The sequence below is a fragment of the Wolffia australiana genome, chromosome 11 (genome assembly GCF_029677425.1).
Source record: "Wolffia australiana isolate 7733 chromosome 11, ASM2967742v1".
NCBI lineage: Eukaryota > Viridiplantae > Streptophyta > Magnoliopsida > Alismatales > Araceae > Wolffia > Wolffia australiana.
This window is the reverse complement of record NC_135845.1, coordinates 7,543,084-7,687,262: the sequence shown is the minus strand read 5'-3', so window position 1 is coordinate 7,687,262 and position 144,179 is coordinate 7,543,084. Positions and strand designations below refer to the sequence as shown.

General features: G+C 44.0%; 3 protein-coding genes across 3 annotated transcripts in view; 2 read left to right on the top strand and 1 right to left on the bottom strand.

Moving 5' to 3' along the window:
- Nucleotides 1–47,275: 47,275 nt before the first annotated feature.
- LOC144709927 (Lycopene beta/epsilon cyclase protein) lies at nt 47,276–93,392 on the bottom strand. The gene is made up of 18 exons (XM_078583606.1): nt 93,113–93,392; nt 92,449–92,566; nt 92,034–92,221; nt 91,848–91,955; nt 91,708–91,772; nt 87,863–87,968; nt 79,144–79,227; nt 76,540–76,686; nt 76,222–76,350; nt 75,587–75,654; nt 69,934–69,967; nt 69,769–69,853; nt 48,671–48,738; nt 48,487–48,597; nt 48,371–48,406; nt 48,184–48,270; nt 47,677–47,768; nt 47,276–47,581 (listed from the first exon to the last, which is right to left on the bottom strand). The coding sequence occupies exons 1-18, from the start codon at nt 93,281–93,283 to the stop codon at nt 47,485–47,487; spliced, it is 1,794 nt and encodes a 597-aa protein (XP_078439732.1). The 5' UTR covers nt 93,284–93,392; the 3' UTR covers nt 47,276–47,484.
- Nucleotides 93,393–106,003: 12,611 nt separating this feature from the next.
- Nucleotides 106,004–107,439, top strand: RBCX1 (Chaperonin-like RbcX protein). The gene is made up of 6 exons (XM_078583369.1): nt 106,004–106,251; nt 106,331–106,425; nt 106,794–106,911; nt 106,989–107,005; nt 107,073–107,135; nt 107,213–107,439. Exons 1-6 carry the CDS (start codon nt 106,095–106,097, stop codon nt 107,285–107,287), a joined length of 525 nt encoding a protein of 174 aa, XP_078439495.1. The 5' UTR covers nt 106,004–106,094; the 3' UTR covers nt 107,288–107,439.
- Nucleotides 107,440–143,537: 36,098 nt separating this feature from the next.
- The window catches only part of LOC144709355 (cysteine proteinase RD21A-like), a 4,373-nt gene continuing 3,731 nt past the window's right edge, over nt 143,538–144,179 (top strand). Inside the window, exons 1-2 of the mRNA XM_078582895.1 lie at nt 143,538–144,031; nt 144,132–144,179. The exon at nt 144,132–144,179 is cut by the window's right edge and continues 188 nt beyond it. Coding sequence (XP_078439021.1) covers nt 143,599–144,031; nt 144,132–144,179 — 481 coding nt within the window. The 5' untranslated portion in view covers nt 143,538–143,598. The remainder of the gene's footprint in view (nt 144,032–144,131) is intronic.

The window sequence follows — 144,179 nt, the reverse complement described above, 5'->3', positions numbered from 1 at the left end:
TAAAACAGCCCACAGAAATTCACGATCGAATTCGGATTTATAAACCGATGAAAATCTGGTGGTGCAGCTCAGACTCTTTTCAAGGGCGGGAGTACTGTCTTCCCCCACCGCGACGATGCCGAAGCACCGAAATCAATACCCGAATTCATGTCGCAAGGGAATACTCGAGAAGAGGAGAGAAGAGATAGAATCTCAAACCAAATCTAACTCTGACGGCGGTGCAAACTTCTCGGGAAAACACTGAACGAGGAACACTTCGACACCAAAGAGTTCAGGCGTACCTCGGCACTGTAGTGCATGAAGAGGTTGCGGGCAATTCTGATCATGACGAAGCTGGGCGAATCCGGGCATTGAGCGGCCCACTAGACGAGGACGAGGCTGGACGTTCCGGGCATTGAACGGCCCTGGTTGAGTGCGGTTGTCGTGTGCGCAATGTCAAGCATGGGCGAACACCCGCGCGCGCGGAGTGCGCGGAGTGCGGCTGAGCGCACCCGAGCGCACGTAGCGCGCGCGGCTTGAAGCGTCGATGGCATGCGGACTGGGGCAGCCGAAATGCGGTCTCAGGCGGCCCTAGCGAAGGCTGCCTAGGCGGCGCGGGCGGCGCGTGGGCGGCGCACGGTCAGTGTGCGGGCGGCGCATGGGGCGCGCGGGGGGCGCGCGGGCGGCACGTGGGCAGCCTTGGGCGAGAGGGAGAAAAAAAGAGAGAGAGAAAGAGAGAGAATGGAGAGGAAACGGGAGGCTGACGTCGCGAGGTGGCGGCGGTAGCGGCGGCGACGAAGGCTAGGGTTAAGAAGGACAGGGGAGGCTGGGCAGTCCTCCAAGAAGAGTTAACAAAACTCAAATTCTTGAAATAATGACTGCCTGATGTTTCTTGAAAACAATGGCATATATATAGGCCTTGGAGGAAAGAGAAAATGACGAGAAAATAAAGATGAGAAAATAAAGACTCGCGCCGTGTCACACCAAAGGGCAGTTGTGGATCTGCCTCTGGCGTCGTGTCATGACGCGCGTAGGGACGTGCGTGGGTGGAGACGTGCATGTCGACGGTTGTGGCATGTTGACTTTGGTTGACTCTGGTTGACTGTGGTCTATAGCCAGCGTGTTGACTCCAAATGACCGTGGTGACGCGTTCGATGCTGAAGTGTTGGCTTCCTCGCCATCAGCCTTTAAGATAAAGGTTGGGTTATACGAGTGGAGAGTCATGCCCTTCGGCCTCTCCAACGCGCTGAGTACCTTTCAATGCCTCATGAACGAGGTACTGCTTGCTATTATCAAGAGATTCGTCGTCGTCTATAGTCGGTCAATAGAGGAGCACCTCGACCATCTTCGGCAAGTTTGCACCGTCCTTCGGCGCGAAGAAGTGTACGCGCTCCCTAAGAAGTGTAGCTTCCTCACATTGGAAGTCGCCTTCCTCGGGTTCATCGTGTCTGCCCAGGGCTTTGCCGTGGACCCGAACAAGGTCCGGGCCATTACGTCATGGCCGTCACCGGCCAGCCTCCATGACATACGAAGCTTCATCAGCCTTGCTTCGTACAGAACTTTAGTTCTGTTACGACGCCTATCACCGACTGCCTCAAGGTGGAGCCGTTTTGATGCCGGACGTCGTCAAGACGTCGTTCGGTCGTCACCAAGGGTATGGGCTCGGTGTCGTATCAAGGACTAATCGGACTACATCAACCAACGTCGTCCGGCGAATGCCAGTGAACAGGAATAATGACGATGAGGTATGTATGAAAGTCCTACTGTCGTACGTGCGTGCGCCGACGAGCGGTGGGTGCCATTCCAAAGAATCGACGGGTCACCTTGAGTGAGGCCGCACGGTCCTCCAGAACCTCGCCTTAGAGGGTCGAGGGCGAGTGCGTCGCCGAATGGGAGAATGCCGCTGAAGTGCTCACATGCGTCGGGGGGTCCCGACTCGTACCGGGCAGGTAAAGACTCTTGATGATATTCGTCATTTTCTCAACCTGTCTCACTCTCACCTATCTAACCCGAGTGCGGAGGAGGCAAATCGAAAGCGTACTGAAGGACGTAAGAGGCGTAAAAGAGCAGGGAGAGGGATACCTTCGTCGTGCTGGCGACAGAATTTCTCAAATTACCAGGAGTTCAAGAGGTAGCTGGAGTCCCTGGGAGCAGGGCAAGTCGGTGACGTGGGCGTTTCCAGGCGGGCGGTGCCAGCAGGAGTCGGCGTGGATGGCGGCAGCAGGCACCGATGGAAGTGCGGCGTGCGGGAGTGGCGGGTGCAGGAGCACAGCGCGCGAGTGGGGCGCTCGGTAGTTGCAGCCGCAGGCAGGGGTGCGCACGGGCACGGGCGCGCGGGCGTCGCGGGTGCCTGGTGCGCGGCGTGGGTGGGCGCAGCACAGCGAGCGCGGCTGTGGGCAGGACCGGGCGCAAAACTGTGCGTGCATGACTGGCGGGCGCTCAGCGTCGAGTCGCGCAAGCGGGTACTGCTTAGGGGCCCGGCCGTTGACGTGGCCGGGCGCAAGGCCGCTCTGCGGGTGCGGAGTCGAGGCGCGGGGTGGGGTGCTGAGGCTGCCTTTTGGCACGGCAATCGGCACACGGGGCCTTGCGGGAAGGTGAATCGGCGGTGAGCATGCAACGGGAACGGTTCCCGGCGGATGTCGGCGTGACCAGTAGTGGCGGTGAAGGCGCTGAGGGCGGTGGCACAAACGACGATGGCGTTGAGGGGTGCGGGTGGAGGCGTGACCGGCGATGAAGGTGCGGGAGGCACGGGCAGCGAAGTGACCGACTGCGGCGGCAAGGGGGTTGCGGGCGACGGCGTGGCCTGTGACGACAGCGAGGGTGGCGCGGGTGGCGGCAAACAGGGTTGGCGGCATTGCTAGGGCTGACGGCGGAGGCGCTGCGGCGGCGAAGCCGACGTCAGCGGAGTTGGCCTGTCGACGACGCGCGGCAGGTGGGCGGCGATCGTCTTCTCTCTCCCTTCTTTCTTCCTCTTCTTCTCCTCCTCCTCTTCTTCTTCTTCTTCTTCTTCCTCTTCTTCTACTTCTTTCTTCTTCTTCCTTCCTCCCACGATCTGACTCTTCAACTTCCACGTTAAGAAATAACTTCCAATTCAAAGAGTGTGTCTTTGGACGCCCACCCCCCCCTTATATAATGGGTGAAGATGGGCCTCCTTAGAACAACTGACAAGAGAGAAATGGAAAAATGAAAACTAAGGGATACTGGATTGTCAGGCCCATGGGAGGGGAAGACGTCCTCATATGGGCTCTTCCCCTCACTACACGACAACTAAGGAGACGACGATGACGAAGATAAACAAAGTAAAAGTAAGAAAAGAAAGCAGAGGGAAAAGTGGTCGCGTGTCATGCCGAGTATTTGAACTCGGGGTCGCGCGTGGCAGCGGCGGCTCGTCGTGTCGGCTGGACATGTGTCAGTGGCGGGCTCGATGGCGACGGTGGCTCCTCGCGTGCTGGCTCGATGACGTCCTGCGGTGCTGCGCCATCACGTTCACTTGGCTGCCAGCCGCCGAGCGAGCTTTCGAACACGTGAAGCTCTTGATGACGCAAGTGCCCATCCTCCGCCTACCCAACTTTGGGAAGGTGTTTGAGGTTACCTACGACGCCTCAAGCGTCGGGATCAGTGGTGTCCTCAACCAGGAGGGTCACCCCGTCGAGCTTTTCAGCGAGAAGCTTAACGATGCGAGACTACGCTACTCGACATACGACAAGGAGTTCTACACCGTCCTCCAAGCACTGAGACACTGGCGACACTATCTCTTTTCGAAGGAGTTCGTGCTCTTCTCGGATCACGAGGCACTCAAATACCTGCACTCCCAGTAGAAGTTGAGTGATCGACACGCGAGATGGGTCAAGTATTTGCAGGACTATTCAGTCGTCATCAAGCACAAAAAGGGCAAGGATAACATCGTCACTGACGCGCTTAGCCGACAAGCCCATGTGCTCAACATCATAAGGGTAAAGGTCCTCGGGTTCGAGACCATACGAGAGGGATACGACAATTGCCCTAACTTTGGGCCGATCATCGCTAGAGTTTGATAGGGACCGTGCCGTGACTATCGAGACTACATCATCACCAACGACTACCTGTTCTACCAGAACAGACTTTGTGTGCCATGCACGTCCCTGCACAACTTCCTCACATGGGAATGTCACGTTGGAGGTCTTAGCGATCACTTTGGACGTGACAAGACCATCTTTGCGTAGAGTATCAATTCTACTGGCCATCGCTGAAATGCAACGTAGGCAACATCGTAGCCCAATGCCATGTATGCACCTTGGCCAAACAGGTCAAGAAGAGAGCCGGATTGTATACGCTGCTACCAATACCTAAGCGTCCCTGGGATGACATCAACATGGACTTCATCCTAGGGTTGCCCCGGACAGCACGATGACACGACTCCATCATGGTCATCGTCGACAGGTTCCCGAAGATGGCGCACTTCGTGCCCTGCGCAAAGACCTCTGATGCCATGAAGGTCACACAACTAATCTTTCGAGAAATTTTGTGCCTCCACGGCCTGCCAACTTCGATCGTATCCGACTGAGACGTACGCTTCACGAGCTACTTTTGGAAGACCTTATGGAGTCTCCTCGGCACACGGCTCAAGTTTTTGACTGCCTACCACCCGCAGACCGATGGTCAAATGGAGGTTGTCAATCAAAGTTTGGGCAAGCTACTACGTTCCTTAGTGGGCGAACACCTCGCAACCTGGGATTTGATCATCCCTCGTGCCGAGTTCGCGTATAACTCCTTGGTGAACTGCACCACCAGGTTGAGCCCATTTGAGATCGTCTAGGGCCAAGCCCTCATAGCCCACAAGACTTAGCACCTTTTGACCTGCATGTTAGAGTATCCGAGGATGGGATTGCATTCGTCCAGCATATTTCTGCATTGCATCAGCATATCCATGATAGATCACAAGCCAAAATGCATTGTACAAGCAGTCTGCCGACTTGCACTGCCGATCTCGAGTCTTCAATGTGGGAGACCTAGTGATGGTTAGGCTTAGGCTAGAGAGATACTCTCCCGGGACGGCTACGAAGCTACACGCTTGTAGTGCCGGCCCGTTCTCAATCCTCCGAAGGGTGGGAGAAAATGCCTACATCATTGAGATTCTTCCTACATGGGGAATAAGCTCCACTTTCAACGTGGCCGATCTGGCTCCGTACCGAACCCCTTCTCACCCCCTCGACCAAGCCTCTCTACACCCTTTCAGTGTGAGTGAGTTTGCCGCGACCACTAATCCGCTTGTTTCACCCAATAGGCAGGAGGCAATCGATTGTGTACTGTAGGAGATAATGGACTACGCAGGGAACGAAGTCTTGAGCAAGTTCTTGGTACGGTGGTTGGGACGGACCAGCACAGACGACATGGGGATATGAGAGACAGAGCTCCCCACCTTCGACCGGATCTACTTCAACCGTTGCCCTTCGACACACCTAACTCGCTGGAGTCGAGTTCTTCCGACCCTGGGAGGATTGATGGCGCAGCTCCAGCCGCAGCCCTGGAAACTCTTCGAAGACGTCACCGTCGTCATCGACAGCAGCAGTAGTACGTGTTCAGCCTGCTCGGCAAGCCAAGGCGACGGTCGTCGTGCTGTCGCTCGTCTGACCGAGTGCACTCGCCACGACCGTCGCCCTCGGCATACCCGCCCTCCCGCTGCGCCACTTGAGCGCGCGCCTCTGCAGTTCGCCTACTGCCGCTCACCGCCCGCGTCCAGCGAGTGCGTGCAGTCGCCGCCTTACAACCATCTGTTGCTGGCCCCGACTACATCATTGGACGCTCGCCCGGCCTCCTCACGATTCGTCCCCTCTGCAACGGCTCAGAGCGCTGATCTTGTTGCACACCTTGTGATGCCATTGCCAACCGTCGTCAAGGCTGCTCCAGCCCTCCTTTTGTCTCCACCAGCCTCGGCCACCCTATAGGCTCGAGCATCGCCGCCCCAAAAAGTGACTCCCACTCCACGGCCCACGCTACGCCTTCCCGGTTGCGTGCCGCGCTGCCCGCACCGCGCCGCACACGCCCGCCGCGCACGTTGCGCCTTACCTCGCACGCGTGGCTCAACCGTCGCACCGTGCATTGCACCCGCTACCGCGCCTGCCGCGGGCAACCCTCGCCGCACTGCGCTAAAGCACTGCATCAACCGTCGCGCCCGCCCCACAGCGCCTCGCTTGACCGCGCGCACCGCGCCACGCCCTTCGTGCGACGCCACTCGCTTGTTGTTGCGCCTCCCCAACGACGAGTTTGCTCCAGTCCCTCTTATCCAGCGCCCACCACACCCAGACTGCCAACGCACCATCACCAGCGACTCCGACCCCGTATTCCCTCGACGCCATTGGTGCACCTACCGAACCTCCTGCCCGAGAAGAAGACGGATGTCCACGGGACAACAACAATGTATGTCGTTCCATCCCGTCTTTTATTTTTTGTAGTATATTTTCGGTTGCCTCCACCACACTCGGCTTAGACATAGGTGAGCGTGTAAGGTTGAGCGAAGAATTATCAATCTTGAGCGTCTTACACATTTGGTACGAGTCAGGTCCGCTCGTCCCATGCGAGCACCTTCCAGTGGAAGTTATCCAATTCAGCATTGTAACATCGTCCTCCATCCGGACGAGGGTCACGAGGTCTACCCCCATCTCTATCTCTATCTCTATCTCTATCTCTATATCTATATCTATATTGATCTCTATCATTATCTCCATCTCTATCTTTATCTCTATCTCTTTATGTATCTCAAGCTCTATCTCTATCCCTAACTCTATCTCTATCTCTATCTCTATCTCTATCTCTATCCCTATCTCTATCTCTATCTCTATCTCTATCTCTATCTCTATATCTATCTCTATCTCGATCTTTATCTCTATCTCTATCTCTATCTCTATCTCTATCTCTAACTCTATCTCTAACTCTATCTCTATCTCTATCTCTATCTCTATCTCCATCTCTATATCTATCTCTATCTCTATCTCTATCACTATCTCATCGTTATCTCTTCTCTATCTCTATCTCTATTTCTATCCCTATCTCTATCTCTATCTCTAACTCTATCTCTATTTCTATCCCTATCTCTATCGCTGTCTCTCTCTCTATCTCTATCTCCAGCTCTATCTCTTTCTCTATCTCTATCTCTATATCTATCTCTATGTGTATTTCTATCTCTATCTCAATCGTTATCTCTAGCTCTATCTTTATCTCTTTCTGTATCTCTCTCTATCTCTATCTTTATATCTATCTCTATCTCTATCGCTATCTCTATCTCTATCTCTATCGATAACTGTATCTCTATCGATATCTCTATCTCTATCGATATCTCTATCTCTATCTCTATCTCTATCTCTATCTCTATCTTAATCTCAATCTTTATCTCTATCTCCATCTCTATCTCTGTCTCTATCTCTATCTGTATTTATATCTCGATCTTGATCTCTATCTCTATATTTATTTCTCCCTCTACCCAGCCCAAGGCCCCTGTGCACTAAGGACATCCATATTTTATACCTACTTCAAGATAGGTGATAAATTGTGCAAGACGATCATAGATAGCCATCTCCGATGTTATGATTTCTCACCTGGGATTATCATTGATCAATCACCCCCATCCCTATTATGTATCCTGGGTTGATGCAACATCAATCCCTGTGAAGAATCAATGTCTTCTACCTATCAAAATCCAGTCATACGAGGAAGATGTGTTGTGTGATGTGTTGCCAATGAAAGTTGGCAGCATTATCCTTGGTCGCTCTTCACTTTACGATAATGACGTACATATTTTTGGTAGAAGTAACACATGTTCGTTCCTCCACCAAGGGAAGAGAATCACATGGCACCCTTATACCCACAACGGTAAACGTCCAGCCCCAAAATCTACATCTTTAGGTCTATGCATTCTCGATGGGCGCCAACCTCTGAAAGAATTAGATGATGAGATGTCTGTTTGTCTAAACATAATTTCTGACCATTCTTCAAAAAACTTTACACCTCCACCACCAGAGGTACCCCATTTACTAGCTGAATTTGACAGCATCTTTCCTAAAGATTTACACATTGGTCTACCACTTATGCGCCAAATTCAACAAGCTGTCGATTGTATTCCTAGGTTGTTCCTACCAAATCTAGTACAATCTTCAGTCGGGGATGACCCCAAGTCTTGGGCTATAGTCATTGTGTGCGCCGAGTTTCCATGCAGTGTCCTAGTCAACCGAACCATCGGCATGAGTCCATTTGAATTTCTGCATTGTCACCCACTTGGTACGTTTTCCAATCCCATACCCATGTTGTTGCATGCTACAGTCTCAGACGATACTCATAAATTTTCAAATCATATTAGAAGTCTGCATGAAGTCATTTGTCATCGCATCACAAGTAGCAATGCCCCTTACAAACAGACCGTCGTCTTACACTGTCAATTTCGTGAATTTAAAGGTGAAATGGTGATGGTGAGGGTTAGGCCAGAGAGATTTTCCTCCAAACGGGCTACTAAGCTTTATGCTCGTAGTGCCAGGCCGTTTCCAATCCTCAAACGAGTTGGGAAAAATGCCTATGCCGTCGACATACGCTCCCCGGGGGGAATAAGCACCATTTTCAATATCTCGGATTTAGTCGCGTTTAAAGCCCCACCTCCTTCATCTAAAGGCCCTGTTCTACCCTCGAACTTTCTGGTGAGTGAGTTTGACCTGTCCACTCCCCCATCACTACCTTTTGACTGGCATGAGATCATCGAGAAAATACTGGACGAGGTAATCCCCTTCACCAAAGGTGGAACGGCGTGGAAGTTTCTTGTTCGTTGGCAGGGCAAAGCACCAAAGGTGGGATGACACGTGGATCACGAAGGAGGATCTAGCTCACCTGCAAGCGGATTTGGTGAACCGCTGGAGCTTTCAGCCGCTTACTTGACTGAGTCGAGTTCTTTGCACCCCGAGGGAATTGATGGCGAGGACACCAACACATCACCATCGGACGCGTTGCCACAGTCAACCGGAGTCAATATGCCTGCTATGGACCCAACGGGGAAGTCAACCGAAGTCAACACGCCACGGTCAACCAAAGTCAACACGTTGCAACCGTCGTCAAGTACGTCTCCACTCGTGCATGTCCCTACGCACATCATGACACGCCGCCAAAGGCAGATCAACAACTGTCCTTTGGTGAGACATGACGCACGTCTTTAATTTTTCGTCTCTAATTTCTCATCATTTTCTCTTTCCTCCAAGGCCTATATATAGGCCATTGTTTTCAAGAAAGATTAGGCACTCATATTTCAAGAATTGAGTTTTCTGTTTAACTCTTCTTGGAGGACTGCCACCCTCCCTCTACCCTCACACCCTAGTCGTCGTCGCCGCCGCCACCGCTAATGAAGCGTTCATCGTCAGCCATCTCTTCCTCTTTCTCATCTTACCTCTCTCTCTCAGGCCTGCCACCCCAAGGCCGCCCAGGCTGGCCCAGCCAGGGCCGGCCAAGGCCGCCTAGGCTGCCATAGCCAAGGCCGCCCAAGGTTACCCTAGGTTGCCCTATCCAAGGCCACCCAAGGCTGCCCAGGCCGCCCCTAGCCAGGCCACCCCCAGCCAGGCCGCCCTGGCCTCGCCCTACGCTGCCCCGACCAGGGCTGCCCAAGGCCACCCAGGCTGCCCCTGCCAAGGCCGCCCACGAGCAGCCCTAGGCTGCCCCAACTGGGCCGCCCAAGACCGCCCAGGTCGCCCCAACCAGGGCTGCCCAAGGTCACCCCAGTCTGCCCTTGCTAGGGCTGCCCAAGGCCCCCAGGCTACCCCCGCCAGGGCCGCCCACAAGCAGCCCTAGGCCGCCCAAACAAGGCCCCCCAAAGTGGCCCAGGCCACCCCCGTCATATCTGTACTCGCTCATGCTGGTTGTACCGGTCCGTCCATCTCGACCTCCGTCCGAATCACACGCATCCACACTCCCTGAACGCCAAGAATTTCCCGCATCCTCTTCATGCACTACGGTGCCGAGGTATGCCTGAACAATTTGGTGTCCAAGTGTTCTCCGATCAGTACTTTCTCGAGAAGTTTCCACCGCCGTCAAAATTAGATTTGGTTTGGATTTTCTATTTCTTCTCTCTCTTTCTCCAGTGTTTCTTCGCGACGCGAGTTCGGATATTTATTTCGCTGCTTAGGCATCGTTGGTGGGGGAAGACAGTACTCCCACCCTCGATAAGGGTCGGAGGTGCACCACCAGATTTTCATCGATCTTAAAGTCTGAATCCAACCGTGTGACTTATGTGGCTGTTTTATCCCTCCAGTGTCCGATCCATCCCTAGTCGCCCATCTACCTGTACTCTGCCCCTTCAACATAGTAGTCCATTCCTTCGTCATCCATTCCTTAGTCATCCAATCTGTAGTCCTCCTACGTCGCTATCTCTGTCTCTATATCTATCTCTATATCTTTCTCTATCTCTATCTCTGTATCTATCTCTATCTCTATGTGTATCTCTATCTCAATCTCTATCCCTATCTCTATCTCTATCTTTATCTCTATCTCTATCTCTATCTCTATCTCTATCTCTATCTCTATCACTATCTTTATCTCTATCTCTATCTCTATCTCAATCTCTTTTTTATCTCTATCTCTATCTCTATCTTTTTCTCTATTTCTAAGTCTATCTCTATCTCTATCTCTATCTCTATCTCAATCTCTATCTCTATCTCTGTCTCTATCTCTATCTCTATCTCTATCTCTATTTCTATCTCTATCTGTATCTCTATCTCTGTCTCTATCTCTTTCGCTATGTCTATTTCTATCTCTATCTCTATCTCTATCTCTATCTCTATCTCTATCTCTATCTCTATCTCTATCTCTTTCTCTATCTCTATCTCTATCTCTATTTTTATCTCTATCTCTACTTCTATCTCTATCTCGATCTCTATGTCTATGTCTATCACTATCTCCATTTCTTCTTTAATCTCTATCTTTATCTCTATCTCAATCTCTATCTCTACCTCTATCGCCATTTCTTTCTCTATCTCTATTTCTATCTCTACCTCTATCTGTATGTCTATCTTTATCTCTATCTCTATCTGTATCTCTATCACTGTCTCTGTCTCTATTTCTCTCTCTATCTCTATCTCTATCTCTATCTCTATCTCCATATCTATCTCTATCTCTAGCTCTATCTCTATCTCTATATCTATCTCTATCTCTGTGTGTATCTCTATCTCAATCTCTATTGCTATCTCTATCTCTATCTTTATCTCTATCTCTATCTCTATCTCTATCTCTATCTCTATCTCTATCTTTATCTCTATCTCTATCTCTATCTCTATCTCTATCTCTATCTCTATCTCTATCTCTTTCTTAATCTCTATCTCTACTTCTATCGCTATTTCTGTCTCTATCTCTATCTCTAGCTCTTCTATCTCTATCTCTATCTCTGTCTCAATCGCTGTCTTTATCTGTACCTCTATCACTGTCTCTGTCTCTATCTCTATCTCTATCTCTGTCTCTATCTCTTTCTTAATCTCTATCTCTACCTCTATTGCTATTTCTGTCTCGATCTCTTTATCTATCTCGATCTCTAGCTCTTCTATCTCTATCTCTATCTCTGTCTCAATCGCTGTCTCTATCTCTATCTCTATTTTTTTCTCTATCTCTATCACTTTATCTCTATCTCTATCTCTATCTCTATCTCTATCTCTATCTCTATCTCTATCTCTATCTCTATCTCTACCTCTATCTCTATCTCTATCTCTATCTCTATCTCTATCTCTATCTCTATCTCTATCTCTATCTTTATTTCTATCTCTATTTCTATCTCTATCTCTATCTCCTTCGCTATCTGTATCTCTATCTCTATCTCTATTTATTCCCCAGTTTTTATCGCTATCTTTATTTCTATCTCTATCTCTATATATCTATTTCTATCTCTATCTCTATCTCTATCTCTATCTCTATCTCTATCTCTACCTCTATCTCTATCTGTATCTCTATCTCTATCTCTTTCACTTTCTCAATCTCTATCTCTACCTCTATTTCTATTTCTGTCTCTATCTCTATCTCTATCTCTATCTCTATCTCTATCTTTATCTCTATCTCTATTTCTATCTCTATCTCTATCTCGTTCGCTATCTGTATCTCTATCTCTATCTCTATTTATTCCCCAATTTTTATCGCTATCTTTATCTCTATCTCTATCTCTATCTCTATATATCTATCTCTATCTCTATCTCTATCTCTATCTCTATCTCTATCTCTATCTTTATCTCTACCTCTATCTCTATCTCTATCTCTAGCTTTATCTCTATCTTTATCTCTATCTCTGTTTCAATCGCTGTCTTTATCTCTATCTCTATCTCTATTTCTATCTGTATCTTCATCTATATCTCTATCTCTTTAACTCTATCTCTATCTCTATCTCGATCTCTATCTCTTTCTCTATCTCTATCTCTATCGCTATCTCTATCTCTTTCTCTATCTCTATCTCTATCTCTATCTCTATCTCGATCTCTATCTCGATCTGTATCTTTATCTTTCTCTCTTTTTCTATCTCTATCCCTATCTCTATCTTGATCTCTATCTCTATCTCTAACTTTATCTTTATCTCTATCTCTATCTTTATCTCAATCGCTATTTCTGTCTCTATCTCTTTATGTATCTCTATCTATAGGTCTATCTCTATCTCTATCTCTTTCTCTATTTCTATCTCTATCTCTATCTCTATCTATATCTCTATCTCTATCTCTATTGCTATGTCTATTGCTATGTCCATCTCTATCTCTATCTCTATCTCTATTTCGATCTCTATCTCTATGTCTCTCTCTATCTTTATCTCTATCTGTATCTCTACCTCTATCTCTATCTTTATCTCTATCAGTATCTGTATCTCTATCTCTGTCTCTATCTCTTTCTCTATGTCTATTTTTATCTCTATCTCTATCTCTATCTCTATTCCGTCTTCTATCTCTATTTCTTATTCTATTTCTATATGTATCTCTATCTCTGTCTCTATCTCTTATTCTATGTCTATTTCTATCTCTATCTCTATCTCTATCTCTATTCCGTCTTCTATCTCTATTTCTTATTCTATTTCTATCTCTATCTCTATCTCCTAATTTTTCTGGAATTTTTCCATATTTTTATATCATTTTTTGACTATTATTTAGCCAAAAAATGATTTGTATATATTTAAATAATACATATGCTATTGTTTTAGCATTATAAATGTATTAAGGGGTATCCACGTCATTTGCCCAAAATTTGGGTAGATATGTGGATGCATTTTTATATGTATTTATAAAGCTGAAAAACACAAAGTCAGCGTACCGGCAAAGGTATTTTTTAATACCTTGTCGGTTAGCTGCGTGCATTAAATGAGTGCGGCAACTGACATGCATGATTTTTCTGCATGTGAATTGGTTAGTCGCCTGCATTTACTACACGCAGCAACCGATATGATGTAAAACATGTAAAGCTTTTTTTATTTATTATTCATTCATGCGACATCGATTCGCCGCGTGCATTAAATGCACGCGAAAATCAACGCCGCATTTAAACAAAAATTAAACTACTGTAAGCTTATCTCCTCTTTCATTTTTATTATTATTATTTATTTTGTAGGCGCTTACGAATGACGTGGCTTCTTTATCGCCGTTCAAGGAGACACATTATTCTCCAATGATTGCCGACGGCCGACGCGAACAACCTCATGACAGCGCACAATCTGAGGACGGGGAAAACAAGAAAAAGACATTCCGACCAATAGAAAAAGGCCATTTTCCTACCTCCTTGGAGGAGAGATCAGTACACCCAACAGCCTAGATTCATCCTCACTAAAACCTTGATATCTTGAGATGTAGATGTCCGATTGGGCTGAAATTTTGAGGGTAGGTTTGTCTTTTCTCCCTCTACAATCCAGAAATCTTTAAATAGAGGTCTGGAAATGTAGGGAAATCACTTTTTGAAGCTCTCTCCAAGGATTTGGCCAGGAAGGACACAGGATGCTTTGGAAGTTACAGTTCTTGATTCTACACTCCAAGTTGTCAGTTTCTGATTTGTATTTCAATCTTCTACTTGAATAATTCTAAAATGCCAAGGCATGGGCAAAATGTACATGCCCTAGAAGTTGGTTTTGAATGAAATTAGCACTGCATTTTAATTCTGAATCAAGATCTTATTTTTGCGCTTTAATTCTACATCAATTTAAAATACTTCTGCATCATTAGATTTTAAATTTATGGCCAGATTTCATCTTTCCCCAAATTATTCACTTTCTCTCTCTAGGTTAATTTGTCTAGTTTCTCTCTTTAGATTTCAATTTTAATTGTTTAGGAATATGATTTAATATTTAAAAAACATAAAAGTAAAATTTGATTCAAAATTCATCCATCTTGAAGTCCAATTTAAAAATCTCCTGCTTGATTATTTAATTCCCAATTTTAATTCATAAAAATTGTCTTAAAATTTTATAATTATCGGGAAATTAATAATCAAAATTAATCTGATCTTATAATTGAAGTACTATTTTGAGCTTTGTGACCGAATTATTTTATATTTTGATTCTCTCTATCTTATATTTTCATTTCTCTTGTTCGTCTAAGCAATTTGTTTTACTTTTTGTGTGATTGACATTGCCTGAATGGTAGGAGCTCCTTAAATCCCTATTTAGTGAACCTTGAGATGATCAGTAGAAGTCCTAGCCTTAATAATATTTTTGAGAGCTTCGAGGGGAAAATCAACATATTTGTGAGAGAATGGAGAATAACCAAAATTGTAGAGCTGAACAAGGAATTAGAAGAATGAGCTTCATAGAGATTTGTGATCCTGCAGAGAGTGAAACATACACTAAAATTTCTGCTCCTTTACCTGAAAATGTTAACTTTAGAATTGACCCAAATATGATCAATCAATTACCTACGTTTTATGGATGATTCAATGAGGAGCCTTATGAGTTTTTAGAAGAGTATAACAATATATTTTCTGCTTATAGTTATGCAGGTGTTCCTCAGAAAATTCTCAAAGTTAGGCTATTTCAATTTGCTTTGAAAGATAGGGCCAATGAGTGGTTCAAAGGAGTAGGTCAAGAATTTCAATCATGGAGTGAGATGCAATCTAATCTCTTAAAGAAATTCTATTCTTCTGGAAAGACCACTTCAATTAGGAAGGCAATAAGAGATTTCTATCAAGGAACTAACACCCTTGGAGAAGCATGGGACAGATTTATGTTACTTACTAGAAAGTGCCCACATCATTGAATTTCATCTCATGAATTAGTTCAAATTGTTTATGGTGGATTGAATGATCAGGAACGGCACCTAGTATATATATATAGTGGATGAATGTTCCTTGACACTCATGCAGATGAATCTATGAAACTTATGGAAAAGTTAGTGGAAGATTGGACATATCATCAAAGTTTTTCGTACACTAACCGAAATGCAGGTCCAAAGCATGGAGGAATCATTGACGTCGAAGCCGCTGAGCTAGAGATCAGAATGGATAAATTGGAGAGAGACATGAACAAGATTGGTAAAACAAGAGAAGATATGAGAACTAATTTTAAATCTTTTTTTCAAGAAACTAAAGGAAAGGCGAATACATATGAGGGCAACAATTCCACTAATACCCCTTATTGTTTTTGTTCTAGTGGAGAACATTCTGATGAGTCTTGTCCTATGGTTGAACAGGTTAACGCATTTGGGAGACAAGATGCAGGACATACTCAATGGAATGCAAGACCTAATCAGAATTGGAGCAAAGGAGGAAACAACAACTTCACATCAAAGCAATTTGCTCTGTAGCCCTATCCGCAAAATTTTTAAAATTTTTCTTAGCCTTTTTACTCTCATCCTAACAATAATAATGAAACCACTAACTCAACCTTAATGGATTTTATCAGGGGAATGCAGGAAGAGAGAAAGAGCATGTATGAAGAAAGAAAGATTTTGAAGCAGACTTTAGAATAGCTCAAGAGAGGACAAGGCGTTCAAGCACAACAACCTGCTCTCAAAATGAAAGGTAAATCAGAAGAAATCCTTCTAAGAGAAGGCCATCCAGGTCAACTCCCTGCCCAGCCTAATATTAATCCCAAGAATATCATGCTGTGTGAAGATAGAAATTTAGAATCATCATTTTTTGTAACTTCCAAAAATACAAATGAATCTTGCATTAGTGAAAATAATATTAGATGAAGCTAAAGATAAAGAAAAAAAGTAATGAAATTTTTTTTATATAGTTGTGAAGAAGATATGAATGAAAAAAATAATAATGATGAGCAAGTGCATGCAATTTCAAAACTTAGAAGTGGAAAGGTTTTGTTGCATCCTCATGAAAAGGGTTTAGGATTGCATGAAGCTAAATATAAAGAAAAATGGAGAGATGGAAAATGATCAACGAGATAAGGGTTGGTAGGATGAGGAAAGGCATCCAAGAATGGCAGACCCTAATCCAGTTGATTATAGACCACCCATTCCATTTCCTAGTGCATTAAATATAACCAAGAAAAAACCATATAATTCTCATTTGCTTAAAATATTTAAAAATGCAACCATAACTATTCCCCTTACTGTGGTAATACAAAATATTCCTTCCTATGCAAAATATGTGAAGGAATTGTGCAACCCTTCTAGGAAGCAGAAAAGAGTACAACTTTCTGAAAATATTAGTTCAATTCTATTGAATGATATTCCTAGAAAAAGAAGAGATCCAGGGGCTCCTCTCATTAAATGTGAAATAGGAGGAATGGTTTTTAGCAAATCACTACTTGATTCAGGTGATAGTGTTAACATAATGCCTAAAGCTTTGTATGATCAATTTAAATTTGGTGAACTTGAACCTATTTTTCCTGAATTATAATTAGCCGATGGATCAGATAGGCAACCTTACGGAAAGTTATATGATGTTATTGTGAAAGTAGAGAACTGTAAATTTCCTGTTGACTTCATAGTTGCAGATATGAAAATAACAGTAAATTTGAGCCATGCTCCTATTATTTTATGTAGACCATTCCTAGCTACGGCGAAAGCCACAACAGATTGGGATAAGGGTACTGTGGGACTCAAAGTAGGAGATGAAAAAATTGAACTATCTATCTCAAAATTAATGAAATACTCAAAAGACACAAGCGAGAATGTTTGTTTTCTAGGGTTGGTAGAAGAAAACGACTTTTATTTTGATCCATGCTCTTAAGATTTATTTTCTTGTGAATCTAATGAATTTTTGAAAGAAAAATCATCTGTGCCAGCAAATATGTCATTACATTCTGAAATTGAGCTTAAACCTTTACCTTCGTCATTGAAGTATGCTTATTTAGGACCATGCAGTTCTTTTTCCGTAATTATATCATCATTGTTATCCTCTGAACAATTAGAGCTTTTAGGTGTTTTATCTACTTACAAATCTTCTATAGGATGGACAATTGATGATATTAAGGGCATTAGTCCAAACATTTGTGAGCATATAATTTTCTAAGAAGAAAATTATAAAGCAACAAGACAACCTCAAAGGCAACTCAATCCGTGCATGTTGGATGTTGTTAACAAGAAAACATGAAATGGCTAAAAGCTTATTTCATATATGCCATTTCAGATAGCCCATGGGTAATTCCTATACATGTAGTACCTAAGAAAACAGGAATAACAGTGACAAAGGATGAGAATGGAAATAAAGTTCAAACTAGAGTGGCAACTAGTTGAAGAGTATGCATAGATTACAAGAAGCTTAACTCTGTAACAAAGAAAGATCATTATCTATTACCATTCATTGATCAGATTCTTGAAAGACTATCAGGTTGATAATTCATATTTTAGGGTAATTAGTGATGAGCTAACTTCACTAATTAATGCCGTTGGTTTATCCGAATTAAAACAACAAAAATTTATAATAACCTTACTAGCGCAGGGAGAGTAAGGGTCAATCCACAGGGAGCAAGGGATTTTCCTTAAGAATTTGTGCTTTAGTTATATATTTTTTAATAATTTTAGCAGTAGGTTTGCTATATATGAAGATAAATAACTAATTAAATAAAAATATAAAACAAGGAAAGTTAATATATAATTATAATATTATAATAATATTAGTAGGCAGAAAATATATTTTTAGGATTTTGTAGGAGTGTTTTAAAGCCAAAACGAAATAGGAAATGGAACAGGCTGGCACTCTCGACTTAGTCAAAATTTGGCTAAGTCCGGATGCCAAATGGGGAAAGTGGCTTGGTGGAGGAGAGAAAAAAAATGGACTGCACTAAATTCACTCTAGAATGAGTTCTTGAATGAATTTTAGAGCTTGGTTGGATGCATTGGAACCGTCTGTATATTGGCTAGCTGATCCAAGACTAATCAAAAGACAACAGTGATATGCTCAATTTTAGTGGTTTTTTACTGGTTATTTATGGGTTAGTCGTGTGAGGAATTGAGCTATTCAACAATAAAAGTTAACCTCACAGCCTTAGGGCGAGTAAGGTGTCGATCCACAGAGAGTAGATAAGACAATAGCAATTCAGTTCAATTCGGTTTATAATTTTAGATTTCAATATTCAGTTTCAACAATAAGCTAAAGTATTCTCAGTAAAATCTTGCAGAGTAGTCTTTTAGAAAACTCAATTCAGCAGAATCTTTAGTGAAGAATTTCTTCACTAAAAGATTCCCTCCTGCCCTTTGGGGCAAATGCACAAACACCCTGGGGGTGTTCCTACGCGCTAGTGCACCTGCGCGAGGGCATGGCCTGTGCGCGGTGCCTACTGCGCGCGGTGCCTACTGTACGCGGGCTACTGCCTGCGCGCAGGCTTGCTCGCTCACAGCGCGGCGTCTGGACACAGCTGCTGCCTGCGAGTAGGCGCACCTGCTCGCAGCGCAGAGTTTGTGCACGACTATGGCTGCTGGCGGCCTTGGTCGTGCACAGATTTGCTGCGCGCAGCCGTGGTCGCTGGCAGCCTAGGCTGTGCACGAGTATGGCTGTTGGTAGCCCTAGTCGTGCGCAGCTCTGCTGCTGGCGGCCTTGGCTGCTGGCGGCCGAGGTTGCAGTCTTGGTCGTGCGCAGCTCTGCTGCTGGTAGCCTTGGCTGCGGCCTTGGTTGCTGGCGGCTTTGGCTGCTGGTAGCCTAGGCTGCTGGCGGCCAAGGCTGCGGCCCTGATCATGCGCAGCTCTGCTGCTGGCGGCCTTGGCTTGCGGCCTTGGTTGCTGGCGGCTTTGGCTGCTGGCGGTCTAGGCTGCGGCCTTGGTTGTTGGCGGCTCGGGCTGCTGGCGGCCTTGGCTGCAGGCTGCTTTGGTTGTGCACAGCCTTGTTGGGCACGACCTAGCTGATTCTGATGAGGTAAATTGTGAACTAGATGCAGTGGGAAAACTGAGGATTTGAAGAGGGACAAAAAGGAAAACGATTCAAACAAACTGTAACCTTGAAATCGAACTAGAAGAAGAAACAATATCAGTTGGAATCGTTGGAAGATCACTAAAGTGTTTCTTCCAACCCAACTTAGATTGTCTATAGGGAGAGAAGTACACAGTTACTGAAACTTGAGAATCGCTCCGTCCTTGTGTCACGATCCTTGAGGCAAGGTGGAGGTCGTCTAGCCCAAGTTATTCCTCAACTTGCTCCTTCTCCCCAGCTCCAATGCTCATCAGCTCCCGGAGGGTGCAAACTCCTCTTCTCCAAGCCCTGGCCTGTTCAAGTGAAAATTCTGGACAACCTAAAATGCTCTCTCGAGAGGCTATTTATAGGTTTCTCTAATTTTATGCTTCTTGGACTTTTTTTAGGGCTTTTCATCATCATAATTTTTTCCAGCTCCTCTTGGTCAAATGCATTCTTCTTTGTGCTTGATCCACATCTGAACTCATTAATCCGATAAGTGAGATCTAATCCAGTTGATTCAGAGAATCAAGTGGGGTTAGTAAGTAGGAAAAATAATGCACATGAAACATGACTAATATGGACTAAATGTGTGCAAATGACACTCTGATGCCCAAAAAATCCTTACTAATTTATGACATATTGAGAGTCATCAAACAAACGAACAGAAAAGAGTGAAAAAGGAGAAATAAGAAGGTAACCTCTTTGTCACACCCGCCAAGGTCCAAGGGACTTCTTCTTCTCCTTTCCACCAGCTTCTTCAGCCCTGGGTGCTTCCTGCTCATCTTGGCACTCACTGAGGTGAATGGATCTATGACTCAATTGCACTTAGGCCACCAAATATTACTTTGGATTGAATCACAAGATGAATATTACAATAGGGTGAAGGGGTTTATATAGGGAGAGAGAGCAAATGAGAGCCATTGGATTTTTAATACAATGGATGGCCAGATCTTCTTTTCAAGGTCATGATCCCCATCCATTATGGTCCTCCAATCAGCATTGAGAGCTTTGAAATACCCCCTGGACGTTCAATATTTATTTCCTTAATTAGCATTAAAGGTGCTATCTTTAAGTCTCCACACTTGGATGTTTTGTGGATTGCATGGCTGGATCTTTTTCTCTGGCTTGGATCTACGTTCAAGGTTGTCCTCCAATCAGCATTTAAGCCCCTGAAATCTCCATAAATAATCATGACTGGACCTTCCCTTGCCCTCCTTTCTTTGGCCCAATATGCCTCTCATAGTGGGTTGAGTGGAGCTTCCTTAATGGGCCTTTAGACTAGAGCCAACTGTCTTGCTTTGGGCCTTGTTTCTTGGCCCAGGGTTGTGGCTGAGCCTGCTCCTATGTTCCAAATAGCTTCCTCTTCATTTAAATATCCCCTTTATTCATGGAAGTTTCACCTAATTCCTGCATCTTCCACATCAACTAAGAAGAGTGAGATTCATTCCACTTAACTCATTGAGTTAAGTGGGGTTAGTCCCACAAATGATAATAATTAACACCAAATTAGAAAAAGGTGATTTTATTTCATGATTTTTCACAACTTAACATAAATGTTGATAATATATTCAGATAAAGATAAAGAAGTAGATAATTAGCTAGAATTGCACATATATATTACTATCATTTTGGATTTATCACAGGTGAAAACTTCTATTGTTTTCTATATGAATATTCAGGATATAACCAAATTGAAATTAAAAAAAGTGATCAGGAAAAAACAACGTTTACATGTCTAGTAGGTACTTTTGCATTTAAAAGGATGCCTTCTAGGTTATCCAATGTACCACCTACTTTTCAAAGATGTATGACTGCTATGTTTTCTGATTTAGTAGGGGATTGCCTAGAAATTTTTATGGATGATTTTTCAGTCTTTGGTTCATCATTTGATAGTTGTTTATCTAATTTAACCAAGGTGTTGCAGATATGTCTACAGAACAATCTGGTGCTAAGTAAGTTGGGAGAAGTCCCACTTCATGGTGGAGGAGGGAATTGTCGTAGGGCACCATATCAGCAATGATGGGCTAAAGGTGGACAGGGCCAAGCTCGAGGTTATCAAGAACCTCCCCATGCCCACAACCCTAAAACAACTTAGGGGATTTCTAGGGCATGCTGGCTTCTGCAGAAGTTTATTAAAGATTTTGCTAAACTAATTTACTTTCTAAAGATACATTGTTTGTTTTTAATGAAAATGCTTAAGCATCTTTTTGTCAGATTAAAGAGGCTTTAATTCAAGCACCAATCTTACAAGCTCCAGATTGGAGTAAACCTTTTGAAATCATGTGTGATGCCTCTGACAGTGCAGTGGGAGCTATATTAGGACAAAGACTTGACAAGAAGCTAGTTGCCATCTACTACGCAAGCAAAAATTTAGGAGGAGCTCAGGTAAACTACTCAACAACTGAAAAAGAATTGCTTGCTATTATTTTTTCCTTAGAAAAATTTCATTCTTATCTGTAAGGTAGTAAAATAATTGTCTTTTTCAGACCATGCAGCCTCAAAATTTTTATTAAATAAAAAAGAAACTAAACCTAGATTGATACAGTGGATTTTACTTTTACAAGAATTTGACATAGAAATAAAGAATAAACGTGGAATAGATAATACAGTTGCAGATCATCTTTCTAGATTATCTACGGAATTATCTATGCCTATCCATGATGATTTTCCTGATGAATACACTTTATAAATTCAAGGTAAAAAGCTTCCATGGTATGCTCATATTGTAAATTTTTATGTCACAGGGTTAGTACCGAATGATTGGGAGCTTAATGATAGAAAGAAGTTTTATAAAGATATTAATTACTATTATTATGATGAACCTTAACTTTTTAAATTAGGTGTTGATCATGTGTTTAGAAGGTGTGTGCCCAAGGAAGAACAATGGAGCATATTAGATGCTTGCCATTCTTCCTTATGTGGTAGACAGTATGCTCCAAAATTAACTACAGTTAAAGTTTTAAATTGTGCATTCTTTTGGCCAAGCTTATTTTCGGATGCTTTTAAGTTCTGCTCTAGTTGTATAAAATGTCAATTTGTGGTAAATATCAAAAAATAATTATAGAATGCCACTAGAGCCCATAATTGAGAATTCGAATATAGAGATTAAGAAGATTATTAAAAAGATTATCCGGCCTGATGCAAAGGATTGGTCAAGTAGATTGTATGATGCACTGTGGGCATATAGAACTGCTTACAAAATGCAATTAGGGATGTCTCCTTATAGCGTTGTTTACGGTAAAGCATGTCATCTTCCGGTGGAAATAGAACATAGAGCTTATTGGGCTATTAAGAAACTTAATCTCTCTTTAGATGCAGCAGGAAAATAGCATTTATTCCAGATGCATGAACTTCAGGATCTAAGGAATGAAGATTATGAAAATTCAAGAGTTTATAAAGCCAGGATGACGCATTTTCATGATAAGAACATTAACTGTAAGCATTTTCAGAAACATCAAAAGGTATGCCTTTGTAACTCAAGGTTGAAACTTTTCCAAGTTAAAATCAGGATGGGATGGACTATTTATAAGTACTGACATATATGATAATGGACCAGTTTTGATTTTTGATCCTAAGACAGGGAAGGAGTTCACAATAAATGGCATGCGATTAAAGCCGTCTGTGGAAGCAGAAGATTTATCGCAACCCACAACAATAATATTGTTAAACCCGATCGAGCCCACCAAACAGGAAGCACCAAACTAGGATTTAGATTCTAGAACTTCTCTCCTTATTGTATTCTTTTTTCACAAATAATGGTAATTAACTTAATTCCCTAGTTCTCAAAATTTCTTGCTTATTTTGTTTTCAGTTTATAGCTTTTCCACGAATAAAGAAGAAGAAGAAGAAGTACAATTCGCACAGAAAACGAGATGTCAGCTCATCATTAGTAAGTTCATCAAAGATCACGTCAACGCAGGTTTGCAATTCTAAGCTTCTGAATTACATTTATGATACATTCCATGCATTAACGACATTGCATAATTTAGTGGGGGGAGAACATTTCATGTGCTTAGGAGTGCAAACCTTTGTTTTTGTGTCATATAAATTCCATGTATAATTGAAAACCCACCTTTCGGAGACCTTCTTCATCCATGAATTCGAATTACATGTGTAGGGAAGTTTGGCTTTATATAGCGGATCATGATCATGCAAAAATAAAACAAACTTTGATTTTGGATAATATGAGAGTCAATGTCCAAATGACTAGGATATCTAGTGGGTGTGTAGGGTATAGGAAAATCAAAGGATTGAAGCACTATGACTCAAAATGGAAGAGAGTTCAGCGAATTGAGGACCCCCACCGCGCCACAACTCACTGAGCCGATCCTACTTGAATGTTTTTATTCTTTCATTGAGTCTATCTTACTTAAGGATGGAAGATAGATATTTCTCCAAGTCTTTAAGCACAAAATTGCCTTTTCTTGATGCTCCATCTACCTTGCCATGCCATTCCACTATGCCATTCCATATGCCATTCCATTTGTTATACCACATTTTATATACCAACAGCCTATTCACTTTCTTGAACCTTCCTCTAACCAACAGCCTTTCATGGATGGTAGCCATCTCCCGAGCCATTCTATTTCCCTTTCCATGGGATCACCTTTATCCCATCTCTATCACCATTTCTGCCTAATTTTGCTCTTCAATTTCTTATTATGTCTTCTCCTCTTCAATGATTTTACATAATGCCCTTATTAGAGTCAATGATAACTCTATTCTCTTTTCTCTTTCACAATGTTTAGTATTTTCTTCATCCCTTAAAAAAAAAGGAAGTCCTTGAGTTCAAGCAAAATATGAGGAAATTAAAAAAAATAAAAGAAAAGAAAAACCAAAATGGGGATTTTTGTGATAGGCATTGTTAGTACATTTATTTTGTTTCGAGTTATTGAATCTATTAAGGGCATTACACATGATTTATTTCTTTCTATTTCTTTCTCATTCGTCTAAGTCTTGGGAGAAGGCAACCTGAAATGATATATCCATGATGAAACCTTTCATTCAAAACCCATCTCTTCCCCTTTGAGCATGCTATCTTTCGTTCATTCTTATTCTCTTACCCATGTCATCACACTATTTGATATTCTGTGCTAACTAGGAGGCCGAGAATGTCTAGATTTTATCTTATAGTTGGAGGAAACTTAGTGGAGAATGTTCACACAAAGTAGCCGCTACCCGGAAGAGAGTGATCTTGATATGAGAGGCGAGAGGTCCACCACTTGAAGAGTGTTGTGAGGAGCTTTCTGGATCATAGTGTTATATCTAGAGAGAGTACATCTTTCTATTTCATTTCATTAACTCTACCTGAAACCAAGAGGGATGGCACCCATATTCCTGACAAGAAGGAATCTAGATTGGCGAGGAGAGTTTTGTTTGAGCATGTTATTGATAATTATAACACTTCATGCAGATGGGATTGATGGATGAAGATGCCATCTATATAAATAATGGAACATTGCTAAGGGACTCGCAATAATTTAAGTGGGGGGGGGATGATAAATTGCAAATTAACAGGATTAATTAATGAATTTTACATTATTCTTTATGTGTTTCAATGATAATATTTGCATCTTATTATATAAAAATGAGGATAAATCACTTACACTCTGATTTTACTATTATTTCTGATTTTTTATCATTTTTTACATGGAATTTAACCTTGTTTCAGTGAAGAAATATTTTTTTACAGGGCCTTAAATACTTGGCTAAAGGTTGGTAAGGGCTTTCCTAATTTTTATGGAATTCTTCCATATTTTTATATAATTTTTTGGCTATTATTTATCCAAGAAATGATTTTCATATATTTAAATAATACATATACTTTTTATTTAGCATTATATATATATCAAGGGTCATCCACGTCATTTGCCCAAAAATTGGGTAAATATGTGGATGCATTTTTATATATATTTATAAATATGAAAAAGACAAAGTCGGCGTGCCGGCAAAGGTATTTTTCAATACCTTGTCGGTTAGCCGCGTGCATTAAATGCATGCGGCAACCGACATGCATGATTTTTCTGCATGTGAATTGGTCAGCCGCCTCCATTTAATCCACATGGCAACCAACATGCACGTTAAACAGGTAAAGCTTTTTTATTATTGTTCATTCGTGCGACATCGATTCGCCGTGTGCATTAAATGCACGTGAAAATCAACGCCGCATTTAAAAAAAAAATTAAACTACTTTAAGCTTATCTCCTCTTTCATTTTTATTATTATTATTTATTTTGTAGGCGCTTACGAATGACGTGGCTTCTTTATCGCCGTTCAAGGAGACACATTATTCTCCAATGATTGCCGACGGCCGACGCGAACAACCTCATGATAGCGCACAATCTGAGGACGGGGAAAACAAGAAAAAGACATTCCGACCAATAGAAAAAGGCCATTTTCCTACCTCCTTGGAGGAGAGATCAGTACACCCAACAGCCTAGATTCATCCTCACTAAAACCTTGATATCTTGAGATGTAGATGTCCGATTGGGCTGAAATTTTGAGGGTAGGTTTGTCTTTTCTCCCTCTGCAATCCAGAAATCTTTAAATAGAGGTCTGGAAATGTAGGGAAATCACTTTTTGAAGCTCTCTCCAAGGATTTGGCCAGGAAGGACACAAGGGATGCTTTGGAAGTCTACAGCTCTTGATTCTGCCCTCCAAGTTGTAAATTTCTGATTTGTATTTCAATATTCTACTTGAATAATTCTAAAATGCCAAGGCATGGGCAAAATGTACAGCCCTAGAAGTTGGTTTTGAATGAAATTAGCACTGCATTTTGATTCTGAATCAAGATCTTATTTCTGCTCTTTAATTCTACATCAATTTATAACACTTCTGCATCATTAGATGTTGAATTTTTGGCCGGATTTCATCTTTTCCCCAAATTATTCACTTTCTCTCTCTAGGTTAATTTGTCTAGTTTCTCTCTTTAGATTTCAATTTTTTTTGTTTAGGAATATGATTTAACATAGAAAAATTATAAAAGTAAAATTTGATTCAAAATTCATCCATCTTGAAGTCCAATTTAAAAATCTCTTTCTTGATTATTCAATTCCCAATTTTAATTCATAAAAATTGTCTTAAAATTTTATAATAATCGGGAAACGAAAAATCTGAAGTAATCTGATCTTATAATTGAAGTACTTCTATTTTGAGCTTTCTGACGGAAATATTTAAAATCCAAATTAAGTTTTACTTCATTTTGATTAATAAAAAACACAATTAAGCATAATTAAGATTTATTAAGGGCATAATTAATTTTCCATATTATTAGTTCATTAAAATTTGATAAAAATTGTTACTTGCTACCTCCCTATGGTAGGCGCGCACAAATAATAAAGATTTAATGCACGCGGCAACCGACATGCACGTAAAAGAGGAAAAGGTTTTTTTTTTATTGTTCATTCATGCGGCATCGATTTGCCCCATGCATTAAATGCACACGAAAATAAACGCCACGTTTTTGAAAAAGATTGAACAATTGTAACCCACCCCTCCCTTTTATAGGAAAGAGGTAAATGGGCCCTTAACCTACAAAATGGAAAATAAGATGAAAATAAAAAGGGGGGCTTACTAAGGCCCATTAAAGGAGGGAAAGATATCCTCATACGAGAACTTCCCCTCACTACATCATAGATGAAACGACAAAAACTACGAAAGACGCATAAGTGCAAGAAAATAAAATGATAGACGGGATCGAAGGGGGCGCGTCGTTACCCGAGATATCTAAATCCGGGTGAGCGCGTCGTCACTTTGGCTTGTCGTGCAGGCTGGATGCGTATCGGTGGCAAGATCGAAGGCGGTGCCGACTCCTCGAGCTATGGTCCTGCGGTCTCGGATGGTGCCGCTCCATCAATCCTCCGGGGGTGGGAAGGACTCAACTCCGGCGAGTCAGGGTGGATGAACAACAGCGGTTGGAGCAGATCCGGCCAAAGGTAGTGGAGCTCGTCCTCTGAAATCCAGTTGTCGTCCGCACAGGTTCGTCCCGCCCAACGCACCAAGAACCTCCTCAATATCCCCTCCGCTATATGGTCGATTACCTCCTGCAGTACACAATCGATTGCCTCGTGCCTATCAAGCGAAACAATTGGGGGATTGGTCGCGGCAAACTCACTCACATTGATGTGGTCTAGAGAGGCTGAGTCTGAGGGATGAGAAGGGGCCCGATACGGAGCTAGGTCCGCCACGTTGAACGTGGAGCTTATTCCCCACGTGGGGGGAATCTCCACGACGTAGGCGTTGTCGCCCACTCTTTAGAGGATCGGGAACGGGCCGACACTATGAGCATGTAGCTTTGTAGCTGTCCCGGGAGAGTACCTCTCCGGCCTAAGTCTAACCATCACTAAGTCTCCCACGTCAAAATCTCGGGGTCGGCGATGCAAGTCGGCAGCTTGCTTGTATAATGCATTTTGCTGCGTGTTCCTATCATGGATGCAATGATGCAATGCGGAAATATGCTGGGCAAATGCAAGACTGTCTTTTGACACCCTAACATGCGGGTCTATGGGAGCTAGGTCTAGTGTTCGACGGGGGGCTTGGCCGTGGCGATCTCAAAAGGGTTCAACCCGGTGGTACGGTTCATCGAGGAGTTATAAGCAAACTCGGCGCGTGATATGATCAGATCCCACGGCGCGAGATGTTCACCAACCAGGGAACGGAGTAGGTTGCCCAAACTTTGGTTGACTACCTCCGTCTGACCATCGATATGCGGATGATAAGTAGTCAAAAATTTGAGCTTCGTGCCCAAGAGGCTCCACAAGGTCTTCCAGAAGTAGCTTGTGAAGCGCACGTCCCGATCGAACACGATCGAAGCTGGCAGGCCATGGAGGCGCACAATTTCCCTAAAGAATAGTTGTGCGACCTTCGTGGCGTCAGACGTCTTTGCGCAAGGCATGAAGTGTGCCATCTTCGAGAACCTTTCTACGACTACCATGATAGAGTCGTGGCGTCTCGCGCCCTGGGGTAATCCAAGGACGAAATCCATACCCACGTCATCCCAGGGGAGCTTGGGCATCGGTAGCGGGGTGTATAACCTGGCGCTCTTCTTGACCTGTTTGGCCAAGGCACAGACGCGGCATTGGACAACTATGTTTCCGACATCGTGCTTCAACAAAGGCCAGTAGAATTGGTACTCTATTGCCGCAATGGTCTTGTTGCAGCCAAATTGGTCGCTAAGTCCTCCGGCGTGACATTCCCAAGTGAGGAAGTCACCTAGTGACTTGTGGGGCACGCATAACCTGTTCATGTAGAACAGGTATCCATCAGTGATGACATAATCCCGATAATCGTGGGACGGGCCTCGTCACACTTTGGCTCTGATCGAGCTGAAGTTGAGGCAGTTGTCGTACTCGTCTCAGATGGTCTTGAACTCGAGAACTGTCACCTTCATGATATTTAGCGCGTGGGCTCTCCGACTGAGGGTGTCAGCGACGACAATGTCCCTACCCTTCTTGTGCTTGATGATGAACGTGTAGTTCGTGTAGGTACTCGACCCACCTGGTGTGTCAGTCGCTCAACTTCTGCTGCGAGTGCAGGTATTTGAGCGCCTCATGGTCCGAGAAGAGTACAAACTCCGAGGACAGGAGGTGGTGCCGCCAATGCCTCAAGGCCTGAACAACGGCGTAGAACTCCTTATCGTAGGTGGAGTAGTGAAGCTTGGCGTCATTCAGCTTTTCGCTGAAGAACTCGACGGGGTGGCCTTCCTGATTGAGGATACCACCAATCCCAACGCCCGAGGCCTCACACGTGACCTCGAACACCTTCCCAAAGTCAGGTAGGCGGAGCACTATGCCTGTGTCATCATGAGCTTTATCTACTAGAAAGCTCGTTCTGCTGCTGGTATCCAAGTGAACGACTCCACCTTGAGATAGTCAGTGATGGGAGCCGTGACAAAACTAAAGTTCCGTATGAATTGTCGGTAGAAGGTCGCGAGACCTATGAAGCTCCTAACATTGTGTAGATTGGCCAGTGTCGCCCACGACGTGATGGCCCGCACCTTCTCCGGGTCCGTGGCAACGCCCTGGGCAGAGACGATAAACCCGAGGAAGGCGACTTCCGAGGTGAGGAAGCTGCACTTCTTGGGGTGAGCGTATAGCTGCTCGCGCCGTAGGATGGTGCAAACCTGTCGGAGATGGTCGATATGCTCCTCTCTCGAGCGACTATAGACGAGGATGCCATTGAAGTAGACGACGACAAACTTTCCTATGAACGCACACAGAACCTCGTTCATGAGGCTTTGGAAGGTCCTCGGTGCATTGGAGAGGCCAAACGACATGACTCTCCACTCTTATAACCCGTCTTTTATCTTAAAGGCGGTCTTCCATTCGTCGCCGGGGCGAATCTGGACTTGATGGTATCCACTCCTCAGATCTATCTTGGAGAAGATAGTAGATCCAGTCATCATGTCGAATAAGTCCTATACTTTGGGAATGGGAAAACAGTACTTGACCGTTATCTTGTTGATGGCATGACTATCACAGCACATACGCCACATGCCATCCTTCTTCGGAGCCAAGAGGACCGAAACCACACATGGGCTAAGGCTATCTTGAATAAGGCCCTTCTCTAGGAGCTCCCGGACCTGTCGTAGTAACTCCTCGTACTTCGGCGGCTCCATGCGATAATGAGGCAGGTTCAGTAGTGTCGCATTGGGTACTGGGTTGATTGCGCGCTGTATGTTCCGCATCGGGGGCAACCCACCAGGTAGTGCATCTGGGAAGACATCGCCGAACTCCGATACGAGGGCCTCGACCTCGGGTGAACGAGGCGTTACCAGTGGATCGGTGGGGACATCGAGGGTGACAGCAAGGCACAATGGCGTGTCGTCTCCCTCGCGACCCAGGTCACGGGTGAACAAGGGCCCTATGATGACCATTAACCCTACGGGTTTGGTCACGGCCGGCTTGTTCCCCTGCTTCATGGTGTATGGGTACCATGTAACCCGTCATCCCTGGTACATGAACGAACAAGTGTTCGTTCGCTCGGCAAGGGTGACGTCGTGGTCGTATAGCCAGGGACAGCCTGGGATGTTGCATCGTCGTGGTCATATGCTCCCCACTTTCATGGGGAGTACGTCACAGAAGACACTCTCATCGTAGGCGCTCACCTGCAACGGAACGTGGCATTGACGCTTCACTGGAAGTGAAGAAGCGTCTATCCACGAGACGTCGTAGGGAGTTGGGTGATCGATAGAGGTCAACCCTAGGCAGGTAACCATCATATCGGAGATGGCATTGATGCAGCTTCCACTGTCCACAATCAGCTTACACACCTTGCCGTTGATCTTGACGTATGTGTAGAAGATTGAGGTGCGGAGGCCCGCATCTACGAATGGTTCAGGCTGTGGTTCAGTCGAAAGGATCCTAGCGGGAATGGTGACCCACGGTGATGGTCGCACTCCACTAGTGATGGGTGCGTCGACCGCGATGTTGGCCAACGGTCGATTGGGCACACGTGGTGCCACGAAGGGGGTCCCTCGTGCCTTGGTCATCTGTATGTACACGACCTGTCAATCGGGTTCCTCATACACGATGGCAAACTCTTCATCTCCATGATAGCGGTCATCTTGTGGTGTGTCCACTCCGTCCATTTGGTCCGCGTCGACGTCTCCAACGCCGATCAGAAGTGCAGACGAAGGGCATTGATTTGCCCGGTGTACTCTTCCTTGGTACTTATAGCACGTCACATGTGCTTGGCTAACAACGATACTCCGAGCTGGTACGTCACTGGTGGTGGCGCGAGCTAGTGGGGTAAAGCCCACGGCTGTGGTAGGGGCGGTTCCTTGCCCCCTGGTGGTCAGAATGACCCTTGTAGTCGCGGGTGGCGTGGTCCGAGCGGAGTTGGTCCGGACAGGTGGGTTCCGGGCGCAGTGCTCCCGCTGGGTGCCGGGGAGTCATCGCCAAGATGTTCCATGTGTTCCACTAGATGGTACGCCTCATCGACCTCGGCCGGGTGGCACTCGAGGACCTTGTTGCGCAAGGCCAGTCTGAGCCCATGGGCGAACAATCCAACAATGATCCACGGGTAATCTACGAAGTGGCACTACATCCGGCATTCCTCGAAGGCTTCGATGTACTCTATCACCGTGAGTCGCCCTTGCTTGAGGTCGAGCCACGAGAGGAAGAGGGACATCTGATACTACCGAGGAACATACTTGCTCTGTAGCTTCTGTGCCATTTCTATCCAGTACGTGATGGGTCGTCCTCATCGCTCGGCGGTGACACGCTCGTTCTCCTAGCAGATCTTGGCCTGTCCGCCAAGTCTCGTCTCCGCGTACTCGACATATAAGTCGTCATCCATACGATACCACGAAAAATAGGATTTCATGTTCGACTCCCAATCGATGAACTCTTTGGGCTTCTGGGAGCCCTCAAAGACGGCAACGTCGGCGCGCACGCTTCTCTGGATGCGCACGCGGTGCTCCTCACGCCGACGTTCATCATCGTCCAAGTGCCGCTCGGGCATGGGGTAGTCCCCGCGTCGCGGTTCCATGGGGCAACGGGGCAGGATCAGCTCGTGACCACGATCATCCCAAAGGTGGGGAGGACCCTCAGGAGGTGCGCGGACTGTGGGCATCGTGATGTGTAGGTGTGGAGGGACATCATCACCTCTGTCGTATTGGGGATGGGCAGCTGAAAGTGGTCGTCACGGCATGCCGGTGGGTTGGCCATCTGCCTAGGATCGGGGCTGGACTGGGTCGTATCGGTGGACCAGGTAATCGGCGTCCATTTTGCGATCATATCGTCAGACGTAAGGGTCTAGGCGGACCGGTTGGTCCGCGTCATACCCGCGGGCGGGGTCGCTCGGTGGATGCTGCATATCCCAAGCACGGATATCCTGGGGGTCTCGTGCTGGGTCTCTGATGAGGCGTCCCTGCGGAGGGACGTTATCCGATCACTAGTCAAACCCCTCGTAATAATCGTCGAGGTCGTGGAAGCGTCACCCTTGGGGTCCTTGTCGAGCAACCCATAACTGGTTGCAAGGTCGCCCCTTGGCGGCCGAACCCATGTCAGCTCCGTGCTCGGACATCCATTGGTTGGCGATTATTAGATTTTTGATTTAGGGTCAGATTTCATCTTTTCCCCAAATTCTTCGCTTTCTCTCTCTAGGTAATTTGTCTAGTTTCTCTCTCTAGATTTCGATTTTTATTGTTTAGAAATTTAATTTAATATATAAAAAACCTAACAAAAAATCTTGACTAAAAAAATTATGAATCTTAAAGTCCAATTTAAAAATCCCTTTCTTGATTATTTAATTCCCAATTTTAATTCATCAAAAATGCTAAAATTTGATTATAATTGGGAAATTAATAATCCGAATTAATCTGATCTTAAAATTGAAATGTTTGTATCTTGAGCTTTTGACCAAAATATTTAAAATCAAAATTAATTCTCACTTAATTTTGATTAATTAAAAATATATTAAGTATAATTAAGATTTATTAATTGCAAAATTAATCTATCTTTGAATTAATTCATTGAAATTGGATAAAAAATTCTTATTTGTTGCCTCCTTGTGGTTCGATCCCTTGCTTGCTCTATATTATATATTAAGGGAAATTATAAATTTTCTTGTATAAGTTTAAACCCCAAATAAACGACATATTTACGTGCATTTTTTGGCTTATAATATCTCCGTCTCTATCTGTATTTCTATCTATGTCTCTATTTCTATCTGTATCTCTAGCTCCGTCTCCATCTCTATTTGTATCTCTATCTCTGTATCTATCTCTATCTTTATCTCTTCCTTTATCACTATCTTTATCTCTATCATTATCGCTAACACTATCTCTATCGCTATCTCTATTTGTATTTGTATTCTTATCTCTATCTCTATCTCTATTTGTATTTGTATCTTTATCTCTATTTGTATTTGTATTCTCTATCTCTATATCTATCTCTATCTCTATCTCTATCTCTATCTCCATCTCTATCTCTATCTCTATCTCTAGCTCTATCTATATCTCTATATCTCTATATCTATATGTATCTCTATCTGACGTAGGACGACAAAAGAAAAGGACGACTAAGGAGATGGATGGGTTGATGATGGGAAATGGGTCTGTAGGGAGGGATAAAACCATCCACAGAAATTCACAAGGTCGGATTCGTACTTTAAAACCGATGAAGATCTGGTGGTGCAGCTCCGACCCTTATCGAGGGCGCGAGTACTGTCTTCCCCCACCGCGACGATACCTAAGCACCGAAATCAATACCCGAATTCGCATCGCAAAGAAACACTCTGGAAAGAGAGAGAGAAGAGGTGGAAATCCAAACCAAAACTAATTTTGACGACGGTAGAAATTTCTCGAGAAAACACTGGACGGAGAACACTTTCGACACCAAAGAGTTCAGGCGTACCTCGGCACCGTAGTGCGTGAAGAGGATGCGGGAAATTCTGACTGTGACGAGGCTGGGTGAATGCGGGCGTTGAGCGGCCCACTAGACGAGGACGATGCTGGGCGTTCCGTGTGTTGAACGGCCCTGGTTGAGTGCAGATGTCGTGGCCGTAGAGTCAAGCGTAGGCGAACACCCGCGCACGCGAAGCGCGCGTAGGGTGCGCAGAGCGCATGGAGCACGCAGAGCAGCGCGCGCGGAGTGCGGCGGAGCTCACCCGGAGCGCGAGTAGCGCGCGCGGCTTGGAGCGTCGGACGGCGTCGACGACGACCAGCAGCCTGGGACGCTCTGGGTGGCGGCCTAGGATGTGGCTTGGGCGGCCTTGGCGAGGACAGCCAAGGCGTCCTGGCGGGGCTGCCTGGGAGGCCTTGGCTGGGGTGGTCTAGGCGTCCCTGGCGGGAGGTCTGGGCGGCCCTGGCTGGGGCGACCTGGGCGTCCTGGCGGGGCGGGCTGGGTGGCCTCGGCTGGGGCGTTCTGGGCGGCCTGGCTAGGGCAGCCTGGGCGTCCTGGCTGGGCGGCCTGGGCGGCCTCGGTTGGGGCGACCTAGGCGGCCTGGGCGGTTTGGCTGGGCGGCCTGGACGAGGGAGAGAGAGGGTGGGAGAGAGAGGGGAAAGAAAGAGAATAGGAGAGGGAGAGAGGATGGCAAAAGAGGAAGGAGAGGGGACGGGAGGCCGACGTCGCGAGGCGGCGGTGGCGGCAGCAGCAGTGGCGGTAATGGCTAGGGTTCAAAGGGGTAGGGAGGTTGGGCAGTCCTCCAAGAAGAGTTAAACAAAATTCAATTCTTGAAATTATGACTGCCCAAGAGTTTCTTGAAAACAATGGCCTTTATATAGGCCTTGGAGGAAAGACAAATTGACGAGAAAGTAAAGACGTGCGCCGTGTCACGCCAAAGGGCAGTTGTGGATCTGCCTTTGGCGTCGTGTCATGACGCGCATAGAGATGTGCGCGGGTGGAGACATGCTAGTTGGTAGTTGTGGCGTGTCGGCTTTAGTGTTGACTCCGGTTGACCGTGGTGGGTTGACTTCGGTTTACTCTGGTTGACCGTGGTAACGCGTTCGTCGATGATATGTTGGCGTCCTCACCATCACTATCGCTATATATATCTCTATCTCTATTTCTATCTTTATCTCTATCTCTATCTCTATCTCTATCTTTATCTCTATCTGTATCTCTATCTTTATCTCTATCTCTATCTCTATCTCTATATCTATCTTTATCTCTATCTCTATCTCGATCTCTATCTTCATTTATATTTCTACGTCTAGCTCTATCTATATCTCTGTCTCTATCTTTATCTCTGTCTCCACCTTTATCTTTATCTTTATCTTTAACTCTATCCTTTCTCTATCTCTATATCTATTCCTATCTCTATCTGAATCTCTTTCTCTATCCTTATCTCTATCCCTGTCTCTATCTCTAGTTCTATTTCTGTCTCTATCTCTATATATATATATCTATCTCAATCTCTATCTTTATGACTATCTCTATCACTATCTCTATCTCTATCTCTATGTTTATCTCAATCTCTCTCTCTATCTCTATCGTTATTTCCATCCCTATCTCTATCTCTATCTCTATGTTTATCGCTATCTCTATCTCTATCTCTTGCTCTATCTCTATCTCTATCTTTATCCCTCTCTATCTCTATCTCTATATCTATCTATATCTCGATCTGTATCTCTATCTCTTTCTCTATCTCTATCTCTATCTCCATCGCTATTTCTATCTGTATTTCCCTCTCTATCTCTATCTCTATCTTTATCTTTATCTTTATCTCTATCTCTATCTCTATATGTCTCTCTATCTCCATCGATATCTATATATCTATCTCTATATCTATCTGTATCTCTATCTCTACCTCTATCTCTATTTCTATCTTTATCTCTATCTTTATCTCTATATATTTATTTATGTCTATCTCTATCTATATCTATATATCTATCGGTATTTCTATCAATATCTCTATTTCTATCTCTACCTCTTTCTCTATTTCTATTTCTACGTTATTTTCCATAATTCACATTCTATGTATTAAAGAAATCATGTTTTAAGGAATTGAAAAAAAAATTCAAATGAAAATTTATATTTGGAAAAGAACACATTCAAATGTGATGTATACCAAATGTTATCAAGAGCCTTGTGAGGGTATCGAGGTATTCGATTTACCTACTCCGTTTCCCAATCGTATTGAACGACTAATCCGTGTGCTACTTGGTAACACAATAGAAGGAAAGTAATCAATATGTGCATTATTTTACTATAAAGAAATAAAATAAATGAATAATAAAAATGAGATACATTTGGAGATTTCAGTCTACCATTCTTCTTGTGGAGTTTCTTCCTCAGATTCCTCTTCCACCACTTCAACCTCTTCAATCTCACACAATGGCTCAGCTATGTTGCTTTATGTATATTGTTACCTCAATCAATATTTTAATGTCATCAATACGGATATGTTTTAAACTAACAACCTTGAAGGTTTCTACTGGCAAATTCCACAACCAGAGAAGAATCGTTCGATTGTGCACTAGATGCACAAATATGAAGAAAGTCTCATTAAATAACAGAAAGTTTATGTAAATAGTATATCCTTTGCCTTGCCCCCATATAGGGCATCATTCGACACATGGGTCATATGTAGGTAGCTCTGTAACTCATATTCTACTGACGGGGTGACACAATCTTGACATAAGAACACTGGCGCAGCCTTGACTTTATGGACGATGTGTAGCTCTCATCCATCGCACAGTCCTCCTTATTACACATCCATTGGTGTTGACTTCCTCCACCTCCCATGTTGTGGACATCCCTCAAGTTTGGGTCTTCTTCCTCATTGACGCCATTCAAAAGTCCTTGTACATATGCACCAAGCTATTATGATCCTCGGGTGCATTAAAGTCTAGTTTAATTTACAGATCTACAACTAACACAACTGAAAATATAGTATTTCCCCAAACACGAGCCCTGTACATAGAAAGTTTTGATCCCATGGCTCTTCCTGTTGTTTGAATGGCAGCTCAGTAGTTCCTTCTGAGGGCAAAACTGTTTAGGAAAAGGCGTCCTTGGTTGATGACATCAATCTGTTTGAGTAGGTGTTTGTCAAGGACTTGGACAAGTGATAAAACTTTTGTCACTAGCACACGTTTAGAGCTGCAAACAATGTCTGATGCTTCACGCAATGCCTTTAAAATTTGAGCAAAATGTGTCACCAATTGCCACTCATGTTCATCAATCACGAAACCTTTTTTGGCCGTGGTATCGATCTCAAAAAGAGCCATCTTCTACTACAGTTTTCTCTTCTCCTATGCTACCTCCAACATTGCATGCATGTGGTTCTTTTCTTCACATCCAACACCAATTGTTTGGAATTATACATCTTTAGTTGCACACACCATCGGACATAGGTCCTCCTCTAAAACCTAACGCATGAATAAGTTTATAAGTTTCACCGACCATGCGTTCTAGTATCCAAGTCTCCCCACAAGGTAGATCACCCAACCCATCATATTCATACTTCTTTGGACTTTCCATCCACTGGCTTTGCTGCCTCATCAGGGGTGTGTGGCAGTGGAAATCCCAAAGCCTTCAGTCCATCCTGCACTACAAGATTGATGACATGTGTTATAAAATGAATGTGACGAGCTCGATCGAAGTTCGGTTTCACTACACTTGTCAACGATGTAATCATTGATCTATTGTTACTTATGTTGTCCGCCATAATAGCGATTACTTTCTTCCCTAGTTCAAAGTTGCCGCCACCTCTATAGCAGTTGTGCGAGATAACTCCTGCATGTGGTCTATCAATTTTCTTTACCACCAAGACACGTTATTCAAGTCGCTAGTTCTGTGTGACCCAATGCATTGTGATTCCCAAAGGGGAATCATAGTTTCACTTGTCCATGCGTCAATTGTTAAGAAAACATTTTTAACATTTTTGTTAATGGCAAAATCACGGTGTCAGGTACATCCAACCCTGCGATTGTGGCCGCAGACTGGTCCGTCTGTGGCCCGGATTGCCACACAGGGAATATAGTGTTTTCATCATTTTTAGGTGTGGATTGAGCGTACATGTCCCAATTACACACGGACCCTACTCGCATACGCCCATGTTTCAGGAAAGAAAAAAGGTACATAGGTGTTACCTAGTGAAGCTCGGGAGATGGTAACTCATGCTAGTAGGAGCTACGGGAGCCCTCATAGTGATGCAATGTGTGGAGTGTGTAGTCCACCCCACCGTTCGGAGATGTCGTGGTCGAGGTGTGCAACTTGACGAACTCCATGCTATCCGCCACTCCCGCGGGCCTTCCTTCGATAGTGTGCGATACGTACGAAGGGCTGATAAGACAAGGCGTTCAACACGATAGCATCCACGAGCTGTCAAAATGAGTGCCTGCTAAGAAAGGAAAAGAGAGGAAGGGGTTTGTGTGGGTACCACGTGGTTGGAAAGGGCATATGCTATCTAATTTCCCTCGCGCATGGTGATGGACACTAGTTGTGCAGGTGCGACACCACATGATGTCCAGCCATACGCATTCCGGTCGACACTAGGATCATTTGCCTACACAAATCATGTCAACTAATACTTGTGAGTCCGATTCTATGACGATATGGTGTAGGTTTCGTTCCTCGCATACAAGTAAATCATCATGTATTTCAATAGCCTTGGCTACTGCATTAATTTGTATGCTGTAAAATGAAGATCAAGCAAAGATAATACCCTTTTTATGATCCCGTAGGATACCACCTTCCCCTGCTGGCCCCGGGTTCCCTTTGGCCATACCATCCACATTTATCTTGAGGATGTCGATTGGTAGTGGGTGCCAACGAACAATCTGTAGCCAAATGCGAATGGGGGCGATGGTCACCGTAATACTCCAAGACCGAAGGAGGTTTCAGGCTAGGGCTGAGCTGTAGGCGCAAGGTGGTAAGAGGTGGTGTGTACGCTGTATTGATTGCTTGACTCGTCACATGATATCCAAGGCGTGCATGGGAGTTCCTGCAAAACAAGAATTTCACCTTTTCCAAATCTCCCATAGTAAGTAAGCTATGGTGACATGTAGGAGGGGGCTTTGTTTAGAGCGTGTTGGAAAGAGATACATCTTGCCAAAACACGCTAATAATGTTAGAGTCGAGGAGATACCGAGGAGCGGACGCCAATGGTGTGTCTATCAATTTTTAACATATTTAACATTGGGTCGTGTGTCTATCTATTTTTGTTTCTCTTGAGTAAATAAGACTTTTGCGTATTTAGGAATGGCCTTTCAGCACAGTATTCTCATCTTATGTTGTGCACAATAAAGTATTAGCTCTCTACAACTCTTGTCATCAACCACGGTCCACGCTTGGTCGGTGAAACTTATAAATCTGGCAAGCATCTCCTTCGCTCTCCCAAATGTGATATCAAGAAATAAGATATTCATCCCTACTAGTGAATTCAACAATTCAACTTTAGGTCATTGACCATCGGAAATTAGTCCTTCTCTGTCCTTGGGACTTGTTTGGCTTTTAGCCGATTGTGCAGCTCCTTATGTCTCTTCAACAAGAGCCTAAAAAACATAGTTGGCTCTTCTACAAGTGTCTTTGTTTCTCTCAATAATTGTAAAGATTGAATGTTTCTTCTCCTTGCACAACATACATTCATACTGGTTGGGGTCCAACTCTTCAAAATACTCATGCCGTCTGAGTCTCGCTCATGACGTTTTCTATATGAGGTTACCAGAGTATTTGTATTTGTGCATGTGTCTGATCTGCGGGTATGACCTTGTGCCCTTTCAACATTTTCCTCCATCTGGTTTGAATTTCTGCTGGTCGCACATTGGTAAACGCTCATAGAGGATAACTAGATTACTCTATTGTTGGATCTATTAGAGAAATCACATGTATACAAAGATCTGTAGCAATACTAATCCAAGATAATGACTCTACTTCTTTAGAGGCCTTAGAAAGCCTTTCCAAGAAATCCTGATTAAGAATAATTAGAAGAAACATAAATCTTGTACATATCGCTTCTCATTATCAAATCCCACGTCATAGATAGATACATTGATAGAAAGAAACATAATTAGAAGCAACTTTCATTATCCAATTGAAAGATCAAACAGGTAAATCTTGCTTCATCTCAACATTTATATTCATTACGGAATACCAATCGATAGGTACGTGTATCATTTGGAATATGCGTTATAGGAGATAAATGACAAACATATAGCAACAAAACACAAAAATACATAATTCATATGGTGCCTTGTAATGAAAACAATATTTAACCATAGGGGATGCCTTGCCGAAGGGTGGGAAAATAGGGGATAAAAGGGGGCCTTGCTGGAGATGGGATCAAGGAGAAGAAGTGCAGGGAAGGAGGATGAGAAGGGGGGTTTTGCCAGAGAGAGGAAGGGGGAGAAATGGGAACCTTCCCAAAGATGAGATTGACGGGGAGACGAAAGGAGGAATGAGGGGAGAGGGAGAAGGGGGGAACAAGAGGAAGGAATGGGGGTTTTCAGGAGAGGGGAAGGAGGGGAGAATGAGAGGACAATGGGGGCCTCACCAGAGACGGGGTCAATGAGGGAGAGGGAACGAGGAGAGAGGGAGAAGGGGAAAAGACAATAAGGAATGAAGGCTTGCAGAAGATGGGAAGGAGGGGAGAACGAGAGGAAAACGGGGGCCTCGCTGGAGACGGGGGAATGAGTGGGAACAGGATCAGCAGGGGAGAGGGAGAATGGCAGGGAATGAGGGGGTCAACGTTGGTACCAGCAGGAACGAGGGGGAGAAGGGGTAATGGTGAAAACTGGGGTGCGAACGTGCCTCAGGAATGCCACCTCTTCACAAACAGTTGCAAAGAGTTTCATGTCAGATTTTCCCTATTCATGTTTGTGTTCGTTTGCATGTTCGCGAACAAACAAACTTTTTTCTCCATCCCCAGACCATCAGAGACTGAGAGTGGACTACTAACATCCCAGTTTACAGGGAACAATTTAGTCCGGCTTGGATCTACGAATGCACCTGTCATGCTCCAGCCCAAGAGCGAAATGGCTCCCCCTCTCTGCCGTTCATGTGCATGTCATGAGTTCGGTGGATATTTTTCATCAAATCTAGGAAAACCGTAACAAAGTGACTGTTTATTCATGGTTTCGGGGAATGACTGAAAGTTGGACACAGAGAATTTGGACAAAAACAGAACCAATATTAAGATAGAGATATCAATATCTCTATATCTGGACCTGTGAAGGTTTCAACAAGGGGCATCGTATGGGAGTAAATGCTCCTTTGGCCAAATAAAATAATTTTTTTATCTAAAAGTATGAATATAACTATTAAATGAATACAAATACAATGCAAATATTATTGGAAACACCAATACAAATCTGAACAAAAATGCACGTTCATATATCAATTTAAAAACGAATAAAAATTCACTCTAATGACAAATATAAATTCAGATATAGATATAAATATTAGTGTCATTATAAACATAGATATAGATAAATATATAAATATATGCGAACATAAATATACATTTATAGATAGAGATATCAATATCTCTATATCTGCATCGATATCTCTATCTCTCTATATATCTATATCTCTATCTCTATCTCTATATCTATACAAATAGGATTTGACGGTCATATACAAATCCATATTTATATTAACATAAATATACATTTATAGAGATACATATACATATACAAATACATTTCGTTCAGCATACACATATACATATAACTAAATATAAATTGGTTTTGACGGTCCTAGTCTAGTCTTGATTTTTCGCACGGCTCTACGCATTATCTGAAATCTGAACTGGTGTTTGTCCTGTACTGTCTTGTTCGGATATGTTTCTGGTCGATTCATGCTACTAGTGAATGACAAAGAAGAGAAGTAAAAAATGGCATGAACAAAATAAATGCATCACAAATAAATATATCAAGTCCATCTTGGGAAATAAAAACTCTTATAGATGCTGCTTCCTAGCTTTCTTCCATTCCATCAATGCCCCACAACCAACATAGCATTGCTTAGAATCTACCTGAATGCTAGAACCTAAAAGAAGCATAGACAAACATCATGATTAAAGAACACAAAATTAGAAAATACATCCCAAAAGTTTTAGGAAAATACTACAAAAAAAGATCATAAACAATTGGAGTCTTCATCATCGTCCTCTTTCATTTCCTCCACTTCACCATCTTCCTCTTTGTACTCATTGTCTTTATAAGCCCAACATTTTAAGCTCATTATTATATATAAAGATTCTACGTACAGTTGACCTCTTTTGAAACTGACAGTTCCTCTTCCTATTGAAAAATACACACTAATGACACTATTGAGGCATAAATAGAGACAAACTCCTTTGCAACCACCACAAGCCGTGAGTACTTTTTTAGACCTAGCTTCATACCATCATTTGATTAGGTGATTATGAGAATCAGCGCAAGTGTGGTGGCGAAGACATCAATGCATCATCATTGGACGCGCTGTCACCGTCATCCAAGACGCCCCGCATCAAGACTCATCGCCAACATCAACAGAAGAGCCACCTTGATAACGACCAAGTCAATGCACCGGCATCAGACGCGTCTCCCCTTACACATGACACGTCCCGCACCATGACATGTCGTCAAAGCCTGTCCCAGAACTACCCTTTGACGTGACACGATGACACGACGTCTAATTATTTTTTTTCTCATATTTTCTCTTTCCTCCATGGCCTATATGTAGGCCAAAGTTGTAAAAAACACTTAGTGAATTTCCTTTTAAATTGAAGTCTTCTTCTTCAAAAACAAAGTTTGCCCTAGTGGTCCCCTCTCGAGCCACCACCACCGTCGAGGAAGGACCACTCCTGCCGCGCACCCGTCAACTGACCACCACCCTCGCCCTACGCCCCCGTCGCCCGCACCCTTCCCCCCGCACGTCTGCGCCTGCCATGCATTCGGTCGCCCGCGCCCGCTGCGCGCCCGGCCACCCGCACCATCCACGCGCCTGGCCGCCCGTGCCCCTCGGCCACCCGTGCCTGTCGCGCCATGGCCGCCTGTGTCCACCAAGCCCCCAGCCACCCGCGAGCACCCGTTGTGCCTTTGGACCCCCTCCCGGCCATCGCACGCCCCATTTACCGTTTAGGTTTTGCAGCACTACCTTGAATCCCGCAAGGGGGCGACTTCCCCCTTGACCCCCACCAACTTACCGCACAGTTGGATCCGCGAAACCCAATCGAAGCGCATGTCAATCGTCCCGCCATAGACGCGTTGAGAATTTCCCGCAGCCTCTTTACACAATCTAGTGCCAAGTTACATCTACACTCTTTGGTGTCCATGTTCTTCTTCCAGTGTTCTTCAAGTGTTCATCCACCCTTGTCGGATTTGATTGGATATATAATCTTCAAGCGACTAGTGGAATAGGTCTTTGAATCTTCTAGCGATCGCCATTTGGATTTATTGAAGGTGTTGCTTTGTTTTCACCGCGGTGGTTGTAAGACAGTACTCCTGCCCTCAACAAGGAAAGGGGTTGCACCATCATTACTTTCTCCGGATTTAAATTTAAAAATTCGATCGTGTGATTTGTGGTCTGTTTCATCCCATCCCTCCCCTAGTCATCCTATTTTCCGGTTCCCATTGTCACCCTGTCCCCTTCTCTTCTAGCCATCCTGCATCACCCCATCATCCCTATTCATCCTGCATCAAAGTGTCTTGGAAGTATCATCCCATTCATCTCTAATAGGTATTTGACTTGGATATTACTTGTTTTCTCTGGCTCTATCATTATAGTCAGCAATTTTAATCTCTTTGTTGGTATAGAAGTACACTTTATTGCACAATAGTGTGGATGATAAGAAACGTATCATCATTAGGACTAAACTCGAGCTTCTTTATTGTGCAAAATGTTACAGCAACAGGGGCATACGCTTCAACTTCAAGTGGTGTTTACTATCAATCAACTTCCTCATTGCAGCACATGCACTTTTAAACAACTCTTCTGCCATGATCAAATAACTTACTTTGAGCATTTTTTGATAATTGTTCACCATCTTGTCTAATAAAATTATATTCTCAGAATCTGCTTCAACCATTTCATAAGTGAGGACATCTTCGATGAGCAAGTTTTAATTTTCAAGCTGCAATCATGGCATAAAATCTCTCTATGTTGAACTCTTTGCGGTGAAGCTCAATCTGCACGGACAATTTTTTGGAGTGTATCTTATATTTCTTTTAATCATAGTTGAGTATTACTGAGGAGAATATTTTGGTCATTAGTGTCTTGAAAAACTGAGCTTGTCATCCGCATAATCTGAGTATGTATAAATATTTTATAAACATAGTCATTAAATACCTACCTCCTTCAAACCTCACTACACCCCAAAAGTTAGAACGTGTTATGCATGGTGAATGATATTGGTTGGTGAAGTCTGATCGAGAACCCTTTAAGGACCTATATATTTTCAAGCATGGTTATTGTTTCTAGCATTCTTAGTTGTCATAATAAGTACCCACCAAAAAGAGTAAAAACATGTGAATTTAGTCACAAGTGCAGCCATTTATTTATGAAGACTTATGTTATTTGTGAGTTTATAATTCTTCAACACACCATGTACTACCATCACAAGTATGCACCTTGATGAGGAAAAATTAATTGATGGACATCGAGAAACCGCACATGAATTGTCCAATTTATACCTATCCAATGCATAGTGATCCCAAGCATGATGACTTGGTTTGAGATAGTCCAAGTGTCAATGGTGAGTGAAGTTGTTTTCTATTTGCTTGAGTTTCTTTTTCAGTTTCAGCTTTCTCTACATAAACTTTTCAGCTGATGCACCTTGTACAGTCCTAGACCTTGGAAATAATACATCATGACTTGTGCTTATAAGGCTAAAACTTTCTTAAAATTTGGACCGTCAAAAAGGGAGAATGGCAGATCCACGCTTACAATGAGGCCCAACGAAAGTACTTCTGCTTCTTCAAAGATCTATCTGAATACTTTGTCCTCTTTGCAGAATAACGTGAGATAGGTTTCTACAAGCAAGAGTCTTGGAGTCATTGTGTTCCTTAATATACATGCTTTCAAGCGCTTCCATAATTTTGAAATGATCCCAGTCTTATTCCTGGTCTCTACTCTATCCATTCTTTTGCAAAGTTTGAATTTCTAGTTTCTGTCACTATTTTTTACAGTATTGGAAGACTAGAGATGAAATTTTATGGTGTGAAGACTTGGCGTCATCCATAAGAAGACAACAAGCAAAATAAAGGAAGAAGAAAAGAAGAAAATAAAAATAAAAAATAAGAAAATAAAGATAAAAGAAAAGAACAAGATGATAAATTATAAGAGTAAGAAGAAAGGATGAAATTAAGATGAAAAGAGAAGAAAAAGATAAACATAAAAAAGGAAGATGAAAAGAAGAATAGATCGTTAACATAAATAGAAAATAAGATGAAAATAAAAGCAGAAAAATAAGAAACAAAAAGGAGAAAAAGAATGACGTAAGAATAGTAGAATAAGAAAAGAAGAAAAACGAATAATAAAAGAAGAAAACAAGAAACAAGAAGAAAAGAATAACAGAAAAATAAAAGAACAAAAATAAAATTATATGAAAACAGTAATAAGATATGGTGAAAAGAAGATGAATAAATAATAATAAAACAAAAATAGTAAAAAAGAATAAAAAAAAGAATGGAAGAAGAAGAAGAAGACGAAAGAAAGATGAAAATGAGAATAAGAAAAGTATAAGAGGAAAAAAGAAACCAAATAATTAAAAAAGGAATCGAAGAATATGAGAATAAGAAAGTAAGAAAAAAGTAGGATGAAAATAAAAACAAAGAAGAAGAAAGAGTAAAATAAATTATAGAAGAAGAAGGAGACAAAATGAAGACCAAAGGGAGAATAATAAAGAAATAATAGGAAAAAAGAACAAACAAATAAAAAAAGAATAGATGAAGAAGAAGAATCGGGAAAGAAAAGAAAAAAAAGAAATAAAGACGAAGCAAATAGGAAGAAAATAATAAAAGAATAAAAAAGTATTAGAAGAAGAACAAGACGGAAGGAAGACAAAAATCAAAATATGAAAATAAGAGGAAAAAGGAAAAAAATAATAAATAAGTAAGAATAAAAGAAGAAGAGAATAAGAAAACAAAAAGAGAATAAGAAAAGAAAAAGAGAATAAGAAAAGAAGAGGAAAATAAGAAGATAATCAAAAAATAAAGGAGAATAAAATAAGAAGAATAAAACAACAATAGAAGAAGAAACATTACAAAATAAGGAAGATGAAGGAAAGAATAAAATAAGAAAAAGGAGATGAATAGAATAATAAAAAAAGAATAAATGAAGAAAGAAAGAAGGAAAGTAGGATATGAGAAGAATAATAGAAAAGGAAATGAAGATTAAAGAAGAAAAAACAATGAATAAGAGAAGAAGGGAAGAAAGGAGAAATAAAAAGAAGAAGAAACACGGAATAAAAGAAGAGAAGAAAAGAGTAATAAAAGAAAAACAAGAGAAGAATAAAGGAGGAATAAAGGAGAATTAAGGAGAAATAAAAGAAAAAGAGATAAAATAAAGAAGAAGAAACGAATATGTAAAGAAGTATAGGAGAAGAATAGAATAAGAAGAAATCAGAATATAAAATAAGAAAATAAACAACAATGAAGAAGATAATAATGTGAAAAAAGAAAAAAGGAGGATGAAAGACAAAGAAGAAGAGAAAAAAATAAGAATAGGAGGAGAAGATGAAAAACTTATTAAGGAAGAAGAAAGACAGATAAAAGAAGAATAAAAGTGGAAGAACTGAAGAAGAAAAGACAGAAGAACAAGAAAGGAAAATGAAAAGATTGAAAAAAGAAGAAAACAAGAAGAAAAAAAGATGTATGTTGACTTTGATTCATAGGTGACTGGGAAGGGGGTGTGGGGGCATTTTAAGGCCCCAAAGTAGGCGGCATTTGTACGTAGAAGTCTGTGTACTAATTGTTGAGGATTGGAGACTTGAATTTGTAGCGTGGACACCACATGCATCATGGTCGGCAACCCCATCCCTAATCTTCAAAGCCAAGTCCCACATGGTGCCCCTGCTCAAGGTAGGCTACGCGTGCAGTCCATTGAGGATGCGCACGCAGGCACTAGGCAGAGTGTGTGCGCGGGCCATGCAGGCCACCAAGGATGTGCAGGATGGGGTGCTAAGCATCGGGGCTGCCTAAGCAGTGAGTGCTATGCTTGCGAGGCGCGACGGTATATAACCCACTAAGAGACTAAGGCATGTAGCGTGAAGTGCTGGGACCGTTGCATGGCGCGGGCCGCCCCTGCAAGTAGTGCTGCAACATGCATGCACCAAGGCTTGAGCACCGAACACGACGTCACCGATGTTGACCCAAGCAATAGAGGTGTCAACACTGGTGCTGGTGGCGCGTGGAGCGCCAAGGCAGGGCATCAGGCACAGGGGTTCTGCAGATGGGCGTTGGGGCATGTAGTATGACTGACTGACGAATGCGTCGAGGGCTATGGCCCACGGGTACGTGGCACACAGCCCATTGTCAGACTTGTAGCTGTAGTGCGCGCGTGGCTGCAGGCGTCAAGGCACTGGAGTGCCACTACCAAATGGCGCACTGCACTCCCGTCTCGTTACTCCGATATCATCCTTGGTCTTCCCCTTGTAATGGCTACGGCCTCTTCTGTAATTCTGCGTATTATAATACAATGTCTCAATTTGATGAAGGGCCAAGCCCAACCCTCTCTCCTTCACCTCTAAGCAATCTTAACATGTCCAAAGAGATTTCCACTCCAAAGACACTTCCAAGCAATCTTATGCTGTCTGGTCTGATGGGTCCCCGGTCCAGAATGGTGAACCCTACAGCTCGTAGTCTAGGCCGGAGCCATACTTCCAGGCCTCTAGCTGCCTTCTCCATACGAACCGCTGCTTTGGTGGAAGGTCTTCGATCAATGGCCTATGCAGAGAAAAATTAACAATGGTGGAGAGCTTCAGATTGGCTGGAGTTTCTTTGGCAGAAAGTTTGACAATGTCGCAGCGAGAGCATATTACCTTATCGCTGGGTCGAGAACCTTGGACATGAATGTGTACAACCCCAGCATGAAGAAATGCCCCGTCCAATCGAGAATCACACCAACACCAACCTGAAATTGAAGGACTGCAGGTGTTACGAAAATGGGGTCCACAGAAATGAAACTTGGAGCAATTTTGGGTATATTTGCTTAATTGAGATTGAATTTAATTGGTCTTGGGGGAAGCACTTCAAATCCTTGTATATGAACTCCGGTTATTTCAGCTTTGCATCTGGGGGCATTTTTTATATCTCTAGTTTCAGGTTGTTTTTCCTCGCATACTAGTCAAGGCAATATGACAAATTTAAATGAAATGGAAAGTTTTATTTATTCTTAAGCCATGGAAGAAAGTTTTTTAGATGATTGAGTCCAGTTATTAGCCTGTCTAATGGACTTTTCACCTGCATATCAATTTTCAAATGCGTGAGAGACTTCTATTACATCAATGGTACTTTGGTTAGAAAGTGGGAAAACTGTTGTGCCTCACCTGACTGAAGATTAAAGGTATAATCCAAGGTTGAGTCAGCATGACCAAACCCAATGTCTTTGTCAAAGGTCCAAATTGTATCACATCCTGCCAAAGAAAGAAAGACAAAGTGTAAAAAAAGAAAAGTGATTGCTAGCGATGAGTAACAATGGCGTCTAATTCATGTAAATGCATTATGAGTGGAGACCTGGAGGAATGGCCGAATCACTGGATCCCCAAGTTTCTGAAAATTCAGGAGCAGAGAAGGTTAAAGTACAGAAATATTAGATTTTTTAAAGAAATTGAAAAGAGCCTGCCATCCACCTGCATAGAAACAAAGTTGGCGTGAAGCAAATCATTGATAAATGTTGCTGATGCATTTATGTGCTTTGCTGACATTGCCCGTTGAAACAACCATGATGCCCTTAGGTTTGGCTGCAAGAGATTCACAACATGATGATTATTAAAAAAACATACACTGTTACTGATTAATTGGTGAAATACTCACCATATAGGGATTAAGCTGGGATAAACTGCTTGCATCCAGAAGATTTTCCACCACTGCCTCATGTATACCTTCAATTTATGAAAGAAGGTTAGCAAAGAAAACGTCTGGATCTTGGTAATCAAAAAATGTTTAATTCATTTATCTTTTTCTGCAGCATCTGATAAAAGTCTTTCTTGTATGCATTTATCAAGAGAATACCAAACTAAGTTTTCTATAATTCTATGCAAGACGAAAAATCATAATACAAACCAAGAAGTCCAACCAAATCATCACAAGTGGATGGGATTACAAAGAGATGAATGAGAGAATACATGGTCTATTTTCCCCTCTGGACACCCGCTGCTTTGGCCTCCCAGTCTCCTACCAGATCTGGAAAACAATTGTTGAAAATAGAGAATGTCCTTAGTCTTCCCCCACGAGCATTATGGAAGGGGGAGATAGATTCTATTGAAGACGCTACCAAAGAAGAAAGAAAGGAGGAAAAGTCTGTTGAATATGTAGTTTCTTGATTATGTTTGTACCCCTGCGTTGCTCTCTCTCCCTTTCTCTACTCTCTATATGTACTCTCGTTATGGAACCAAATGACCTAATGTGAATTTTTCAGTTTCTTCTCAACCCATCCTTCTCTTCTGGGTTTTTTCATGGTGTCAGAGCTTGAATCGGTCTTGAATCGGTCTTCAACGGCTGGGCTAGAGTAGCAACCAAGCTCTCTGCCGTCAAGCTCCGTCAAGAATCCGCCGTCCAGTCTTCTTACAAGCTTTCCAACCGTCGAGAAGATCTCGGCTTCCTTCGCCTTCGATCTCGGCATACCAAGCTTCGATCTCGGCACCCTTCGCCTTCGACTTCGCCTTCCATCTCGGCTTTGTCTCTAGCCCTAACCTCGGCTTTGGTCTCGGGAGGGCAGCCTTCGACCTCGGTAGCCTTCCTTTCGACCTCGGCTTTGGTATCGGGAGGTCAGCCTTCGACCTCGACTTCGACAGCCTTCGGCCTCGACTTTGGTGGAGGCTTTGTCTCTAGCCCTGACCTCGGCCTTGGTATCGGGTAGGCGCCCCCATAGGCGACCTCGCCTTTCGATCTCGGCTTTGGTATCGGGTGGGCGGCCTTCGACCTCGGCAGCCTTCCCCATTTGCGACTTATCTTGGCAGCCTTCTCCAAGGCTTCCCTTCGACTTGCCAAGCGGTCCAGGCTCCCTTCGACTTTGACATCACTTATCTTGGTCTTCGACTTCAACTTTGACTTGCCAAGTTTCTTATGTTCCGACAGCCATTGGAAGACTCATCTTTGTGTGAACCACCTCCTTGTGGTTATTCAACAGTGGTTATTCGGTGATAGGTGTTCATTTTAAGGATCTCTCCCTTGGTATTAGCTCGAGTTCATTCAATTCATCTATACTATGGCCTCCACTGATTCTATGACTTCTACTGTCGCTCCTCCTCCAGGGGTACTGTCTCACTCATCCGAATTGAGCTCTGTACACTACTCGTTGCCACGTATGCCTACTGAATTCCGGTTCACAGGGTTGCACCTTCTTCAATGGCGTCAGTATGTTCAAATTGCGTTGAAAGGGAAGCTCTTGAAGCATCTTGTGGAAGCTCCGACGTCTCCTAGTGCTCCGCACTACGAGCAATGGCTTGATGTTGAAGGTGTAGTCCACAGGTGGCTGCTCGACAGTATCAGCTCCTCATATGCTGCTGAATTCCTGTCCTTAAACTCAGCGAAGGAGATCTGGGACGCTGCTCAAGAATCCCACTCTAAGCGGAATAACTTGGCCATCATCTCTGACCTCGTTACTCGCTCCACGAACTTAACCCAGGGTCCACGCTCTGTTCGGGCCTATCATTTGGAGTTGTCGTCTCTTTGGGCTGAGTTGGACCACTACATGCCTCCCGACCCACATTCGTTTGACCGTGGATATGTTCTACAGCTTCGGGTCTTCAAATTCCTCATGGGACTGAATCCTGAATACGAGTCTTTAAGCCGCCAACTACTTCATCGGGAGAAGGTTCCTACCTTGAAGGAAGCCTTGGTGGAAGTTTAATGGAGGAAACTCGCCTCGGCCTCTTCCATTCCGAACCCGCCTCGGCGATGGCTGTTAAGCAGCTCGGGAGCTCACAACCTACATCTGTTCCAGCGGTGTTGCCGTATATGTCCTCTCCTAAGGTGCCGTCACCAAACATGAACTCCCCGGTCCAACAATCGGCGTCTCCAGGCCATGGTGCTCCCGGTAATTCCTCTATTTTCAGCAACTATTGCAAGAAGCGCGGTCATACCAAGGAGACATGTTACAAGCTCCAACGGAAGAATGCCCATCAAAGCCACTTGGTCTCTCATCTTCCTCCCCAGTACGGGCAGTTCATGCTTCCTCCTACGTCTATCACTGAGATACCTCAGTCAACTGCTCTGCCAAGTGCTCAAGCCACATCCTCAAAAGTCGTCCAGCCTCTCACTAACAAAATCGATCAACTTCGCCAACTTCTTCAATCCAAATTCATGGGCTCTACTTCCTTCGTTCATCAAGGTACTTCTTCTTCCTCTTCCAATGTACAGTGGATAGTTGATTCCGGTGCCACCGCCCATATGTCTCCTTTCTCCCAATGGTTCCTTACCTACACTCCTTCTCTTTGGCCTCATCACGTCTGTACTTCATCCGGTGCTCTCCTTCTTGTGGCCGGTGTGGGAACTGTCCAATTGAATTCCACCCTTACGCTTAGCCATGTTCTTCATGTTCCTCTTCTTACCCTGAGTCTATTATCCCTTCATCAACATGTCCGAGATCTTGGTCACGATGTCTATTTCACTCCTAATTCCTGCTTCTATCGTGATAAGGTGTCGGGGCAGACGACTACACTTGCTAAGGGGCATGGCGGTCTCCACATTCTCCATCGTCCTCCACCCAGCTCTCCTTCAGTCCCTCCTCTCGGCGTAGTTCTCTCCACGACGGCGTCGGATCCCCTTTGGCCTCTTCACCGTCACTTGGGCCATCCTTCTTTTTCTACCTTATAACTTATGTTTCCTTGTTTATTTCATGGACGTCTTGTGGACGGATTTGTTTGTGAACCATGTCAGCTAAACACACTCGCACCACATATCCTTCCTCAGATCCGTCTTCATGTTCGACGTCTCCTTTCACTCTCATTCACAGTGATCTATGGGGGCCTGCTCCCGTTCCGAGTGTTTCGGGTGCTCGCTATTTGGTGATTTTTGTGGATGGTTTTACTCGCATTACATGGGCATACCTTCTCAAAAATAAATCCGACCTTTCCCAAACTCTCATCTCTTTCCACCCTTTAATCCAAACTCAATTTGCTACCTCCTTCCGCCGCTTCCGCTCTGATAATGCCCGTGATTACGTTAATTCCACCCTCTCCCACTTCTTCACCTCCAATGGCATTGTCCATGAAACCTCTTGTCCATACACACCTCAACAAAATGGACTTGCAGAATGAAAGTTTCGACACATATTTGATACTACTCGTTCCCTTATTCTTAACATGGACATGCCTAAATTTTTCCGGGGCGAGGCCTCTCTCACTGCCGTCCATCTCATCAACCGTCTCCCCTCTCGTGTCCTCTCTCATGTTTCCCCTAATGATGGACTCCATCACGCCTACCCTATGGTTTCCTTGAAAACTAACCTCCTTCCCCAGATCTTTGGGTGCACCTGCTACGTCCCTAATCGTCATCCTACTCAGGACAAGCTTGACGCTAAGGCGCTCAAATGTGTCTTTGTGGGTTACTCCTCTCATCAAAAAGGGTATAAGTGCTATCATCCTTCTACTAATCACTTCATTGTCATAAAAGATGTCACCTTGACGAATCCACTCCTTTTTATGTTTCTTCTTCGTCTTCCTCTCCTTCCTCTTCTCCTTCCTGTGCTGACTCCCTGGATTTCCTTGTACCCCTTCCATCTTTCTCCTTGTCTCCACTCCCTGGACCATCTTCAACTTCTTCTCCTCCTTTGGTTCCTCCCTCTAAATTTGATGGCACCACGTACCATCGCCGTCCGCGTTCCCTCTTGCCTGTACCTGCCCTACCACCTCTATCATTATCTACTCCTGATCTGATCCCTCCTCCTTCGGGTGATGATCTTCCTATTGCCTTCCACAAAGCCACTCGCCAATGCACCTCCACTCCTTTATACCCGTTAGCCAATTATCTTTCTTCCCCTCGCCTCTCTCCGTCCTACCGTGCTCTTCTTACCCGTCTAGATTCCATCGCCATTCCAAAGACTGTGGCTGAAGCATTGTCCTCTCCTGACTGGCGACGTGCTATGGATGAGGAATTAGCTGCTTTGGATAAGAACCGGATGTGGGATCTGGTGTCTTTACCGTCTGGCAAGCACCTCGTTGGATGTCGATTGGTCTACACCGTCAAATATAAGTCCGATGGCACTCTTGAGAGGTACAAGGCACGCCTCGTGGCTAAGGGCTATACTCAACAATTTGGTGTCGATTATCTAGAAACATTTGCTCCCGTGGTTAAGATGAACACGTTTCGTCTTCTTCTCGCCCTTGCGGCTCATCACAATTGGCCTCTTCAGCAATTCGATGTCAAGAACGCCTTTCTTCATGGTGATCTCCATGAGGAAGTCTTTATGGCCTTGCCTCCTGGCTATGTCGCTCCTCCTTCGGCACCTCCCTTGGTGTGCCGTATCAAGAAGGCTCTCTATGGCTTGAAGCAATCTCCTCGGGCTTGGTTCGGCTGTTTTACGCACTCTATGACCTTATTTGGCTACTCTCAGTGCAATGGTGACCATACACTTTTCTACCGTCATTCCACGTCCGGGGAAGTCACCATCTTTCTTGTGTACGTGGATGACATTATTGTTACGGGGAATGATTCGCAGGCCGCGGCTCAATTGGCGAGTTATCTCGCTGGTGAGTTTGACATTAAACATCTTGGTGTCTTCCGGTACTTTCTTGGCATTGAAGTCGCCAATTCTTCGACTGGGATTTTCCTTTGCCAACGGAAATATATTACCAATTTTCTTCAAGAACTTGGCAAGGCGGACTCCCAACCCCTTCCTACTCCCATCGAAGTGAACCATCGGCTCTCTCTAGGGGATCACGAGGAGGCTGTTGATCAAGGACAGTACCAATGCTTGGTGGGGAAGCTACTCTATCTCATCCACACCCGTCCTGACATTACTTATGCTGTTGGCGTCTTAAGTCAATTTATGCATTCACCAAAGGCCTGTCATATGCATGCTGCCAACCGTGTACTTCATTATCTCAAAGGTACCGTGGCCTCGATCTTCAATTCAGGCGTAAAGGTGGCCTCCAGTTAGATGTCTATACTGATGCGGATTATGCTGGCTCTCATGTTGACCGCCGCTCTACCACGGGTTACTGCACCTTCCTTGGGGGGAATATTATCACATGACAGAGCAAGAAACAACCTGTTGTCTCTCGCTCTAGTGCTGAACCCGAGTTTCGTGCTCTGGCTCAAGGCATATGCAAGGCATTATGGATCACCAATCTTCTCACAGAGTTGAAACTGTCATGTGATCAACCTACCCAACTGTTTTGTGATAACAAGTCGGCTATCAGTATTGCCCATGATCCGGTACAACATGATCGTACTAAACATGTCGAAGTGGATCGTCACTTCATCAAAGAGAAGCTCGAGTCCCGACAATTTTACATATCACATGTTCCGTCCGCCGAACAGTTGGCTGATATCTTTACCAAAGGCCTGTCCGCTCCACATTTCCAAGAATTGTGCGGCAAACTGGGCATGGATGATATCCACTCGCCAGTTTGAGGGGGACTGTTGAATATGTAGTTTCTTGATTCCGTTTGTACCCCTGCGTTGCTCTCTCTCCCTTTCTCTACTCTCTATATGTACTCTCGTTATGGAACCAAATGACCTAATGCGAATTTTTCAGTTTCTTCTCAACCCATCCTTCTCCTCTAGGTTTCTTCAAATACAATTCAAATCTTAAGGGAAAGACTTGATTTCGTATCTCATGTTTGTTTTCTGTGACAAAGGGCCAATTGAAGGACAGGTTTCTTCAATTGGTCCTTTTTCACGAACACCTTTAAATAGTCGCGGAAGGAGCAAAGTACATTTTGATCACCTTTTTCTGGAAGTCTTCCAGGATCAGGCAGTTGCAGAGCAGCTGAGGGATGGAGCAGCAGGGGAATGAGCCTCCTGAACTAGAGGGGAAATCCTACCGGATTCCCTCTATCATCTCTTCTTGTTATTTACACTCTCCCTACATATGTTTGATTCTCATTTGAACAGAATTTTGATTGCTGGGATCTTTTGATCTACATTGGGAAATTCCATACCATTTGTTGTTGATTTTGTGAATTATACCATCTTAATACATTTTAGTTGTATCCGAGCTACGATTGCATTTCTCCCCCTTCTCATTCCCAAACGTACACCCCACTGATGTAGCCTCCTGAGAAACTAGTGTTGTAAAGATTCAGCTTATCTTCAAGACTGAAGCTGGGGAAACTTCTAAATAAGGCAATCCACTTGTTTGCATGTCACTTCATTTTTTAGAAGATTTGCCCGTTTGACAAGGACCTCAGATCCCTGTGACATTAGCCTTGTTTGTTGAACACACAACCGACCAGAGGCTCTCTCCAATAATCACTCAAAATCAATACTCACTGAGGCTCTCCACATCATGTGGGACGCTGTACACCTATACAGCCTTTCCCTCAAACACAACCTCACTGCGGTGCAGCCATAGAGCGCATAATACTGTGAGGACCCTTCCCCATTCAATATGCCATGTGCTCTTCTCCCAATATCAAGTCCCAGCAGGCAATGTCAGAAGCTGCACCCACCCCTCTGAGCTATTGCGACCTCTAGATCTCCTACACAAACAAGCACTTGAAGAAAAGATGAGAACAATCTTCATCTTCTGATGTGCACATGGACACACTGATGATCTGTCCAGGAACATACACTTCCAGAGTGCTCTGGTACTAACTCACCTTCCTATTAGTAGCCATCCAGAGGTCATCAGGTAAGCATGGTAGATCTTTTTTCCGTTGGGCATTCTCAAATATTCTTGTATGCCTTTCTATCCCCAGCCATCCCGTGTCCCGCTCAAAGAATGTAAATGTATCAAAGCCTACAGCACAATCAGCAGTTCTTCCACCCTCTGGTCTGACAGGACGCCATCCAAAATTGGGTTCTATGTGTCATCCCAAAATTCTCTAACCAATGATTGTCAGATGGAAGAGGCAGGGGAACTCCTCCCATGCCTCGGACTGACCAGTCATCCAACAAGTATTGGAATAGAGCTCTGTCCCCTAGTCTGGCTTCTAAGAACCTCTAGATTTGGGGAAAGATCTATCCCATGCCGTGCAAGAAGGGAGATACCCCCCAATTAAGATTGTGCCATGCTCCCAGTTCATGCCTATGGCACATAAAGGACGTGAGAGATACCTATGGCACATAATTTTTTATGTGCCATTGGTATCTCTCATGTCCTTTATGGCCATATCCTCATAGGACCCCTTAATCCTCCCCGCCCACTTTGTCAGCAATGCCTTGTTCATGCCTTGTAGGTGGCGCACCCCCAGCTCCCTCCATCTACCAGCAATGGCTCGGCATGCTTCGATGGTTGACAGTTCTTTCCATTGTCTATGCCTAATCTGTGCTGAGGCACCCTTGACAAAGAAGGGTATGCCATACCACGTCTACCCATCTGATGTCCCAGTTGTAGGTCGCAGATGTGGTAGGGACCGCTGCATCCCCCAATAATCCTCCGTTTTGTTAAGAAGTTGCTGACAAACAGTGGATCCCATGTGCCGTCCCAACAGTTCTTAACCATGGCCCTATGTATCCTCGCAAAACAAACAGCTGTAGGAACTCTGCACATAGGGGGTCCCTAGCTGACCAGTTGTCCAACCAATAACAAAAAGCGGATCTGTTACCCAACTTGGCAGCAAAAAATACTCGGATTAGGGATCCCCCCAACATGTTAATGTCCCTATGCTCAAAGTGGCCATGCCATTCCAGGCAATCCATGGTCCATACTTGTCGTTTAAGACTTCGATTTCTATATCTTCCTGTGGTCCCATAAGTCCGGCCATCCATTTGGCTAAAAGGGAGAGGTTCATGTTGTACAGCTGAACCACCCCCTAGTTGACTGGACTGCAGTCTGCATCTCAAGATACAAGGCCCCCCCAAGGCCCTGCAGTGGAGAGACTCCTTGTTTGACATTAAACCAAAGTTGACATAAACTGATAAGGCACGGTTGATGTGAAGTCCCATGCAGTTTGCGAAGAGGTCCAGCAGGGCCGAGAAATTCTTGGCCTCCACTGATCACTCCACAAAGAAGACTGTGTGGTGAGCATATTCTGTTAAGAATTGATGGAGGAGCATCCAGTCGATCGCGTAAAGACTCATCATCAGCTACTTTATGGAGCACGAGCAGACGTGAAGAACCCACATTTCCAATATCAGGTCTGACGTTGGGTTCCTTCTCTGACGGTTCTTTCTTACATGATAACTTGTTTCACAACAGTGTCCGTTGTTTTATTTCCCTCGTCCTTTCGGGAGGCTCTCCTGTATGTGTTCGGGGCCTCCCCATGAATGATGTTTATGTGTTTATCTTATTGATTCACTTTGTACCTTTAGGGGGGGAAGGGGTCCATTGGACTTCTTACCCCCTCAAAGGACCCTTTTAGGGGGAGGCCCAATAAGCTTCCCCCTTAAAAGGGCCCACTAGGACATCCATAACCATTCCTCTTCTATAAGAAGAGAGGGGAGGGTGCACGTGGAAATGATGCATGTTTTGTTGTCTTGAAACCAAATCTAAAAATCGTGTTGGCAGTTATTGTTGTTGTGTTGAAGCTTTGTCTTGTGTTGAAGAACAATCCTGGACAGAGAACAGAGTTGAGATTTTCGTTCTAGGATATCTGTTCGATCACCAATCAGTTATCAAGTGCAATTGTTGTGTCGAAGAAGAAGAAGAAGATTTCGTCGACAAAGAAGCGAGACGGCCTCGTTTGTTTTAGATTGTTCCTGATTGATTATCATCCCGTCTGTGAAGACTTTAACGTTCTCTACGGCTATCTAGGGCTTCCTGCTACTGGAAGAACTCACGGCGAACAAGAGCCCAAGAGACTTCAGGCTGCTTCTCGCTTGTGTCGATCCTGTCTGCTGTCGAGCCATGACGTCAGGAGTCCATTGGTTGCTGACAATGCCGGAAGCTTTGCTGCCGCCACAGTTGCAGCCGTCACAGTTCCGCTCCCCCTTCTCATTCCCAAACGTACACCCCACTGATGTAGCCTCCTGAGAAACTAGTGCTGTAAAGATTCAGCTTGTCCTCAAGACTGAAGCTGGGGAAACTTCTAAATCAGGCAATCCACTCGTTTGCATGTCCGATATGGAATTACCTTGTCTCAACAAAAATACATCTATGCTCTGCTTTAAGAGACTGGGCACGTCCAAAATCGGCCCATATGGACTCCCATGGAAGTCAACTTGAAGCTCGCCACATTGCTGATGACCTTGTACTGACATCTTAGCTTACCAGCCCCTTGTGGCCAAGCTTATATACCTGTCTCACATGGGACCTTATATTTCTTACAATGTTAATGCCCTCATCCAATTTATGACGTCCCCTGAAGTGTCTCATTTTCAGGCAGCTGACAGTGTGCTTTGTTACCTGAAGGGTATCATTGGCCTTGGCCTGACCCTCAGACGAGGTAAGCCACTGATCCTTGAAGTATACTTATACGATTCCAATACAAGTATATGAGAGAAGGAAGCGTAAAGGAGAAAAAGGGGGACTAGAAGTGGTCACTGGTCCAGGTCGAGTTGACCTGGCATAATAACCGCCAGTCTTTACTGGTAGTTAGTTAGGAAATAAAGAAGACTATAAATAAAGGAGGAGGAGGAGATCAAGGCATCCGACTTTAGACTTTCTTGGAGCACATGGGAGCTGGGATTCAGGCTGCATTCAGCTGGAGGAATTCGAGCAAGGCGGAGCTATCGAGAAGGTGGGAGACGGAGACGGCGACTACGGGCATTCGCTTGAAAGGCTGAGTAGAGCGAACACCACATTGTAAGTGACTCTATCTTCTGGAATTTCTACCAAATCCGATACACGAACGTATCATTGGTATCAGAGCACCGATCTTGGCAACCATGACGCTGAAAGAAGTGGAAGCAAGATTGGAGGCGAAAGAAGCTGAGATATCAGAAATCAAGAAAAGTCTGTTACAGACACGTGAATTGACAGAATCAATATATGAGGAGATGCGTCGTTCCAGGGAGGAGAATCAAGCTGCACTAGAGAAGATGATGCAGAATATTTTTGCACGTTTTGATGCTGTTGGTAAAGGAGAAAGTTCTAAAATGAAGGAGGTCAGACCTGAAGACAGAAGCCAATCACGACTGAATGATAAGGCACCAATTGAAACGGGCAAGACCAAGATGGGGGACAAAGCACAAGGAGTAGCAGTGATGGCGAAAAATAAATTGGAAGCCCCTACATTCCGGGGAGAAGATGTGGAGGGCTGGATTAGGGGAATGGAGCGATTCTTCAAGGTACAGTTAATACCGGCAGAAGAACAAGTAGAGTTGGCGATGCCGTATTTAGAAGGACAAGCCCTGCAGTGGTTTTTGTGGACTACTGATCGCTACACCTTTGACGATTGGAGCGATTTCAAGTTACAGATCGGAAGGAGATTTAGTGATTCCTTATCAGACAATGTTATGGAGAAATTCTTGGATATCAAGCAAACTGGATCAGTTAAAGAATATCGAGACGAATTTGAGAGATTGTCTGTCTACCTACCTCCTATTCAGGAAGATGTAATGATGAGAACGTTTACAAAAGGACTGCAAGCTGATAGTAAAGCATAGCTCTCACGAGAGGACTTCATAGAACTCAGGGAGTTGATGGATGCAGCACTGAAGGCAGAAAAAATACTTCAGGCGATATACCAAGGGTGCCACGATCGATTTGTGAAAAGTGAAAAGACAGTGTACGTGGGTACCAAGACTCAAGGGTCATCAGGCCGATGGAAGCCTACAGCAGGCCCAGACATCTCAGTGACGGCGGGGCGGAATCATAACCAAGAGCAATTGCCAAATCGCGGGAAGGAATCAGGGGAGATCAAAACAAATCAAGGTTATGGTAACTCTGCACCTTTTAGAAGAAAAATATTGCTTACTGGAGACGAGTTTAATAGAAGACGAGAGAAGGGATTGTGTTACCATTGTAATGAAAAATTTGGTCCGGGCCACAGATGTAAAAAGACTCTTCAGATATTGATAGTCAGTGAAGATGAAAGGAAGCAAGTGGAACCAGCGGTGACAGAAATTTTGGAAACCGAAGGAGAAGGAGAACAGATACTCACAGAAGCTCAACTACTCTCTGCACATGTCTCCCTCAAATCATTGTTAGGTTGGACAAATCCTCGATCGATCAAGCTCACAGGTGAACTGCATGGGAAGGAGATTACAGTCTTAATCGACAGTGGCGCTTCACACAATTTTTTATGCACAAGATTGGTGGATGCATATCACTTCCGAAGTGACCCATCCATCTTGTTTGAAGTTACATTGGGCAATGGAGAAGTGGACAAGGGTCATGGACTGTGTGTGGGAATTACATACTCGCTCCAAGGCATCGAAATTACTAGTGACTTCTTACCTTTTAAATTGGGAGGTATTGACATGATATTAGGGATGGCATGGCTATGTTCACTAGGATGGACTCACATCCATTGGGAGCGGCACATATTGAAGTTCAAGAGGGTGAAGAAGAAGTAACTTTGAAAGGGGATCAAAACTTGTCAAAGTCAGATATGAACATAAAGTCAGCTGACAAAGAGTTAAAGAAAAGCCAGCTGGTGATGATCGAGCTATATCAATTAAACCAAGGCACAACCATGCAGCAGTCACACCACGGGGAAGTACTCACTGAGACGCTAAAGCAAAAATTTCCAAAGGTCTTTACTCCATTGGCGAGGCTACCACCTGTAAGAGCAAGTGACCATGCAATCGAGCTCTTACCACATGCTCAACCGGTGAATATCAGACCCTATAAATATTCATATATACAGGAGGATGAGATTGAAAAGTTGGTAAGTGAACTTCTCAAGTTAGAATTCATCAGACCCTCACATAGCGCTTTTGCCAGTCCAGTACTTCTGGTTAAGAAGAAAGATGCAGGATGGAGATTTTGTGTTGATTATAGAGCTTTAAACAAAATCACAGTACCAAATCGTTATCCAATTCCAGTGGTGGAGGAACTCTTGGATGAATTACATGGAGCAACAATATTTTCAAAGCTTGATTTAAAATCAGGCTATCACCAGATAAGGATGAAGGAAGAGGATGTTCATAAAACCGCTTTTAAAACCCATGAAGGGCATTATGAGTTCAGGGTAATGCCGTTTGGCCTAACTAATGCACCGGCCACGTTTCAATCCCTTATGAATGATATCTTCCGTCCTTATCTCAGACAGTTCCTACTTATATTTTTTGATGATCTCTTGATATACAGCCAGTCATTGCAAGATCACGAGGAACATGTGAAGGAGGTGTTTGGCGTTCTTGATAAGAATGATCTCCATGTCAATCCAAAGAAGTGTCAGATGGCATGTGAACAGCTGGAATTCTTGGGGCATTGGATCTCTCTTCAGGGTGTTACAGCAGACAAGGTGAAAGTTGATGCTATGTTGTCTTGGCCAGTTCCACAGACCCTTAAACAATTACGTGGATTTTTAGGCTTAACAGGCTATTACCGTCAATTTGTCAAGGATTACTCATTGAAGGCTGCGCCTCTCACCGCATTACTTAAAAAAGACGCATTTGTGTGGAATGATGAAGCACAATTGGCATTCGACAATCTGAAGCAAGACATGAGTTCTACCCCAGTGTTGGCTTTACCGAATTTCAGCATTCCTTTCGTGATAGAAACCGACGCATCTGGCATAGGTGTGGGAGCCGTACTTTTGCAAAATGGGAGACCCATTGCTTATTACAGCCAGACCTTACCTAAGACGAGTCAGGTGAAGTCAGCGTATGAAAGGGAACTAATGGCAATAGTATTATCAGTGCAGAAATGGCGACATTACTTAATACATATGCCTTTCACCATTCGTACCGACCAATACAGTCTAAAATACTTGTTGTGCCAGAAGCAAGTCCAAGAACCCTACAGCAAGTGGGCTTATAAATTACTTGGTTACAATTTTGAGATTGAATACAAACCGGGGAGGAGCAATACAGTTGCAGATGCCTTATCCAGAGCCCCATTATTATCAGAACTTCAAGAATTAAAAGTATCAAGACCACAATTACTAGACCACAAGCAGATTGCACAGGAGATCAGTCGTGATCCCAAGCTCCAGAAATTAATGGAGGAGCTGCAACTCAGTCCTACTTCCCATCCCAAGTTTAAATTGCATAATGGAACTCTTTTTTATAAGGGGAGACTGGTGCTTTCAGAAAATTCCTCCTTACTTCCGAATATACTTCACACCTATCATGATTCAGCGCCGGGAGGGCATACGGGATTTAAAAGAACATATAAAAGAGTTACTCAAGATTTGTACTGGCCACGCATGAAACAGTGCATCCAACTTCATGTTAGCCAATGCCACACATGCCAAGTCAACAAAATATCCTCCTTGTCTCCAGCTGGGCTTCTTCAGCCCTTCCCATTCCAGAGAATATTTGGGAAGAGATCTCCATGGATTTTATTGAAGGTCTCCCGACCTCCCAAGGATTTAATTGCATCATGGTAATAGTGGACCGCATGAGTAAATTTAGTCACTTCATACCCTTGAAGCACCTGTTCACAGCTACTGTGGTCGCGGAACATTTCGTGAAGGAAATTGTGCGACTACATGGAGTACTTCTATCCATTGTCTCAGATAGAGACAAAGTGTTCACCAGTACATTTTGGAAAGAATTATTTCGACTCCAAGGAACAACATTACGTATGAGTTCTTCATACCATCCGCAGACAGATGGCCAAACCAAAGTAGTAAACAGATGTTTGGAAGCATACGTGCGTTATTTTTCATCTGAAAAACCAAGATCATGGTTGAAATGGTTGCATTGGGCTGAGTATTCATATAACACTGCTTTTCATTCTTCGATTCAGATGACTCCGTTTAAGGCAGTATATGGTCGAGATCCACCAAAACTGTTACACTATGGCTCTCCACCTTCACCTATTGAGTCTGTAGACACCATGCTAAGGGAACGGGACGAGATTCTAAGTAAACTGAGGCATCATTTACTTGCTGCACAATCCAAAATGAAGCAAAAAGCGGATAACCACAGAAGAGATTTGCAGTTGAATGTGGGTGATAGAGTTTATCTGAGATTACGACCCTACAGAATGAAGTCGTTGGCTAAGAGAACAAATGAGAAATTATCTCCCAAGTATTTTGGTCCATTCCAGGTACTACAAAGAGTGGATCCAGTTGCTTATAAGTTGGAACTGCCGGAGGGATGCTCACTGCACCCAGTATTTCATATATCTAAACTTCGTAAAGCCATTGGGACAGATCAGATAGCTCAGGTGATTCCCCCGACATTGACGGATAATCTGGAGTGGCCATTGTACCCAACAGAGGCGATTTCGGCCAGGAAGTGGAACGGAAGAGTGGAAATTTTGATTAGATGGGAAGGGCTGCCAATCGAAGATGCTTCATGGGAACCACTTTCCACAATGAGAATGCAATTTCCAGACTTCCACCTTGGGGACAAGGTGATAGTGGATGAGGGGGGAAATGATATGATTCCAATAAAAGTATATGAGAGAAGGAAGCGTAAAGGAGAAAAAGGGGGACTAGAAGTGGTCACTGGTCCAGGTCGAGCTGACCTGGCATAATAACCGCCAGTCTTTACTGGTAGTTAGTTAGGAAATAAAGAAGACTATAAATAAAGGAGGAGGAGGAGATCAAGGCATCCGACTTTAGACTTTCTTGGAGCACATGGGAGCTGGGATTCAGGCTGCATTCAGCTGGAGGAATTTGAGCAAGGCGGAGCTATCGAGAAGGTGGGAGACGGAGACGGAGACGGCGACTACGGGCATTCGCTTGAAAGGCTGAGTAGAGCGAAAACCCCATTGTAAGTGACTCTATCTTCTGGAATTTCTACCAAATTCGATACACGAACGTATCATATACACTGACTCTGATTTTTCTGGCTCGCAGATTGGTCATAAATCTACCAGTGGTTTCTATTCCTTTTTATGCAGCAACCTAGTCACCTGGCACAGCAAGAAGCAAAAAGCTGTCTCCCTCTCCAGCACTCAAGGTGAGTTTCATGCATTGGTCAAAGGGGTCTGTGACACTCTACAGATTCATAATCTCCTTCAAGAATTGGCATTGCCTCTCGACCAACCTGCTACGCTTCTCTATGACAATAAGGCTGCACTCAATCTCGCTCATGACCCGGTTCACCATGAACAGAACAAACACACGGGCCTGCACCGCCACTTTATCAAGCAACAATTACAGCAACACATTCTTCAAATTCACTATATTCCATCAAAGCACCATGTGGCTGATCTTCTCACCAAGGGGCTGACCAATATTCAACATGATTATCTTGTGCCCAATCTAGGAATGGATGGTGAAGACAAGAAGAAAGAACAATTCTTGATACTCAAACAAAGAGATTACAAGGGGTATAATAGGGAGCCCTAATGGGCTAATAATAGAAAGGGCCCTTAATGGGCTAATAATAGAAAGGAGCTAATAATAGAAAGAAGAAAAGAAAAGGAAAGGAGACAATAATGTCAACACTCCCCCTCAAGCTGGAGCGTGGATGTTTCCACACCCAGCTTGGAACAGAGCTCCTCAAACTGAGGGGCATGAAGCCCTTTGGTGAAGATGTCTGCAAGCTGTTCAGCTGACGGAACATATGGCGTGCAGAAATTTCCCGACTCAAGCTTCTCTTTAATGAAATGTCGATCGATCTCAATGTGTTTTGTACGATCATGCTGGACGGGATCATGAGCAATGCTGATAGCCGATTTGTTGTCACAGAACAGCTGAACAGGGGAAGAAACCGGACACCTTAGTTCACGAAGCAGTTGGGTAATCCAAAGTGCTTCACAAAGACCATGCGCAAGGGCACGGAACTCCGCTTCAGCACTTGATCGAGAGACCACTTTCTGTTTCTTACTCCTCCAAGTAATAAGATTGCCTCCCAAGAAGGTGCAGTACCCAGAGGTCGACCGACGATCAACCACAGATCCTGCATAATCGGCATCAGTGTAGACTTCTAGACGCAGACCACTGTGACGATTTAAACATTAATCCACGCCAATGGTGCCCTTCAAGAAACGGAGGAGGCGATGGGTAGCATGAAGATGACTCATTCGAGGGTTCTGCATAAACTGACTTAGAACACCCACTGTATATGCAATGTCGGGACGGGTGTGGGTGAGCTAGAGCAGTTTGCCCACAAGTCTTCGATATTGTCCGGGCTCAGCCGGATCTTCATTCTCATCCGCACCAAGTCGATGACTCACATCAATCGGTGTCGAAATAGGCTTGGAGTCTTCCTTTCCCAGCTCGCAAAGAAGATCCACTGTATATTTCCGCTGACAGATGAAAATCCCACTCGAAGAATAAGCCACCTCAATACCAAGAAAATATCGTAATGGGCCAAGATGACGTATGGCAAAGTCCGACGACAGATACATAGCCAGCTGAGTAATGGACTCCGTATCATCACCCGTGATGATAATGTCATCCACGTACACGAGAAGAATAGCCACTCCCCCGGACGTGGAATGACGGTAGAAAAGCGTGTGATCTCCATTACACTGACGGTATCCCCGGTTCTTCATGGCCATGGTGAAACGGCCAAACCAAGCACGAGGAGATTGCTTCAAACCGTACAGCGCTTTCTTCAGGCGACAAACAACTGAACTCGGAGTAGACGGCACTAAGGAGGCATATCCAGGAGGTAAGGCCATATAGATCTCCTCAGTCAAATCACCATGAAGAAAAGCATTCTTGACATCATATTGCTGCAATATCCAGCCCCGATCGGCGGCAAGAGCCAAGAGAATCCGGACAGTGTTCATCTTGGCCACAGGGGCAAATGTTTCCTGATAATCAATGCCATATTGTTGGGTGAACCCTTGCGCCACAACACGTGCCTTGTGCCTTTCAATAGAGCCGTCGGAATTGTGCTTTACAGCATAAACCCAACGACTGCCAACCAAGTGCTTGCCCGGCGGTAGTGGAATCAGATCCCATGTGTCATTTAGGGCAAGTGCTTGTAGCTCCTCCTCCATTGCCCGACGCCAATGAGGAAGAGAGAGGGCTACGTCCACCGTCTTTGGAAGGGAGATAGTGTCAAGGGAGGTGAGAAGAGCGTGGTAGGATGGGGAAAGACGATGAGATGAGATGGATGCGGCTAATGGATACAATGGAGAAGGATGAGGGCAAGACACAAGTGCTAATGAAGGATTTTCAAGAGGAGTGGATGAGGAGGATGAGGGAACTTCAGGGGTAGGAGGAACACGAGGCTTGCGACGAGCAAGAGTGATACCATAGCGTTTTTCTGGCGGGCAACGGCGTATAGGTAAAGGGGCACAACATAGTGGGATAGAGGGATCCGATGGGGACTCTGCAGGAGGGTTCGATGAAGCAGAGGATGGATCTTTAGTAAGGACAGGTGGATTTGGGATTGGTGCAGGCAGAGGATCAGAGGACAAGGTGTTCATGGGAATATCAGATGGAGGCTCTTCGAGAGGAACAGGCAAGGAAGGACTTGGGACTGGTGACGAGGGAGATGAGTTAGGAAGAATAAGAAATTCAAGGGGATCTGATTGAGGTGGTAAAGAAGGAGAAGGTGGAGAAGAAGAGGGGTAATACGGAGTGAATTCGTCAAAGGTAGCATCCTTGGTGACAATAAATCGACGAGAGGGTGGATGATAACATCGATAACCCTTTTGAGTAGAAGCATAGCCGACGAAGACACATTGGATGGCCCGAGGATCAAGCTTGTCACGACCAAGATGGTGGTTAGGAGCAAAGCAAACGCACCCAAAGACACGAGGGGTAAGATTGGTTCGGAGAGAAATGTTGGGGAAGGAATGCTGGAGACAATCAATGGGAGTAGAGTAGTTAAGTACGCGAGACGGAAGACGGTTGAGAAGATGAATGGCAGTTAGGACAGCTTCAGCCCAAAAATACTTTGGCACATGCATGTGAAATAAGAGGCTCCGAGCCATTTCAAAAATGTGACGAAATTTTCGTTCTGCAACTCCATTTTGCTGGGGGGTGTAAGGACATGTGGTTTCATGGATGATGCCTTTTTCTTGGAAGAAAGTACTTAACGTGGAATTGACATAGTCTCGGGCATTGTCGGAGCGGAAGCGACGAATAGAAGTGCAGAATTGAGTTTGAATGAGAGAGTAGAACTGAGGAATAACAAGGGAGATCTCTGATTTATTTTTCAAGAGATAGGCCCACGTGAAACGAGTAGCGTCATCAATGAATATACATAACCACCGAGCACCGGACGTGCTATGAACAGGGGAGGGTCCCCACACGTCGGTGTGAACGAGAGCAAAAGGAGTCAAATGGGAAGAAGAAATGGGATACGTGAAATGCGATGATGTTTAGCAATTCGACAAGCATCACAAACAAAGCGGTCCACAGAGTGGCCTTGGAAAAGTTTTGGAAATAAACGATAAAGAGTAGCAAAGGATGGATGGCCGAGGCGTCGATGGAGAAGCCACAAACGCTCATGAGACGCCGAAAGGGGAACTGCAGCGGCAGCAACAGCGAGGGGAGACAAGGGAGATCGAACAAGATAGAGACCCTCATGCTCCTCAGCAATGGAAATCGTCCTCCCCGACACCTTATCACGATAAAAACAGGTATTCAGAGTGAATGTAAGATCTTGGTTCAGATCACGAACAAGGCGGGATAAAGAAAGAAGATGATGAGCAAGCCGTGGAACATGAAGGACTTTAGTGAGGTTCGTCGAAGGAGAGAGACACGACCAATCCCAGCCACAGTGAGAAGATCACCGGAAGCTGTTTTAACTTTGGAGGAGCCGGAAACGGGTTCATAGGTCACAAAAGCTCTAGGATTGGGTGTCATGTGGGCAGTGGCACCAGAGTCAAGAAGCCAAGTGGATGATGATGACGACGGAGATGGTGAAGGAGGAGGAGAAGGAATGGTGGACATACCCGCGCTAGCTAGAGAGCACGAGCCCACGACTGGAGGGTCAAGCAATCGCCGAAGACGTTCCACTTCTTCAGGTGTAAAGCCGGGAAGAGAAGCACTCGCCGAAGACGCTCCACTTGGAAGAAGACCATAGGACAGAGGCACTTGACCAGGCATCGGTACTTGGTTGACAGAAGGTGCAACCGTAGCGAGATTGCTCTGTTGTGTTCGCTTCCGTTGAAGCTTAAAGCACGTCTCCTTGGGTGACCCCGCTTTGCAGTAATTGCAGAAAAGGGAAGGATCACCTTTGGAGGATTCCTCAGTCCGAGTAGATGGACCACGAGACGAAGCTCCTGCTCCAGTCGATGTGGTCGTCACCGAGGAGCGCGTGGAGGAAGACGAATGTGCTACAAGTGCAAAAGCCGGGGTCTGGGACTGCTGAAAGCGAGATACTTCAATTCTCGCGCTGCGAAGCGCATCCTTGAAGGAAAGCTCTTTCTCCCGGTGTATAAGCTGAGCCCGTACCGCTTCATATTCCGGGTTAAGTCCTATAAGGAACTGAAAAACCCGAAGTTGAAGAGTGTACTTGCGATCCACCGAGTGATCAATCTCATTCCACAGAGAAATGAGTTCTGTGCTGTACTCCATGATCGTCCTGTCTCCTTGACGCAGATTGGCGGCCCGATGCACTAGCTCATACAGTGTGGCAATATTATTTTTCTTGGAGTGGCTGTCAAGGGCCACTTCCCACACGACCCAGGCAGACTCAAGAGACAGAAATTCACCCTTGATACTCGGTGAAATACTATCCAAAAGCCATCGATGGACCACCCCTTCAACGTCTAGCCAGTCATAGTACTTGGAGTCTGTCTTGGAAGGCCCTTCTTCAAGTAAATGACGCATCAGTCGTCCCTTGAGAGTAATCTGGACATATTGCTGCCACTGAAGAAGGTTAAAGCCGGTGAACATCCCATCTGGAGGCATCCGAGGCAGAGAAAACGGTCCAGGTGAAGCGGACCAATTCCCCGACTCAAGAGGTGCCTCCGAATCATTTGACGTTTGACCCACACTGGGTGGCGTCGATGCTGGCGTCGATGCTGGCGTCACACCGGAAACCGATACAGGCTCCGTCATCTTGATCACAGAATGAAGTGTCGCATGACGAGCACACGGCTGCAGGAACGCCCGCGGCTATTGGCTGCGTGCGCGGCTGAAGAGTCGAGGAGGGAGCGCGGCCGCGACCGAGAGGAGAGCGCGCGGTCGAGAGGGAAGCGTACGCTGCCGAGAGAGAAGCACAGCCGAGGAGGGAGCGCGGTGCGGGAAGCCGGAAATGTGGCCGGAAAGAAGCTGCGCCGCCAGGAGCAGGTACCCAACCGGAAGGAGAAGGAGCTCAAGATCGTGGCGAATGTAGAAACGCCAGAGATCAGAGCTACGGTCGAGCCCAGGAACCCAGATTAGGGTAAGGGTTAGGGCTCTGATACCATGAAGACAAGAAGAAAGAACAATTCTTGATACTCAAACAAAGAGATTACAAGGGGTTTTATAGGGAGCCCTAATGGGCTAATAATAGAAAGGGCCCTTAATGGGCTAATAATAGAAAGGAGCTAATAATAGAAAGAAGAAAAGAAAAGGAAAGGAGACAATAATGTCAACAGATGGTATCTCCAGATTGGAGAGAGGTGTTAAGCCATAGCACGTGACACTCCATACCTTAAGTCGAAACTAGCCATTAAAACAGCTGTTGAAATTTATATGCACACACATGAGCATTAATGGAATAGAACCTAGGTTGTTCTGGTTCTCCCCTTTTATTTCCCGCCTCTATATCAGCTCCCCCTCCACGCACCCTAATAAGTACTCTCTCAGCACTGAAGCTCACAAGCAATTCTTGGCAGATCCAAAAGTTGTCAACATTCACAAGCTCTAAATTTGGTATAACAAGGAAAAAAAAAATACCTGATGACAGTCTTTTGAGGTGCCGAGTCATGCTCCCAAAACCACCAAAAGAAACTGGAGATTGTATCCCACTAGCATCACCAATCTGCTTGAAAAAAAGGGCAAGCGAAAAAACTCTGTGATGTCTTTTAAGAAAGAAATCTGATAGTTTCAGTGTACAGGCACCTGTATCACACGATTGAATGCTGCTGGCACAGGGCTGAATAGGCAGACCAATCCAAGTAAGATGATACAATAGGCCGCAGAAAAGAGCAAAAGAATTAATGAAAATCAGTTAGTTAAAAAATGATGGGAAATGTGACAGTGAAGTACATTTTCTAGACAATGTTAACCTGAAAGCATTAATGACTGATCAAGAAAACAGGAAGGCAAGTAAAGAACTAATGCATTTTCCACATCTAGAGTCCTAAAGGAATAAAGAGGCAGTTAACCAATGGAAATGCTGATTAACTCCAAAGATATAAAGGGTTCTCCCTCGTCTGCCTTTTGGTCTTCACCTTCTCAATTCTTAACTTTACGAAGTATTTCGATCCTTCTAGGAAAAGTTAGCTGCATTCATATCTTTGCTTCTGTTCTGCAAGAGATGACATAAATAAAACAGGTATAGACGACAGTGTTTGAGATTATGCTTCTATTGGATTGGGCAACACATCTGCATACCCTACCCTCTAGAGCTGTATTCTACTTGCACTTAGCCCTTCGCATGGCAATATTGATTTTCTGGTCTGCAAGTGCACTCCACATATTGCATGACAATGAGGATGAGATTATTTATTCCTATCTTCTTTTATAACAACCCTTTCCCCACGCATCCAATATGGATGAGGAAGCTATTTCTGGATATCTGCCGGCTTGCATCCTCTTTTTTCTTGCATCTAATGGAAACTGTACATTACATTCCAGCGCCAAAGATTACTTTGAACCAGCCAACGGCATTTCCTCTTTCAATATATTGGAGAATGTGTTGACCTCCAGTTTCATGCAACTACTGGTTTGGGAAAGTTATAAAACAGTGTGCCTATGGATGTGTACCAACCTAATCCACCATAATGCACAATAATCACAATATTCTATTTGCAGTTACTTTGGACCAGAGCCAAGAGGCAGAGAAATCTGATCAAAGATGCCTTGTCAATGTGATCATGGAATGGGCTCCGGGATGACAAGAGGAGAGGGATTGTGGGCAAATACTTAAGGGAGTGGGGTGCCACGGTGGTGTGCATGCAGAAGATGATGTTGGAGGATTGTGGAGTAGGGGACTGGCGTGGGGTTGGAGGGAGTTTGCTGGAGGGTTTCATTTCGGTGAATGCAATTGGGCGATCAAGGGGGGTGGTGGTTGCTTGGAACGAGGCGATCTTAAAGGAGGAGGCATGGCGTGGTCAATTCACAGTGGCAGTAAGGCTGACAAGGAATGATGGTCTGGGGGTCGTCATAGCTTCAGTTAATGGACCAGTGAACGCTAGTCTGAGGAAGGGGCTATGGTTGGAGCTGGCGGAATTTGTGGATAAGTTTCGAGGGATGCCACTGTTGATTAGGGGGGATTTTAATGTGACCCTGGGGGCCTATGATAGGCTTAATGGAGGGGGGGGCGTGACCAGGGGTCGGAGGAGTTTTGGGCGTTTTTGGCGGCAGCAGGGTTGCAGGAGATGGGGCCAATTGACTGTTGCTTCACATGGAGGAGTTCGGGAAGAGCGGCTTCTAAGTCTCGGCTGGATAGGTTCTTATGCTCAGTTGAGTTGATGGAGAGGTTCCCGGGTTCAGATGTAAGAGCCTTGTCTAGGCCTATATTAGACCATACACCGATCATGTGGCAGTCTCATGAGGGCCATGGACGGACCACATATTTTAAAATTGACAAGTCATGGCTAGGAGAAGGGGGTTTCAAAGAGGAGATAAAGGGCATATGGCAGACACATTCGGAGCAGGAGCCAGGGGCGAGCAGATTGGCAACTCGCATAGATGGGTTGAGAGATCACTTGAAAAGCTACAGAAGGAGGATAAGGGAGGCGAGATGTAGAGTGAGAATCGAGGCCCTCACAAGGATTAGAGAACTGGATGAGGAGGAGGACAATCGGACATTAATGGTTGAGGAGATTCCGGAGCGAAAAAGGTGGAGATGTGTGGTGGCAGAGGATAGGAAGGAGGAAATGGATTGGAGACAAAGGTCCCGGCAGCTATGGTTAAAGGAGGGGTATGCCAACACGAGATTTTTCCACCTTGTAGCAAATGGACGACGGAGAGTGAATCAGATCTTATCAGTAAAGGTCGGATCGCAAAGGTTTACCGGGAAGAAGGCAGTGGGTCGAGCAATGGCGGAGCACTTTCGGTCGATGTCATGGCGGGGGGTCCGAACAGTTGGAGGTGGATGGGCCAACGGGCGTCTCAGTTAACCCAAGGGCAGGAGATGATCTGGTGCTTCCTTTTGATATGGAGGAGGTTCGGACAGCTATGGCTGGGCTGAATGGCGAAAGCGCCCCAAGACCGGACGGCATACCGGAGTTCTTCTACAAGGAGTTCTGGAGTGAGATCAAAGAGGATGTGATGGCCACATTAGGGGAGCTCAGAAACCCTCAAGCAAAAATGGAAAGGATAAATAAATCCTTCTAATTTTTAATACCGAAGCGGCAAGGAGCAGAAAATGTAGGCGATTACCGGCCCATATCGTTATCCAACTCCATATATCTTATTGTTGCAAAGGTACTGGCTAATCGATTACAAGGGGTGCTTGGGCACTTGGTTGAGCCATTTCAGTCTGCTTTTGTTCCGGGGAGACAGCTTGTTGACTGTGCAGTCCTAGCAGGGGAGATTATTGCTTCGTGGAAGAAGAATGGGACCAAGGGGTTCATGTGGAAGGTAGATTTTGCGAAGGGATATGATTCTTTGGATTGGCGGTTCCTATGGGCAGCGTTACGAAGGAGGGGTTTCCCCGAGGAATGGATCAAATGGGTGAAGTGATGCGTGACGTCTCAGTCGTTTGCCGTGTTTGTAAATGGACGCCCAGAAGGGGGGTGGATCAGACCACAGAGAGGGATCAGACAAGGGTGTCCACTAGCACCCATGCTTTTTGTTCTGGCAGCTGATGTACTAGCCATAAGTACATCCTTGGTATGTGGAAGGGGTTGTATTAGAGGTTTTCAGAGACCGAGCCAGCCACTGGGCATCCCTCTGTTACAGTATGCCGATGATACACTGTTCTTCATCGAGGGATCAGTAGAAGCCAAGAATTTGGCAGCACTCTTACGGATGTTCGCAGATTGTTCCGGACTGCACACCAACAGAGGAAAATCAGAATTTGTGGGTTTCGGTCTATCGACGGAGGAGGAGACCCACTGTGCCAGTGCCCTTGAAACGCCAGTGGGTTCACTGCCTTTGAGATACTTGGGGCTACCCCTATCCGTTGGTAACCTACAACAAGCAGACTGGCAACCAGTGGTGGAGAAGGTGGAGAGACGTTTGGAGGGATGGAAGCAGAGAATTCTGTCGCGAGGGGGGAGACTAGTGCTGTTGCGATCGGCATTATCAGCAATACCAACTTTTTATTTATCCGTGTTTAAAATTCCGGTGGGTGTTGAGAAACGCCTGAGCGAGATCATGCGGAAATTCTTTTGGAAGGGGGCAAATGCAGGGGAAGGATGTGCCATGGCGCTGGTTTCATGGAATGACATCAGCACATCAACTAAACAGGGTGGACTTGGGGTACCTGACCTAAATACACTGAATGTGGCGCTACTAACGAAATGGGTTAGACGGATCACGGGACCGGAGGATGACTTGATTAAGGATGTTGTGAGGGACAGATACGGCTCCACTTTGGGTTGGGAGAAGTTGATGTGCAATGTGAGGGGGGAGTCGGCTTTTTGGAGAGGGATGAGGAAGGTGTTTCCCTTGGTCAGGGAGTTTTTCCGGGCCCAATTGGGGAATGGCGCCGGATTTAGGTTTTGGATGGACAATTGGACGTCGCATGGACGATTCCGTGATCGGCTCCCTCGCTTATATTCCCTAGCCCATACCGGCATGCTTTGGTGGAAGAGTGTTGGAATGGAGTGTGGTGTCCAACTTTTGCCGGCCATATTATCTAGTCAGCGGGTGGTGCAGGATTTTTCAAGCCTTCAGCAAACACTGAGCAACTGGAGGCCAATGAGGGGGATGACAGATGGGTGGGTATGGGCATCGCGTCCGCTCTCCAGCCGAGGAGTTTACCAGAGTTTGAGACCACACCACCATGAGGACCCAACCATTTTAGGGGCATGTCACTCAATTTGGAGGCAAAAGATTCCCCTAAAGGTTAGGGTGTTTGCATGGCTGCTCACCAGGAAGCGGACAATGAACTGCATGAGACGGCGAAGGTTCTTTCCGACTGAATCTTCACTATGCCTTGTGTGTACGGAGGAGGAAGAGGAGTGCGAGCACCTTTTTTTCCAATGTCGGCTTGCTCGGGCGCTATGGGCTAGCCAGGGCCTAGCAGAGATTACGTCGAGCTCGCACTTATGGGCCACACTGCCGCGGCACCAGCATGGGATTGACAAGGAGCGGGGGATGAGATTCTGATAGACGCTATTCTAAGAAATATGGCAGGAGGAGGTTAAGATCTGGTCAACGGACAGTTGACCAGCGTAAGTGACCCCCCCCCAGCGGGACCTATAAATAAAGGGGCACACTCAGGTATGAGGATTGTCTTTTCTTGGCAAGAAGTGGTTACAGTTAGCTGGGGAGGAGCTACGATCGAGCTGCCCCGAGGTACGACGTGGGGGAAGGGGTCCGGCCTTCGAGGAGGGGACCGCCGAGATTCACGAAGGAGCTCGCCAGGGAGGAGAGCCGTCTCGATCAATTCCAGTCTATTTCACCATCTCTCTATATTGTGTCATCAAGAACTACAGTGCTACATTTGGATATCAATATTCACCGCATTGGATTCTTTCTTGATACGATGCTGTATCAGATTCGCGGTGCTTTGGGCGATATGGTCCTACCGCAAGGAGATCGTATTCATGGGGCCAACAATGTCGGTGGAAAAGGCTATAAATGATGTGGAGATACTGGTATTGGTTTGGTCCTGGATGAGGTGCTGGGTATGGGGGGAAGGATGGGCCATATGTTTCTTGGCCTAGACCCCTCCACGTCCACGTGTACGGAGGGTCACCAAGTTGGGTGATCTTCTTTATTGTTCAAAAAAAAAAAAATAAGATGCCTTGTCAATGCTTGACATTAGATGAGAGAAAAACGATTGATGCAGATTACTGATACGATCCCCATTCTATTGATACGTTTTGTCATGTTAGCCAACTGAGGGCATTTTTGTCATTTGGCCCATGTGTATTTCCCTCAAATTGGTCAGCCCTCCATTTAGGAGGCATCCAAGAAGAATGAAGTTAAAAATCACATGTCTCTCCTCTCAATGTCTACCTCACCTTGATCCCTCTCTCTACAATCTGTGTCCCTCGTGATCTTCTGTACCTCACCGCATCTTCAAGCAGCTCGTTCCTGGTTTATCCCTGTTTCCTTCATTCAACCTCTTGATCATTCATGTTCTACTCTCTGACCCAGGGACATTTCAGGATTTTTGAAGACGAAAACTGCTCAATAAGCTTCACTATAGATTTCCCTACGTCAATATATCCTCGGTCTGCAACACACACACACACACAATGTAGAATATATATATATATATATATATATATATATATATATATATATATATATCAGTGCTCTTTTCCATCCACTGTTATCAGGGTTGTCCACACTGACAACACAGGAAAAGCTTAGTTCATTTATTTCTAGAATTAGACTTACTGAATTTTGTAGACGTAGAAACACATACCTGTCACGATATGTGGGGAAAATGCCAAAAATAACTCTCAAGACTTCCAGCTCTTCAAGGTTCACCTCCTATGCAACGAAATGCATGGGTCATATTTTTTTACAACAGCAAAGGAAATCTTCTTTAACTTAAGCAACATGTGACAATCGTTTCAGTGTTAGGTGAAAAACAGAAAAATATTCTATTGAGAGGAAGCAACAGCGAATAGCTTTTGGTTAGGCACCGTTCTCTAAGTGGCACTGAACTTTCTTTCAAATATAATTAGCTTCACCTGTTTCAGACAGTTTCCCTATTTTGTGACCATCACTAATCTTTCAATTTTACAATTTACACGTACGAGACTTTACTTTATGATCTGTGCTATATCAATCAAGAATGATACTGATAGGAAATTTCCAGAGTAAAATTATTTTTTTATCTGGCGAAAATTTTGATCTACATAAAATTGAAAATATATTTGATCTACAATTCTGGATTTTTCGGCGAACTAGGTAAGAGGAAATGAACTCTAAGAATTGTATCATTTGCCACTGAATCCTGGATGTTTTGTTTTTTGAAAAAGTGATTTAAGGCGGTCACCCGACAAAGCAGCAAGAACCCAAACTGGATCCTGGATGTTAACTTCCACTGCATACCTGGTATTTTGGCATAAGATTCCAGTATTCTTCTAATAAATTCTCCAGTCCAGGAGAGCCTTGTTGGGGGTCCATATAGCTGAACATATAAGTTGTACGATCTGTGGAACCAGAACCAGCTGGAAACGCCTGCAGATCACTTCACGCCATTACAATTGACCTTAAGGTACAAAAATAGTAGAAACTAATGGATTAATAAAAAATCTCAAACAAACATGATAGAAAATGCCCTGAATTCTAAAGCAGACTAAAGACCAGTCCAAAGAGAAATCATGCACTGAAATTTTCCCTATATATAAATAGGGTACACCATTTTACCTCCCAAAAGTACTGCACGTTTGAGTCATTGACCGTTCTCACAGTTGAACTACTGAAGATTACATCACTTGTGGTATTATGCTTGAAACCACGGCAGCACGAACCAACGACAATGCAAATACCATCTGGCTTTTTCCCCCGTCTAATCTACAGAGTGAGAAATCATTAAGTATAGGGGCAAGGAAGTGACATAAATATTGTATTGCAGAATATCGAGCCTTGACAAAGCAAGAGAAAAGTGAAATGGAAACCAAAAGCCAACACTCGGAAGTTAATGTTTCTATGATACCACACAGAGGATGTATTTGATACAAGCCAAATCAGGAAATAGAAACGTAAAAGGCAGGTGGAATTGCTCGTTTAGATCCTTTCTAAAAATAGAGAGGCTTGATATATTAATGAAGCGGGTGCACCCTCAAGAGATTACGTTTTTGGTTTTTGGAAACTTGGAGTTCAGTTGACCAGTCGAGGAGATCCTCCATGACTGAAGGGAGGACCGATCCGGTTCTTCTCCAAGCGGGCGACCTGCTGATTAAGCCACGTCTGGAGTCTATTCCCTTTTGGTTATTTTATCTTCTACTGGTCTGTTCCCGTTGTTCTCACTTTTCTGGGTCAACGAACTGGCTTTTTTTTAAGGAGTGATTTTATCTTTTCTTGATGTTATTTTCTTAAGTCTCTTACTTACCTGTTTTGTTACCGATTCGCATACGAAGGAGTTGAGTGCTGCTTGGGCAACACTTCTCAAGTCATCTGTCAAATGCTGTGTAGTGTCGTTCAGCCGCCAGGAGACTTGATCAGGTTTTGAAAATGAAAGACTCAAGTAATAATTTGAAGAGACTGGATTAGTACAACTTAAAGAAACATTGGTCCACTTAGCAAGTTTGTAGGATTTGAATTCTGCCTCCATACTTGACCATGGCTACCACATGTTGTTTTACGCTCTTCCGGCTGTCAAGGCTTGCATATACCAATGCAGTAGTCAGAAGTAGACTGATAAGTACTTCAGCAAGGCATAAAGAAGGAGACAATTACAGAGGACAGGACGCGACATAGCACCTTCCATTTAAAAAGACATGCACGACCATAAATATTCTCCAAATTGTCCAAATATCAAAAAGTCTTTGTCACCCGAGATATACCTTTTCCTATTGTCTTTCCTATTTCCTTTTTATTATGTCTTTCTTACTTTGTTATTTCCTTTTATAGACTAATGGGCCCAACTAATGGCCCAATACGTGTAACCAAGATTCTGCTATATTAGACCAGAAAGAGTTAATGAAAAAAGGTTGCCATTGTTCAATACCATTTCCCCTTAGGGTTTCTCGTGGAGAAGATGCTTGCCACTAAGGAGCTGAAGACACAGCTCCAAATTTGACAATCTTCTTTCACTAAGACTTCCCCAAATAGCAGGATCGGGAGCTGTAGTCAGAATTCAGATCCCCAAATTGCACATTCCTGACGGCTGGGGGAGATACAGATGGGACCTCCATCCTTCTATGTTTCTCTCTCTACCTATTCTTTCCTCTAAAAAGACTTGGAGATAACTCGTGTCCCTACTTTGATCATCTACCAAAAAAAGGGGTTACCAGTGTAATTATCAGTGTTACCAGTGTCCCTACTTTGATCATCTTTATCCTGCCAGTGAAACTTTAATTAGGCCGAGGCAATCCATGGGAAAGGAAACTCTCACCAATCACAGAGAAGAAACCGTAGAAACTGTTTCTACAGTTTCCCACAAAAGTGTAAGCCGGTCATTTAAACTCGCCATCCTTGAGAATTAGTTAGGAATTTATTTTTGTTTTTAAAACCCTCATATGAGCTGAAATAAAATCAATCTCTAACTCATATGAGAGCAGGCCTCTTTATATGTCAGCCTGCCAGTGCTCTTATGTATTTGTCGGCCAACATTAATCATCTCTATGTTTCACTTGTCCTTCTCTACCCTTTTAATATTTTATACTCTAACCAGTCCATGCAAGTGTTTCTTCAAAAAAAAAGTTTATGTAAGTGGACCTCGTGATATAAAATGGCCCACATGTATTTCTTCTCTTTTATGTGGTTTAACGGGGCCACGTCTTCTTAGTTGCCCACATGACTTAATGATTAAGTCACACGTGAGCTTTCCTATTCGGTAAACATTAAGGAGTCCAGCAGTCCTGGAGAGAAACTCAGGAGGGGTGGGCTTAAACAGTATTCTCTCCAATTGCCCTATTCACTCGACTATTTCATTGTCTTCTCATAACATGTATGTATTCTGTTTCTGAAGTGAATCATACCTCAAAATTTTCTTAAAAGGATTCACAGATATTTGCACAACATATATATTAAACCAAATAGATTTATTTGACTTTAGAATACTGTAATATATGCCTACTTATTGAACTGGGCGACCTCATCTTTAGGCCCCATAAACATTCTAGACAGAGAAGGGTGGAGAATGTTCAACGTAAAAAAAGTTCTATCAAATATAAACAAAATTATGATAAGAACCTTGATTACAGAGAACTGAAAAAAAATTCCATAAAAAATCAAAAGCATTCACTTTACTTGGGAGGGCTTTGAACCACATCAATCAAAAGGTGTTGTTAACGATGAAAAACTGACCTGTTTTAAAATTGGAGAAAAGTTACCCATGGCATCAACCACAAGTTTGGATGAAAATACCCGACCATCAGAGAGGTACGAAATCTGTAGAAAAAAACATTAGAAGTTTTTCCAGCAAAGATGAAATTTGTACAATTTTTTCCACCAAAAATATGACTGCATAAATCTGGAGAGAACGACACACACACACCCACACAGAGGGAGGCAGACAGCCAATGAGAGAGAGAGAAAAGGAGGAAAAAGAGCCAGAGAGAGAGCAAGAGAGAATACGAGAGATTGAGAGACATGAAAGAAATAGCCAGAGAGAGAGGTAGATAGAGAGGCAAAGAGAGAGAACAAGAGAGAAAGGGCAGAGAGGGAGAGAGAATGTGAGAAGAAAAGGCTTGGAGAAGGAGATAGAGAGATAGAGAGAAAGAAAGAGCCAGAAGAGAAAATGGGTGAGAAAGAGAGCAAGAAAAAAAGAGAGAACAAAAAATAGGGATCACGGGGAGAGGGACTTCTCTGTCTCCATCAATAAAATTATAATAATAGCAATATTAATACAGCTATAATTTGTAATTCTGGTCGGTCTTCTGTCCAGTTCGACTTGCGAACCTAAACCTGACCCGACATTTGGTCAGCTAAAAAAAGACCGACTGCCAGTCAGACTTGGTCCGGTCTGATTGTACTTTGGTCAGACCATGACCTTTGTTTAATCAGAAGTGAGAGCAAATCTTCCATGGAAAAGTGCTTCAGCATTTCTAAAAATTATAAGAACCTGTCCAGGCATGACAAAGTGTGGGGCCCTCTGTGCTCCACAACGATACACATTTCCTGCAGCCATATTTTTGAAATGACGGACCAAATATCCGCCAAACCTGGGTCCCAGATACCAGCTCCATTGGAATGATTCCACGTCAGCAGTGTCACATTGAAATCTCCCCCAAACTGGAATGGAGGGCTGATACCACTCCAGATAGCTCCCTCAAAGGGAGGCCCACGGAGTAGTGATGACTGGACAGTACACTGAGATGACTGCCCACTCAAGTCGGCCATTGACATGGCACGCGTGAATCCTAATCCATGGGTTAGGAGGAAGAACCTCCAGAAGAAAAAGCTCAAGAAGAGAAAGAAACAAGAAGATCTGTTGTCTTTAGAGAGAGCTGCGCCCTAGGGGTTAAGTACCCTGGGCTATAACATGAAAGATAGGGTCCAGGCCATCGGTGACCCGATAGCCTGGATCTGTTTACTGATGTCCGAAAAGGACATAACGGAAGAGATTGGCCCAGCCCAAGAACCAGGGTCCAATATTCAATATATCATCTGAAGTGACTAAGGAGCACTGGCTGACAGATACCACTCCAGATAGCTCCCTCAAAGGGAGGCCCATGGAGTAGTGATGACTGGACTGTACACTGAGATGGCTGCCCATTAAAAGTCATCACTTTGCCGTTTCAACTTCACTTCAGCCAAAAATTTCCCAGTCCATGTTTCCTCTTTAGAAAACACCATCCCATTCCAGGCAACTACCAAATTCCCAGAACGTCCCACCATATTTACTGCCAGGAACTCCGCCAGGATTCTCACCCCACCATATTCTAATCCCTTTCCTCACAGCTTTCCATCACGGTCTCTCGCAAGCAGGCAACCATGGTCCCCCACTTGCACAGGTATCTCCCCACCACTCCATACATTCAATCATCTCAAACTCCCCACCACCAGCCTCCATCACCACTATCCTCAGTTTTAAAACCCTCTATGCAGTCAATCAAGCCTTTAATCCGACCTCAGCCCTCAATATCAGTTTTCCCATTTTGTAGGCGATGGCTTTGAGCCGCTTGAACTTCTAGGGAGCCCCTATCCCCCCATGTCCATTGTCTCCATGAGTTCTATGTGTCTCGTTTTCTTACGCTGTCTCAGTCACGCCTGGACTTCTCTGGCCGCATGGAGTTTCCCTCTGCTACCATCTGCACCAACTCCTGGTTGGCCCTTATAGCCCTTGCGTCTAGTCTACTCATGTTCAGTGCCTCCTCATAAAGCCTGTACAACACACAGGATCTCCCAAATGTTCTTGCTGCTAGCAGGGAAGGCTGGACTGTCAGTCTGATCTTGAATGTACCTTCCAGAGTTCAAAGCCAAGCCAGATCTTGGGCCTGGAGTCCCTCTATCGCCTCCACCTCCAATACCATCACAGTGGAGTCCACAGGGATTATGTCATCAAGGTTATACCTCGGAGTATCCCAAATCCCTGACCAGAGCCTCCATTGTTTCTCATGCATAATAACCCAGGGGAACTCCTCCCAAGGTCTCATCTTCCTGGAAACTCCACACCACCGTACCCCCACACCTCCTTTGATCCGCTATGTCCACCTTCAGACATCTACAAATGCTACCAAGGAGGCACCTAATATGAAAAGGCACCAATACCCAACCGCAACAATTCTGCCCATCTGAATGCTAAAAATTTCTTCCATAACTCTTGGTGGACAGCCTAAGACCGGGGGATCCCCCAACCACATCATCTTTCAAGCACCCTCATGACTCTGCCTCCCCCATATCTGTCGAGCCCCTAATCATCCCTCGGATAAGTCCCAGCCACACAAACGCCAGCACACGAGCCATGTTTCCCTAGAGCCTTAGGTTGCCTTGTTGACCAAAATTGTTGGTTCCCACGCCTCTGCATCTCCAGCAAATCATTGGATCCTGCAATCCCATGCCCCCTTTCATTAAGCATCTGGAGCACTGTTACGATCTACTCCGTCTAGTAAGCCCACTAGGAGCATTACCGTCCTTCCCATTCCCTCTGCATTTCCCTTTAAATATGTAGCCCTCCTCGTTGTAGGGCAGGTTATGAGTATACAAGTAGTTGTTTCCTCTCAGCATCTTCTCATCCCCTTGATGACGCCCACTCCATCGAGCCCCATTCCCTCTGGCAACATCCACTCCGCCACTCTTCAGCTGGCCCTCGTCCCCTTAGCGTCATCCATTCCGCCAGGGCCAGCCCGTTCACAATACAATCTCAGTTGGGAATGTAAGCACATGCTCTTCCCCCCCCCCCCCCCACTGTGCCCAGGCTTCTTGTCCAGGTTTCTTGCCCACGTCTAGTCTGTGATGTCCTGACCTGATGTGTGCATATCGTTCAAGGTGATTATCATATTCCCCCCGTTCGATATCTGGTCGAGCATCTGTCCCGATGTTAGCATCCCAGATTGGCATACTGATGGCAAACAATAAACCAAAGGTATATCATTAGTATAGTCACTAGTCATCCCGTGCTATAAGTGCGGTACATCCATGGTTAACTGTGGTATTCCAGTGGCGAACATTGCACTGTAACATTGGTAAGTGGTGTCATCTTGAGGACCATCATACAACTCACCTCCTCAAGGACTACAATGCCGTCAACACCTAGTGTAAAGCAGTCACCAAGGTGTTTGTGCTGCGACATCCCCTTGTGAGTGCAGACACCTCAATACATGTCCCTGCAACCAAGAGTTCAACACGCGGCTACCTTAAGGTCTTGAATCCAAGCATATCATTAAGTGTGATGCCACCCTTGAGATCTTCAATCCAACTGCTCTATGTGAGAGACAAGGAATTGATCTTCTGGTGCAGAAATGGCATTTTGGACATGTTATGGACCTTTGGGTGCCAAAATGGGGCCCCGGGCACTTCACTGTGCCTTCTTGATCTGCAGCGCCCTCCTTGCTGCAATAAACCAAAGCTGTTGCATGGCACCCACCTGGCCGGGGCATACCCGCTATTATGGTTTGCGTCCAGAGTATAAAACAGTGCGCTATGCCCACTCTTCTTTCCCTGCTCATGCCATGGTCTTACCACCACATTCCTATCACTCCATTGTCATCTCCAGCCCTGTCTGGGCTTCTGCAGTTCATTCCCTAAGGCAGTGTTGCATTTTGTTGAACATCCACAGGTTGGCCCCACTTGACAATGGTTTGTGAGCGGTCTGTTCACTGTGCCAGTTGCCTGTCTGTTGCTGTGCTTGTTCTCCAGTGCTTCATTGCCGTCTCTGCCACAACAGTGCCATCGCCAGCAGTTTCTTTTATCTTCCTCTCTTCTTCTTTCCTTCAAGGAAAGGGGAGACAGGAGTATCCTGTCACCCTGGGAGCATGAAAATAAATAGCTCACTATTTCTTGCATTATAAATAGCTCACGTTTTACTTCACTCTCCGTATTACATAAGCAAAACAATACATATAATTTTAGACAAACACCTACTAAAAAGAGTGACATTTTTACCCCTACAAAGATGGGGATGTGTCGTTTTCTTTATGTATGTATCCCTGTTTGAGTTCAATAAAAATAATCCTATGGTGGGATTCTTACATGGTATCAGGCAAAGCGTCACGAAATCATTGTGTGATCAATCATGCAACCCGTTCTCTCCAACAATTAATCCACGGAGAATATCCTCTTGCTACTCTTCACCATTGCGCTCTGTCAATCTGTAATTCCTCTGCACCCAGGTCGACCAGCTATATGTCACACACGACAGACAACGGGGAGGATTCATCTTTGCTATACTGTGCAATCTGCTGTTCTGAGACCAGCATCGATCTGCCGGGCTGTCGACCTGCCAGAAGAATTCATTTTTTCTCAATCTGTCGACCAGACTGCGAGACATACTTTGCCTGTAGCGGCTATTCGTCCTCTCACAATCCATGGAGGGCAAAAGCTTTTGCACTTTAAGTTGTGTTATTGAAGATCTTATTAAAGCTCCTTTGCTTCACAAAGGTCTTTTCTATGGGCAAAGTCTTCAGTATTCAGCACGGTTAACATTGACTTGACATACCGGATATTACAGGTGGGAATTGTTAGAAGAGGAGTGCATATGGGCCAAGTAGGTGGGCTTGGCCCACCTGCTCTCTTCCCTCTTTTCTCTCTCTCTTTCTCTCTCCTTCCATATCTCAATGTAAAAACCTAACTCACTGATATACTAGTCAGGAAGACCTCGAGCTTCCCCGTATATCGAATCACCCACAGAAGAAACGTTGCTTCGAATTTGAAGGAAATAACGGGGAAGACACAATGTCTGTTGCCATAGCTAAAAGGAAAAAGAAGATAGATCTAGAGAGAGACTCCAGGAAGCTCTCCCACCACTGGCCGTCGGGAACGCTCCTCTGACTGCTCCAGCTCCTGGTCCGCTCAGGGTCTAGAGATGACTCAAGGGTGTCCCCCTCTTTGCCCCCTCGCTTGTCGCGGTCTGACGCTTCAGCTTTTGTCGGGTGTAACGGTTCCCGCCTTTCTGAACTGCTTCCTCTGGTACGCTTTGCTAAAATACTTATCAATACTCCCCCCGTTGAGATGAAGCTTGTCCTCAAGCTTGAAATTTGGGAAGCTGTGACGAATGTTGCGGGCATCTTCCCAAGTTGCATCATACTCTGGAAGTCCTTTCCACTTAATTAAAAGGGAGAGACCGGCAGGTGTCACCTTGGAAGTGAGAATTGCTTCGGGGGTAACCTGCCATTCATAAGTGTCAGCTAAAAAAAGGGGAATGGGGTTAGCTTTAATGGTGGGATCCAATGCCCGTTTTAGCTTGGACACATGAAAAATGGGGTGTATGGCGGAGGAGAGTGGAAGGTCCAGCTGATAGGCCACTGGTCTAATTCGTTTGATGATCTTATATGGCCCAAAATATTTAGGACTGAGTTTTTCATAAGGTCGTCTAGCCAGGGTTTTCATTCTGTAGGGACGAATTTTGAGATAAACTGAATCTCCTTCCTGGAATGTGATATCCCGACGATGTTTGTCAGCCTGAATTTTCGTCTGGTTCTGTGCTTTTGATAAGTGTAATTTGAGAGCTTGCAGAATATTATCTCAGTCAGTTAACATTTTATCCACATCATCCACTGGGGAAGCTGGTGATCCATAGCGCAATAAAGATGGGGGATCACGTCCATAGACTGCTTTGAAGGGAGACATGCCAATGGATGTATGGAAGGAAGTGTGATAGCTGTATTCAGCCCAGGGAAAAAATTTCACCCACTGCTTAGGGCGTTCAGCTGCGAAGCAGCGCAGATAGCACTCAAGGCCACGATTAACTATTTCTGTTTGCCCATCTGTTTCAGGATGGTAAGAAGAACTGAGGAGGAGGCGTGTCCCTTGCAATTTGTGTATTTCTTTCCAGAAATGGCTGATAAAAAGGCGACCTCGGTCAGAGACTACGGAATTTGGTGTGCCATGTAGACGAAAAATTTCTTTAATGAAAAGGTGTGCGATTGTTTCTGCTGAAAAAGGATGCTTGACCGGAAGGCAGTGACTGTATTTGCTTAGGCGATCAACAACCACCAAAATGGAGTCATACCCGTCTGATTTTGGCAGTCCTTCGATGAAATCCATACTAATGTCGTCCCATATTTGACTTGGTATGGGCAACGGTTGAAGTAAACCAGCGGGCATGAGAGTGGAAGACTTGTTTCATTGACAGATATCGCATTTGTCAACGTAGGATTTAATATCTTTCAGCATGCCTTGCCAGAAAATTTTCTGTGAAATTCGTTTATAAGTGCGGTGGAACCCGCCATGGCCTCCAACCTTGGAGTCGTGAAATTCCTGGAGAATAGTGGGAATTAATGAAGATCTTGGAGTCAATAAAATGCGGCCCTTGTAACATAGAAGTCCCTGGTGTATAGTGTATGAAGGGTACTTGGATGGGTCTGATACACAGTCTGCTTTAATGCTAGAAAGTTTGACGTCCGCTGAAATCTCACGGTCGATTGTTGTTCGATCTCGCCAGTGACTCACCAAAACTGTGTTAAGTTGTTCTTCTGAATTTTCCATAGATCTTGAAAGGGCGTCCGCGACAATGTTCTTTTTCCCTGATTTGAAGTGAATCTCAAAATCGAGGCCCATTAGTTTTATTACCCATCGATGATACTGGAGGGGAATTTCCTTCTGCTCAGTGAGAAACTTTCGGCTGAAATGGTCCGTATAAATAAAGAATTTCTGGAAGAGTAAATAATGCTTCCATTTGTCAACCGCCCTTACCACAGACAGAAATTCACATTCATAGGCTGAGGTAAAACGGGAGGTAGGCGAGAGCATTTGACTAAAATACGCAATCGGACAAGACTGTTGTAATAACACTGCCCCAATGCCACTACCTGATGCGTCTGTCTCAATAGCAAAGGGTAGGGAAAATATTGGGAGGGCGAGAATAGGTGTTGATGTCAGGGCTGACTTTAGATTCTTAAAAGCTTGGTCAGCTGAATCGGACCAATGAAAAGAATTCTTTTTGAGCAAATTGGTCAGTGGTTGAGCCAGGGCTGCATATTGAGAAACAAACCTACGGTAGTAGCTTGCTAAGCCCAGAAAGCCCCTGAGGTGTCTGATTGTCTTCGTAGTGGGCCATTGATTTATGGCTTCAACCTTGGACGGAGACGTGGCCACTCCTTGAGCTGAAATCCAATGGCCTAAGAATTCCAGCTGAGGGAGGAAAAAATAACATTTGTGCACATTGACTTGCAGTTGATTGTTAGCTAAAATCTGAAATATCGTTGAAAGATGTATGTAGTGCTCGGCCTCTGTTTTGCTATAAATTAATATGTCATCAAAAAACACCAAGAGAAACTTTCCGAGAAACTTTTGGAAAATGTTGTTCATGAGGGCCTGAAATGTTGCTGTTGCGTTGGTCAAACCGAACGGCATAACATTGAATTCATAATGTCCATGATGAGTCTTGAATGCAGTCTTGTGAATATCCTCAGGGTCCATTCTGATCTGATAATAGCCTGAGCATAAATCCAGCTTGGAAAAGATTGTCATGCCATATAGCTCTTCTAATAATTCGTCCACAATGGGGATAGGAAAGTGGTTAGGTATAGTGATCTTATTGAGTGCTCTGAAATCTATACACAAACCCCAACTTCCATTTTTCTTTTTAACTAGTAGTGCTGGACTGGAAAAAGGGCTATTAGACGGTTGGATCACATTAGTATCAAGTAACTCTTGGATCAAGCCTTCCAGTATATTTTTGTGCTGATGTGATGATAGGATCCGCGAACAATATCGATTCAAGCAAAACGCTTTTCGGTAAAGAATAGCCAAATGTGAAAATATAGGATCAAGAAATCCACCGAAAGATTAACAATCCACAAGAAGTGGGAATTGTCTGATACAAATGTTTAGAAAAGAACAACAAACCCGGATCGTGGATCCGCTATCTGGATGCAGGCCTCTCCTGCTCTCCAGCCCTTCCCGCGCGCTGGCGAGCCTTAGCTTCTCAAATTCGATGCCTCCTTCTGTTGGCATCCTTCTTTATTTGTATGGCTGTTATTCTTCAGGTAGTTATGCTGACGTGGCAATCACTTTGAGTGATTGCTCCTTCTTCTCTTATAAGTTCTTGGAAAGAACTTATCATGTGAATATCGGTAAGGTCGGACATTGATGGGTTTCGATCCTGGAATCAAGTGTATCTTATGATCAACTGTTCTTCTTGGAGGTATATAATTGTATGACCAACTAAGCATACAACGCATTAATATATAATTGTTGAGTTCATACGTAAACGCAAATACATTTAGCTATCGTTCTAGTATTTTACGATTAAAGGTTTTATGGAACCTTATGAAGACTACTTTTGCAAGAAAAAGACACAATTAGTTGGGCACTTTACAGTTTAAAAGAAGAGCAAACTTCCGTCAAGGAAAAAAGACAAAGACAATGAAGTTTCTGTATGATACAAAAGCCAATTAATAATGCTTAGAGAATAAGATCATACCGCAATATCATCATAGATACATATTTTGGATAAGCCACTCCCTTCTATTATGGATCCACCGAGAGACAGAAATCGTCTCTTTGCAATCTCCAAAAGTTTTTCTGGTCTGCACAGAGAGTGCTGGAATTATTCCTTCATTCGGATTAGACACCACGTTCAAATTATATTCAAATAGTTAAATTTGTAATACAATATCAAAGCTGGATTCTGACTCACCCACCCATTTAGGGCCCAAACACTCATAAGTGTGACTTCAACAGATATATGACCCGCGAAACTGAAATAAAAGTAGATGAGAAGGGAAGCTGCCCAAAATTTTGCTCAGAGTAGGTGTGATGGACTTCATACTCCACATAAGTACTTTTTGAGTCTCATGGCCCACTTGAGTATGTTCACTTGGATAACGCCATTGATAGATAAAGTCAAGACGACGGGCGAAGCTCACCATCCTGGAAGCCAAAATAGACCAGAACGAGAGAAGCACCAAGACAGTCCAGATTTTATAGGGAAGATGTGATCCCTAAATCCAATACAGAGGCCCTATAAGCCCACAGAACTCTCACTTTCCACACATTCTAATGAACACCCCTCAAAATTCCTGACTTCGGCATGTATCAAACTAGCTAACAGTCAGATTAATAAATATGAGACAAATTTAAAGCCTCTAAGTTGAAACCTTGCACTCTATGGAAACTGGTTGTCCCAATAATTGTATGATGTTAAAGTTGAAATATATTGGGAAGTTCTATTGGAGAATAAGGTAGAAGATGATTGGTAGAAGAGGTTTTGGAACTTATGCACTGATCTACATAGAGCAATGTGTATGTCCTTGAATATCAACGCTCTCATACTAACAGAAGGATGGAGGGAGAGATGAAGGTTGATCTAATGAGTGAGGATGAGATTGTCAAGGGAGTAGCATCGGATGTGTTTATTGGTGTGTGATCCATTGCTCTGTTTATTGATGTGCTATTCCGGAGCTGCACTTTGTCGCTGAAAAAAAGTGGGTGGGACAGCACGGCAGGCACCTGTGACAGCACAGAGGCAGAGAGCACAGGCTACGGCGCAGAGAGCACTGATGACAGCATGACGTGCACTGACGACCCCAAGGATACCGGGGAAAGCACAGAGGGTGCCATGGGGTGCTCTGGTGATGGTGCCAGGGAAGGCACAAAGGGCTCTAGTGGTGGTGTGGGGACGGTGCAGATTCCGCCGGGACAGCATGGAGTGCACTGTGATGGCGGAGTGCATCAGTTGATGGTGCAGAATGCACGAGGATGGACAGAGGGTGAACTGTGTTGACCACACCAGGGATAGCTAGGAGGCAGAGAAGCCACATCAGTAATATTTCGGTAACACAGCCACTGCAGCAGCAGCAACACGTCAGCAGCCTTATCTTGACATCTGAACCCACGTTTACTGAGAAGCTGAGTAAGCGTAGAAGCCGCGTCTGCAGAGAAACTGTGACGGAGACCACTTCCACATCAGCAGATAGCACAATGGCAGGGACCACTGCGACATCAGCAGGTGATGCAATGCCATCGGAGGGGCTGTGTTTTTATCTAGCGTGTGCAACCTCCAAGCTGGTAGTGAAGTACATCTTTAGCAGCAGGGTTACAATGTCACTCCTCAGTCTATCTGCCCATTTCAGCCAGATACAAAGTGAATAGCATTGAGCATTTCTATTGAATTTTAGGGTTGTATTCCCATTGTTCCCAGGCAGCAAGAGGAGCCTGCCAACATGCCTCAGCGTTGTACTCCAATCATTCAAAGTTTACCACCATGCTTTGTGTTAGCCAGTGTTGCTTTTCCATCTCTTATTTTTAATATTTCCCTTTTAATGTGTAAGTGGGACACATTGCTATAAGTGGGCCCATGTGACTTAATATGAGTGCACCCAGCCCATTTAAGAATAAGTGACTTAATAGGTTGGCCCAGGCCATTTACTCTTATTGGCTGGTATTTAAACCAGCTGTAATAGGTGAATGAGTAAGATGTTCTATTCTCATTTTGTAAAACCAAGCCACCACAAGAGAGGTTTAGGAGAGGGTGCTGGAGGAAGAACCAGTGCTGCACAACGGGAACTAAGTTTAACACTTTGTAAACAAAGTTTATAGGCCTGCTTCTTCATGGCATTGGTTTTTTTTTTTGCAACATAAAAGGGACGATCACACGAGGAATCAGTTACCTTCCCAGTAGAGCCGTACAGGCCCATCTCCGGCAATCCAAACAGGGTCTAATCCTCTTCTCTCCAATCGTCACCCGAGGAAACCAGGCTGTCTTAAGTCCATCGAACTCATGTATAGCCCCATCGGTGGACCCCATTCTTCCCCTAAACAGCAACTCATTATGGTGCAATCAGATGGCCCAGAGGGCCGATAGTACCTGACAGCCTACTTTCCTTCTACACCCACAGTTCTGGATTGAGCCCCAGAAAGCCTCTTCAGAGGTCACATCCACCTTTGATATCCCCTGGCTGGCCCAAATCATGCAAGCAAAAGGGCCTTCCTGTCTTCATTCAACAGCCCATGAGTTTCCCTGGTGCCCCTTCATTGGACAGCAAGGCCCTGGCAACTCTCAGCCATTTATCTACCCCTGATTCATGCATGTCAGGGAGAGCTCCTACTTTGCCGTTGATGGATAGAGTGAGCGAAAGCCCTTATCTCCTTCATCTCCACGGCAGCAATAGATGATGTCTCCTCTTCAGCTGTGATGACAGCAGAACTTCACTTTATGACGACGACAAAGCACTGGAGTTCACCGAAGCTAACTGTTGATGCAGAACATGTTGGTTCTCGAGGCGATGGCACTTGCGCTGCAATGAGCTTCCCTCCAAACTCGATGATGACGGAGGTTGTCAACTGGCAGATCAGCCGCCTCAGGGAAGGGCAGCGGCCATCTGGCTGCCTGGCCAGCTGGCCATAGGGGCTATTCTATGTCTTGAGGATGGCACTGGAGTTTGCTGCTGCTGCCTGGTTTTTCCTTCAGAGGGGCCATCAGAACCATTGCATTGCATCTTGCCATTTTCCTTCTCAAGGCATTGTTTATGGCTCTCAAGGTAGCTGAGTCGCCAGCACCCTCTTCTTCGCCATCGCAGCTAATGACCCGCCATTCGATGTGAGGCAATGGTGGCGGTGACAGTCCAGCTCCGTAGGGCATGGTATTGTCTCATCTTTCAAGGTGGCAGTAATGGGTGCTTTGTTTCAACTTCCATGCTAGCTGCCATTTCTTTTTGGGTCCCCAAGATGATGGCACCATTTCAGCCCTCATAGAAGCACTTCTGTCTTCGGAGGATCTGTTCTAGAGCTACCTTCATCACTTCCCCAGGCACTATTTCAGCAGTTACAATGCTGGCCAAGCCTCCACAATTGAGGCCCTAAAACCCCATGCAATATGGGTTCAGCCCATGAGGCCCAACAGTGAGCCACCACACACAACCCAGCCCACTGCGGTCCAAGCCTCCAATATTATTTACCCATGGTCCAGCCACAATGCAGCCCCGCTGGCCATGAACTGTCTTATCGCCAAGTTAACAATGGAGACATTTATTGATGAGCTAGAGGGGACAGTCCTTTGCATGAAGGCCTTTGGGGGCCTTAACATATTGGACATGGGGCTCTCATTCCTCTGAAAATAGAGAAGATGAGACCATGTAGCTTAAGCACTTATATGGTATTATTGCACTATTTTTCTTGGTTCCCAGGGAAGCAGGCTTCTCCCATCGCCCTAACTCCATTTCTACAGTAATTTCAAACACTTTTAAAGGTCACTAGATCAATCAAAGTACCGGAGTTTCCACACGACGAGAGAAGATAGTGAATAAAGTTTGAAGGAATGAAACTTACGAAACACCAAGATTAAGAATGTCTTCGACCCAAAGTTCACCTTTTCCTTCAAATCCACACCTGTTCTGCAAATTTAAGTGATATGATCGTTTATTTCAGCTCCCGCTGATGAGCAACAGAAAGAAATCAAGAAGTCTTACCGGATTAAACTTCGAAGAGGTAACATGATCAATGTCCTCTTCGGAAAGGACATCAACATGGACCAGTTCCATGAGTTCTTTTCTTGAGATATTCCACTCCTGCTCTCTCTGATAAATAAAATAATTAAATTTGACAAATTTAATGAAAGAGAAACAACAATGATAAGACTCCAAAAAATACACTACCCCTTTCAAAATGTTCTTTTCAACAACTCCAACTTTAAGGCCCTTGGAAGCCAATGCCGCAGCAAAAAATATTCCCAAGGTTCCACCGCAGATCAATACATCAAACGTATCAACTTTTCTCTCTTCAATCTGCAAATGTTCAGAGGAACTTGGAAATGTGAAAACCACTTCATTCACGTCCTTTTTATCTGCAAGATAAAACTTTAGTTTAACATCATACTCTTTAGAGGAAATCTTATAATAAAATTAATGATGTCCAACATCTTAATCATTGGATGATTAAAGGCTTTTACGGACACTAACATTTTCAATGTAAGAGAGCCGTGATATGACATCGCACAATGCAAGGATACAACAGACCCTTAATACCATGTGATCAATGCCATTGATGTGTGATAATGGAGAAATGACTAACCTGATGTTGAATGACAAATGTTATACAAGACAGTGTCCAGCCTCTTCAGAGCCTCATATGAGTAACCTCCTCCAGCACCTCCAACTTCAACACTGTTTGTAATGCTCTCCATTATCCTCTGCATGATGCAAGCACCTGTCCTTCAGTCCATGAAATCTAAGCGCCAACATATTGATAATCAGGCTACTTGGGAACACTATAGACCTGGTCATATTTACATTGCATAATGAGCACTAATCATCGCGTCCTTTAGCAAAAGGAAGCAAAATGATACAGATCCAATAAGGCCTTATCAAACACCGCCCGAAATGGCCATCAGACAATTCACTTGAGATGATATCAGGATTTGAAGACGCATATAATCCTTCATAGCCCTATTTTATCGATTACACCTTCAACCAAGCTTTATTGAATTGAACAACATCTGAAAATAGCATTGGATTCTTAAAGCAAGAGATAAAATTTTAATGCCCCACTTGAAATTTCAGCGGGAACCATCTCTCTGGCTCTAAAAAAGTTCATCCACGCTTCATTCAGTCTCAATTTGTTTACTTCCAAATTTAGTCTCCACAACTTCAGGTCGCATTCCAAGGCTGAGTGCATCAAGAGGAGGCCAAGCAAGCATTAACAAGCAAGTACAACCACAAAGAAGTCGAATCCATACCTGCGTACGAGAAATTGGAGCAGAATTAACAGAATCCGAAGTCGCAGCAAGATTTCTCCATTTTCTTCGCGCCAAAGATTTCAAAGAAGAGGGCGACTGCGGCCGGGACAGGGGTAGGCGGCCATGGCTCGGGCGGAGTTGAAGGCATTCGCATGGCCGCAGCATTACCATGATAGGGGGGGGAGTGTCGACGATGGATAGCCGGTACAGCAATTTCTCCTCTTTCTCCCCCTTCTTGGAGCGATTTCCACTTGTCACCGTCCATTACGAGTGTCTCACACCGTTACACGATAACTGGTAACCTTTCTCGATGAATCAACTTGGTTTTAAAATCTTCTAGTAGTCACTTTACATAGCCGGTACAGTACGCGTCATCCGTCATCCGTTACGCCATACGTCACCGTGACGGATAATGTGACGGTGACGGTTTTAGGGGTCTATGACCGTGACGGTGACAGATGACAAAGTGGTCGTGACGGGGACGTGACGGTGACGGGGTGCCCAGGATGCGTGATGTGACAGAACGGCCGTCACGGATGACGGCCGTGATGGAATTTTTGAAAAGTTAAGACGGACAGAAATACATACAAAAATCATTATCTTTAATCTTTACAACGACTGAGATTTCGCCACGTGACGTGGCCATTTCGATTTCCTAGGGGCGTCACGTCACGGACATGGCGTTCCCTAGTAATCAGTCAGACACTTGACAGGAGTCTGGGGGCAGATGAACCAGGCCGGCCCAGTCAACAGAAAGAACCAGCTTGGTGGAATTGAGTAGGGATGGGAAAAAAAGTTTCGTTTGTTAGCGAATATGTATCACGGTTTATTTTGCTTATATATGTGAAGTAGAACATAATAACGGTTGCAAAACTAAATCCAACCCCCCCACTTATCCATTTTCCAGGCTTCAGAGAAAGGGACTTTGTTATCACCGTATCAATGGATATCTGAATGAATTGTGTGCTCTAAAGGTCTATGCTTGTTCAAGTATGTTAAAGTGATCTTTGATCTTTGAAATATGTTTTAGGAGTAAGGAGATGTGCACCACAACTTAAGAGAAGCATGGTTTGTCCCATTCCCTTCTTGGCGCACAATTTTTTTCTCCATCATAGTCCATATTGGATATATATAAATCCACACCTATCCATATCCATCCATCTCACCTCAAAAGAACAATCATGCATAAATACGCCCTTACTATCTCTATACACATTTCAAAAATTGAGTATTTATTTGTCTGTCACTACTATCACAATCCGATCATCTTTCCATAAATGTCTCTTAAATATATGTTTAGCATCCATAATAAAGTAGCATGTCCACTATCTAACTAATGTATTGTAATAGCATCCCTCTCTTACACACAGCTATCCACTTATATCTCTCATCTTCACCTAACAAATATTCCAATGTTCTAATATAGATAAAACTTATATATTGTGCTACAAATATCATATCCATGTACATGTATTAATATAATATTCATCATCTTATTAATTAACTCTTACCCATCTACCATTTTATTAATTAACTCTTGATATCTCAATGAAATAGTTCCACGAGGGTTTGACCCTTACTTACCTTGTACTGACTGAAGAAAGCAGAAAATATTATTTAATGAAGTTTAGTTCTCATAGAGATCATATATTAAAGTTCATTATTTTTTTTTGAAAAATAATCATTAACTACGAAAACTAAATAATCACTTCTAACAGAAGCTTAATGATTGTCTAGACTGATCACTTTCATAAGTTATGGATGAAATGGTTATTATTACCCCCTTTATAATACGTATATCTCATGCAAACTAAAATTTAGACCAATCATTGGAATTTTTATCGGATCATTTAACTCATTAACATGATATTAATCAATCCGCACTACGAAATATTATGATTTAATTTGTATATTCTTGATTTTTACATTGAAATGATGCGACCATATTTTTCTATTGATAATGATAGCATATCAAATATTTTATTTTAGTTTTTTTGGAAAGTACTATGAATCAATTTATTTAAGATAATAAAGTGTGGTTTAAATTGAGTTGTTGGCTAGAATATCACATAAGTAGGGGTGAAGTATAATTTGAGGTTATTTTCCTACTTTGACATAATATGGTCCTATGCCTAAACGAATAGAATTCTAATATGAAATTTTTTTTAAAGTTCACAATAATTTTTTAGTACTTAGAACTTGTGTCATAAATATATTTCAATGGATATATATATATATATATCCATAAAATTAAAAGCATTATTATGACAGCAATTTTGGCTTTGGATAGAATTCTTGTCCGCATTATCTCATGAAAATAGATTGAGGTATCAAACTGATTATAAGCGGTCGAGTCATTACAAATGTACCATTTGAACATAGTAAGGTGATGATATCATTCATATGTTGATATTACCTGTAAAAATGTAGATCATTTTAAGTGAATTTTTAAAGATGTTCATTATGCCAATAAAATATGAAATTATCACTGACCAATTGCTTGGATGTGTCCCATTAAACATTGTAAATATCACCCCCGAATAATGAATGTGTTCATCATGGGATCAGAGGCTTTTGTCTATTTTATTAGTGAGATATTTCCATATGTGTAATCCAAAAAACAACACCTCTGATTCTTAAAGTAAAATCATTAGGGCCATGTTACAAACTTTTACCGGAGTCATAGCATGCTGCCACAATTACAGGGGGGATGAATGCATGTCTTTTGAGATGTGATAAATAACAGTGGATGAAAAAATTGGTCAATAAAACAGTATGTTAATCATTCTGTAATAATTTCATTACATTTACATAAATGCACTATTTGGATATCTACAGAGAGCACAAGACAATGAACAAATTTCTAAATATAAATCCATTCAATATCCACATCTCAGTATGTATATATTATTTATAAACAGAGTAAACACGAAATCAAAACTAAATAGAGCTGCACGAAAAGACTTTTCACAAATTAGGGTATAGGTGTGGGTGTGAGGGCGTGCCTGCAGTGCAAATATTTGTATCACTTGTGCTAATTTTTTGGTTGCACTAAGCCCCTTATGGGATGTCCAAGTGTCAATTTGTGTAGAAATTTGCATAGCACATTGCACAAATATCCACAAATGATTATAAATTTGGACTTAAAATGATAGATAGAGAGAGGAGCGAGGGACAGAGAGAAAGGGAGAAAAGAGTGAGAGAGGAAAGATGGGAGAATATGAGAGGGAAAAGCAATAGAGAGAGAGGGAGAGAGGGAGGGATGAGACAACGAGAAAGAAGAGAAATAGAGAGGGAAGGCTGATAGAGACAGAGAAAGAAGAGAGATAGAGAGAGAAGACCGACAAAGAAAGAAAGATAGAGAGAGAGGAAGAGAAGAACGAATGAGAGATAAAATCATAGGGAGAAGGAGAGGAGCAAATGAGATAAGAGTGATAGAGAGAGAGGGAGACATAGGAGCAAACAAGAGATAAGAGCGACAGATAAAGAGGGAGAGATGAATGAAGGAGAGATAAGAGTGATAGTGAGAGAGGGAGAGAGGAGCAAATGAGAGATAATAGTGATAGAGAGAGAGGGAGAGAGAGGGAGAGAGAGGAGCAAATGAGAGATAAGAGTGATAGAGAGAAAGGGAGAGAGGAGAGAAGGAGAGCTAAGAGTGATGTGCTGCCACTGCAGCCACCACCGCAACCACCGTTGCCGCCACTACGGTTTTGGTCGTTGCCCACGCCATCCACGGCCTCGTCGCTGTCGAGTGTGCCCACCCACATGCTCGAACACCGCCCATGCACTCTTGTGCCGCCTACACCGCAACTACTGTGTGGCTTGTTGCTGCGCCTCCACAGCTGCCACTAGAGCCGCCACCGCAATCTCGATCGCCGCCATGGCCAGCCATGCCGTCTTTGCTATTGTGTGCATCCACCCACACGCCTTTTTGTCGTGTGTCATCCCGCCACTCGGTCAGTGTCGCCCACGTCACTGAACACGCTAACTCTTGCACCGTCAGCCGTGTCGTCGTCGCTTGCGCTGCTTATGCCATTTCGCTGTCTCTACGTCGATGCCATAACCACCTTCCAAATCATTGCTTAACTTCTGCGGACACCATTACCTTCACCGCCATCCTGTTGTCGCACAAGCTGTAGGCCACACCACTGCCAATACTGTCACCTACACTACTGCTCACAACAACATCAGTGCCATCATCTACACTATCGCCGCCACGGATATCGCTCAGAGAGTTAGAATTTTTACCAGTACATCTGATGTAATACGATAAGCGTGCCGGGATCGGACGGCTCGTATTACGTCACAGGAGCAATGGTGAGTGAATTCGTAGTTAATGTTATGGATGAATGTCGATTAGAAACCCTTGGTGAGCAATAAGAGACGACTACGAATGAGGAGGGAAGATCAATGACATCCACTAAGAAAGATATTGATCTGATTAAACTCCCAATGACCCTTCAAGACCAAATACGACGTCTACGAGTGAGGGGCGTTTGACGGCCCAGAGTTGTCCCAAGTCTAAGGATCAACGAGTAACCTTCTACCGCAAAGAAGTCCTATCTCTCGACACGGTGGTTATCCTATAGCAATTATCGTAGTAATCCAAGGCAGAGGAAGAGATAGCGGGAGACGGCACTACAACAGATAATGATACTTAAAATACGATGGGAAAGACAAGGAGATACCTGAATTGATGGAGTCCACGGCAGGAAATGATGTCTCGACGAAGCCGAAGGCGATGGGAGATTTTGTTGATGGCGAGACAACAACGGAGAGGAGCCGGTGTGCTGTTGGTTGACTTAGCACGGAACGGGAAAGAGCGGGGAAGCCCTGAGTTCCGACGCGCGTGAGTGGGCGAGGCGCGGGCACCGGCGTCGGTGGAGGAGGCGCAACATGGGCGGAGGACGGGTTCTTGGCTTGTAACCACCCCAAGAACGCCTCTGGATGGTGGCTTGCGTCGATTCTTGGAGCTTCTTGTGCGGTAGATGATCAAGAACGTCAAGAAGGTGGTGGTTTCTTGAAATATTGATTGTTCTTGAGCGGTAGTTGATCAAGAACGCCAAGAAGGTGGCGGTTTCTTGAAATCTTGGTGGTTCTTGTGCGGTAGTTGATCAAGAACGCCAAGAGGGTGGCAGTTTCTTGAAATCTTGGTGGTTCTTGTGCGGTAGTTGATCAAGAACGCCAAGAGGGTGGCGGTTTCTTGAAGAATAACCGCCCAAGAACCCACGAGAAATGGTGGCTTCTTGATCTGTTGGAGGATTCTTGCAGTCAAAATGGTTGGATCTTGGCGGTTGACGTCGATGGCACGTTCCTAGAGTGGTCTCGATGAGGAATGGCTGGCAACGGCACCCCAATGCTGGCCCTTCTTGAATCCTCAAGACGACCTCGGAGTGGTCTCGACGAGGAAGCTTAATGCTCCAAGAGAGGACAATTCTTGAATCTTTAACCCTCGGCCTCGGAGTAGTCTCGACGAGGACGGTTGAACACGACGTCACGGAGTAGTCTCGACGTGAAGGCGCGGGCTCTAATCCACAGAGTAGTCTCGACGTGGAGCGAGAATAGCCACTTCTCTCTACACTCTAATTCCTATCTACGCTAGATAGAACGATGAGACAACTTTCGAATTTTCTTCAACAATTGCCTGCCTTCACTTGGGCATGATGTCCCCTTATATAACGAGGATAGGTGCCAAGTGAGGTCGTGGAGAGGAGGAATCATCGTGAGACGTGGTTCGGCCTCTCTTCAACGGTGACAAACAAAAGGAAAAACATAACATGGATGAGGCCCAAAACACCGGTCCAATCCGTAAAATCCAAGAACGAAAATTACAACAAGACAAAGCAAATAAAATACAAAGATAGATTATGCTTAGGCGGAGTACTTAAACCCCTTGTGGCGAGCATCGGCGTGAGCAGCCCGGCGTGGTTGGACCCGTCCCGTCCCAGCTGGATGGTCCCCCATCAACATCCCTAGTAGGACTTGTCTAGGGTGCATGCGCTACCAGCACTATTGCTCACACCGTTAGTCTTCAACCCGACGATCGGGTCATTGGGAGCATTGTGGCATTCTCGGGTCCCTTTCATCGTGATTTACTGGCTGATGGTGTTCATCGACGCCGGATTTTGTATTTCTCACAGATTTTCTCATCACATTAGCATAGGCACTTGCATTTGACCCACATAATTGACATTGGAACTGTCTTTTGATCCTGACCTATCGTTTCACATCACAAGCAGTCATTATAATGTCTAATTCTAAGTTTAAATCTACTTTATTTCTATTGTAGCATTTCTTTAATTAGGTTATGAGTTCATTTCTTATTTGATGATATATTAAGTGGATCGTGATTGGCCCATTTATATTATTTGCTTTAATATTCATTTTCTTCTTCTAGAAGTGCGGTTCATGCCTTTATTTTGTTGGTTTCCTATTAAGTGATTTCCTATTGGTTGGGTTTCCTGTTATCCCAATATAGTTTGAATTGAAAGCTTTTGTTTTGACTCATGTAGGCTTTGAGTCTGAATTCATAGGTTGATATTGCTTGTGTCTAGGCTTTTTGGATGAATGACATATGACATTCTAGGACAGACGGAACGAGACTGAATGGACTTTTGTTTAGTCATCTGTACACAGCATTTCAGCTCATCCATTTCATCATCCTGACAACCCCATCATCAGTCTTGTTCTGACATTCGTTAGTCATGGAAAATGGAACTGCTGACAGACAGATGGATGACGAAACACAAAATTTTTGCGAGTAGTTATACTTTATAAAATGGGAGTATGTTTCGTCACCGTCCTCGCCACTTGCTGCTCCTTGCTGCCCATGCCCTGCCTCCTACTGCCATCGCCTGCTGCCAACTGTTGTTGCCCATAGCCTAGTTTTGTTGTCCACAACATATTGCCATCGGTGGCCTACCGTTGTCTATCATCACCTACCACCATCGACTGCAGCTTGCAACCTGTCTATGGTTGCCTGCCACCAACCAATGCCCACCACAGCCTCCCACCATGGGCATCCCCACTATCATCTCCCATAGCACCTGCCATTCCTTGTGAACTCTTGCTCCTCTTTCTTCTCGTTCTTCTCTTTCTTCTCTCTCCTTCCATTCCTCTTTTCTCCTCTTTCTTCTATATCACACTCTCCCGTAGCCTCTTATCCCTCTCTCTCTCATTTAATTCTTTTATCCTGGATTATCATTTCACCATGTCCCACTTATTTCTCTCTTCCTTTACCTTTGGTAGGCTGTGACGATTTCTCAGAGCTATCACAATCGGCTTTGGAGGTGAAGATTAAGCTTTTAGGGCATTTTATTAAGATGCTTTAAAATATGTTTTGATGAATGTTAAAAGTACTAGAAGCCTCAATATGTTTTGTGATCAATCACAATATGTACTCAGTCAACTAGTTGAATGATTGTAAGTGAAGATAAAATAGCACCCTTGTTTATATTAAAAGGCTACTTAGTTTGACCATATGGTGAAAAAATCAAATCATGTATTTAGGACTTCTATTTTCCAGGACATGAAGATAAACATATTCTCTAACACTGTTTAAAAATGATTCTGAATTTGACTCCATTTGATTGGCTTGATAACTTCTTCATATTCCTCATTACTACCTTTGGGTATTTAACACTGAATATATGGATGATTTGATGAAAATTAATTACATGAAGATATTACTATCCAATGGTGATATGTTGATTAAAATGATGTTGTAAACATACCTGAATGTTTCAAATTATTTTAAGGTGACATGTTGGCGTAACGACTAGTTTTTACTCTTAACACTTGAGAGGTATCTTGAACTTATGGCAAAATAATAAATCTAAAATGAGTACTATGTTATATTTTTGAATCATAATCAATACATGTGACAGTTGGACTTTGAATAATTACCATTATGCCCTTTCATATTTCTAAGTCCATACTTACAATCTTGAGCCCTAATTTCAAGCCCCCCTTCTCGTTGCCCTTTGAAAATTGCAGTCCAAAAGCTAGAGAGATCTTTCAATCCTTGAAAGCAATTTTCAAGTATTTTTTCAGCATTCCTTCGGGAGGACATTTGTTGTTGACATCAATTTGAGTACATAGAACTTAGAATCATGGTTTTTTGTGTATGGTGATTGAAAATTCAAAGGAAAGAAGACTGACCTCCAAATTTTATACATCTTCGACCTTGTGATAAGTTTGACATCTTTGGTATAATGTTTATATTGATTTTGAGTTTTTTTATGAATAGTTTTTAACATTCATAAAAATACATAGAACCTGGAATCAAATGTTTTGATTGAGTTTTTAAAGAGTTACATGGGTTTGAACTTGGATGCGAAGGAATTGGACACCCGACTAAGAATGTGGAAAATTTATCTCTAGAGATTTATTTGATTTGATTTTGAATATTTTTTGTGAGATAACAGTTGTTCATAATTGTGTTATACAACCATTGAAGGTAAAATAATCTCATTTTGTGCAGGAGTGAAGAATATAATTTTTTTTTAAGCACCAAAGATCAAACATGAATGAATGAGTTTCATCCAAAGAGAAATGTGGAGGAGAAGAAGGCTTGAGGAAAGAACGACCCCAAACAGGGAGTGATTGCTGAAGGGAAGTCATAATTAAATTTATAAATATTTATCTCTGGAGTAATAAATTTCTGATCTAAAAATATTATTGTTAAAAAACATGAAATTAGGCAGTCTTGAATACTATTTAAAAAACGGTTATACTAAGTGAAATTGAGGAGAAGATATTGTATAGAAATATAATTATTATGTTTGAAATTCAAATGCAAATTACATTCTTCTTTCTTCTCACTCTTCTCTCACACTTCGCAGAATTATCAATCTTATTTCTCTCTTCTCACTCTTCTCTCACGCTTCACAGAAGTATCAATCTTATTTCTCTCTTCTCACTCTTCTTTCGAGCTGCACATTCTTCTCAATCTTATTTCTCTGTTCTCGTTCCTCTCAGGCTGCACATTCTTCTCAATCTTATTTCTCTCTTCTCGTTCCTCTCAGGCTGTACATTATTCTCAATCTTATTTCTCTCTTCTCATTCCTCTCAGGCTGCACATTCTTCTCAATCTTATTTCTCTCTTCTCACTCTTCTCTCAGGTTTCATATTCTTCTCCATCTTATTTCTCCCTTTCACTCTTCTCTGAGGCTGCACATTGTTCTCCATCTTATTTCTCCCTTTTACTCTCCTCTCACGTTGTACATTCTTCACAAACTTATTTCTTTTCTCACTCTTCTCTCAGGATTCTCATTCTTCTAATTTACTCTATTTTACAATACCGTTTTTTTTACAATGGTGTTTATTTAGTTTACAATTTTGTTTTATTGGCTGTTTATTTATTTTACAGCTCTGAGAAAAAAAATTGGTGGACCAAGTTAGATCTCTTACATCATTTTTAATATTCTTGATTTATTTGTTTACAAGACTTTTATATTTTGCTCTTTTATTAAAAAAATACATAGTATGGTGAATGAGGGAGCGAGTCAAATTATGGAGTCCAGTGCGAATAATGTGCCTCCCATGACCATGACTATGAGCAACATGAGCAGGCAGTGGGGGTGGTAAATAAGAGTAAAAAATCTTCAAGTACTTCACACTAGTGAGCGACTTGAGGTACACATGTTAAGTGTGTCATGGTATAAACTCTTCTTACAAAGTGTACGTAAATGAAGTAAAGACAGGAGTAAAAATGTTTTTTTGGCAACATCTTCAAATAGTTAATCTCAAGCTACATGATGAACTCAAAGGTGTTGTGAGTTCAGAAGGTTCTATTGCAGAACTGTTTTCCAACTTGTTATCGATAAAACAATACTGCACTAGTGTCATTCTAGAGGAGAAGCAATACATGAATGTATGGCAGTTCATTCCGGCTTATCGTCCATAATGAACTACCATGGTCATTTGCTGACTTAGTGGGATTCCGACGAGCATGGCGATTTAGAGCACAGGCTGACATAAAAGTTTTATGGATGATGGATAAGTACGGAGACCTGCAGATAGTGAATCACCTCAATGATCTCCTAGATCAATTTGAAAATGATGGTATTTTTTCTGTGTTAGAGATATTACCAAACTCACAAAGGGATTCCATTCGGAATGCATGCAAAGCCATGAAGCTTAAGTTTGACAAATATGCGACTATCATATGCCACAATGAATGTGTGCCAGCAAAAATGCTCCTTGATCCATCAACAAAGGTAGCTCTGATTGAACCTCAAAACCTTGAAGCCTCCATTGTGTAGCTGCGATCTTGTCTCCATAGTTCACTTACTCATGATGACCATCCCACTCAAATGGAAGCGCAAGTATTCAAAGGTAGTCACCATCAAACTCTTGCAATTTATAAGACAATGAAGGAGGCCAAAGCTAGCATCAAATCCAATCCAAAAGCAGGACCATTACAAGAGCTGGATGCCTACATTGATGAGCCTCTCATTGGAGAGAATGAAGACCCTCTGAAATGATGAATGGTCACAGTATGTGAGCTTATCCACATCTCACAATGTTGGCCATAGAGTACTGATCTGTGCCAGCGACAAATTCATTGGTCGAGTGACTCTTTTTCAATTGGTTGTAACATTGTGACACACAAAAGATCACTCCTAGATGTGAAGATTATTGAGCTGTTGTGTGAGTTACACTTTAGGATGGGACTGACAACCTCATCCAGTGATGAAAATGATGTCTCTTCATCTGAAAACATGAATAATGTAATCATTCCTTTAATGATTTCTCGGCACTTTAATATAAATCTAAATCCACTTATATTGATTATTGCACTGTCCTTCCAGGAGCCAAGCCAGAACATTGAGATTCTGCAAGAAGTCATATAAGTAGGAGATCTTTCTCTATTTGACCTTTTCATTTTGTTTCTTAGGTGTAAGACATGTTTTCAGTTATAACACATTATGTTAATTATTTAAGTTCCACAATAATTATCCTACAATGAGTGGTCGTTCTTTTCCCTCATTGGCGGTTGTCGTTTCCCCTCATTAGTCCTTGGTTGTTGCCGTCCCGGTCCTCACCATCCTCGTCAATCGCCGTCGCCATCCTTGATGTTCTCCGTCCCCATACACAGCCGTTGCTGTCCCCGTCCTCGGTCGTCATCCCCATCCTCTGCACTTGCCATCTCTGTCTTCGTCAGTTGTCATCCCTGTATTTTGTGGTCGTCCTCCCCATTCTCAATAGTCACGGCTCATGTCATCGAGTGTCATTGTGCCCATCTACGATACCTTTTATTTTTTTTAATCAATATTTCTGCTTTATTCCGTCATCCAAAAATGTCATCCGTCATCCAAAATGTCATCCGTCATCCAAAATGTCATCCGTCATCCTCGTCATCCAAAATGATCTCCATCATCAGTCATCCATCACAGATGACGGATGACTAATGATGGATGACTCAATACACTTCGGTTCAGTCATCCGTACGTCGCTCTGGACCGACGATGGTTTCCATACAGACAGAGGACGGCCCATCCTTAGTCCAAGCCTACTTGAGTCTGATGTGTCTTCAACACCAGAGAGAGAGAAAGAGAGAGAGGTGTGATAGATAGAGAAGAACGAGAGAGAGAGAGAGATGTAGTGCATGTTAGAGAGAGGGAGTGGAGAGAGAGATAGAGTCGACCGAGCAAGAGAGAGAGAGATAGAGAAGAACGAGCAAGAGAGAGAGAGATGTAGCGCATGTTAGAGAGAGGGAGAGGAGGGAGAGATAGAGAAGAACGAGCAAGAGAGAGAGAGATGTAGCGCATGTTAGAGAGAGGGAGAGGAGGGAGAGATAGAGAAGAACGAGCAAGAGAGAGAGATAGAGTCGAACGAGCAAGCGGAGGGAGAGATAGAGAAGAACGAGCAAGAGAGAGAGATGTAGCGCAGGTTAGAGAAGAACGAGCAAGAGAGAGCGAAATGTAGTGCATGTTAGAGAGAGTGAGAGGAGTGAAAGATAGAGAAGAACGAGCAAAAGAGAGAGAGAAATGTAGCGCATGTTAGAGAGAGGGAGAGGAGTAAAAGATAGAGAAGAACGAGCAAGAAAGAGAGAGATAGCGCGTGTTAGAGAGAGGGAGAGGAGTGAAAGATAGAGAAGAACGAGCAAGAAAGAGAGATGTAGCGCATGTTAGAGAGAGGGAGAGGAGGGAGAGATAGAGAAGAACGAGCAAGAGAGAGAGAGAGAGAAATGTAGCGCATGTTAGAGAGAGGGAGAGAAGTGAAAGATAGAGAAGAACGAGCGAGAGAGAGAGAGAGAGAGAAATGTAGCGCATGTTAGAGAGAGGGAGAGAAGTGAAAGATACAGAAGAACGAGCAAGAGAGAGAGAGATGTAGCGCATGTTAGAGAGAGGGAGAGGAGTGAGAGATGGAGAAGAACGAGCAAGAGAGAGAGAGAGAAGAACGAGCAAGAGAGAGAGAGAGAGGAGTGAGAGATAGAGAAGAACGAGCAAGAGAGAGAGATAGAGTACAACGAGCAAGAGAGAGAGATAAAGTGGAACGAGAAAGAGAGAGAGACATAGAGTAGAACGAGCAAGAGAGAGATATAAAGTGGAACGAGCAAGAGAGAGAGAGAGAGAGAGATAGAAGACTGAGCAAGAGAGAGAGAGATACAGAAGAACGAGCAAGAGAGAGAGAGATAGAAGAATGAGCAAGAGAGGGAGAGATAGAGAAGAACGAGAAAGAGAGATAGATATAGAAGAACGAGCAAGAGGGAGAGATATAGAAAAGAACGAGCAAGAGAGAGAGAGAAGAACTAATATAATTTTGCATTTATTTTAAAAGCATTCGCCCCAGTGGGCACAACCCAATTCTGGTGAATTGCGTGCCTCATGTCTCTATCAATCCTTCCACCAGAGAAAAATCAATGTCATCCACTCTCCATGTGGGCAACCCGCAAATATCTCTCTCCTCGCGAGACCGAAGCAAGTCATCCGCCACACAGCGTCTAAGTACTAGTCTATCACAGCTGCCTTCATCCATGGCGATGCCTGTTGCCGGCCTCCTTGACTGGCGTTTAGTCAGTGTCGGATCTTCTCTCCATTTCCAGCCGAGATGGCGATGGCTGCCTCCACGCCGGGGGCTCCCCATCTCCGACCGGCTGCGTCCAGCTCGCTTCATGAAGATGTTCGTTCCAGGCAGGTTTCTTCCCTCTTCTCGATCGTAAAGAAGCGAGCCGATCTTCCTGAAGCCATCTCTATCTCTGTTTGGGAGTAGGTTTCGGGGAGTCATCGCCGGAGGCGAAAGCTGCCAAGAATCTTCAGAATTTTTTCACCTTCATCGCCGTCAGGGTCGTTCTAGGTCAGCTTCAGGTCGTCTCCAATGTCACTCTCCCTTCAATTATTCCTTCGAAAGGTTCAAGAATTCGCGGAAGTATTATTGATCATGGAAACCGCGAAACGTTCTGTTACCCTTTAGTGTTTTTCTTATATTGATTGATTTCTTAAGTTAATTCAAATGTCTTGTTATGCATTACTCAAATCTTAACAGTGGGTCTGTGCGTTTCTTTTCGTAAGATTTATGTTTCTAATATTATTGATGTGGGGGTACGTGTCTTTATTTCTTTCTGGTTATCGAGCCAAATCTCCGAGCAGAAATCTCTATTTACTTGATCAGAAAATCCACATGTTTATCCTCATAACTTGGTTTGAAATCGACATTTTCACCTCGGGTCGACCAGAGCTACAACACTGAAGCGTACGCGGAGCTGAACGAGTTCATGTCGAGGAACTCTCTCAACGACGGTGACAATTTCTGCAGGAGTTTGATGCGGGAATCTCCGAGACACCAAGCCTTAGGTACGAGGGTAGACTTGCTACTTCATGAATTTCTTCGTCTGACAGACATTTTACTTCTCGTTTCCTTTGATTCACAGCTTTGCGAATCTTGGAGGTGCGTCAAGGCGAATCAACCGCAGTTTTCTCTTCTTTCTCATCTGACCCTACTCAACACCTCGCAGGTCAGATCTGCCTATCAGATGGAGGACTTTGAATGGGATAACATGAAGAAGCTCGCCTTCAAGGTCCGCCTTGAACCTCGTTAATTCCCTCGTTCTCTTCTTCTTCTCTCCTCTCAGACCGCGCTAACGTTAAATTGCAGATGGTGGAGGAGTCTAACACGAAGTTGATGAGGGAGTATATAATGGAGACAACCCACATGGAAGACGAAACTTAAAACAGTGGAAGAGCTCCACAACTGGTACTCGCATGAATATTGTTCGATCCAAAAAAGATCGATATATACATGTATATCGAGACTGAGAACTCATTTTCCATGTATGCATGAATATTGTTACATTCAAAAAAGATTGCTGAAACCCCATTTCCCATCCAGTCTCCATGAAACCATCCTTATCAGGAAGGAAGACGAAAGCTCCAAAGCGACTTTAGGCAGGACAATGTAAATGCCGAGGATGATTTCAAAGGTAGAGACCTTCAAGTTTCCTCCCAGCTCTCTGATGCATGTCAGTGTGCAAAGACTTTCTAAATGATGGAAATATGGGAAAACCAGCAAGCCATTAATTGTCTTGATCAACTAAAGGTTTTAAGACTGAGGATTTAGAAAGATGACTTACTCAACTCTCTTGGGTTTCTAAAATCTTTTAGATTATTCTAGACTCTGAATATTCTTGACTCTTTTGATTCTAGAATTTTTTGGAATCTTCTATAGCTCTAGAAGTTTATGGACTGTTCTAGAGAGGCTCTCAAGAAGCATCCAAGGGAGCTCTGTACAAAGGAATCTTCAAACTTTGGGTTTTTGAAGAAGCATAGCATCCTGGGGAGGATAATGGCTGAAAAAAAATGAAGTGGAGAAAGGGTTTCGAGGAGCATAAGATCTTTGGGAAGATACTTGCTGAAATACGAAAATTGCAGAGGCAAAGATAGGCGCTCAGTGGGGCTGTTGATGTGAGGACGAGGTCATGCGTGCCAAATTAAGTGTGTAATTATGTTGTTGTATAAATATTTCGTTCATCAAAATTATAGTTGCTAGTATGACTCACTCGGCCGTAAAGTGACAAGGAAAGTCGTCTCCACAGGGAATGGGACTTACGTACAGACTATGTTTGGAGTTAGAATAGAACCAAATTTTATTTAAGTTACATTTGAGAAGTAGTGAATTGACAATAATTTGGTAACATCATGAATTCCTATTTCTAACATGTGGTTATTTTAGAGGTTTAAGACACTAGATATGAGTATAATTATAGTGCACTATTGTCCAAGACGGAGACGAAGGACAGGACTGGACAAAGATCAATCCCATTCCATGCCATAATTTTTAGAGGTTGTCCGAACTGTTCTGTCCGGAGTTCACTCTCGCCCCAAATATTTTGGTCCACGTCCCATCATCTTTAAGACATTACTTGTTAGATTAATTTCTTAGTCTACGGACAATTATATATATGTATATAATTGCATATTGTTAAGCTATCAATTACAAATCCCAGTTTATATGTGATTCACTTAATGACGGGATTAAGACATTTATAATAATAAGTATGGTTAATAATTGTGTAGAGGCTAAACCTGTCTTAATTATAATGATGGGATTAATTAAGGTAGACTAAAGATGGTTAAGCATCACCTCTTCCTATAAATAGGGGCCAGGTCCTTGGGTCATGAGGGTATTGACTTTTCTCCTGAGCATCCCATTACTCAGAGAGACTTCAAGAAGTCTCTCTGAGTATTGATCCAAAAGGCCTCCCCTCAAGCTTGTTCGATTTGACTAAGAGAAGGCGCGATGGATTGAGGTATGTTTTACATTGATTTAGATTCACGTATGATATTCGTCGTCCTTAAGGATCGGTGCAAGCCTCCTGCCGATCCAACACTATTATCCCGTCTAACTTTGGGCACAAAAAAATAGGTCAAGCTTTTAAACACAGATCTCACTCAGCTTTTGTGTGTGACTCACATTCGACTGGTGCTTGGCCCTTCCTCTTGCGCTCAAGGCTCACCCTCAACTTTCATTCTCGAGCTCTCCGCTCCCCCTCGACACTCCTTCTCATCCCCTACTTGACTCCCATGGGATGAAGAAAATGTCCCATCTGCCATCCGAGTCTGTGTATTAGGAAGAAACAATGATATTGGTTAGTAAAAAACATTAGATGGAGTATGGCGGGAAGTAGCTAAAATAATAGATGTAGAATATTATATTAATTGGAGTATTATGTGGTATTGCAATAATGGGGAGAGAAAAGAAATACTATAAAATTTAAGAGAGAGAGAATGATACGAAACACAAAAATAGATTCGGGAATTATAAAATAACACAAACATGTTGTTAAGTATCCTTGAGGGTGATCTGAAGTCGATATAATCCTACAGGAAGGGATTACGTAAATGGAGCAGGGGCTCTACAAGGCGCTTTGGTAATACAATAACGTGTTAACTAATGGGAATATAGTATTTGAAATGGTCATTTAAAGCATAACACGGAGATTCTAAGCAACTCTCACTTGAGGAAATTAATAATTATCATGAACCATATATATCTCAAAGTTAACGTGTTTCAAGGTACCTGAGAGATGGGAGCCAATAGCTTGAGTATCTCGATGTTGAATGGCCATGAATTACATTTAACTACAGCTCCACGAGTGATGCAAACGGAATGACGGGAAGGTGTGGAAAGACGGATAAAAGTAAATGTGTGATTTGATCGGCAAAGAGAAGGTTGATGGGTAAGATGCAAGGAGTGGAGGTGAAGTGTGATGTTGGAGGAATTGGATGGGACACTGAGTGGGAATTGGGGAAATGAAGAAGAAGGATGGCAAGTTGTACTGGGTGAAGATAGTGGGTTAATTAGAAGGAAAGTGTTCAATGATGGGAAATGGTGGGGATAAGTGGATAGGTAAATTATGGAGAGGAAAGTCTGGAGAATGAGGAGGAAAAAACCCAAGAGAAGTTGACGATGTTGAAGAAAGACAAACCACGTACTCATTATGTTTTGATCCGTATTCGTTGCCGTTATCGCCAGAGGAAATCACCAAGGAATCACTCTTTTTCTAACAAAACACTTGATGGGGGACCATCCAGCTGCCGCCAAGACGGGACGTCTCCAGCCACAACGAGTTGCTTGCGCCGATGCTCACCACCCGGGGTTTAAGTACTCCGCGTAAGCATCTTATCTTCCCTTTTATTTGTTTTATCTTTTCGTTATTTTTTGTTCTTGGATTTTATGGACTGGGCCGATGTTGGGCCTCGTCCTTGTCATGTTTTTATTTTGAATTGTAACCGTTAAAGAGAGGTCGAACCACGTCTCGCGACGGTTCATCCTCCCCCACGTTCTCACTTGGCACCTATCCTCATTATATAAGGGGATAGCATGCCCAAGTGAAGGTCGAGGCATTTGTTGAAGAATTTTCCAAAATTGTCTCCACCTATCGTAGTTAGGACTAGAGAGTAGAGAGGAGTGTCTGTTCTCGCCCACGTCGAGATCACTCCGTGGTTAGAGCCCACGCCATCATGTCGAGATCACTCCGTGGCATCGTATTTCAACGTCTGTCGAGATTACTCCGGAATGCCTACAGATTCAAGAATCCGAAGTTTCTTGAAGCCTGAAGACCCCTTTGTCGAGACCACTCCAAAGGTGATTGAGGATTCAAGAAGCACCACCGTCATTTTCCGTCAAGATCCTGCCATCGCCATCCTAGAGCCCTCCAAGAAGATCAAGAACTACATCTCCTCGAGATCTCTTGGGCTGTAAAACTTCAAGAAGGTTTCTTTCTTGGAGCACTCACACGGCCGCCACTGCTGCCTGTTGCCCAGCGCCGCTGCCGGTCTCCGCTTGTGCGCGCCTCGGCTCCCTTCTGCACCCAGGCGGCGTGGCCCCACACGCGCGTCGCCGTTCGGTGCTCGCGAGCGCCCCGGCGCCCGCCCTCGCCCTGCACGTGCAATCTCGCGCGCGGCCACCGTCCGGCAACCGTGCGGCCTTCTGCACGCGCCCCGCGTCCAGCGCCCATGAGCACCCGGAGCTCAGCGCCCGCGAGCGCCCGGCGCCCGCCCTCGCCCTGCATGCGCGGCTCCCCCATGCGCGCCTGCCGTCTGGCGTCTGCGCGGTCCCCTACGGACACCCCAGCCATCCAGCTCGCGCGATTCCGCGCGCGCGCCCCGCTATCTGGTGTCCGCGAGCCCCCAGGCGCCCGCTCATGCCCTGCACGCGCGGGCTACGCACGCGCCCGGTCATCCAGCGCCCATGCAGTTCCCATGCGTGCCCCCTCTCCACCGGTCCCTGCCGCCTCCGTGCGTCCGCCTCCACTGCCCACCTGCACGCCCGTTTCGCCCACCTGTTCTGCCTGCCGCGCGCAGACCGTCGGCCTCCCGCGCCCAGTCTCGCCGCCGCGCGTGCCATCATCCCCACCGCACGCCTGCCACCTCGTTCAATAGTTGTCATGTTGGACTATCGCCAGATCAGGTACCCATTCATCTCCCCTTTGTTAATTCTAGTATCATTACGTCTTGCAGTATCGTCTTCCGCTATCTCTTCCTCTGTCGGGTTTTCACGATCTTATCGATAGGATAGCCACCTTTGTCGAGAGTTAGGTTTTCTTCTTGTGGTAAAGGCTTAGCTGTTGATCTTGGCGTCGAACAACTTTGGGCCGTCAAATGCCCCTCACTTCTTAGTCGACGTAGTTGATCCCAAGGGTCATCAGGAGTCTAATCCCATCAATATCTTCCTTAGTGAACGATGTTGATCCTCATCCCTCTTCAGAAACATCTCGTTGCTCATTAAGTGGTTTTCTTGACGTGCATTCATATCATAAATAATTATGAATCCACTCGTTTTTATCCTTTGACGTAATACGAGCCGTCCGATCCCGACACGCTCATCGTATTACATTAACGATTCACAATAATTCTCAAGCAAAAGGTGTTCATACAAGCAGGCTCATGGCCCTTTTAAAGGGAAGGAAACATGCAGTTACAAGGAAAATAAACTGTCAAATTCGGAAATGATGGTTGAAGAGAAATGGTATAGAGAAGGGTGGTTCCCCGTAGAGAAAGTAGTGGAGAAAGGTGAGGGGAAGAGGTTATGAGAAAAGTCAAATTGAAAGTTATGAGAGAAAAGAGAAAAAGAGAAAATTAGAGAGAAAAAGAAAGGTGGAATAGTCAATAACTGTACGCGATTAAGGAGAGAGGACGTATAGAAAGAAAGAGAAGAAGTGGAGAAGAAAAAGTCAAAGAAAAAAGTTGAGGAAGGAGAGAGAAAAACAAAAGTGCGAGAGAGGAAAAGAAATGAAAAAGAAAAGAGAGAGGAAGAGAGAGAAGAAAGAGGGAACCGTTTCCCATCAGAGAACCAGCGATGGAGAGGAATGTAATACTATATTCACAGTAACTACAGGTTTCAAAGGTCTGAACAGAGTGTGTGTGAGACGTAATTTTGTACTTTTACTTTTAATACTATGTTTTTTTACTATTCTCCATTTCCATTTCACTTGAAGATAAAAATTTTAAGACACTATAATTCACTCAAATTAAAACTTTGGGACAGAGTTCACATTATGATTCGAAGAATAGTCTGAAAGAATGGAGACATCTAAGGGAAGAATATATATATTGTGATTTGTTTCCTCTAGGGTTTGGAAATCTGCTAGAATATGATCCAATCAAATTTAATTAAAATTTAATATTGAGAATCAACAGATCACTTTTCTTTTATCAATTCACTTTCTCCATCATGATCGCAGAATAGGCTCCTCTTGTTCATCAAATAGATTATGACAAATCTACAAAACCATTGTGGTCCATTTTTGAGAAGTAATTCACAAATCTCACTTCATGTGTGTGAATTCATGATGATATGATGTAATACGACACAGGAGCCGGGATTGATCGGCTCATATTACGTCACAGGAGACGGTAAATCTGTTCGTTTTAACAGCGAAATGAATGACGATTGAGAAAACCACGAATGAGCGTCGAAGATGTCCCCGAGAGGGAGGAGAGTCGATGTCAGACAATAAGGAGATCTTAATCCCAATCGGACTCCCAATGACCCTTGGAATCAACTAGGACGTCTGAGTAATGAGAGGCGTTTCACGGCCCAAAAGAGTTCGACGTCTAAGGGATAAACGGTCGACCCTCAACAACAAAGAGAGACCTAACACTCGTCGAAGGTGGCTATCCTATCAATGATTGCACAAAACTTGGCAGAGGACGAGATAGCGGACGACGAGACTGGAGAAAGAAATAATACTGGAATTTTAATGGAGGGGAGACGAGTGGGTACATGAGTTGTCGTTAGTCCACGGCGTGATCAAAGGCATAGAATATCCAGACGCGATGTTGATTGTTGACAGGCGACAGGACTGAGACGCACGGATGTCATCTGCAGACGGAGGGAAGGACATACGGTCGTGAGGCCGGTGGGCGTCAGGATCAGGGCCAGCAGGCCGGGGCTTCAAGCGGCACGCGGTCGGATGTGGTGACCGGGCGCGATGGTGACTCGTGGCAAGGGCGAAGGTGTGTCACGAGGGCGCAGGTGGGTGTGCGACACACAGGCGCTGGCGCGCGTGCAAGGGCGGGCGAGCGCGTAGGGTGCGCGCGTGGAGCGGTCGTGCGGCGCGTAGGCGTGGACGGGCGCCCAGGCACGGCGAGCATTTGGCGCGCGAAGGCGGGCGGGCGAGCGGCTGCGAGCAGGCGCGTGATGCGCGGCTCAAGCGGGCACTCAGGCACGGCATGCACGTGGCACACGGGAGCACGCAGGCGCACGGGGTGACCGCCGGCAGGCGCGCGGCGCGGGCCGGTGAACGGCGCGCTGGCGCGGGTCGTGGGGAGGGCCGCGTACGGCAGTGCCGGCCGGGCGCCGCGCGGATGGCGGCCGAGATGGTGGGCGCGATGGCGGACGGCGGCGGAGAAGGCGAGCGTGGTGGTGGGCGATGGCGGAGTTGTCGGGCACGTTGTCGGACGGTGGCAGAGAAGCTCTGGTCTCCCAAGAAAGGAGTTCTTGAGCTGTAACCGCCCAAGAACTCGTCAAGAAGATGGGCTTCTTGAACGTTCTTGGAGGCTCGAGGACGGGGCGGCCGGACCTTGATGGACGCAGGTAGCGACTCTTCTTGAACCTTCAGTTCCCCTCGGAGTGATCTCAACGAAAGGGTCTTCCGCTCCAAGAATGGCCGTCTTTTGAAATCTTTAAGCGCTCCGGAGTAATCTCGACGAAGCGATTAGGCACGTCGTCACGGAGTGATCTCGACCTGACGGCGCGGGCCCTATCCACGGAGTGATCTCGACGTGGGCAGGAATAGCCAATTCCCTCTACACTCTACTCACTACGATAGGTGGAGACAAGAGTTGTAAAATTCCTTCAACAATTGACTCAAATCGCCACTTGGGCATGCTATCCCCTTATATAGTGATAGGTGCCAAGTGAACGTGGGGGAGGACGAACCGTTGCGAGACGAAGTGCGGCCCCTCCTTACAATTTGAAAATAAACTGAAAATAAAGAAGCAAGAAAAGGTGTTGAATTCTAGGGGCCTTGACTTGGATGAATAAATCTAAAACGATGCGCAGCGGAAGACTCTTTGCGAATCGAACGACATCAACAAAAACATTGAAACGACGTACCTTGCACGAATCTCATTCGATCCCTGAGTGAGATGAGTCGAGCTGCTCAAGTGTGCAGCCTCTAGACATATCCACGTGGTCCTCGGCGCGTCGGATCTCCTCCGTCTTATTGACGAGGCCCGTTCTTTCTCCGTTGGTGTCGTTACGTTGTCCTGATCACATCAGGGATGGAGAGGGGGTGTGGGGAGAGTGGAGAAGAAGGGGAAAGGCCCCTGAATAATTCTGGGCTGTGTGAATTTCGTTCAGGGCCTTCCCCTATTTATACTAAGTGGGTATTTTTCATAAAAACCCCCAAAACTTAAGTATATCTTCCGACGTCCAAAAGACCATTTGCGTGTGACCTTCTGGGCCCATGTATCAGTCTAGTTAACGAGTCCAGCGGCCCAATAACCTTTATTGGTCTTCCAAATTAATTAACTATATCATTATATAGATTAATTAATGTCAGATCCATTTAACCCAATCGATAGGTCGAGACTCCGACACGTGGGGTGCCAAGCTACACCTCGTGTCCTAGAAGATACAAAGGAGTGTGTATCGACTCACTCATAAAACCTGTTCGTCATCGGTTACCGTGTATGTATAATCCCTCATCCACTTGACGCTCCTTGGATGACTTAGGGTATGGTCAACTGTCAAACCCTAATCGATCATCCGAGTTAGTACTGATGCATTCGGAAATCATCGTAGAACTCTTCTCCGATATTTCACTACCTTGGCCAAGGACTTCATCGCATCATCTTCCTTGAGCTGTCACCTCTTATACCAAGGGTGGACGATCCCATCTTGACCACTCAATCGCCTTCGTATACTTCTTGATGCACCCGAACTAAGACCGTTTAGAATCCCACGATTAGAGACTCGTTGGCCATAGCTAAAGTACAACCGTCCGTCCACAAGACGTCTTTGGTGTCTCAGGTCTAAGGACCACTTACACAACCGTGGCGTGAATCAACCTGATTGACAGTTCGGTATAATACTGATAAGCCGAAAATATGGGGTAAAAACAATGCGTTGTGGATTTTGGCTTATGCAATAAAATTTATAAGAACTCCACTTAAGACGTATAGTGATAAGTACGAGTGTCGTCCAAGGGAGGCAAGTAGGAAGTTCAATTTAATTTTCTTTTTGGTGTTTTAAATCCTAATTAGAGTGAATTTGATCTTCAATGAGGATCAAGTCACCCTAATTAGATGAGAATTTAGAGAGGAATATAGAAGAGGTGAGAAGAGTAGAAGAATTGCGGGCTCTAAATTTGCTTCCGTGATCCTAATTAAAGGATCCGAGAAGTCAATTAGAGAGGTCTAAAGAGGGTTCTTAAAGTGAGTTTGGTTGATTTTTGCGACTTTGATAATTCAGAACTAAAATGGGAAATTGAGTATCCTAAGAATTAAAACTAATTTTTTTTTAGAGTTTTCTTTTGGAATGCAATTGAATGCCCAGGTAAATTCCTTAATTTCTCCTCTCAATCCTAATCAGGGCTTGTACATGCCGCTCAAGCCAAGCGATTTAGAAATTCAGATCAGAATGGAGATGAAGAAACAAACAACTTAACCTATTTCATTCAAAATGCATAAAAGTTTGAATACAATGAAAGAAAAAAATACCAAAACTGTTGATCCAGGCTGGGACTCCTCTCTGTCTTGCAACTGTGATGAAGCACCCTCCAGAATGAGCTCCCCCTCTCGAAATTCAGCTTTTATACCTAGGTCACATGGTGAAAATCACCATTTTACCCCTGTTTAGTATTTAATATTTATCCATCAATGTAGGGTAGATCTGAATGATCCAACCATACAAATGGAAAGAGGGGATCAAGACGAGAAAATCCATAAAAAATCATCTCAATCGGACTTCAGGATCAAAAGTTATTAATAAATCAAATTTAACCAATTTTAGCCATTGGATTAAAGTTTGATTTATTTAATAATACACGCCATGACGTGTCGACAGACCATTGGCTGCGACGTTTTAAATATTTTTCTGGGTGCTCTTTTGTGGCTCCACGTACCCCTTGCGAAAAAAAGAAAACATAAGAAAAATCGAAAGTGCGGAAAATGCATACGTATCGTTGTGCGCCTTGCGTGCGTCTGGTCGCAGGAAGACCCGCTGAGAAGTCGCCACGTCACCCCCCGTGCTAGCACTTCGCATGCGCCGCACGAGCGGTGAACTTACCGTCCGCACCCTCTCTTTCTTCAAAATCCATTCGATCCGCATCCGACGGCCGACGGCCACCGATGCGCCACGTCGCCCCCGCCAAGCTTCTTTCTGACTTTTTGCGCAAAACCCCTTACAAATCATTCTTTTGCAAATAAACGCCGCTCAAATGTATTTATACATATATCCTTTTTCGCCTTCTCTCTCCTCCGATTTTCTCTAAAATATTAAAACAATTAATAATGGAATTGCAATAAAACCCTGAATGATTTTAAATAGGATCTTTACGCCTGCAATGGCGACCGAGAGCCATTTTCAGGGTCTTTTTGCAACGAAACGTTGCAAAAAGGCCCCGAAAAGTCTAGAAATTGTATAAGTACATTTTTTTCTCTTATAAATATGCCCTTTTTAATAGAATAAATGCATTTCTTCTTGAAATAAATCCCAAAAAAATCCTAAAAATTCGTAAAAAATTCTAGAAAACTCCAGAAAAATCACTAATTCATTCCCATGCTGATAAATGTCGAAATAAAATATTAAATATGCCATTTTCGTCCAAAATATTTATTTCGAGCTTCAACAAATCCTTAAAAATTCATATAATGAACAGAAAATTAGGGAAAAATCAGAAATTACTTGAAAACATTATTTTCGTGTAAATGTATGATAACAACCCAATTTTAAGCTCTTTAAATGCATAAAATCATGCTAATAACATGAAATAAAGACCGAAATTAGGGTGTTATCAAATACCATTCAGGGATTCGTACGGATCAATTCAATGAACTCTTTCCACTAAAGAGCACCCACTATCTATCCTTAGTGTCGGCACACTAATGGCTACGGGATCGGCTGGATAGTGCTATTCTATCCGGATACTTCGATGTCCTTCTCGCGTATCCTTTGAATAGGAATGTTTAGAACACATGCTTAAAGACTAGTGATCTCCGTATTACGATCTCATCGTAATTCACTAAGTTCGATCATGTATTCATGGACTTCATTATACATATCACACGTGCACTATAATGAATATGTTCCATTAATGAATATGGAACGAGATGTGGAATGTGTGATTGGCTTGCCGGCCACATATATTTTCATCAAAAGGGACAAGGCCCAACACCGGCCCAGCCCATAAATCCAAGAACGATAACACAAAACAAAAACAAGTAAAGAGAGGATGCTTACGCATGGTACTTAAACCCCGGTTGGCGAGCATCAGCGCGAGCAGCTCGGCGAGGCTGACGTCGTCCCGTCGTGGCGTCTCCTGGATGGTCCCCCATCATCCTCCCGGGGTGGGAGGAACTCGACTCCGGCGAGTGAAGCTCTATGACGTCCTCGAGTGACTGGATCAGGTCTGGTCGGAGTCGTCGTAGGTCATCCTCGGAGATCCACGTGTTGTCGGATGACGGCCGTCCCTGCCAATGGACTAAGAAAGTGCGACCTACCCGCTCCCCCTCAGTGTAAATTACCTCCTGCAGTATCGTTTCTATCTCGTCTTGTCGTACAAGGGTGGGAAGCGGAGAAGGGGCTGGTTGACTCTCACTTTCTTGACTACTAAGGCTCGAGTGGCTGTGAGGCTCAGTGATGGGTGGCGAAGGAAGGTATCGGGATAGATCGCTGACGTTAAACGTCGAACGAATCCCCCAAGTTGGCGGGATGCTTACGACGTAGGCGTTGTCGTTGATCTTCTGGGCTATCAGGAAAGGCCCGGCGCTACGAGCATGGAGCTTCGTAGCGACCCCTGGAGAGAATCTCTCAGGCCTCAATTTGACCAGGACTAATTTTCCTTCGGAGAATGACGTTGACCTACGACCCTTATCAACGGATGCCTTGTATTGCTCATTTATGGATGCGATACGGGAATGAATGCTGTCATGCATGTTCTTAATATGTTCAGCAAAGTCTAATGCATTATCTGAGATCCTATGTTGCGTGTCTAATGGCATGAGGTCAAGGGGTCGACGCGGAAGTTCACCATAGATGATCTCAAACGGGGCCTTCCCAGTGGTGCGATTCACCGAGTAGTTGAAGGCTAATTCTGCTCGAGGGAGTACTTGATCCCATGTGGCTACATTATCACCAACAATAGATCTCAGTAGGAGGTTGCCGAGGCTGCGGTTAATAACCTCGGTCTGGCCATCTGTTTGAGGATGGTAAGCTGAAGAAAATTTGAGTTGTGTGCCCATGAGGGCCCACAACGTCTTCCAGAATTAACTGGTAAATTTTACGTCTCGATCCGAGATGATTGTGTCGGGTACTCCATGTAACTTGACGACGTGGTCAAAGAAGAGTTGAGCTATCCGGGAGGCGTCGGAGGTCTTCGAGCACGGGATGTGATGGCGCGGCACCGCCGAACACCGCCGAGCCGTCTTGGGAGGAGCCAACACCATCACCGAGCCCGCCACTGACACGTGTTCACCCGACACGACGAGCTGCTACATCGACGCGCGACCCTGAGTTCAGATACTCGGCATGACGATGCGCTACTTCATCGTCGAAGCATCCCACTTATCCATTTTATTTTATTTTATTTTTATTTTCTTTTCTTTCGTCACTCACTGTTTCTCTTGTTTGTGGTTGTAGTGAGGGGAAGAGCCCATATGAGGACATCTTCCCCTCCCATGGGCCTAACAAGCCTTATTTTCCCCTTATCTTCTATTTCTCTTTGTTGCTTAAAGGGGGCCCATCTTCATCCATCCTATATAAGGAGGGGTGGGTGCCCAAGACTCTTACCCTTGAATTTTCATGAGATTATAACGTCTTAGATGTTGAAGGGTCACGCACGTGAGAAGAGGAAGAAGAACAAAGAAAGAAGAAGAACAAGAAAGAAGAAGAAGGAGGAAGAAGAAGAGGAAGGAGGAGGAGAGGAAGGAGGAAAGAGAAGAGATGGAGCATGCCGCCGCTGCCTCCGGCCGGCTGCCGCCGCCGACCTGCCAACACCACCGACCCCGCAGTTCGCCGTCCCGCCGCCGCTCACCGCCCGAGCCACCCTTCGTCAGCTCCCGCCTCCGCTCGACATTTTTGCGCTGCCACCCCCGACTACGCACCGTCTGGGCCGCTTCCGTGCCCTTCCCCGCCGACTCCGCCCGCACCGCCACTGGTCGACGCCCGTCGCCCCTCCCGCCGCGGTCGCCACTTCCAGCCCCGCGCGGACAGTTCCCCGCGCGCGCCGCACGAATTGCTGACCGCGTGCGCCGCACGAATTGCTGACCGCGCGCGCCGACGCCGTCACCCGCACGGCATCGTCCCGGTGCCTTGTCCCTGTGCACCGTCCGGTCCCGCGCAGACAGCTCCAACTGCTGACAGCGCGCGCCACACCGTCGCCGGTACGACCTTGACCCAGTGCCTTGCCTGAGCATCCGCATCAGTACTCCCGCCTCGCTGCCAGCGTGCTCGGTGTTCGCTGCCCTACACCGTGCTGCTATTTCGGCCCGCGCCCGGTGCCGAGCGCTGCTTACCGGTTGCGCCGCCCCGTGCCATACCTCCTGCTACGCCACCCCGCCGACTGCCCTCGACCGCGCCTAGTGCCCGAGCGCTGCCAACCGGTCGCGCCGCCCCGTACCAGCACCTACTGCTATGCCACCCCGCCGACCGCCTTCGACCGCACCCGGTTTGCTCGCACACCAACGCCGACGCCCAACACCCACTCCACCTTCCCGGCGGCCCAAGCGCCTTCGCTCCTACCCGCTCAACGGCATTCTGGAGTCTTGCTATTCCCCGGATCCCCGATACAAAATATCTGTCACCAGCGCGACGAAGGTACCTCTACTCACTGCCCTTACGTCTCTTACTTTCTTCAGTGCGCTTTTCGATTCGCCTCTTCCGCGCTCGGGTTAGATAGGTGAGGGCGAGACAGGTTGAGAAAATGACGAATATTTATCGAGAGTCTTACCTGCCCGGTACGAGTCAAGTTCACCCGACGCATGTGAGCACTCTAGCGGGGATTCTCCGTTCGGCGATGCACTCGCCCTCGACCCTCTCTGGCGAGGTTCAGGAGGCCCGTCTGACCTCACTTAAAGCGATCTTGTCAATCTCTGGAACGGCACCCACTGCTCATCGGTGCACACACGTACGACATGTAGGATCTCATACATTCACGTCATCATTCATACTTGTCCACTAGCATCATTCGGACGACGTTGATCGTCGTTGCCCGAACGAGATTTTGATTCGACACCGAGCCGCTACCCTTGGTGCCGACCGGACGACGTCTTGACGACGTCCAGCATCAGGATGAAATGTGCCAACTTGGAGAATCGGTCTACCACGACCATAATTGAGTCATGGTGGCGCGCGGTTTTGGGTAATCCCAAAACAAAATCAAGGCTTACATCCTCCCATGGTCTCTCCGGGACTGGTAGGGGAGTATATAGCCCTGTGTTCTGCTTGGTGAGCTTCGCGCGAGAACATGTAAGGCAGCGCGAGACGAATCTCCCAACGTCCCTCTTCATTGACGACCAGTAAAAATGCTGCTCCAGCGCATGGATTGTCTTGTTGACTCCAAAGTGGCCGCTAAGTCCACCAGCATGTGTCTCGTAGATGAGGAAGTCTCGGACCGAGGTCCAAGGTACACATAGTCTTTTGCCGTGGAAGAGGTAGCCGTCGTCAATGAAGTAATCCTTCGACCTGGTGATGGTCGTGTCCGTGAAGGCGGAATAGACTTTGGAAAAATCTGGACACTCGACATAGTCATCGCAAAGACTTAAGGCGTTGGCGACGACGTTGTCCTTCCCCTTCTTGTGGCGGGTGACAAAGGTGAAGTCTTGGAGATAAGCGATCCACCGAGCATGTTGATCGCTGGCCTTCTTCTGGTCGTGCAAGTGGCGTAACGCGCTATGGTCCGAAAATAACACAAACTCCTTGGGGAGTAGGTAGTGACGCCAATGTTGTAGGGCTTGGATGAGGGCATAGAATTCCCGATCGTAGTTGTCGTATTTCTTCCGTGTCTCATTCAGCTTTTCGCTGAAATACTCGATCGGATGTCCTTCTTGGCTTAGGACTCCTCCAATCCCGACTCCTGATGCATCGCACGCAACCTCAAAGACTTTGTTGAAATCTGGTAGCTTGAGGACCGGAGCCTCGGTCATGAGCTTCTTAAGAAGCTCAAAGGCCTGGTCGGCGGAGGGAGTCCACTCGAATTTCTCGCCCTTTAGGATGTCGGTGATGGGAGCGGTAACTCCACTAAACCCCAGAATAAACCTTCGATAGAAGGTTGCGAGTCCTATAAAACTGTGGAGATGATGGCGTCGATCTTGGCCGGGTCGACGGCTACTCCATTGGCGGATAAGATGAATCCGAGGAAGGAGACTTCGGAGGTGAAGAATGTGCACTTCTTCGGATGTGCATACAGTTTTTCCTGGTGTAGAGATGTGCACACGTGTCGCAAGTGTTGTGCATGCTCTTCTTGGGTTTTGCTGTACACTAGGATGTCGTCGAAGTATACGACGAAAAACTTGCCAATGTAAGGCCGAAGTACCTCGTTCATCAAATGCTGAAAGGTACTGGGCATGTTTGATAACCCGAACAGCATGACATTCCACTCGAAGAGACCGTCCTTTATCTTGAATGCCGTCTTCCATTCGTCTCCAGGCCTTATTCTTACTTGATGGTAGCCGCTCCGTAAGTCTATCTTGGAGAAGATAGACGCGCCTACCATCTCGTCGAATAAGTCTTGGACTCGAGGTATTGGGAAACAGTATTTCACCGTGATCTTATTGATGGCTCGCGAATTGCAACACATTCTCCAAGTGCCATCCTTCTTTGGAGCGAGCAAGGACGGTACGGCACATGGGCTAAGGCTTTCCCGAATTAAGCCTTTAGCTAGTAGATCCTTCACCTGACTGTATAGTTCTTCATACTTGACCGGATCCATCCGGTAATGTCGGAGGTTGGGAAGGGTTGCTCCCGGGACCAAGTCGATGGTGTGCTGAATGTGGCGCAACGGTGGGAGTTCACTCGGTAGCTCGGCGGGGAATACATCCTCATACCCCTCAAGGAGTTGGGTGATCTCCGGGGGTGGAGTCTCATGCTCCGACTCAGCAGCTCCGTCAGATAAGGTCACGACGTATCATATGGGAGTGAGTTCCCTGTCTCGCTCTAACTCACGCCGGAAGATGCAGCCATTAGTGATAATGGCGGAAGGTGTAGTGCGTGGTGGCGTCGTCGACGACTGTGTGGGTAGTGAGGGTAGTCGCATCGAGGGATACCATATCAGTCGTCGTCTGTCGTAGATGAAAGAGCACGTGTTTGCTCTTCCGGACAACTGTACGTCATGATCGTACAACCATGGTCGACCGAGTATAATACTACCAATCTTCATTGGTAATACGTCACATAACACCTTCTCGTCGTACGTGCTCATTTTCAAAGGCACGTAGCATCTTCACTGGGATTGTCGATGCGTCGCTCCACGACACATTGTACGGAGTTGGGTGAGGGAGCAAGGGAAGTCCAAGCCGTGTAGCTGTATCCTCGGAGATACCGTTGATGCAGCTACCGCTGTCGACCATCAACTTGTACGTACGCCCACCAATCTTGACGTACGTGTAGAAGATGAACGTGCGCTGAGCAACGTCGATGGGTCGATGAGCCGAGGCGGCACTAGCCAGTGCGGGAGCTGTTCGGGCACCCTTAGTGGTGCTCCTAATCCCAATGGTATCCAAGGTAGCGACGGGATATGTCGAGGGTGTGGTGATTGGTGTGATTTGGATGTACCCAAGTGGGTCATCCACATCCTCGCCATCAGGACATTTGGCCGGGTACTCGTCCACCTTGAGGTCATCCTCGGGCTGTTCCTCTACTGGCTGCCCGTGTATGTCCATAACCATAAGAGTGGGGCAGTCCATCCGTTGATGCCCAAAGCCCTTGCACTTAAAGCACTGGATGGGCTCACGTGGGGCATTCGGGGCCCTAGCGGTCGATATCGCTGAGAGCGTGGGCGGCGTTGGTGCCGGGGCTGGTGTCGTTGGAGGGGCCGTGGAACGGGAAGCTGTGGTGCTACTCCTGCTCCACGCTGCAGTAGTGCGAGTCATTGTGGACGTCGCCGTCGATTAAGTAGGTCTGGGTGCTGCGGTAGTAGCCCGCAAGATGTCGTCGTGACTGAGCTCGTTGCTCTCAACGAGGCTATAGGTGAGGTCGACGGTCAGGGGGTTATGCTCTAATACTCGAGCTCCTAGGTCAGGGCGAAGCCCATGGACGAAGCATGCGAACTGAATTTGTGGGCTTTCCACAAATTTGCATCGCATTCGGTACTCCTCGAACTCCTCGATGTATTCGGAGACCATGCGTTTCCCTTGCTTGAGGTCCATCCCTTTTAACATGAGACGAGTCATGTAAAGTTTAGGGATATATTTATCCTTCAACTTCCGTGACATCTCATCCCATGAGAAGGGAGGATCTCCTCGTCGTCGAGCGGCCTCTTTCTCGTTCTTCCAAAAGATTTTGGCTTGGCCTCCTAGATGAGCCTCGGCGTACGCCACACATAGGTGTCCGTCAATGTCGTACCATTGGAAATAACTTTCCAGGTACGACTCCCAATCTGAGTAATCTTTTGGGTTCCGTGACCCTTCAAAGATAGGCACCTCTATCCGGGTACGACTCCCAATGGTGTGGGGGAAGTGCGGGATAGACATGCTCCGGGTGTGGGGGGTATGTGGCAGGTCTCCTAGGTCGGGACAAGTCATCAGGTGGATAATCCCGACGAGGGGCATGGTCGTAACCCGCGGTGTACCTTGGCGTCGCTCGGGGCGGTGCCGAGGCCTCCTCATAGTGGTCCGGTGCGGGAGCTAGTGCTGTCGCGTAGTAGGGTGGATAGGCTGAGCTGCCACCATATGTGGTGGCCTCTGGTCGGCCAACAACTGGTGGTGGCCGAGGGCTACCATGTCGGGACGAGTAGTGTGGTGCATTCTGCACCGGTATTCGGTTGGGGTTGGGGGCCCCATCATAGGGATACTCATGATGGTCATAATGTCGAGAACTACGGTTCTCGGGCGAGTAGTAGTTCCTATCCGGGGGATAGGAACGATCGTCATGGTAGCGCGGTGCTGGCTGCTCCTCTCGGGGAGGAGTTCTTCGTCGTTCGCCGTGGTCATACTCCCAGTCTCCTCGTTGGTAGTAGTGAGGTGGTGGCGCCTCGGGGTCCCGTGGTCGGTATGTCAAAGCAGGAGGATCCCGCATCAGAGCCTTGCCGGGGCGCTGGGGAACCTCACCAGCCGAGGGATCATCATGAGGCTCATTCAGTGAGGCCCTACGTGTAGGTACCGGGGTGATGGATCGCCAGTCTTCGGAAGTTCGGTGTGCCGGTGGCGCCGTTTCATCTAGAGGCCTCGGAACCCGTGGGCCGGGTTCCCTAGGCGGAGGAGGGGGTAAACTACCTCCTCGTTCTCCACATGATCTGCGTGTAGTCGTTCGCCTAACGGATCTTCAAGTAGAGGATCTCCTATGACGAGATCATGATCATGATCGTCGTGGTGTTCAACATAGTCGTTATCCCGACACTGGGCTCGCGTACGAACCATGCTATGGTCAACAATCCACCTAAAAAAAAATGTCTAAGGGTATGCACGTGATGGATGCAATGAAATGATAAGTATAATGCTAATGAATTTCAAACTATGACGTGCACAATTCAACAAAGTGTTCTAGTGATATGCTTCCGACCGTGTTTAGCGAAAGCTAACACAACCTGGCTCTGATACCAATATGATGTAATACGACACAGGAGCCGGGATTGTTCGGCTCGTATTACGTCACAGGAGACGGTAAATCTGTTCGTTTTAACAGCGAAATTAATGCCGATTGAGAAAACCACGAATGAGCGTTGAAGACGTCCCCGAGAGGGAGGAGAGTCGATGTCAGACAATAAGGAGATCTTAATCCCAATCGGACTCCCAATGACCCTTGGAATCAACTAGGACGTCTAAGTAATGAGAGGCATTTTATGGCCCAAAAGAGTTCGACGTCTAAGGGATCAACGGTCGACCCTCAACAACAAAGAGAGACCTAACACTCGTCGAAGGTGTCTATCCTATCAATGATTGCGCGAAACTTGGCAGAGGACGAGATAGCGGACAACGAGACTGGAGAAAGAAATAATACTGGAATTTTAATGGAGGGGAGACGAGTGGGTACATGAGTTGTCGTTAGTCCACGGCGTGATCAAAGGCATAGAATATCCAGAGGTGATGTTGATCGTTGACAAGCGACAGGATTGAGACGCACGGATGTCGTCGGCAGACGGAGGGACGGACATACGGTTGTGAGGCCGGTGGGCGGCGTGATCAGGGCCAGCAGGCCGGGGCTTCACGCGGCACGAGATCGGATGCGGTGACCGAGCGCGACGGTGGCTCATGGCAAGGGCGAAGGGGTGGCATTAGGGCGTAGGTGGGTGTGCGACGCACAGGCGCTGGCGCGCGTGCAAGGGTAGGCGAGCGCGCAGGGTGCGCGCGTGGAGCGGCCGTGCGGCGCGCAGGCGTGGGCAGGCGCCCGAGCGCGGCGATCATTTGGTGAGCGAAGGCGGGCGGGTGCGCAGCTGCGGGCAGGCGCCTGATGCGCGGCTCGGGCGGGCACTCATACAGGCATGGCGTGCGCGTGGCGCACGGGAGCACGCGGGGGCGCGGGGTGACCGCCAGCAGGTGCGGTGCGGGCCGGTTAATGGCACGCGGACGCGGGTCATGGGGAGGGCCGCGTACGGCGGTGCTAGGCGGGCGTCGCGTGGATGGCGGCTGAGATGGTGGGCGCGATGGCGTACGGCGGCGGAGAAGGCGGGACGGTGTCAGAGAAGCTCCAGTCTCCCAAGAAAGGAGTTCTTGAGCTGTAACCGCCCAAGAACTCGTCAAGAAGATGGGCTTCTTGAACGTTCTTGGAGGCTCGAGGACGGGGCGGCCGGACCTTGACGGACGCAGGTGGCGACGCTTCTTGAACCTTCAATTCCCCTCGCAGTGATCTCAACGAAAGGGTCTTCCGCTCCAAGAATGGCCGTCTTTTGAAATCTTTAAGCGCTCCGGAGTAATCTCAACGAAGCGATTAGGCACGTCGTCACGGAGTGATCTCGACCTGACGGCGCGGGCCCTATCCACGGAGTGATCTCGACGTGGGCAGGAATAGCCAATTCCCTCTACACTCTACTCACTACGATAGGTGGAGACAAGAGTTGTAAAATTCCTTCAACAATTGACTCAAATCGCCACTTGGGCATGCTATCCCCTTATATAGTGAGGATAGGTGCCAAGTGAACGTGGGGGAGGACGAACCATCGCGAGACGTGGTGCGGCCTCTCCTTACAATTTGAAAATAAACTGAAAATAAAGAAGCACGAAAAGGGACAAGGCCCAACACCGACCCAGCCCATAAATCCAAGAACGACAACACAAAACAAAAACAAGTAAAGATAGGATGCTTACGCGGGTTACTTAAACCCCGATTGGCGAGCATCAGCATGAGCAGCTCGGCGAGGCTGATGTGGTCCCATCATGGCGTCTCCTGGATGGTCCCCCATCATGATAGCTTAAGCGTAATTTGGAATTTTATTATAATTTTTTTTATTTTATTTAAAGTTTTCAATGTAATTGATTAAACCTCGAGTTAAAAACAGTCTTAAGCCATTCATATCATTAACTCAAAGCATTGTCCTGTTCTACTTTACTATAAGCTCATTGTTGGATTGGACATTTTTAACCAGATGAATGGCCGAACTAACTGAACTTGATCGCTAGGCTACCATTTTAGGGCAAATGGGCTGGCCAGGCCAGATTTGAACTGGGATGAGAAGCAGTTCAATAATTATTAATGTTATATTTTTTCAAAAAATTAAAAAAATTCAACCAGATTAGGACGAGTAGCCCTCCCCTGTGATTATTTCCCTCAGCTCCATGTCAACCATAATTTGGGTTAACTAATTTGTATTAATGCTATTATTTATGAAACAATATTTATAATAAGATAAGGGTCCAATCCACAAGGAGCAGGTAATGAGAGTAAATTCCTTTTCAAATATATTTTAAAATAATTCTCTAAGGTGATATATTTTTTCTCTAGATTTTTAAGTATTTTCAAAATAAGATAATTAAATAAATAAATGAAAACTAGTCAAAATATTTTAAATAAATTAAATACATGTTTAGTTTATTTAGATAAGTTATAATAATAAAATGTGATTTTTATGGGATTTTTGGTGAAAAAGAATTTGACAGATTTAATGCGTTGGCAGTAGCACCTCTTGAGGGACATAAGTGCAATGCCCATGCTATGCATACAAATATTTATTTCACTCATGGGAGATGACATGGGAACGCATAAGTGGGCGTCATGGTAAAAAAACACGTGTAAGTTCAAATCTATATGTATTCTTTTTTCTCATATTTTGAGGAAGGGGGTACATGTCACACTGAGAGAGAGCCAAATTCTATGCAACTGGCGCTAGCAAATCAGAATTAGACACAAATACTGAGTAAATAAAAAGTAATAAAATAAATGCAATATTGTTCCAAAGCTTGGGATTGCTTAATATTCATTTATTAATTACTCTTTGTCCTGAAGTCAGATTGAGCTGAAATTTTATGGGCTTGCTCATCTTGGCACCTCTTTTTATCTACATGTTTGGATAAATCAGATCAAGGCTACATCAATGGATAAAAATGAATTATGTATTGAGGTAAAATGGTGATTTTTACCAATTAATCTAAGTATAAAAACCCAAATTCGAGTTGAGGAGTTTATTCTGGAGGGAGCTCTTTCACAGCTCCAAGACAGAGAGGAGAACCAGCTTGGATCAACCTCATCTGGAATTTCTCCTACATTGTATTTGAATTTTAGTGTATTTGGGATTATTTTTAGTGATATTCTTGATTTCTCTTCCTGGTCTTAGTCTGAAATTCTAAATTGCTTGGCTTCAGCGGAAGCCATTAATAGGATTAAGAGGAGTGGTTATTGAATTGAGATAATTGTTCCACATGCACATTAGGAACAAAATAAATAAAATAAGAGAGTTTAATATCTAGGTAAGAATAGATTAATTTTATGAGATATTATTGAGCTATTTTGGACACCCAGTTCCCCCGAAAGGAATTAGCACTAAATTTTCTTTATTTATTTTGTTCTATTTTATTTATTTTGTTCCTAATATTTTTATTGACTTCTTTTATCTAGATATTAAACTCTCTTATTTTCTTCTTAACCCCTCTATTGGACTATTTTGATCCCTTCTATTAGATCAGAGAAGTCAATTTAGAGAATAACTGGTTCTTCTATTCTTCCCATCTCCTCTACCCTCCTTTCCAAATTCTCCATATAACTAGGGTAATTTAATCTTCATCAAATATTAAATCAACCCTGATTAGGGCCAGATAACTCAGTTGGATCAATAATTGAATTGCCTTACGAGCCTCCCTTAGACGACCCCTATACTCATCATCATACATTTTAAGTGAAGGGAGTTACAGATTTTATTACATAAGCTGGAATTGACAAAGATAACTGATTAAAATTATATACTTTACCCCTAATTTTTAGCTTATCACCCCCTTTCCTAGATTTGAAAACAGGCCTTTCAAATTCAAATTGTGGGTTAGTTCCACAATTGTTGCCTCTAGTTGACCTGGTACTTTGGGAGGTTTGAGGTGGGTTATTGTGTATTAGGTCTCTTCTTACTATCTATTAGATGGCCTAGGTTTATACTTTCCTCCTATTTGTATCTAAAATTCACTATTTTATATTCCTAAGTCCTGTTTTTCCAAATAAAATTCCATCAAGAATTGAGAAAACCACTTAACTTTAAGGAGTCAAGTGGGGTTAGTCTCAAAAATCAATAAAATATGTAAAAATACATATTAGGAAAATTAATCATGAATTTATCATTTATCCACAAATGGTGAATAATGACAGTGAAAATATATTTTGATTGATAAAAAAGAAGTATAAAAGCATAATTTTGTTGATCTAATTTGATGTTGTCACTCTCCTACAATTGCATCTCTATACGAAAATCTTGGAGGTCATCAGGGCCATACTTTTCAGTTCCTCAAAAGCTCGTAGGCTGGGTCTACTTTTCTGTTATCACATTTGATTACTCCTTTGTTTGCACATTTATTGTTCTTTTGAATTTTAGTGAAATAATTTTGCTATGACTGATAGTGTGAAATATTTCCACTTGCTGAGTAGAGTTTTAGCCACATGTATGAGTTTTAGCTACATATGACACATTAACACGATCTTTCATGAATGTTGCTGATGTACTATGTTTACTTGAATTATCTTTTTGGATGGGCATATTTATATCATGTACATAATATGAAATTCGCTGTCAATAGTACTCGTTAGAGCCAAATTGAAATGATTATTTTATTAATTTTACTATGTTTTTTCATTTTGAAAACTCCTGATTTTTATTGTCACTCTTGCACATTTTTCACGTTGATTAGTTTTCTGAATCTTTTTGCATCTCTCCACCTATTATCAATTTGTGACTTAATGGGGTTGGGTGAAGACCATGAAATTCACACCACACCAACTGATTTAGAGACAAGGGATGATGTTTTGTGGATGACTCTGAGGCTTCGAATGAACTCAAATTTAGGATAATCATTTCTCATTGTTATTTTGGTTAATTAAAAATTATAAACATCAACTTATAAAGTAACTCGACTGTTTACTTCTGAGCAAGGGTTGTCTTTATAGGGAATAGATACTAGGGACTAAGTGACTTTTATATGGTAATTAAGGGACGAGAAGATGAATTTTGTAAAATAAAAAATGTGGAGAAATAATAAGAATCAGAAGCAATGATGAATCAATATGTGATAATGAGTGTACATAATAGGGCACAGTTGGATGTGGATGGCTATTAAATGAATGGATTAAGTGTATGGATGGATGTGAATGTATATATGACGTTCAGAAAAAGACAACAAAGCGCAAGAAGAATCACTATAGATTCTTATACAAGGATCAAGGTGATTCCAGACAACATGAAAACTCCTCCACTTCTCTTTTTCTTTCTAACTTACATTGATGATGAACACCAAGAAAACTTGTTGGGTCTTCAAATTACTTCCCTTCACTTAGTCTACTAAAGTATAAGCAATTCTAGGATGATTTTAAAACAAGTAAAGGCAACAATATGGACAGAAAGAGGGAAAGAAGCTACACTCAAATTTTCAGTTCAAACTTCTTTGGAACTTTCATAAATCCTGATTTAAAGTGGAATCAAACTCAGCACTCGAAGTCTCTCTTGACTGAAATTTCCTCTCTCTGGATTGCCAGCCTGGCATGAAAATTTCAGATATCTGGAAAAAGTCATAAACGTATTGAATAACTCCAAAAATACATCAAATAGTTCAAGCAAATATGAGAAATATATTTTTTGACATAAGTAAAAAATATCACTTTATTTTAATGTTACCAAAGTCTAAAAAAATATTTCAATTAATAAATATTGAAACATATTTATTCATTTAATGATCGATGACATAATTCCTTTTAATGTCATAAATATTGAAAAATAATGATATTTATTTAATTATTAGTGTGTTATGATATCACCACCATAAAGTAAAAGCACATATCTTTTATTGACTTTAATTATAAATTTAAACTAAAAAATAGGCAAAATAGAGACAAGGAGTACATTAAATATATGTAAACAATTGAAGTCCTGCCAGAGAAATATTGATGTGAAATGTTTATCAGGTTGTTTTATGAAAGTATAAACTATTCTGGTTAATATTTGGAGAAGATAAAATCATTATTATTGCCTTTCTCACATACTGAAAATTTAATATTCAAGAAAGTTGTATCCTTATGAAAAAGCAATAATGCGTGTGGCTCAAGTTGGAAGACAATACGACCTATAGGAATTGAAATTATTATGCAAGAAAATTTCAAGCTAAATGAGTTTCTTAAGGTAATAAAAAGTGTCACTCACAATGGAAAATTGGATCAGATGAAACCAAGTTATCAAAATTGGTACCATTTTGCATTTGATTGATGAAACATGAATACTTAGTTCTAAGTGTCCATTATTAAATATTTATCATCAGGTGCATACTTGGGAAGGTATAACACAAATTATTATGTACCGATCCTTAAAGTATATCATTTTTTCCTCTTTGTTTTTGGTGCTCACTACCACAACTGGTAATACTAGTAAACCATGGTTGTGACTTTACAAAGGTTCATGAAGGGTAGTGGCTCAGAGTTTATCAATCAGTATCATGCAGCATACATGGTTTGGAAAGGATCAACGAGGATTGAAGGAGTTGGGTGTTTAACTACATACAACTTTAATAATTTAAATGCTTTTGAGTGCATATTGTCTCATACTACTTTAGAAACAAGCTCAAAAACACAACATTTATTTAAGGAAGTACAAATATATTTTCAAAAAATTTTATAACAATTGGCGCTTCAGCACATATAGCTCATCACTATTATAATTTATGCCATGATTTGGGAATGGAAGATTAGAATATGTCTGTCACATATTTCATATTTCTTTCAACAAACAGTAATTAAATTTATCCATTATAATGCACAAGCAATGCTTTTGGTGAAGTCTATGCACATGATCTAACTCAGTGAATTATGATGAGACCATAGTACTGAGAACACTATTCTCTTATAATGTTTTTATAATATTTCTTTTTGAAGGATTCTTGAAAAAGATATCAAATATTAAGGTATAATAGAAATATCTATACCTACTCATACAATGACCAATTTCATATCCATCAGTGTGGAGACATTAAAAAAATTATAGTGTATGCTCTCTTAAAATAATGTGTTGATTGAATTATAACAACCTATCAGATGAGTTGATTCATCTCACGCTTGTCTAAGTGGTCTTTATACCTGAGAAACTATAGATGTCTTGTGGAGAAATGATTGTACTTTTTCTATAAACTATGAGTTGAAAATCATGGAGTTTTATTCATCTTGACTCAGTTGAGGATGAACCTAATGAAGATGATTGAGTGGTTAAGATGATATAATTCACCCTTGGCATTTTATAATAAGAAATCTATGAAGGTGATGGATGCAGTCCTTTGATATGTAAGTGGAACATAAGAGGAGTTCTTTAAAGATTTTCAAACACAATGTAATTCAGAAGATCCATTAAGCTATGATAGTTGACCAAATTACATATTTTATGTACACAATAAATAATGACCCAAAGCTTCAATGAGATAGTCAAAGATAGATACTTAATTAGGTTTGGGAATAAATGAGCCACTTGATTTTATAAATGAGCCTAGAGGGTACAAACAAATGGTGTTTGGGAGATCAAAAAATGTAGTTAAAACTTAGGGGTTTTAATAATAAAAAAATGCCATGTATAAATAGAGAAGGACCTGAAAACATTCACCCAGGACAGATTTATTGAGGTGCTTCTTCTTCTTCTCTCTTCATGCCTTCTCTCTTCCTTCAATTTCTGACTCCATATGAGCTGACATGATAATTAAAGATTTAATATTCTTTGATAGTCGTTAATAAGATGAGATTAGATACAATGCAACATACTGGGCGAGGGACGACTAAGTGGGTGCAAAAATTAAGACGATTATAGTGGATCAAAGATTGTGATAATTAGACGAACAATTGAGAATGAAGCTGGAGTGAATATACAAATAAAGTAACTATAGAGAAACACTGAGATGAAAAGGATGAGCTGTGTAAGGTGGATGACAAGTAATTTTGTGAGGGGGGGGGGGGGGCAGGGACATGCCATTTTCACCAAAACTAGAATATTCATCCAATGGTTACATCATGTGGCTACACATTTTGTGTGCCACCTTAGCATCCTTGTATTTTTTAACCATTTTCTGTGGTACATGTGTGGACCACGTGGACTGCCACAACACTTGAATTTTCTCTCCATTTTTTAAATTGTTTTATTCACAAATCTTCTAATCATATTTATTGCAATTTAAATATCAACTTTTTTCTATTGGTCCACATTATCCCTGTGATTAAACTTAAAAATTTTGTCCATTAATGACCAGAAATTTTGACATCGTGATTAATTGCACCTTTTCACAATGATTAGTGCACCTAATCATTGCCGAGGCTTTTGAATGGTCACCATTAGATCAAATCAAATGGCAATACAAGGGGAGGCACAATGTTAAGGAAAAATACACCATTGTATTATTATAAAATGAAAACTAGTCATAAAATATAATTAATACATATTTAAACTTAAAAAATCAATATCTCGATAAATATTATGCCAAAAAATTAATTAATTTTTTTCTAAAATTAATTTATTTTAAAATTTAATGTAATAAATCCTTAAAAATACAGTAGATCCACAAAAAACAGAATACTGTTCCAAAAATATACTTCACTATTTTATGCATAAACAATGAAATACAATAATTTGGGTGCTATCTACATAATGGTGCTAGATTTTTTTAGATATAGACGAAGTGTGCTATTCCATCATGGCTCTATAGGGTCATTTCTTGAGAAAATCTATATATGAACATGAAGTTTTTGGATTTGTCACTAACATCATTTCATAGTCACAACCCACTACCACATATATTGTTTTGAGGGTGAATTAAGTTCTATTACATCACTTTTAGCATGCACTTAATGCACTGATAATCCTTATCCCGATCTGCTGATGTGTTTGACTATTGAACCAAGGTTGATACAATGAAGAGAAGGTTATAGATTTTTAATATTACTTTATGTTAAAGTGTAATGTCTGTAGTGAAATTGTTAGACTGTGAAAGAGGCTTGATTATATCCATGATAATGACAACTGCAGAAAAAACTGTGTATCTCTTCAAGTTCAATTTCAAGCATTCAACAAATTAACTAAATATACTTGTGAAATTTTCAAAATGTATGATTGGATTGACGATTCCAATGAAAACAATCATAATTGCAATTATACTACATCTGAAGTGATAAACTATTTAAAGTACTCATGTGTCAATCCTCATGATGACCTGCTAAAATGGCATAGAGCTTGGGTGCAGTTTGCTAACAAGATCAGATGACTGAGAGATAGATAAACATATATATGACAAGAGTGAACGGTGAGTGCCAATAATTTAATCTCGCAATGAAATACTTGGGTGGCACTTAGTGCCTAAATTCTTACTGATGGACATATATGTGGCCGGCAAGCCAATCACACATTCCACATCTTGTTCAATGTTCATTGGTAGTACATATTCATTATAGCGCATGTGTGATGCTTATAATGAAGTCCATGAATACATGATTGGACTCAGTGAATTATGATGAGATCGTAATATGGATATCACTGGTCTTTAAGCATGTGTTTTAAACATTCCTATTCAAAGGATACATGAGAAGGACATTGAAGTATCCGGATAGAATATCAGTATCTGGCCTCACTCATATGATGAGTATGGCTGGTCCCCTAGCCATTAGTGTGGAGACACTAAGGTTAGATAGTGGGTGTTCGTTAGTGGAAAGAGTTCACTGAATTGATCAGTACGAATCCCTGAATATTATTATACCGAACGGTCAATGAGGTCAATTCACATCACGGTTGTGTGAGTGGTCCTTAGACCTGAGACACCAAAGACATCTTGTGGACGGACGGTCGTACTTTGACCATGGCCAACGAGTCTCTAATCATAGGATTCTAAACAGTCTTAGTTCGAGTACATCAAGAAGTTCACAAAGACGATTGAGTGGTCAGTATGGGATCGTTCACCCTTGGTATATAAGGTGACAGCTCAAGGAAGATGATGCGATGAAGTCCTTGGCCAACGTAGTAAAATATTGGAGAAGATTTCTCCGATGATTTCTGAATGCATCAGTACTAACTCGAATGACCTATTTGGGTTTGACAGTTGATCCTACCCTAAGTTGTCCAAGGAGCGTCAAGTGGATGAGGGATTATACATACACGGTAACTGATGACAAACAGTTTCCATGAAGTGAGTCGATACACACTCCTTTGTATATTCTAGAACACAAGGTGTAGCTTGGCACCCCACATGTTGGAGACTCGACCTATTGATTTGGTTAAATTGATCCGACATTGATTAATCTATATGATAATATAGTTAATTAATTTGGAAGGCCAATAAAGGTTATTGGGCCGCTGGAGTCGTTAACTAGACTGATACATGGGCTTAGAGGGTTACACGCCAATGTCTTTTGGACGTTGGAAGATATACTTAAGTGTTGGGGATTTTTATTAAAAATACCCACATATTATAAATAGGGTAAGTCCTTGAATGCAATTCACCCAGGCCAGAATTTTTCAGGGGGCCTTCCACTTCTTCTACCTTCTCCCCACATATCCTCTCAATTCCCGATGAGATCGGTATGGCATAACGACGAAGATGGAGTTAGAACGAGGCTTGTCAACAGGAAGGAGGATATCCAACGTGTCGATGATCGCGTGGATACATCTAGAGGCTGCACATTTGAGTAGCTCCTCTCAGCTCACTCCAGGATCCAAGAAAGCATGGATGTGATATGTGTAAAGGTACTTCGTTTAATGGTTTTAATGATGTCGTTCGATTTCACAAAAGTCCTCCGATGCGGATTGTTTCCGTTTGTTCATCCAGATCTAGGCCTCTAGAAGCCAACACTTACAAACCTTTTAAAATGCACCCACATTTTTAGTTGGGCCATTAATAAAGTGAAAAAAATAATCATAATATATTAATTAAATTTTTACTAAGTCGATTATCTTTAACACTGTGTTTACACATACCATTTGAGGATGAGAAAGGGTGAACTTGAATCAATCATGGACAAAGTCATATGAAGTGTGATAAAATATATCCTTAATAGATGGGTAATTCTGTATTTTTTGGAATGTTTTAGTTTCAAAGGATGACCAATATGCACTAAAATGGTGAATAAAGAAGTGATCACAAGATCTCTCATGTACCCATTTCAAGTTTACGCATTATATTTTATCCTTTTGACCTGGAAAATAGTACACAGGGATAACAAGAGTTTACTGGGATTAAAATTAAGATATTTAGTTTTCTACTTGATTTTGATAAGTTAACTAAGTTTCTTTTTTTCTTGAATTCGTTCGTAAATAATAATAAGCATCAATATCATTATTACAGCTGAGAAAATACAATAATATATATATATCACATCATACTTCCCATCTTATTTTGTTGGAAAACGTTTTATTTCTTGCGTTTATTTACATGCAATGAAAATAAAGTCAGAATCCCTTTCTCAATGACCTCGTCTTTTGTATCATGTTCAGGATGGTAACTATTTTGCTGAATATCATTTTATTTAATCTCCAGTTTTATTCATAAATCTATTTCATATTTTCATTAAAAATAAAAATGTATCTTGGTTTAGACCCTAGAGATTTCATCCATTTCAAGAGTATGAAGTAGGAATCAATAAGCACCTAGTTGGAACCAATGAACACAAGGGAGTTTTTTCTGAATTCGAAAGTACTAATAAAAAGAGTCATAGCTTAAACGGAATTTAAAGAAGAAAACATAATATTTAGGGAATATTTATTAAATCATAAGTGACTACAAGGGCCTTAAATAAGACTCAAGTTGTAGTTATGAATAAAAAATGTAGGTGAAAATAAGCATCACATCACCTTTTGTGGGATTGATTTTCCCCTCAATTTTTTCATTGGAATAGTTTCTTCTCGCAATTCATGTGCGTGGCCGATATACATATCCAAAAGATGGCTGGAATGATGGATCTCACCTTGAACTTCTTTAAGACTTTTTTCAAAAATATTTCACTTTCTCACCATCTTGTCTCACTATAGGAGAGTGGTTTAAGGTCTAGATGGCGTACATATATAAATTGGACGCCTTATTTATACTTAATTTTGTATTTTTCATAAAAGCTCTTATAATTTGAGTATATCCACCAACACCCATATATCTTGTGTGTGTGACACATTAGGCTCTTGTATTAGTCCAGTTTATAGCTTTAGTGGCTCTTTAACAACTATAGGATAACATTATTAATTATGTTGGCTAACTCTTTAGACACCAATTGATATGTTCAGCATCCTTATTTATCCCAAATGACTTACCATATATTTGATTATCAAACCCTTATCCATCATTATACTTTATATAATAATGTGTAATAATGTGATTTTTGGCAAACATCTTCTCGAATATGTCTGCTACCATGACCATTGATTTAAAGCATCTTCCTCTAGTTAATATCTTCCCCCACCCTCTCTTACACTCTTTTTCCTATTTTATTCTTGATGCCCACTCTCCTATCTCAGTCTCTGATTTCCAAATAGAAACATTTGCCTAGCCCTCATCTTTTTCTTTCTTGATCTTGGTGTCTTGCCTTTTCTTTTCAACTAATGTAGCTCTCTCTCTGTAGGTTTCTGTTTCAATCTTGTTCCCTTGCTCTTTTCTCTTCAGAAGGAGAAAAATCAGTGAGATGTGAAATGAGAGAGCAGACAAATAAGGAACGCACAATGATGCCAAACGACTTCGCTAACATTGTCCCGAGGGTACCGAGACGATGCTTGGATACTAGGTTTAACGCAAATGTCTTTGAAGACATCCTCCGTTGGCGTGGACCTATGCAGATGCGTCTACGTGGTGCGATGAAATCCTAGGTGAAAGTATGACGGACCCACGCTGTTGCCACTCGTGGGGTTCGTTGGGCTCCGTGCTTCAGGGCGGGCGACCGATGATGGTGACGGTAACCTCCTGACCCGCGTCAGAGTGACGAAGGAGTCTACGATGCCGAAAGGGTTAAACCATTGGTGCTCTCACGTAACTGACGGGCTCGGCCCATACCTAGGGAAGACGTTCATTGGACGCTCTCGTGTCTGTTTACACTCTCACCTAATCTATCCGGAGCGTAGTGACGTGCAATTGAAAAGGCAGACGACAAAAGATAGATTAACGGTCGGGCTAGGGGAGCCAACTACCTCTGTGGTGACGTTGTCTCGGAGTCATCGTGCTTGTCGATGTAGGATGCTGGCGGACAGAGACGGTGGAGTTGGGATGGAGATGGGCACATAATCGCTCAACTAGCGGTAGGATGCAGCTTAGGAGCTGATCGCAGGACTGGAGGCAGAAGGCAGGGGCACAGAGCCCGGGCGGCGACAGCGGCGGCACTGGCGACGCGATGATGCCGGCGGTGCAGGCGGCGACGCCATGAATGGCACCGGCGGGGCCAATGGCGGCGCGAACGACAAGACAATAGATGGCGGTGTTACGGTGGCACAGACAATGGCAGTGGCAGTGCGAATGGTGGCGGCGTGGACGGTGAGGGGGCATGGCAGCCATGACAATGGCATGAACGACAGTGCAAAAGTGCAAGTGGCGATAGCGTGGTGGCGGCATGAGCGGTAGAGCAGTGGCGTCCTACGGGTGCAGAAACTGGCTCAATAGCGGCGTCTGGTGGCAGCGTTCGGTGGAGGGGGGCGTAGAGGCGCAGGGTGCGGCGGTGGCGTGGTGCGTTGGTGGCGTCTAATGGAGGTGCGGGGCATGGCGACGGTGCCCAGCCGAGGCGTGGGGCGTGGCAGTGGTGCTCGACGGAGGCGCGGGTTGTGGCGGCGTCCTCCGGGGGAGGCGCGAGGCACGGTAGTGGCGGCCTCCATTGGAGGCGCGAGCACTACGGCGACCACCTCTGGCAGATGCAGGAGGCGCGGCAGAGGTGCCCGACGGGGCGGCGGCTTCTAACGGAGGCCGTGGGTTGTGGTAGCGACCCCTAGTGGCGTCGGTGGCTTCCGGCAGAGGCGACGGCCTTCGACAGAGGCGCAGGGCGTCGCAGCGGCACCTAGTGAGGTCGCAGAGCATGTGGCGGCCTCCGGAGGAGCCATGGGATGCGTAGCGGCCTCTGGAAGAGGAGTGGCGACAGTCTCCGACGAAGCTGTGGGACACAATAGTGACGCCCACGACAGGCGTGGAGCACGACGGCGGCCTCCGACGGAAGTGCGGGCATGTGGCGGTGGCTTCTGGCGGAGGCGAATGCGGAGGTGCCTCCTTCCTCCCAACCTTCCTCTCCTTCCTTCTCTTCTCTCTCTCTCTCTCATTCGTGAGTGATGGTGGGTCCATTTCAAAATTCAAATTTGACATATTGATATTGACCAAGGCATTAGGGCGCCCACTCCATCCTGTATATGGGGGAATGGTATTAGGCCCCTTATAAGAAGTCCAACAAAGGGGCCCATTACATAGGGGCTCCCCTAAAAACCCATAAACAAAAGGAAAAAAAAAGAAATATAGACGAAATTAAAAGAGGGATCGAAACGAAAGGGCTGTTGCGAGGATATGGCCCAAAAATAAGAGTTACTAGGGTACCTTTGCTTTCACATGGGCATGCCGATCTGGCAGGGCTCGAGCCAGCGGGTGTCGCTGGTGACGACGTGGGCTTCGGCTGCATCCTTGATGGAGCCGGATCTCGTGCTCCATCACACAAATCTGTGAGAGCATTTTGTAGGTCTCTGTGTACTTTTCTTGCAGATCTTGTCAGCTTCTAGAAGGATCTCCTTCTTGGGCCCCAAGTGGCTAATGGGCGTCAAGAAATGAGCTTCTATGCTATATCATTCACTCTGTATTTCATTTTCTATCTTTATCTTGTTTATCTTTCTTTATCCCTCTCTCGTTTCTCATCTCTTTTAGTCCATTTCTTTCTCTCTCTCTCTTTTTTCTCATCTATCCTGTGATTATAAATATCTCTCTATTTTATTTCTGGTTTCTCATCTCTCGCATATGTCATTCCACATATCTTTTCCCCATTGTGATTTCCCAATTTCTCTCTTTTCACCTCTTTTTGATTTATGTCATCTATGAAGATAGAAGAGTCAGATAAACAGTAAAGTCGAAGGATTACAATATAGAGAAAGTAAGGTAATATCTTAAAAATATGTTTCTACCATGTAACTGTTTTCCCATTACAGATCTCTGCAGGGGTTGTGGAGTCAAGCTTAACCCCGTTGTGGACATTAGATTTAAAGATTCTGCTACAACAGAGTAAGCATTTTGCTACTCTAAATTGATACTTGGGTACTGATTCAAATATATACAGAAAGCCAGATAAAAAGATAAATCTATCAATAGACAGAATTTTTTATAAATGGATTGATAGAGAGCTGTGTAGATTAGCATATAGATTAACTTTTTGAAATTTCAGAGAAATATATTTCTACTGACTGATTTTTCTTCTTGCTAGAGCATGCTCTGGAGTCAAGCCAAACTATAAAAAGTACACCGGATAGAAAATGCTAGTTCTATGGATTTAGGCATATAGAGAACTTGATATATATTTAATTCAAGAAAGAGACACATACAAATGATAGATAGGTAGAGAGATGGATAGAAAAATAGGAAGGCATCTATATAGATTAATAGAGAGGTGTGTAGATAATCAATGAGATATAAAGATAAGTATATTCAGAAAGTATTTTAATTTCTGAGGAATCAGTTTCTACCCTCTGATTGTTTTTTCTTGTTAGATAGTGCTCTAGTACTTGTGGACTCAAGCTAAACCACTGTGGACACAAGCATTGAAGACGGTAATTTTCCATATTTAGCACTTAGCTGCTTCAAATAATGCAATGCCTTTGAAGTCATCTATCTAGACTGTTGATGTACTAAGATTGGGTCGAATATATTTTGGTATAAATAGATACACACAGACTTATGGATAAATAGATAGGGATATTGACTGAGATAAAGATAGACATAAAGATATCTATAGAGAGAGATAAATATACAATACACGGATTGATACAAAACCATATTGATAGATGGATAGCAAGACATAGAGATAGACAGATAGAAAAGATGGATATTATTGGGCTATGTTAACTACATTGATACATGGGCCTAGCAGGTCACACCCAAATGGTCTTTTAGATGTTGGAAAATACACTTAAAAGTGTAGGGATTATTAAAAATCCTCACTGGAAGTATAAATAATGGAAAGCTCTAAACAACCTTCACCTAGACCACCCTTCTTCTCACTTCTCCCTGTGGCTCCTCTTCACTCTAGATGTGATCTGGATGGCATGCCGATAATGGTTGAGTAATAATGGGGATCATCATGATGAAGCAAGAGAGGCTGCCCACATCTTGCTCATGGAACCAAGAAATCGTAGGTCCCATCTGCACCAATATGACTTGATCGTCCACTTTGAAAGATGTTAAAATTTTGATTTTCCTCTTTTGCTACATTAATCATTTAAGTTTTCTCTCAATCATGACCATATAACTCAATAATTATTAATTTGTTCCAATACTCTGGTTACCACAATGATCTGATTTGCCAACATGGAATACGACGTTAAGGGATCAATGATTGGCTGTACACAGAAACAAGATTTGTTTTAATGTCACTTAATCTATAATGTAGTAGGAAAAAACTTTGCCATTAAGTGTCAAAAGTTGGCTAAAACTGCCCCACAGATGGATTTATGATCCAACCGGCTGTGTGATTGATGTTCAAATACCCAATTTAATTGAGTGTTTATTTGATCAGGTGACTGATCATTGATTGCCAATCTGTTCAAAGATCAGATCCCTAGGTCAAATCAGGTTCCCTCGATCACTCATATGATCTGATCATCAATGTGATCAATTCTGCTGCTTTCAACACATGATGAAGTCCATGTCCTCTATCAGAAGTCTTGATCAAAGAATCTTCGAGCAAGTTTCAAGATATCAAAATTTTCAGCCTCAGTTTTCAACAATGGACAGACAATCCAAACAAATGGATTTCCTGGATTAAATACTCATGGAAAGTTGCTGAATATTTTGGCTAAACCCAAAATAACTCAAATGTATACGTGGTGAAGAGAACACTTATGAACATATCTGAATGTACGTCCCCTTAATTCATGTTACTCATGGTTTTTAAATGAAATCTGTTGGAATATGTCAATCCTCCCATCCCTGTGTTATGAGATTGAGGGGTTCACTGAGCAAAGGGTGACTGCTACGTTTCAGATCCTAGAAAATATGAATGTGTCTATTTTCTAGGATCATGTCTATTTCTTAGGGCCTTGGTTTGCACCTATTTAAGGTCCTTGTTTTTATCCCTGAAATTGGAGTTTCCTTTGAAAGTTCTTCTTTGGACAAATGATATCTCTCTTTCTCTTTTCTCGCTCTCTCTCCCCTCCCATTAGAGCAAAGGGGGTATTTCTTGACAGTGACAACATTGAGCCATGACGAAGCTGCCGACAAAGTCTCTTGTACTTTCATTACATCCTCATTACCTTCTAGATTGATTCAAGACCACTTCCCCAGTATTTATTCCCAACATTATCTACATGGACATATGTTAATTTTGTCCCCCACCCAAATATTTGGGGTGCCACAAATCGTATAACCCAAATGTGCTATATATCTGGCTTTTCATGTGACGTTTAAGAATGCCAAGGACTTAAATATAACAAGAAAAGAAAACAAATAAATAAGAGAAAGATATTTAGGAACATCTGTCTGACTTTTTTTCTCAGAGATAAGATAATTTCATTTCATCCGGCCGGAAAATTAAATAAAATATCTCGGGATCGCTGACGTGGCCACAGAGACGTGGGCTATTGGGCGACTATCATACGTGGAGATTCCGTCTCCTCTGTTTTGAAGGGCCATCGCCTCGCCACGTCACTGACCGCGCTGACAAGCAACCAACCAATCCGCTTTGAATCTCCGATGTAAACGGATCCCGTCACTGGCGGAGCAGGTTACCGCCTGCTGTGGAGGAGATAAGTCGTCGTCTTATCGGCTTCGTCTCCTACAAAACGTCGGTCGGAAATCTGAATTCAGATCGGAAGCGAGCTGGCCATGGCGGAGTTCAGATTGGCTGTGCTAATGCTCTTCCTTTGCTTGCTGGCCATGGCGGGAGCGGAGCGGACGGAGGAGGAGGTGAGGCGGATGTACGAAGAATGGCGAGCGAAGCACCGGCGAGGAGAGCGAAGCACAGGCAATCTCGGAGAGGAGAGCGATCGCCGATTTGAGATCTTCAAGGACAATCTCAGATTCATCGACGAGCACAATCGGCCGGAGAAGAACCATTCCTACACCCTTGGGCTCAATCGATTCGCCGATCTCACCAACGAGGAGTTCAGATCTGTGTTCTTGGGGGCCAGGCCCGCTCCGCAGCGACTGAGGAGCCCTAGCCGGCGGTACGAGGTCGGCCTCGGCGAGGAATTGCCGGAGGAGGTGGATTGGAGGAAGAAGGGGGCCGTGCCTCCGATCAAGGATCAGGGAAGCTGCGGTAATCTCAATTCCGTTCTCTTTTTTCTCCGCGCTCGAATTTCTTGACCTCCGATCTGACGGAAGAATGGTGCTCGAATTTGCTTTTTTTTGGATCGAAGGGAGTTGTTGGGCATTCTCGGCCATTGGAGCGGTCGAGGGGGTAAACC

Bases quoted from the DNA above. Each gene is read 5' to 3' on its own strand.
- RBCX1 (XM_078583369.1), top strand. From the start codon at position 106,095: ATGGCGATGCCTGTTGCCGGCCTCCTTGACTGGCGTTTAGTCAGTGTC. The intron at 106,426-106,793 runs GTCGTCTCCAAT...CGGGTCGACCAG, and splicing joins TCGTTCTAGGTCAGCTTCAG to AGCTACAACACTGAAGCGTA. The intron at 107,136-107,212 runs GTCCGCCTTGAA...GTTAAATTGCAG, and splicing joins TGAAGAAGCTCGCCTTCAAG to ATGGTGGAGGAGTCTAACAC.
- LOC144709927 (XM_078583606.1), bottom strand. From the start codon at position 93,283: ATGGTAATGCTGCGGCCATGCGAATGCCTTCAACTCCGCCCGAGCCAT. The intron at 91,956-92,033 runs GTAGTGTATTTT...TTTATTTATCAG, and splicing joins AAAAGAACATTTTGAAAGGG to AGAGAGCAGGAGTGGAATAT. The intron at 48,598-48,670 runs GTGAGTATTTCA...AATCTCTTGCAG, and splicing joins CCCAGCTTAATCCCTATATG to CCAAACCTAAGGGCATCATG.